The following is a 125,189-nucleotide window of genomic DNA, read 5'->3' as shown; positions in this document are numbered from 1 at the left end:
GGGGTCAGCTCGGTAACCGAATTTGTCGGATTTGTTTTCTTTGTTGCTAAATTTTACCCCTTGAAGTCTACGAGGCTCTGGAATGGTCGTTTGGGGGGAAGCCCCCGGCCCCGCACCTGAAGCGTTTCCTGCCTCTGAATGTCGTAGCTTGCCTTCGTTATTCGCTACTGCGCATGCGCCAGTAGTCAGGCCCGCTTGTTTATTAATCCCCGTTAGTTTTCTCACATAGGTGGCTTTAATAATTCCTGCAGTTTTCTAACAAACTTTCAGGTCATTATCCTAGTTTATCCCATTTAATTTCATCGATCCATGTTTTTATAAATCTATTTTTTTAAAAACACTCTTGGTATTCAAATAGAGACTGCAAAATCAATAAACATTTTCATTCCCCTCTGTAGAAGGGACAGGTAGACGCCTGCGCACTAGCCGTTGCACGAGCCCAATTCAGTTTTCCTGTGACGCAGTAGGATCTGTTGAGGGGACCAAAGGGACCAGCGGGCGCGAACGTCAGCCATGTTTTCTGAGGGCGAGCCTTTTGCTTAGCAAATATGGTGAGGCGAGATTGTCCGCCATCTTGGGAACGGGAAGCGAGGAAAGGTAAATTTGTCCGCCATATTTATTTAGGATATCCGTCTCCTCATCGTGGGACAATCCTTTTGCCGCCATTTTTGTTTAGCCGTATCCTAGCAACTAATGAAAGAATGAGAAGACTTAAGCAGATAACTTTAAAGGAACGTCAACAGGTGTGCCATCAAAAAGCTGGATTCCGGTGGTCCTTAAAGGCGAACACCATTTATTCCTTTCCCGCGTGAGCTTTCGAGATTCAGGGGACAGCGCTGACATAGGAAAACCCATGCTAGAATGCATTTCCTTAGTATAAAAAAAATCGCTTGGCTTCTATTTTTTTGCAATAGATTTAGCATGACTACCCTTTTGGGATCGTCATGATGACAACATATCTAATATGGCATATGCTTTTGTAAACCAGTAGATGATTTATGCATCTCAAACGAAATGGGGCCCCAGGCCTAGGGTTGCTAGCTTCCTGGGGGGGGGGGGGGGGCGGGCTGGAGATCTCCCACTTTTACAGCTGATCTCCAGACTACAGAGATTGGTTCCCCTGAACAAAATGGCGGATTTGAAGGGTGAAATCTATGGCATTATATCTTGGTGAGGCCTCAGCCCTCCCTGGGCTCCACCCCCAAAATCTCCAGTAAATTCCCAACCAATAGCTGGCAACCCTACTGTTAAATACAGGGATGCCTTCAAATACATAAAAAACGGTAGTCCCCTATGCAAGCACCAGTCATTTCTGACTCTGGGGTGACATCGCATCACGACATTTTCGCAGCAGACTTTTTAATGGGGTGGTTTTCCATTGCCTTCCCCAGTCATCTACACTTTCCCCCAGCAAGCTGGGTCCTCATTTTACCAACCTCAGAAGGATGGAAGGCTGAGTCAACCTCGAGCTGGCTACATGAACCAGCTTCTGCTGAGATCAAACTCAGGTTGTGAGTAGAGAGTTTGACTGCAGTACTGCAGCTTTACCACTCTGTGCCACGGGGCGCTTACATACATAACATCTATAATATATTATTAATACGTTGGGTAGAGGGCTTTTACATCACTTACTGTGAGATTATTTTAACTGGAGATACAAAAATTTGAACCTGGAACCTTCTGTATGGGAAGCAGATGCTCTACCACTGAGCTACCCTCCCCAATAAAAGGGTTTCCGCTAGAAAAGCTTTGGCCTGGCACCTTAAAGTGTAAGAGGGCAAGCCTCAAGGTATTTCACAGACACTGTGCCACTACTAAGAAAGCCCTGTCTTTGATCACCATCTGACTCGCGTCTGTAAGCCAGGGAGAGTGCAGGGAGCATTTATTGGGAGGTAGCTGTTAATTGGCAGCACGCTTTTGAGCCTTCAGCTCCCAGTATTACAAGGGATCTCCTGCTGACACTGATCAGTTCCCCTGAAGAAAATGGCATTATACCCCACTGAGGTCCCTTCCTTCACCAAATCCCACCCTCCTCAGGATCTATTCCTAAAATATCCAGGAATTTCCTAAACTGGAGTTGGCAACCCAATCAGGCTATACAGGATGGGAGCAGTGGCCCTCTAAACTGAGTTAGCATGAGCTAGTTCACAGATTTTTAGCCTCCAGCTCACACATTTTTGTCTTAGCTCAGAAAGGATGACCCCAGACCACAATATATGCAGTAGCTCACAACTTTAATGCCAGCAGCTCACAAACTAGAATTTTTGCTCACAAGACTCTACAGCTTAGAGGGAACATTGGATGGGAGGGGTTGGCCCTTCATGTACCCTGGCCCCAATTTATTCAGTTATGAGAAGTAAGAACCAGCATTTTGAATTGTGCCCAGAAGGAAAAGCCAGTGCAGATCTTTCCGCACAGGTAATGGAAAACCTGTATCTAGTCCTGAAATATGGCCTAGGCACCACATTTTTTAAAAAGTTTGTACTTTTTCAAAGGCAGTTGCATAGAAAGTGCACTGCAGTAATATAACCTAGATGTGATCAGAGTATGCATCACCGTAGTCAGAGCTCAGTTTTCCAGTAATGTGCATACTTGGCAAATCAGCTGAACTTGCTAAATGCAGTGTGCCACGGAAGAGGTCAGTGGCTAGGATCCAGCAACAGCCCTCCCTCCCCACCCACAACAAAATTATTCCTTCAAGAAGAGACCAGTCCTCTGGGATAGGCTAACTCGTTAGTCTTTCAGCAGGAAGTACCACCCAACTTTTGCTTATGAAGAAACAGAGTCATCTCCCATATTCTCCTCATCAACAGGTTTATATGGTGATTACATGGTTTGCCTCAAGGGCTTAGGACCATAAATCTACCCGTACATATTTTGACTAACAGATTGCAAACAAAGTTTGTCGCTTAAAAGGGGGGGGGACTCCAACAGCGGTAGGACAGGCAGCCTCTCAACAGGTGAAGCTTTTCCAACAATATCCCCGCTCTGTGACCATTCAGGCTGCTGGTGAAAGGAGACAGGAGAGAAGGAATGTGCCATCCTGACAGCACAGGCAGAGTGCCACCTGTGGAAATCTGGAATTGCAACTGAATTTCAGACTACGGAGATCAGTTCCCAGAAGAAACAGAGATCACTTGGAGGGGGGAATGGCCATTTTGAAGGGCATTGACCCACCAAAGTTACTCTCCTCCCCAAACTCCACCCTCCTCAGGCTCCACTCCCAAAGGCTCCAGGTATTGTCCAGCTCAGAGATGGCAACACTAGTGCCGCCTGCAGGGGTGGAATTCTAGCAGGAGCTCCTTTGCATATTAGGGCACACACCCCTGATGTAGCCAATCCTCCAAGAGCTTGCAAGGCTCTTTTTTGTATGCTCTTGGAGGATTGGCTATATCAGGGGTGTGGCCTGATATGCAAAGGAGCTCCTGCTAGAATTCCACACCTGGCTCCTCTTTGCTTGGCTCTCCAGGTTCTGGTCCCAGGAGAAGGGACTAAAACAGTCACTCAGCAATCGTGGCTGTTCCCACATGGATGTTTTGCTGTGCCTTGACTGCCTTACTGCAACTCCAAATTGGAGCAGCCACATGACATTTTCTTCCATTTTTCCTGTTTTCTTGACTTTGATGCATTCCTGCTGGCGCATGGGAGTAGGCCAGGTAGGTAGCCGCTTAGGGCGCCAACCTGCCTGGGGCGCCGCTGGGCGCTCCCCCCATGAGCTGGGCTGGGACTCTGGTACCGCACACCTTCCAAGGCATGCGGGTGGCGACCGCCGGCTCCCCCACCTTGATCAGCCTTCCGGCAGGAAGGCTGAGAGGAGGAAGGGGCTTGTGTCCCGTGCACCCTGCAAGGCACGCAGGAGGTGACTGCCAGCTCCCTCCGACCAGCCTTCCTGCAACGCAGGAAGCCTGAGCGGGGGACTGGGCTTGCATCCCACATGCCTTGCAAGGAGCGCAGGGCACAACTGTCAGCTTCCCTCACCCCCCCACCCCGATCAGGAAGCCTGAGGGGGGCTGCTTGATGACAGTCACTTTCTAAAAGAAGGTGGGGGTGGGGGCCGCTGAGCTGGGGTCTGCCTCCAGCGGCAGAAAACCCAGTGCCGGCCCTGAGTTTTAGATAATCTTTTTGGGAAGATGGTAGTTGAAGTGCCTTTGGACATCATGTGGATGAGAAGCTGCACCTTTTTTCACTTCCTGCCCACATCACCGCCATTTTCTTTACTGTAGCCCCTGCAGTGACTATTTCCCTCATCTACTAGGGAGCCTTTTTAAATTTGGTAATAGCTATATCATTATAACATTACTTCATTATGCTCTATTGTGACAATGTCTTAGTTCGCTTATCGAGAATCCAAGGAGGGAAGAGAGATATAATTGTTTTACAGTATTGTAAGCTTCCTTGGGGAACTTATAAAGACATAAAGAGTTCACATGTTTTTGAAATAACTAGGCAGGGTGGTGGAAGATATAGGGCAAGGGGTGGCCAAGCTGTGGCTCGGGAGCCACGTGGCTCTTTCACACATATTTTGTGGCTCTTGAAACCCCCATCCCATCAGCCAGTTTGGAGAAGGAATTTGTCTCTTTAAATCACTTCTCCAAGACAAGCCAGCCAGCAGCTTGGAGAATGCATTTAAAATCAAAGTCGCTTTCTTTCCACCTCTCTCTCCCCCATCTATTTGCCTTCCTTCCATCCTGCTCTCAAACATCTGATGTTCATGTCTTGCAGCTCTCAAACATCTGACATTTATTCTATGTGGCTCTTACATTAAGCAAGTTTGACTACCCCTGATAAAGGGAAGAGCTGTGCCTTAGTGGCGGAGCATCTGCTTGGCATGCAGAAGGCCCCAGGTTCAATAACCAGCATATCTAGTTAAAAAAACCAGGTCATAGGTGATGGGAAAGACCTCTACCTGAAGCCCTGGAGAGCCGCTGCCAGTTGAGTAGACAATACTGACCGTGATGGACCAGCAGTCTGATTCAGTATAGGGCAGCTTCTTGTGGATTTGTTAGCTGTTGTCACTGTGCGTCACTGACCCAGCATCAGTGGTGTCTCCAGGTAAATTCTGATAATAATGTCGAAGTGGCCAGTGAGCAGGGACGGGACAGCAGTGGGAGGAGAGCAATTGCATAGGTATAGGGCGCCATTTGATGAGACATTTTCCTCTTCTGGAGAGAGGTGCAATGCCAAACTTTCCTCAAAGACTTCCTTTCAACTTAAGTTCTTTGCAAGGCCAGGTCAGTGAAAAGTAAAAGAGCTTTAATCTTCAAGGAGCAGCTTGACCTGGCATGCTTGACCAAAACTTTGCTGGCGGAATCCTCTCTCAGCTGGATTGAGCTGTGTGGGTGTAAAGCCTGTTATCAGTTGTGAAATAAAGTACTGGGGCCCAGAGGAGGGAAATAACAGGAGCCATTCAAGACTCTCTTCTGCTGCAGCTTCTTGGTTCAGACACTAGCCAGGTTTGCATATTCTGTACTTGGGGTTGCCAACCTTCAAGCATGGCAACAAAACAAGAAACAACAGTGTACGGTTGAGCAACCACCGAAATAAACACCGTGTACAACTCATTTATATTGGTGTGTTCTTGTATTATTCTCACAATACAAACTCAGCAATAGTATATCTTACATAGAACTTAGTTCACTAAGCCCTTTAGGAAGTGTTTCTTAACAACAACAAAAAGTCCATCTCAGGCTCTAGTTTCACAGATGTGTTTCCAGCACTGCTTGATAAATGGTGATGATAACAGGTGATGACATGCCTGTGTCAGGGTTGGCCAAACTCACATAGAATAAATGTCAGAAGTCTGAGAGCTGCAAGGCAGGAACATCAGATGTTTGAGAGCCCAGGAAAGGTATGGCGTCACCTGTTATCACCATTTATCAAGCAGTGCTGGAAACACATCTGTGAAATTAACCAGAGCCTGAGGTGGACTTTTTTTTTTGTTAGAGATGCTTTCTAAAGGGCTTACAACACTAATTGGGATTGCTAAATTCTATGTATTATATTATTGTTGAGTGTGTATTGTGAGAATAATACAAGAACACACCAATATGTGAGTTGTACATGGTGTTTATTTCTGTGGTTGCTCAACTTTCGAGCATGGCTTGGAGATCCCCCAGAATTACAACTGATCTCCAGAATGCAGACTTCCATTCCCCTGGAGAAAATGGCTAGTTTGGAGGGTGAATTCTAGGACATTATATGCCACTGAGGTTCTTCCTCTCCCTAAACCCCACCGTCCCCTGGCTCCACCCCAAATCTCCAGGAATTTCACAACCCAGAGTCAGCAGCCATATCTGTACCTAGCAACAGGGTGGACTTCCCACTGCCTAGCTAAGCTTGTCCAAATTATTTTGGGTCAGGTGCTGGAAAAAGCCCAAGGCTAACAGCGCTTGGGGATTTCAACATCCACACAGAAGCTGCTGTGGGTTATGGTTGCCGTGGAAACCGTGGGCCTGTCCAAGGTTGCAGTGGGCCTGACACATTATTAAGGTCATATGTTAAATCTGCTCTGCCACTCACCCTTGGATTCAGATGTGCTGAAAAGGTTAGGGAGACGTAGAATAGGGGGAAATGTGGACTGGCTCAGACAGATCAGACATCACAGCATGCAGGGAGAAGGTGTTTCTGCCACAGTTTCTGCATCCTGCACTGTTTGCATGACCTGAAACAGCTTCAGGAGGGGAATGGATAAGCATATGGAGCAGAGGTCCATCAGTAGCCACAGCTTATTGTTGGAACTCTCTGTCTAGGGCAGTGATGCTCTGTATTCTTGTGCTTGGGGGGGGGGGCACAGAGGAAGGGCTTCTAGTCCCACTGGTGGACCTCTTGATGGCACTTGGGTTTTTAGGCCACTGTGACACAGAATGTTGGACTGGATGGGCCAATGGCCTGATCCAACATGGCTTCTCTTATGTTCTTATAACTGATCTCCAGGTGACAAAGAATAAGTTCACCTGGAGAAAATGGCTGCTCTGGAAGGTGGACTCTGGCATTATACCCCATTTAAGTCCCTCCCTTCCCTAAACCCTACCCTCCTCAAGCTCCACCCCCTGAATCTCCAGGTATTTCCCAACCTGGACCTGGCAACCCTATCTGGATTCTTTTTTTCAAAATAGTCACCATCGCATCAGTTTAACATGGCCCTACTTTTTGTTATGAATCTTTATACCACCAGTGCTCAAGCACAGAATGTTCAGAAAGGGTGCAACTTCTGTAAGGCAAGTGAAAGGGCAATTTGGCTGGGGATGACAACCTCACACAGGATCTGGGGAGAGGGCAAGCTGTGCACTATTGGCCAAAAGGTAAAAGATAGACAAGGGAGCTTTGGAGGCAAGGACAGCCAGGAAGCAGGGCAAGCAAAGGAGGCCAAGGAGACACGGAAGGAGATTGCAATGATTGTATGGGTGCTGAAGACCCCTCTAAGAACAACATATTGGCATAGTATTTAGAACAACATATAGTGATGGTTACCTTCATGCTTAAGGGGAGGCAGATGGGCATCATAAAGTTAACTTTCACACAATTAGAAAATATTCTCTTTTTGTTTAAACCAATTTTTATTATTATATAATATACTGTAATAATACTCATCTATTATTAAAAGTTCTTACAAAAACATTGCATTTTTCTCCTCCCTCTCCCCCTTTTCATGACCTCCGACGGTGTATTTTAAGTAAATTGCTAAAACTCAAAGGTAATTTTTTCAATTAAAGAATCTTCATTAAAAAAATCTTACAACAAGAAGATAAAAAGGAAAGAAAAAACCATGTTATAATTATATCCATCTTCGTTATAATCCTTTAGTCCTTATCAAAAGAAAATTAAAAAGAGAATATATTCCCATATTCCCGCTTTTTGACTATAGTCCATATATACTTCCTCCAAAATTCAACTATTGTCAAAAATCGCCAAGTATCCTTTAACCCATTGCTTTTCAACATATATTTGAAATTTTCCCCATTCATTTTTAAACTTCTCTAGATGATTTTCTTTTAAGATTCTTGTAAGCTTGTCCATTTCACTCCAGAAGAAAATATTATCTTACACACTTATCTCCTATTTTGACATATTTATTGCTGCAACAGTTGTTTCCCCTTAATTGGATCCACATAGCTGTTGATCCTGTGCATTTGGCTTGTTGTCCCTGTTTGTCTCAAAATGTCCACATCAAGTTATATGCTAATTTTTTCCCCAACCCCATCTATAAGGTTGGATGGTTTTCTCCCATTTCATTGTATCTGAAGAAGTGTATGTGTCCACACGAAAACTTGTACCTTGATTAAAACTTTGTTGATCTTAAAGGTGCTACTGGACTCTATTCTGTTGCTTCAGACCAACATGGTTCCCCACCTGGATCTGTATGGGTGCTGAAAAGGAACATATTGATTTAAGCTAAACCAGGGCGCTTTTTTTTAGCAGGAACGCAGTTTCGGCTGGTGGCGTCAGAGGATGTGGCCTAGTATGCAAATGAGTTCTTGCTGGGCTTTTTTTAACAAAAGAGCCCTGTGTGAAACAATGGTGACATCAGGGAGTATGGCCTAATATGCAAATGAGTCCCTCCTGGGCTTTTTCTACAAAAAAAAAGCTCTGGGCCAAACTACCAGAAACTTCACAAGAAGGCCAAACGAAACAAGGAGTCCAAACCAATCTCACTGGCCAAATGAGCATCAGGAAATCCCTTCTTCATTCCCCCAGAGATAGTAACGGCTCCATAATCACATATCGTGCTGGACTTGATAACCCCTTTGTTTCAGCCAATGGACACTGCGCGGCGGGGTCTTCCTGGATTTCCAATTCATCCACAGCTGGAACCAGCGCACAGTCCCAGGTGGACTCTAGACCCCAGAGGGCTAAATATTTAACAAGCAGGGAACAAAGGTGAGCCCTACAGGATGTCAGTGCAGAAGCTGATGCTCGGAGCAGACCTCCAACCATGCAGAGCCTGTGGTCCCTTTTCCTGTACCTGTTCGGGCTCCTGGTGGATGCCTTCTCCCTGTGTGAGATGCCAGCAAAGCTTCATGCCAGCAAGCTGGACCGAGACCAGGTAACTCAGAGCAATCTGAAGCAGAGTTAGGCCCTTCTAACAGCCTATTTAGGTCGACAGGCATGGGAGGATGTAACTGTTTAGGATGGCAACATCCAATCAGCAAGAGCCGCTGGGGGTCTTTGCAGGCAGGTGGCAGGGGGAAGATTGCATTCATTCTTTTCAGATCTCTCCAGCCAGTGGTAGAAAGAAGCATTTCAGAAAGAAAATATATCCACTCAACAGTGGGGGCGAGACAGGGGAGAAAGGTCCACTCTTTCAATACATTAATATTTATTTAAAGTTCTTCCGTAACAATGTAAACAAAACATAGGGTTGAACATTAACACACGAAAAGTTGGGGCAGATCAGAATCAAGGACTGTTCCTAGTCCAACACCCCGCGTCAGCAAAGATGCCTCCGGGAAGCCCACTAGGAAGACAAGGAAGCAACCAGTCGTCCCTTGTTTGTCTGGTATTCAGAGGCAGGTAACTGGCACACAGCTTTGTGCAGGGGTGGCCCATCTGATATGTAGGCCCCAGGCAACAAAAACAAACAGGCGCCTTAGCAAGCTCAGAACAACCAGTGCAACTGATTCAACATAGGTGTAATCTGTGCTCGCTAGCTGACTCCAAACAACTGTCAACTGTGATTTGTGCAAGCTGAAGTTTTTGGCGTTCTCTTTAAGGGCAGCCCCGAGCAGAGTGTGTTACAGTAGTCTAGACAGGACATTACAGAAGCATGAATTAATGGTTTATAAGCCTATCTATGAGCCTATCTAATTTGTTTAATCACTTTTTAAAGACTGAACTAGGGGCTTGGGAGCCACATGTGCCTCTTTCACACATTGTGTGGCTCCTGAAGTCCCCACTGCCCCATTGGCCAGCTTGGAGAAGGCATTTGTTTCTTTAAATCTCTACTCCATGCCAAACCAGCTGGTGGCTTGGAGAATGCATTTAAAGCTGCTTTCTTTCCAGCACTCCCTCCCTTCTCCCTCCCCCATCTATTTGCCTTCCTTCCTTCCTTCTCTTAAACATCTGACGTTCCTGTCTTGCGGCTCTCAAACATCTAACATTTATTCTATGTGGCTCTTATGTTAAGCAAGTTTGGCCACCCCAGTCTAAACTAACCAGAATCATCACATCTTAGTTCAATTAATTAACTGATTTACCTATTTATTTACTTCGTTTGTACTCTGCCTTTCTCACGGAAACTCAAGGTGGATTGCCCAGTGTAAACCAATGCAATCAGTAGACTGAAGCATCTAATAAGCAACACAAAAGGAATAGGGTTACATAAATTTGAAACAAAAAAAAACATATGTCAAGCAATACTGAAAATGGTATTACAAAAGTAGAAAACAATGTAGTAAGAACCTGATCTTTTTTTTTTTTTTTAGAAAGTGACTACCTTGCTGGATCAGGGGAATGCTGTAGACATCGTTTTTCTTGATTTCAGTAATGCTTTTGATAAAGTTCCACATATTATCCTTGTTGGCAAGTTGGTAAAATGTGGTTTGGATCCTGTTACTGTTAGGTGGATCTGTAACTGGTTGACAGATCGCACCCAAAGAGTGCTTGTGAATGGTTCCTCATCCTCTTGGAGAGGAGTGACAAGTGGAATGCCTCAAGGACCTGTCCTGGGACCTGTTTTGTTCAACATACTTATCAATGATTTGGATGAAGGAATAGAAGGAATGCTTATTAAATTTGCAGATGATACTAAATTGGGAGGGGTCGCAAACACAGAAGAAGACAGAAACAATACAGGATGACCTTGACAGGCTGGAAAACTGGGCTAAAATCAATAAAATGAATTTTAACAGGGATAAATGTAAAGTTCTGCATTTAGATAGGAAGAATCCAATGCATGGTTATAGGATGGGAGAGACTTGTCTTAGCAGTAGTATGTGCGAAAAGGATCTAGGGGTCATAGTGGATCATACGCTGAACATGAGTCAACAGTGTGATGTGGTGGCTAAAAGCAAATGCAATTTTGGGCTGTATCAACAGAAGTATAGTGTCCAGATCACGTGATGTGATGGTATTGCTTTACTTTGCTCTGGTAAGACCTCACCTGGAGTATTGTGTTCAGTTTTGGGCACCACATTTTAAGAAGGATATAGACAAGCTGGAACGGGTCCAGAGGAGGGCGATGAAGATGGTGAGGGGTCTGGAGACCAAGTCCTATGAGGAAAGGTTGAAGGAGCTGGGCATGTTTAGCCTGGAGAGGAGGCAGCTGAGAGGTGATATGATCACCACCTTCAAGTACTTGAAGGGCTGTCATCTAGAGGATGGTGTGGAATTGTTTTCTGTGGCCCCGGAAGGTAGGACCAGAACCAATGGGTGAAATTAAATCAAAAGAGTTTCCGGCTCAACATTAGGAAGAATTTCCTGACTGTTAGAGTGATTCCTCAGTGGAACAGGCTTCCTCGGGAGGTGGTGAGCTCTCGTTCTTTGGAGGTTTTTAAACAGAGGCTAGATGGCCATCTGACAGCAATGAAGATCCTGTGAATTTAGGGGGAGGTGTTTATTAGTTTCCTGCATTGTGCAGGGGTTGGACTAGATGACCCTAGAGGTCCCTTCCAACTCTATGATTCTAGGATAAAACATAAGAGCCCTCCTGGATCAATCCAATAGTCCATCTAGTCAAGCATCCTGTCTCACAGAGCAACCAACCAGTTTCTCTGGGCGGCCAACAACAGAGGCCTTTCAGTAGAGGCCGAGGCCTTCCCCTGATGTTGCCTCCTGGCTCTGAGATTTAGAATATTAGTGGCTCTCAGGCTGTGATCACACACACCAACTAATGCAATTTTAATCCACTTTCACTGCACTTTCCAACTGGATTTTACTGTGTGAACTGGCAAAATCCAGTGGGAAAGTGCATTGAAAGCAGATTGATCGTAGCCTGAATGTGGCAGTTCCATGCAACCACACCATGGCTAGTAGCCACTGATAGACTTTTCCTCCATAAATCTCTCTAATCCCCTTTTAAAGTTGTTTATTCCCGTGGCCATGACTACCTCGTCTGGCAGCGAATTCCACATGTTAATCACTCTCTGTGTAAAGTGCTATTTCCTTTTGTCCGTCCTGAACCTACAGTAAACAGATATCAAAGATTTCAGGTTTTCACGGCTGGTAACATCATTAGGGTTTGTAGAATCTTTTGGGATCAAGTGCCGTGTTCTACTGGAGAAAGTTTTCCTTCCAGACGTTTTGTTCTCAGCTGCGGAGAACATCCTCAGTGATGTTGCAGCCGGAGCAGGCGCTCAGACCTTCTTGGCTGCTGTGCATTGAGTGGGGCCAGGGCTGCTGGAGAGCTGCTATTTCTAGGCTGGAGGGGGTGTGATGAAAGGGCAATTGGTTTGCGGATGTGCCCATTGTTTGGTGGGGCTTCCTGGAAGGGTAGTGATAAGGAAACTGGCTGTTGAATGTGACCATTGTTCCGTGTTAATTGCTGGGAGCCTAGAAATAGCAGCTCTCCAGCAGCCCTGGCCCCACTCAATGCACAGCAGCCAAGAAGGTCTGAGCACCTGCTCCGGCTGCAACGCCACTGAGGATGTTCTCCGCAGCTGAGAACGAAACGTCTGGAAGGAAAACTTTCTCCAGTAGAACACGGCACTTGATCCCGAAAGATTCTACAAACTCTAATAAACAGATAATAGCAAACATGGTGACATATTCTACAGTCCTGTTACATTTATAAAGGCATTTTCCTGGACCATTCCTATTACACTCCTATAGCCCAAAGACCTTTATACAATTGTTTTCCTGAACAATTCGGTTTTACGCAGTTTGAGGAATGACAAAGAAGTGTGAGAGCCTTCCTAACCTTCTCAGGCAGGCTATTCTTCAAGCTTCGGACCACAACAGAGAATAAATGTGGCCATTACCACAAGCTGAGGCATGGGTAAGTCCAATAGCTCTGTGTCATTCTTTTACACTGCAGACTTAATGTACCTACTGAAAATGTCATTATCCTGTTCTTGCCAAGTATTACTTTTTGTCTTAACTACAATTGCGGGTGTATCTTGATAGTGTTCTGACATGGATTGAGCTATTGCTTTTTCTTTTCCACTTATAAGTAATTAATATTGTTGCTAAAGTTGGAAGACTCATTAAGAACCTCATTATCTTCTTTAATTACCATTTCTTGTGAATAACCTAGTGACATGATTTTTTTTTAATTTAGTATAAAAACCGAACCATTTCCTGATCTATCCCTAATGACTGCTTCTTGTAGTTCTCTGCTAATGGACAACCCCAAGTGATACGAAGGGGGAAATTTATCATGTAAAGCACAGCATTGCAAATACTTATCCTTCCCCTCCCATCCCCCCCAAAAAACAGCTGGAAGAATTTGGGTTTCATCTAGAGTTGCCAGACCCAGGTTGGAAAATGCCTGGAGGTTTTGGGGGTGAAGCTTGAAGAGAGCAGGATTTGGGGAGTGGAGGGAGTTCAATGGCATATAATGCCATAAAGTCCACTTTCCAAAGTGGCAATTTTCTCCAGGCTTGGGAGCCACATGTGGCTGTTTATTACATATTGTGTGGCTCTTGAAGCTCCCAACACCCTATCAGCTGGCTTGGAGAAGGCAGTTTGGTGTAGTGGTTAAGTGCGTGGACTCTTATCTGGGAGAACCAAGTTTGATTCCCTACTCCTCCACTTGCAGCTGCTGGAATGGTCTTGGGTTAGCCATAGCTCTCGCAGGAGTTGTTCTTGAAAGGGCAGCTGCTGTGAGAGCCCTCTCAGCCCCACCCACCTCACAGGGTGTCTGTTGGGGGAGAAGATATAGGAGATTGTAAGCCACTCTGAGACTCTGATTCAGAGAGAAGGGCAGAGTATAAATCTGCAATTCTTCTTCTTCTCCTTCACTTGTCTCTTTATATCACTTATCCAAGCCAAGCCAGCCAGTGGCTTGCAGAATCCATTTAAAGTTAGTTGCTTTCTTTCTACCTCTCCCCCACATCTATTTGCCTGCCTGTTTTGTGGCTTTCAAACATCTGGCATTTATTCTTTGTGGCTCTTACATTAAGCAAGTTTGCTCCAGGTGAAATGATCTCTGACACTTGGAGATCAGTTGTAATAGCAAGAGATCTCCAGCTACCACCTGACGTGACTGATACCACCTGGAGATTGGCAGCCCTATCATATACCAACAAGATTTATTTTTTTGTCCAGGCGAAAAAGATCAGTTCCCCATGAGGAAATGGCCAGGGCTTTTTTTTTTAGCAGGAATGCACAAGAACACAGTTCTGAATAGCTTGGTATCAGGGGGTGTGGCCTAATATGCAAATTAATTCCTACTGGGCTTTTTTACAAAAAAAACCCGTGTGATACAATGGTGATTTCAAGGTGTGGGGCCTAATATGCAAATAAATTACTGCTGGGCTTTTTCTACCACTGAGGTCTCTTCCCAGGCCTCACCCCCAAATCTCCAGGTATTTCTCAAATTGGAACTGGCAGCACTAATGGGAGACCACCAAGGAGGTCCAGGGTCACTATGCAGAGGTGGTGGTGGTGTTAGCCACTTAGTGGTGCCCAACTCTTGGCAATTCTGTGGGCCAGCTCTCTCCACGTTTTCTGATCTTTTCTTTTGAGTTGTTCCATGCTCAGGCTGGTGTTGCCTTTTATGGTATCTAGCCATCGTGTCCTTTGGCAGCCTGATTTCCTTTTGCCGCTAACCAATCCAAGCAGAATTGCTTTTTCTAGTGAGTTCTTCCTCATGACATGGCCGAAACAAGTCAGTCGCAGTTTTGAGATTTTTCCTTCCAGTGGCATGTCCGGTTTTATGCACTCCAATGCTTTCAGAGGTAGGCCGTGGCAAACCACCTCTGCTCATCGCTTGCCTTGAAAACCCAGCGGGGGTCACCCTACATTAACTGCAACTTGATGGCACTTTCTACCACCAACTGGTTAATATTTGCCCACTAAAGCCAGACTACTGTGATTTCAGGAAGGCCCAGCCCAAGATGTTACAGGGGCTGAGGAGAAAAATCCCGCCTCCCATTTATGGCCACTGGCTACTACCCACTGGGAAGTTCTCCTTCACTGAAACAAACAAAAGCCTCATTGACTTAAACAGCCCAGATGAGTGTTTTGGGGTTGTTGTGTTTTTGGCTTTCCGCACAATTAACAGAAAAGCAGAAGCCAAGCCCATTCCCCACCCCGCCGCCGCCTCTGGTTATATTTTTTTAGCTGCACGTTTTTAGCGAACAGGCAGTTTTTGTTCTGGGTTCTGTCACCAGACCCACCCAAAAGGGCTCAGCGTAGCCCTTGGGCCCCTGCAAGAACATGAGGCAACCACAGATGAAGCTGCCTTGTTGCAAGATAGCTCATCTGTCCAACCTGCTCAGTCTTGTCAGCTCTCCAGGGGCTCAGGCAGAGACAGGGCTTTCCCAACACTTGCCAACGCCTGCTTGAGCCAAAGAGCTCCTGGAGATCTGAGGCAGTGCCTGAGGAGGACAGCGTGTGAGGAGGGGAGGGGCCTCTCAAGTTGGGTTGCCAGCCTCCAGGTAGTGGCTGGAGAGCTCCTGGGATTACAGCAGAGATCAGTTCGCCTAGAGAAAATGGTCTCTTTGGAAGGTGGACGCTGTAACATTATTCTCCATCGAAGTCCCTCCCTTCCCCAAACCCTGCCCTCTCCAGGATCCACCCCCAAAATCTCCAGGTATTTTCCAGCTCAGGAAATGAAGTGTTTGTCCAGCTACTGCTTGACAACTTCCGGGGGGGAAGAAGAAGAAGATGATATTGGATTTATATCCCGCCTTCCACACCAAAGAGTCTCAGAGCGGCTCACAATCTCCTTTACCTTCCTCACCCACGACAGACACCCTGTGAGGTGGGTGGGGCTGGAGAGGGCTCTCACAGCAGCTGCCCTTTCAAGGACAACCTCTGCCAGAGCTATGGCTGACCCAAGGCCATGACCCAAGGGAGTGGCTGTTATAATCAGAGCTAATCCTCATATACAGACAGCCTACACAGGTAAGACAATCCCAGCTCATCAGCCAAGGGGCTGTAACTTGTAGGGTTGCCAGCCTCCAGGTAGTAGCTGGAGATCTCCTGGGATTGCAGTGGGTTCCTGACGACCTGCCCGGTATGCTCATTATGAACCAAAGAGATTTAGAAAAAAAGATCAAGTGACAAATCTCAGTCACTGTGAATGAATAACTAATACAGTATTACTGTACACAAATGCAATTATTGTTTCTTCTTTCATTCCCACTGCTTTTCTCCTGCTATTTCTCCCCAATCTCAGGCATCACCCTTAAATCATCCTCCCAATTTGGGAGTCCCAAATTGTTGGTGTTGCAAGTTCCAGTTTGGAGAGCCAGTTTGGTGTCGTGGTTAAGTGTGCAGACTCTTATCTGGGAGAACTGGGTTTGATTCCCCACTCCTTCACTTGCACCTGCTGGAATGGCCTTGGGTCAGCCATACCTCTGGCAGAGGTTGTCCTTGCAAAGGCAGCTGCTGTGAGAGCCCTCTCCAGCCCCACCCATCTCACAGGGTGTCTGTTGTGGGGGAGGAAGGTAAAGGAGATTGTGAGCCGCTCTGAGACTCTGAGATTCAGAGTGGAGGACGGGATATAAATCCAATATCATCTTCTTCTTCTTCCAGGCTGGGAAACACCTGGAGATTTTGCAACAAGAACCTAAGGAGAGGGGTTGGGTGGGAGGTACTTCAATACTGTATAATACCATAGAGCTCACCTTCCAAAGTGGCCATTTTCTCTAGGTGAACTTATCTCTGTAGCCAGGGCATCAGTTATAATCTTAGATCTCCAGACACAACCTGGAGGTTGGCAACCTGACCTCCTATTATGTTCCACATACTAAGAGAAACTGTATCAGGCATGGAAACAACCAAAAGCCCTTCTACAACACTTTCTCAGCAGCAAAACACCTGAATCCTGCATCTTGGCTCTAAATGACCAATGATTTTCTGCTGATTCCTTTGGCAGTACTTTGGCACGTGGTTCTTCACAGCGGCAGCTTCATCGTTCCCCTCCTCTCTGGAGCCCTTCACCACTACTGACAGCATCATGTTTCGTATGACCCAAAGCGACAGTCCAGAACGGCTGCAGCTGAGAGCTGCCATCCGATTGTGAGTCCTCCCCACAACCCCGTCTTCCTGGCCTCAATGTTCAACCGTGCCTCATCCACTCGAGGGTGGTAACAGTATGGTATAGTGGTTAAAGTATCAAATCAAGATCTAGGGCTGCCAGGTCTTTGGGGGTGGAGCCAGGAGCAAGGTTGTGACAAGCATGACTGAACTCTGAAGGGAGTTCCCGTCATCGCCTTTCAAGGAACCATGCTCCTTTTAAATGTCTTGTCTTCATTGTAAATAATGGAGGGTTGGGGGCTCATAGAACTGGGCCCCCTGGTCCCATCTTTTTGAAACATGGGGAGTTTTTTGAAGCACCAGATGCTATGCTGAAAATTTGGTGTCTCTGCTTCAAAAAAACCCTAACCCCACCCCAGATACCCACAGATTAATTCTCCACTATATTCTCTGGGGATCAGTCTCCATAGGGCATAATGAGTACCCAGTGGAAATTCAAACACCCTTGTTTTCTGATAGCCCTGAAGTGGGGGGAGGGCCTCCAAACCAGGCGATCCCCTGCCCCCCCCCCACTAGGGATTGACAACCTGAAAAGAAGACTTTTAAAGAATTTTCAGAATGGAGAAGCCAAAACGCAAAGCACCTGAGGCAGAAAACCCAAATGGAGCCTGCTTTGAGAGGTGTGTGTATTCTTGAATGGTCCTGTGCTGGCTTCCATACATATAAAAAAATTTACACCACAGGGCTAGCAGCAGCTGTTACAATGTAGGCATCTGAAAACCCAGGGATCCCCCTGATTTGCTGAAAGATGTGACTTGCTAAAAAGTGAAGGATAAAAAGCAAAATAAGACATAGTAAGACACCACACACAAAATCTGGGCTGCGTTTGAGTTGCTAGAGTCCCACAAAAATATAGCCAGCAAGTGGGGAAGCTGGAAGAAGAAAGGGGAGAAGTCATAGATGAGGAAGTGAGAAGGTTTGCAAGGCAACTCAGATGGCAAAGAGCAATATACAGGTGTGAGGCTTTGACCTGCTGATACTGGGTTTTGGGGGAACCAGTTGCCTACTGCTTGCCCTTTGCTTCAGGCTTGGACCTAAAGATGGAGAGGGAAATTGGGCATTCCCCTGCAGGATCCACACGGCTATCTCACTTACCTTTCAAAAGACCCCAGGATGACATATACGGTTTTTCCCCACCCTCCACCACCAATTTTGATTCTCACAATAACCCTGTGAGGAGAATTCAGTTGAGAGAATGGGGATTTGAAACTGGCTTTCCTAAATCCAGATGGCCTCTTTACATGTTACAGATTCCTGTGTTGGGCAATGACATGAGGGCTTTGAAGCAGACTTTCAGTGGCAGTTTTGTGCCTCCCAGACTCAGTTCACACATGCCTTTCCCCCCCTAACAACCAGGGCATACAGCAGAATCGGTAGCTGCCTTCCGCTCCGCCCTCCTTACAACATCTGGTAGAGCTGCTTTCCACTCAGTTTGTGAAATCACATTACTTTTGAGGCCGCGTGGAAGTTTCACAATGAAGCCAATAGCAGCTTCATGGGGTTCTTTAAAGAAGATAAAACAGCATTTAGGGGAAGGCAGCAACTGCTCCTAACAATGTGCCTCAGTCATGAGGTGAAAAGGGCACATGTGAGTCAGGGAGGCACAAAATGCCCACTGAGTGTGCTTCAAAGTCCTTGCGCTGTTGCTCAGCAAACAATGTATATTGATTTATTCACTTCATTTCTACCCCACCTTTCTCCAAAGTGGGGGCCCAGCATCACCCAAAGAGCTCCTAGTCTTTGGGAGTCCAAAGCAGCTTACATTCATTCCCTTCTCCTCCATGTTATCCTCACAACAACCCTGAGAAGTAGGTTAGGCTGAGAGTCATACTGGCATTCACTCCTAGTAACTATGGTGAGTTGGGGGAAAACTTCCAGGCCAGAGATCATGCTTTTCCAGGAAGTCCTCAGGATCTGACTATATTATCCACAATCCATTCTTCACCATCTCCACACACATCCATTTAGCTAGATGTCCAAAAACATCCAGTCCCGACTATTGGCTACTTATCCTTTCTATAATAAATCCAGCCTTATGTGCATCCATGTCTTTTTTGGGGGGGGAGCAGGGAAAGGAGTTGCCAAGGAAGGGTGGAACAAAAATGTATGATGAAAGCACATGATAATGATCTGTAGTAATGCTGTTGAGCAACAACAATGAATACTTTCAACAGCTCACCATGACAACTGCTTTTGGAAGTTCAAATGTAATAGTTCATAATAGCACTAATTGTCACTGGAAAGAAGGAATAGGGCATCCAGTAGCCTCAGAAGCAAAACTATTTTTCATTGAGTGCATTTTTATCCCATTGGAGAGCCAGTTTGGTGTAGTGGTTAAGTGCATGGACTGTCATCTGGGAGAACTGGGTTTGATTCCCCACATGCACCTGCTGGTGTGATCTCAAGTCAGTCACAAGCTCCTGCAGAGCTGTTCCTTTCTAGAGTAGTTTCTATCAGAGTGATAAGCTGCTTTAGGTTCTGAGTAAGGGGAAAAGTGGGCTATGAATTAAAAACAACTAAGTATAAAAATATTCACCTACAACACACTGGTTCTCTCTTTAGCCTAATACATTCATCCCATGTCCTTTCACACATCCTGCTGTGAAAGAAAGCATCCAGGTTTGGAAAGTCTTTCATCTTACTCCAGTTTCTTGATGTCTGAATGTGGGCGCCTTAAGAGATTGGGCTCAGTTCTTTCATAGTAACCAAGATGTAAAAACAGGATTTAACTAAGGTTTAAGATCCAGGTTTTGTGAAAGAAACAACCTCTTAGGTGTTGAGGTGCCTGTATTCCAATGTCGCAACAAACTGAATTTATGAAACCAGATGGTATATATGGCAAGGGACTGAGGAGGGAGGGAAGTTGTGAACCACCAAATAAACCAGGGTTTGTGCTCTTCAGCAACAAATTTTGGGTTGTTCATGACATACAGATGCAGATTTGTGGGGAAGCCTTGTTCTGAAAAGTTTGTTGAGAGTCTGTCTGTGTACAAATCTCTGAGAACTGTATTGTATTTTTGACTTTTTGTGTCACACCTGTACATATATGGAAATGGTGGTATATGTGTATGTTTTTCAGGGGGGTTTCTCTGGGCTGAACCACTTCATTTTTGTTGTAAGTCTCCTGGAGTGTTATGAATGCTCGAGAGATTTAAAAACAAAGAGATGAATTCTCTGTGATTTCCACTCAGAGTTGCCAGCCTTCAGGTGGGGCCTAGAGAGATCAGGCTTCCTACTTTATGTTGCCTGCCAGCTCAGTGAAACTGACAGGAGGAATTGTTTTTTTTTAAAAACACTGTTGTGCTAGCAGCATGACATCACTTCCAGCACATGCCTAGAAGTGACATCAGGTCACTAGCATGATGACAAGATGATGCTTTAGGATTTGAGCAAAACTCTTATGGTTGTGGAAGACAGGAAGTCCACTCAAAACAGGTGCCCCCAAAAGAAGGTGCTCCTCCTCCTGGATTCTTCTGAAGCACCACCTACTTCAATAGGGTGGAGAGAAACTGTAGAACTGGCTATTGGTTTGGGAGACGTGAATGGGTGCCAGGAAACCCACTGATGGGAGCCACACTGGGGATTACCTGGACAAAGACATTGTTGAAAACTAGAAGCTCTGTTGAGTGACATTAGGCCAATCTCTCTCAACGTAACCTTGAGAGCCAGCTTGGTGTAGTGATTAAGAGCCGGGGACTCTTAATCAGGTTTGATTCCCCACTTCTCCACACGCAGCCGGCTGGGTGACCTTAGGTCAGTCACAGTTCTCTCAGAGCTCTCTCAGTCCCACCTACCTGTTGTGGGGAGAGGAAGGGAAAGGTGACCATACGACTCCAAGTGAAGGGCAGGGTATAAATCTGAACCTTCTTCTCCTCCTCTCACATAAACCTTATAAAAATGAGGATGGAAGAAATACCGTATGTACATTGCCCTGACCTTCCTGCAAGGCAGGTAGATACGTAGGTAGGTAGATTGATTTGTGATGCTTTTGTTTTTAAAGCTGTTATTGTGCGGAACATTCCCAAGACAGACTTTCTCCAGACCGTAAGGGTCACAGTTGAATGGGAAGCTATTGGATCTTGTGGGGAAAATCCCAAGAGAACAGCTGCAGGCAGGGCAGTCATGAAGAAGAAGAATTGCAGATTTATACCCCGCCCTTCTCTCTGAATCAGAGACTCAGAGCGGCTTACAATCTCCTATATCTTCTCCCCCCACAACAGACACCCTGTGAGGTGGGTGGGGCTGAGAGGGCTCTCACAGCAGCTGCCCTTTCAAGGACAACCTCTGCCAGAGCTATGGCTGACCCAAGGCCATTCCAGCAGGTGCAAGTGGAGGAGTGGGGAATCAAACCCAGTTCTCCCAGATAAGAGTCCGCACACTTAACCACTACACCAAACTGTCTGGCACCCTAGGCAAGGCTAACTTCTGGTGCCCCCCCCCAGCACCGATAATGTCACTGAGTCACATGGGGGCACCAAACTGGCACCCTAGGCAATTGCCAAGTTTGCCTAGTGGTGGGCCAACCCTGGCTGCAGGACACATTTATTAAGACTATTAAGAGCCAGTGTAGTGTGGTGGTTAAGAGAGTCAGACTACGATCTGGAAGACTCAAGTTCGAATCCCCACTTGTGCTTTGGAAGCTCGATGGCTGACCTTAGGCCAGTGACACTCTCTCAGCTTCACCTCCCTCACAGGGTTGTTGTGACGGCAAAATGGAGAAGGGGAGAAAGTTGTAAGTCACTTTGAATCCCTGTTAGAGAGGAAAGTAAGGTATAAATGAAACAAATAAATGAATAAATGTCATATATGCCTATGTCACTGAGGAAATAAGTTTCTGTTGACTCTTTTATTATGTTGTATACTGCTTTCAGCTCACCCTTGATGCAGGGACAGGTGGGCTAGAAGTTTGTAAATAAATACATATATACTCACATTTAATTTTCTCCTGTCCCTTTTCCAGGAAGACAGGCCAGTGTGTTCCCCGGTCATGGATTTACTTGCTTACGGAGCAGAGTGCTGATCTGGCTACAGAAGGTACGATGCTTCCCTCACATACACACCCCCTCATTGTCAGAGCCATGCTCAGAAGGATCGCTCAGAAGGATCGCTACTAGGATTGTGCAGCACAGATTCAGTCTGAGTGAGAAAAAAATATTTATTGTGGGAATTAATATGTGGAGTTGCCCAGCAAAACTCCTGGCTGTATGGGTGACTGAATCCAGGGCTTTTCATTCCAATATTTTAACCACTACACAACACAGCTTTCTCTCTATAATGACTAGAAGGATATAATCAGTGTTCCTTTTAAGCTGAGTTAGCGTGAGCTAGCTCACAGATTTTTAGCCTCCAGCTCACACATTTTTGTCTTATCGCAAGAAGGATGACCCCAGAGCACAATAATTTATGCAGTAGCTCACAACTTTAATGCCAATAGCTCACAACTTTAATACCAGTAGCTCACAAAGTAGAATTTTTTTCACAAGACTCTGCAGCTTAGAGGGAACATTGGTTATAAATTATAATCTGTTTTATTATTTTGGTACATATAATTAGCACATAGTGAAAATCTATTTTGTAGGATCTTAAGTGAGTAATGACGTATGCTTGTCTTTTTCATGAAAAATGGGAGGGTGTCCATAGCACTATCTAATTACAATTGCTGGGATCAATTCAGTTCAGTTTCCTTAAATGATGGCAAACAATATTCTGGAGAGTGTGAAACCACCAGCTTGTGAGTTGGATCTATGACCTTTGTGCCTTGTAAAATCTTGTAATGAAGTCATGAGACCTCTGTTCCAGAAAACCATGAATGCACACTTCTTTCTTGGAGGTATAAACTGGATCTGAATCCAGATAAGATGGAGGTGGTGCTGGTTAGTAAGGTGCGTCCAGTGAACTGTGTAGTTATCCCCATTTTTGATGGGGAAGGGCAACTGTCATTGAAGAATTCCATTAAAAGTATGGGAGTTCCACTAGATTTAGACCTCATGTTAGAAAAACAGGTTAATACATTGACAACATTTTGGGCTCTTACCACAGAGAGAGCCAGTTTGGTAGTGGTTAAGTGTGTGGACCCTTATCTGGGAGAACCAGGTTTGATTCCCCACTCATCCACTTGCAGCTGCCGGAATGGCCTTGGGATAGCCATAGCTATTGCAGGAGTTGTCCTTAAAAGGGCAGCTGCTTTAAGAGCCCTTTCAGCCTCACCCACCTCACAGGGTGTCTGTTGTGGGGGGAGAAGATGTAGGAGATTGTAAGCCGCTCTGAGTCTCTGATTCAGACAGAAGGGCGGGGCATAAATTTGCATTCTTCTTCTTAGTTCAAAAGTTGTCCCCATTTCTACAGACATCTGATATGGACATGCTGACCCAAACTATCATAACCTGGAGAGTAGATTATTGTTACGTGCTCTACATGGAACTGTCCTCAAAGGCAATCCCGAAACTTCAGCTGGTGCAAAATGCCCGTTTGCTAATAGACTTTACCTGTCCGTCCTGAAATTCATTCAGTCTCTGCCTATTGGTTTATAGATCTTAAGGTGCTAGTGCCTTTCATAGCCTGGAGCTCACCTGGAGGATGGTTTCTCCCAATATGAATCAGTGCAGCATTTTCTATGCTAACAGCAGGATCTCCTAATAGTCCCCTCACTCTTAAATATGCATCACCAAATATGCCTGCGTCAATATGGTGCAGCCTTGATTGGAATACTGTGTACAGTTCTGGTCACCATGTCTCAAAAAGGATGTTACAGAGTTGGGAAAAGTACAAAGGAGGCCAACCAAAATGATTAGGGGGTTGGAGCACCTTCTGTATGAGGAAAGTTTGCAGAGTCTGGGACTTTTCAGTTAAGAAAAGACGACTAAAGGGGGACATGATATATGAAATTATGCACAAGGTGTTGTCAAAAAGAAATTTTTCTCCCTCTCCCAAAATACTAGAATTCAAGGACATCCAATAAAGCCGGTGGGTAGTAGGTTCAGGACAGACAAAAGGAAATACTGCTCTGCACAGAAAGTAATTAAAATGTGGAATTTGCTGCCAGAAGACATAGTGATGGCCACAGGAGTAAGCAGCTTTTTAAACAAGATTAGATTCATGGAAGTTAAATCTGTCAACGGCTACTAGCCATGGTGACTGAGGGGACCTCCACATTCAGAGGCACTAAGTCTCTGAATCCCAGAGCCAGGGGGTAACATTAGGGGAAGGCCTCAGCCTCTATGGCTAGTTGCTGGCTGTCCAGAGGAATTGGTTGGCCACTGTGTGTGACAGGAAGCTAGCCTAGATGGACTACTGGTCTGATCCAGCAGGGCTCTTCTTATGCTCAGTCATCCAGGCCTTTCTGTGGCTGCTTCACTGTTATGGGATAATCTCCCGGAAGGGGTGAGGCAAGCACCTACCTTTGAAGTCTTCCAGCAAAGCTGCAAGACCTAACCTTTGAAAGGAGCTTATGGGGCAACTTGCATGGGCTTGGTTTCCTTAACTTAATTAACTGTTTTGCTTATCTGGTTTAATCGCTGTAATAATGATTTAATAATGTTTTAACAATGATTTTAATCAGGGCTTTTTTATATATATAAAAAGACTAGCAGGAACTCATTTGCATATTAGGCCACACACCCCAATTCTCCAAGAGCTTACAGGGCTCTTAGTACAAGGCCTACTGTAAGCTCCAGGAGGATTGGCTACATCAGGGGGTGTGGCCTAATATGCTAAGAAGTTCCTGCTACAAAAAAAAAAAAAAGCCCTGAGTCCAGCTCTCCTGGCTGACAAGACTAGTCCCTAGTAGAGATGAGAAAGGAAAGCATTCAAACTAGGGTTGCCAGTTCCAGGTTTGGGGAAATTCCTGCAGCTTTTGCATGTGAAGTCTGGTAAGGGAGCTCAGCAGGGTGCAGTACCATAGAGGCCACCCTTCAAAGCAGCCATTTTCTCTAGGGGAGCTGATCTCCGCCATCCTGAGAGCAGCTGAAACTCTTGAGAGTTCCAGGACAGGTCCCACCTCGAGGCTGGTGTAAGATTAGGGTTGCCAATCCCCAGCTTCAGGGTCATCAGAAAGTGGGGGGAGAGGAGGGAAATGTCTGCTGAACACTCCATTATTCCTTATAGAGACTTATTCTCATAGGAAATAATGGAGAATTGATCGGCGGGTATCTGGGGCTCGTGGGGGGGCTGTTTTTTGAGGTAAAGGCATCAAATTTTCAGTATAGCATCCAGTGCCTCTCCCCAAAATACCCCAAAAGTTTCAAAAAGATTGGAGTTGGGGGTCCAATTCTATGAGCCCCAAAAGAAGGTGTCCCTATCCTTCATTATTTCCAATGGAGCAAAAGTGTGCGGTCCCTTTAAATGTGATAGCCAGAACTCCCTTTGGAATTTAGTTATGCTTGTCACACCCTTTCTCCTGGCTCCACCCCCAAAGTCCCCAGATATTTCTTGAATTGGACTTGGCAACCATGTGTAAGATGCTGCAGTCATCCGGAAAGACAAGGATAGTCTCTTAACAACTTTATTCAGGATAAATGAATGAAGGAACACAAGGCCCATGAGTCCTTCATAGCAGTTCTTCCAGCCAGTTTATCTCCAGACATGAGTAAATGTGGACAAGATCTCCTCCAGAGTCTAGTACCCTGGAATTAATCTAAAACTTTAAATGGATTCTTGAACATCACAGCTGGCAACCCTAACGTAAAACATGGGTGTAATGGTTAAGTGTGTGGACTCTTATCTGGGAGAACCGGGTTTGATTCCCCACTCCTCCACTTGCAGCTGCTGGAATGGCCTTGGGTCAGCCATAGCTCTTGCAGTGCTGTCCTTGAAAGGGCAGCTTCTGGGAGAACTCTCTCAGTTCCACCTACAACACAGGGTGTCTGTTGTGGGGAGGAAGGTAAAGGAGATTGTGAGCTGCTATGAGACTCTGAGATTCAGAGTGTAGGGCAGGATATAAATCCAGTGTCGTCGTCTTCTCTCCACCCCCTGCATTTTGCAGTGGTTGAATCCTGACATAATTGTCTCTAAATCCCACCCTCCAGGCCGGCCCTACATGCGGACAGAGTTGTTCACTACCAAATGTCCGGACTGCATCATGGTCAAGGAAACAGACCAAGGTTACCAAAGGATCCTCTTGTATTGTGAGTTCTTTTTCAAGACTTCTGGGTCTACCGGAGAGGGAGTGGACTTTGATAGGCAAGGGGTTCACGGGCCAAGAATCCTGAATAACTCCCTTCTCTCCCTCCCTCACCACCAGCCCGTACCCTCCACCCTGCTGAGAACTGTATCACAGCTTTCAAGAGCCAAGCTTCCTGCTTGGATATGGACGAATTCCTGCTGATCCCCAGAACGCACAGTAAGTGTTGTTGGTGAATCGAATTACGGATAAGGTCGGGCCTTACGGACTGTTCCTTTGGTGTGGAAACCTGCTGTGGACCTCTCAAAGTGGCATGGTGAATTCCATTTTGCCTTCATGTTGGAATGTTCCTACAACCAGCAGCCATGGCTTTTGATGGCCATGGGGCCCAATGTAGCCTCTGGAAGGGTGGTGCCATCTGCCCCCTTCTCCCTAATTGCCAAATAGGATTGCCAAGTCCAATTCAAGAAATATCTGGGGACTTTGGGGTGGAGCCAGGAGCCAGGGTGTGAGAAGCATAACTGAACTCCAAAGGGAGTTCTGGCCATCACATTTAAAGGGACTGCATACCTTTTAAATACTTTCCCTCCATTGGAAATAATGAAGGATAGGGGCACCTTCTTTTGGGGCTCATAGAATTGGAGCCCCTAGTTCAATCTTTTTGAAATTTGGAGGGTATTTTGGGGAAAGGTACTGAATGCTATGCTGAAAATTTGGTACCTCCACCTCAAAAAACAGCCCCCCCCGCAGAGCCCCAGATACCTGCAGATCAATTCTCTATTATACTTTATGGGAATTGTTCTCCATAGGGAATAATGGAGTGCCCAGCAGTCATTTCCCTCGCCCCCTCAATTTCTGATGACCCTGAACTGGGGGGAGGGCCTCCAAAGCGGGGGATCCCCTGCCCCCACCTGGGGATTGGCAACCCTATTGCCAAACTGGAAGCTATAAATAAATGTGGAGAAAGCAGCAGTTGTGTTAACAGGAAACCCTCGGGGACGTGGCAGGCCGGCTAGCCCTAGAACAGGTAGAGGTTGAGGAAGGCCTTCAAGCATCCCGGCTCACAGCCCCTTCCGAAAACTCTCACCGTGGTTAAACAGGTATATCTACCACAAACTCTCTTGAATTTAGGAAAGCAGGGCATTCATTGGCCAACCATGTACCAAACAGTCTACTCCAATATCATCAAGCCTGGAAATTCCCACACAACCTAAAGACTTCATGGAGTCTTCCCTCTTTCTCTGCTAAAAGCAGCAGCTCGTCAGTACTAGACAGAAAAGTTGTGTTTGCCACACGTCCTCACTTCAGGATATCCCTTCTTTGTACGTGTAAAGTGGCATCAAATCATAGCTGACTTATGGGAACCCTGTTAGTAGGGCTTTCTTTGGAAGAAAAAGCCCAGCAGGAACTCATTTGCATATTAGGCCACACACACACCCCAGCTATCAGCCATAGCGTATTGCTGGAACTCTCTGTCTGGGGCAGTGATGCTCTGTATTCTTTGTGCTTGTGGGGGGTACAATGGGAGGGCTTCAAGTGTCCTGGCCCCACTAGTAGACCTCCTGATGGCAATTGTTTTTTTTGGCCACTGTGTGACACAGAGTGTTGGACTGGATGGACCAACATGGTTTCTCTTATGTTCTGATGTCACCATTGTTTCACACAGAGCTTTTTTGTAGAAAAAGCCCAGCAGGAACTCACTTGCTTATTAGGCCACACACCCCTGACACCAAGCCAGCGGGAACTATGTTCCTGTGTGTTCCTGCTCAAAAAAAGCTCTGCCTGTAAGGGATTCAAAGCAGGAGACTAACAGAGGTGGTTTGCCATTGCCTGACTCAGTGTAGCAACCCTGGAACTCTTTGACTCCTATCCAAATACTATCCAGGGCTGCCTGCTTGGCTTCCAAAAGCTGATGTTTACTGTGCAGTTAACTTCAGTCTCAACCCATTGCTTCGGTCTAGACTGGTGCGATGCTACATAGGATTGCAACATCAGAAGTCCCTGTGTCTTTTTGTGACTGTGTTCAAAGATTACACCAGGCTGACCCAATACTCATCTGAATTCCTAAGGCCAGAGACACACCCAAAAGGCTGGAAAACCCTGCTATAATAACCATTCCACTTCTGTCGTCTCTCCTAGGTGCCTGTAAATTTCAAGAATCTTGAACCTAACATTCATAGGTAAGATAAGCCATCCAGTCCCGCTACACAAATACAGTTTCCTCCATCCTAGAATTATGTTCTTCCTGTTAAAGGACTATATAAGACCAGGAATCATAATTAGGATCTCTGTCATTCATTTACCATTGTTAGCATCCATCTGTAGATTTGTATTTTGAGGGCAAATTCTGACCTTGGAAGATCAGGGCTTTTTTTGTAGGAGGAACTCCTTTGAATATTAGGTCCGGGCCTCGGATTCAGCAGGAGCTCACAGGAGCATAGCTCCTGAACCTTTCTGAGGGCTCCCCCTCCTCCTCCCCACCTTGTCCATTGAATAGTAGGTGCAGCTGCATAACAATCCCTGGATGAGCTCCACCACCTTTTTTCTACAAAGCAACCCCTGATTAGGCCACACACCCCTGATGTAGCCAATTCTTCAAGACCTTACAGGGCTCTTCTTATGGGGTCTACTGTAAGCTCCAGGAGGATTGGCTACATCAGGGCAGGGCCAGATCTACATATCTTTTTGGAAGGGGGGGTAGAGTAAAAAAATGCACCCTCACTCAATATATGGTGCAGGGGGGGCAGCACCAGCACGAGAGTGCTGCTTCCTCCCCTGGGGAGGGGAGAACTCGGGGCTGTTTTTCCACCCTTACAAAAGGGTTCCTCAAGGAAAAGGGCACCAATAGCAGATCAGGTTCTCTGCAAGAAAACTTGCCTTGGTTTTCCCCTGGAATGCTCAACAGCAGGGTGATGTCATTGGGTGTGTTCTTGGCCGCCTTTCCCAGTTCAAGTGGGGGCAACAATGAGGCCTAACAGGCCTGACCTGTCTATCCCATGGAATCAGCACCCTAGAACATAACCAGAATCCTCCTGAGTGCACTAGGTCACCATGGGATGAGTTCCTTGATGGGAGACAGTCTGAGAGAAATGCAAATCCGTCCTTCACTCTGCTTGCTGACTTTGTCAATGGCAGTGGGTAACCCATGATCAACACATGGGACCAGTCTAGACATTTTTGGTCCTGGGAACAACATTCATCCTTGGACATTCTCTGTTTTGTTGCTTTAGTGCAGGGGTGGCGAAATTGTAGCTCAGGAGCCACATGTGGCTCTTTCACACATATTGTGTGGCTCTTGAAGCCCCCACTGCCCCGTTGGCTGGCTTGGAGAAGGCTCTTTCAAACACTTCTTCAAGCCAAGCCAGCTGACAGCTTGGAAAATGCATTTAAAATTAAAGTTGCTTTCTTTCCACCTCCACCCATCATTTTGCCTGTCTGTTCATGTCTTGGGGCATCTGATGTTCATGTCTTGCAGCTTTCAAACATCTGATGTTTATTCTATGTGGCTCTTACATCAACCAAGTTTGGCTACCCTTGCATTAGGAAAAGGCCACCTTTCTTGTTCATACGGCTGCAGTACGGTTAGCTTTGAAAAAGGAAGGGTGGAAGTTCACATGGAAGCGGACAGGAAGGAGGGGGAAGGAACTCCACAGCCAGTGGGCCACTTCCCACATTCTTCTATGCCATGCTCTCATGCTTTCTAAAGTCTGCTGGCCAGACTGAGTTCCCCAGCTGCTCACATGAAGCCTTAGATCCCTTTGCAATGATTCATTTCCTCATTCCTCCCCCCCCCCCCCAACTTTTGTTTTCTCAGCAGCTTCAGACCCGCTGTGGCAGGAATTCATCATCCACTGAAGTTGACTTGCCTTGGTCAACTGGAGCAGCAGCTGTCTGGGTGCTGTGAAATAAAATTCCTTTTCGGATGGTCAAAAACGTTATTTTAAAACGTTATTTTAAAAAGAGCCCAGGAAGGAATAGTAGGGGTTGGGCTGAACCAGACTGGGATCAGAAGGGTGGTTGATTTCTGGAGAAAAACAGGTCGAGTGTATTAAATCCTGTATTTATAGCGTGTGAAGACTTATCAGAACCCAAAACTCTCAGGTTTTTAAAAAAAAAAAGAAATACAATTGTCGATTTCAATTGGGGCCATTAGGTTAACAAAGAAGACGCCATTGGATTTGTATCCCGCCCTCCATTCTGAATCTCAGAGCGGCTCACAATCTCCTTTACTTTCCCCCCTCCACAACAGACACCCTGTGAGGTAGGTGGGGCTGAGAGAATTCTCCCAGAAGCTGCCCTTTCAAGGACAATTCTGCAAGAGCTATGGCTGACCCAGCAGCTGCAAGTGCAGGAGTGGGGAATCAAACCCGGTTCTCCCAGATAAGAGTCCACACACAACCATACCAAATTGGAAGTTGCCTCTGTTGTGCCATTTCCCCAACCTGAAATGGTGTCAGGGAATCTAGAAGAGTGTGTGTGTGTGTGTGTGTGTGTGTCAAGGCACAGCCACCTTAAGGCAATCACACAGGTTTTTGAAAGCGAGAGACTAATAGAGGTGGGTTGCTATTGCCTGCCTCTGTGTAGCAACCCTGAAACTCCCTACCTCCAAGTCTCCTGTTCAAGTGCTAACCTGCTTAGCTGCTCAGATCTGACAAGATCAGCCTAGGTTTGTAGCAGATATCAGCAGGGCTTTTAAAATTCCTCACGTTGCCTTTAGAGTAACAAACTTGCGTTTAATATGGATATAATAACGTTGTTGCATGAATTCTGGCCAGCCATCCCTCCTCAATGCCTTGGAATATGTGGATCATATATTTTTTTGCATTGAATTTTGTCTCTAGCAACACAGAAAGACTTCAGCCAAAAATAGCTAGAAGCAAAAATGATAATCTCAGGCGTATGGAAAAAATGTACTGATTCCCCTATATTGAGGCTGACCAAGTCCCTAATACTGGTCCAACAGAAGTGGAGCTGTTTTTCCATGACTGCCTAGCGCAGATGGAGGTGGTCTCCAGGACTGAGCTCCTCTGTATCAGCTATTTTTTATTCACTTTTTGATCTACTTCATTTATACCTTCACTGTTCTCCTCAATGGAAACTCAAACCAGCTTGTGTTATGTTGTTCTCCTCACCTCCATTTTATCCCCACAAGGTAGGTTAGGCTGAGAGAACGTGACTGGCCCAAGGTCACCCAGTGGCCTTCCGTAGGCGGAGTGGAGATCAGAACTGGAGTTTCCCAGATCCTAGTCCAACACTGATCACTGCATTGCACTGAATGAGAAACTGCTTCCATGTAATAGTAATACAAGGGCAATGAAGGATACTGCAGCAAAGAATGGACAAGCAGGCTGCTGGAGACACTTGACCAATCCTCTCTTGCAAATACCCTCCCAGCAATATTCCCTCTAAGCTGTGGAGTCTAGTGAGCAAAAATTCTACTTCATGAGCTACTGGCACTAAAGTTGTGAGCTACTGCAACAATTAGTTTGCTCTGGGGCCATTTTTCCCGAGCTAAGATAAAAATGTGTGAACCAGTGGCTAAAAAACTGTGAGCTTGCTCACACTATTTCAGCTTAGAGGGAACATGGATCGCCTCCCAGCTAGTTTAAGTAATTTTTTTCCCCAACTGAAATCAAGGCTAAACTCAGATGGGAGTGGGGGGAGAATATAGCCTCAGGGAGGGAGGCATTTGCAAGTAAAAGAAGTTAGCAAGCATGTGAGGAGTTAGCCCTCTTTCCCTCCTTGCTCTTTCCCTAAAAAAATAAAGGAAAGGTAAAGGTAGTCCTCTGTGCAAGCACTGAGTCCACTCATGGAAAAAGAAAGGAAAGGTCCCCTGTGCAAGCACCAGTCGTTTCCGACTCTGGGATGACGTTGCTTTCACGTTTTCACTGCAGACTTTTTACAGGGTGGTTTGCCATTGCCTTCCCCAGTCATCTACACTTCCCCCCACAGCAAGCTGGGTACTCATTTGACCGACCTCAGAAGGATGGAAGGCTGAGTCAACCTCGAGCCGGCTACCTGAAAACCCAGCTTCTGCTGGGGATTGAACTCAGGTCGTGAGCAGAGTTTAGGACTGCAGTACTGCAGCTTTAACACTCTGCAGCACGGGGCTCTTTCAGTCCACTCATGGGGTGACATCAAATCATGACATTTTCTTGGCAGACTTTTTGTTATGGGGTGGTTTGCTATTGCCTTCCCCAGTTATCTACACTTTCCCCCCAGCAAGCTGGGTACTCATTTTACTGACCTCAGAAGGATGGAAGCTGAGTCAGTCTTGAGCCGGCTACCCGCACCCAGCTTCTGCCGGGATCAAACTCAGGTTATAAGCAGAGCTTGGACTGCAGTACTGTGGCTTACCACTCTGTGCCACGGGGCTCCTTCTTTCCCTGAAAATACCCCCTTATTCCTTTATTTGCACTGCGCTGGGAAAGGTAGGCTTGGACTTGTACCAAGTGCAGCAACCACATAGGACTGGATCCAACATGTTTTTCTGCTGATGAAAGAGGAAAGACCATTTTTAAAAGGTGACACGGGATCACGAGGACTGCAAAGGGTAGTCTTGTTAGTCTGTTATAGCAAAATACAATGAAAGTCCAACTTAAAGACTAACATTTGTTCCAATGTGAGTCTTAGCTCACCTTCTCAGCTATGCAGATCAGAGGACCTGTGGGGACATAAGCCACATGGGACAGGGACTGCAATAAGGAAGAAAATTCAGAATTCAATGGATAGGGGGTTTGGATCCAACTCACAGAATTCCAGCCTGACCCTAATACAGAAGCACTTCATTTACTGGACCCCTGACACCCTCAGACTGTTTTATAGTCTATCAGTTCAGCAACAGCTGCCCATCATTCTCAGGCTTTCTCTAACTAGCATGAGGAACAGTAACACACATGCTCACAGACAAACCCCCTCCAAATTCAAGTCAAGTGGCATATAGTCAAGTCATGTTGAAGGTTCCCTTTTTATTTAAATATATATATTATATTAACACAGGTTGGAAAAATAAACGGATCCAGGAACAATTGTGTTTAGCGGCTGAACAGTATTCAGGATACAGATTAATGTGCTTCTCTCCCCTTCCCTCCTTTCCCACTCTATTCAAGTCCCCGGTTTTCCTAAATTTAAAACAGAAAAGCAGAGACAATCTGGTTCCCCTCTCCATGAACAAAAGAGAAAATACCATGCACCCAAACACACACAAAGCCATGTTCTCTCTAGAAAAAGGCACCAGTAAACATCTTGACCTCTTTGCAGTTAGTAAGACAGAACAGGACAGGGTAGACGTGCATTTTGACTCTCAGATCACATGCAGATGGCACATGTTCACGATATGGATCTTACCAACTCTTGCACTGTCTGTCATTGGCAAACCAACTCCTCCCCCCACCCCAAACCCTGGAATTTTAGAATGCCATAGGTGGTACCTGTTAATATCCTAAATCTGTCACTGCAACCACATATGTATGGAGTGCAACCAGAATTCTTGCTTATCTATGTTTCTAAATTTCAATCACAAGCACCAGTTGGCTAGCATCAATAACATCATCGCCAATTAACTGCCATCTCTCTGCAGCTTTGGGACTGTTTCACAGTTTAGTCTGGTAAACAGCAAGTGCTTATTTTACTTACTTCACCGAGCCTTAAGCCCTCTTGAAACCAACAGAAATTATTCACAGTTCACTTAGGTTGGAACTACAGGGTAGGAAGAAAATGCAGGATGTTTCACCTCATGGGAGCAAGAGACCAGAAGAAAATATCAACTCCTCCTCCTTCAGCTGATTCTCCCTTATGATTGCCCTCCCAAGCAATTTCTCACCACCCCTATCCCTTAAGCTGGTCTCTAAAATGGAAAGGTAAGTTTTACTGAGGAGAAAAAAACAAAACATTGTGTGGTAGTGAGCATTTGCAAGGGAGAACCAACAGGCATGGAAGGAGTCAAGCTGTCCTCCTTGCCCAGCCAGTTTTTCCTCAAAAATTCTTCTTCCACATCTCACCTCCCATTAACGTTACCTCAGCAAATGTGGATCTGGGAATTCGTGCTCACTGAGGTAATGCATAAGTTCCACCCTTAAGCTTTTAATGAGGCTTATTTATAATTAATATTAGCTAGACCATGGTTTAAAAAAGAGAGACAGGGCGAGGCTCCCATTCCTACTTTGCCATTTTCCTTTCCCTCAGCCTTTCTCTTTTCAAAGGGACAAATGAGCTTTTCCGTTGCCACAGGGCTATTTCCCTCTCCTGCCAGTAATGTTTAGACAGCAGTCACATTAAGGGCCCACAGTTCTGTCCTGCTAGACGGTTCCTTCAGTGCGACAAACCTGAACTGTCAGATCCAACCCAACAGTCGCAGGGTTGAGAGGAATGCCCCTGTGTGACAGGAGGAAGGGTTGCTCAAGAAGAGCATTCAAGTTCTCAAAATCCCTGTTTCATCTGCCTTCAATGTATAATGTCGCCAGTGTTTAAGGACCACTCACAAGTGAAAGGATGAGGAAGGCAAGGGCGATTTAGGCGGGACTGCATCCAAACAGCATAAATACAGGAATTCTGTAAGTCTTTGTGCTAAGTAAGGAAGGATGCTAGTGGTTTTGTTCTACATCGGCCAATGCCATTCCAGATTGTACTAAAATACAATTAACAATAACAGTCCTGACACCCAAGTCCAAACCAACAGGGGTGTGTGTGTGGTCATCTTCAGTCAAGGAGGAAGACTTGAGACACTGCCAATACGGTTGGCACCAACACATAAGACAGCCAACCACCAGGGCCCCGAGACTGGGGATGGGTGCTAACTACTGTACCCCTGCAGTTTGGTTTCTATGGTTCCTCGTGAGCTCCACTGTTTCACATCCCTCCAGAGCAGCAGGACTGTGTGGGGTGGTCCCATCTCCAGCTAGAAAGACACACTAGCAAAATGCTCCATCCAGCAATGCAAATAGGGTCTCTTCTGATCCTGGATTCCTAAAGACCTCCGAGTCCACCCTGAGAGAAAAGGCACTGTTTCTTTGCTTCCAAAGGCTCTCTAAGCAGATGGACGTTGTGCCAAAAATCATGTGGCTCATTTCTAGGGGTGTTACGTTCAGGACAGAATCATAACAAGATTGTCTCAAGACAGCGATAAATGCAGTCTAATACTAGCCAAATGATCAGGTAAGAAGTTTGTAAGACACCTTGGGTCAGAGCCCAGAGGTTTAAGGTTTGATTCTTGCCAGAGGCAGGTGGTATGGGGGGAAAGGCTATTCTAGAGCCATGTAAGCAGAGAGGATTCTTAAACGAATCGAACCAGAAAACATGAGCGGAGTGTTTTCATTTAGAGCTCAGAAATTCGGTAGACAAAAACCCTTTGGAGGAAATGCTTGGAGCTCTTTTTAGAGAGCCAGCAAATCCAGATAATGGTTTTTCCCAAACAAAGAACAGATTGTCTGCTAGAAAAGAGCTGGGACTAGCTTATGTAGTTGCAATAAAATATCATTGTGTTTGGGGGCAGGGGAGGTTCCCCCCTCAACCTTTTCGTTTTGCAGCATGTAGACTAATGGTGCCAACCTCTTCCTTTAGGACTGCATGGAAATAAGGGGAACAGCTCAAGCAGACATTCTAATTGAGCCATGAGATCTAGATAAAAAGAGGCGCCAGAGGATGGATTAATTTTTAAAAGGTAGCTGTATATCTGAGCTGCACAATTCACACTGGCACCATATAATTTTGAAGTGGCAGATGCAGCTCAGCTATGGGATGGGCTGCTTGTTTGAGACCAAGGTGTGGCCCATGTTCTAGATTTCAGAGCCCAAAGTCTGTCAGTCATGCCAGAAAGCTTCCCAATCAGGAATACAAGAACTTGTGGACATTCAATTAAATTGCTGAGCAGTCAGGTTAGAATGGATAAAAGGATATACTTCTTCACCCAAAGGGTGATTAACACATGGAATTCACTGCCACAGAAGGTGGTGGCAGCTACATGCAGACAGCTTCAAGAGGGGATTGGATAAGCATATGGAACAGAGGTCCATCAGTGGCTATTAGCCACAGCGTATTGTTGAAACTTTCTGTCTGGGGCAGTGATGCTCTGTATTCTTGGTGCTTGTGGGGGGCCACACTGGGAGGGCTTCTAGTGTCCTGGCCCCACTGATGGATCTTCTGATGGCACCTGGGTTTTTTGGCCACTGTGTGACACAGAGTGTTGGAACTGGATGGGCCATTGGCCTGATCCAACATAACTTCTTTTATATTCTTACAAACACCATTGAGCATCTTGTGTTGTTCCTCCCACCACCACAATTTCCGTCTTCTCTGGGAAGCAGAGCTCGAGTGGTTCAACTACTTGGGAAGGGGGAGAAGGACGAAAACAAGGTGCCTGTTTGTGTTTTCCTTGGCCCTGTAATGAAGGACACCGGTGAATTCTGAGGTTTTGCAGAATCTTGCAGGCTCAGCTCATTCTGGCCCAAATACCACCTCCTGTCCCCAGTGTGCAGCAGGCGACCTTGTGTCTTCTCATGTGCCAAGGTGCAACAACATTGGGATGTGTGCCTCTTTGACTTCCCAGGAAATGTCAGCCTAAGCAGGAGGGACAGAGAGTCTGCATTCCTAGAAGGACAGTGAAAGAATGTGAGATTGGCTTGGATGAGAAAGAACAAAGGGGGATTTGGCTTGGGAGCGAAAGAAAAGAAAGGGAAATTGTCATGGAGGAGCCAGAAAAGACAAGAAGGGGGGTATTGCTTTGGTGGGAGGAAGAGAAGAAAAAGAAAGGGAGAAAGAGCAAACCAAATGGAGACATAAGTAAGAGGAGGAGTGGGGAAAGGAAGAGAGATGGAGAAGGGGTAGTAGGAGAGGGGAAGAAGCAAAGCTAGGGGAATGGGATGACTGTCCGTGAAGGTAAGGGGAAGAAACAGAGTGAAGGAACGCTTGACAGGTAAGGGGTGGGGAAAAGAAAGAGGGAGAAGTGTGTTAAAGAAGGGGGGAAGCAAAGGAAGGGAAAAGAGGAAGGGTTAATGGGAGTGTCAAGAGCTGTGGACGTGAGAAGAGACCAAGGATGGGGGTAGGAGGGAAGAGAGCATTAGTGGGAGGTGAGTGAATGTGGAGGGTGGGGATAGTGGAGTGGCAAGGGTAGGGGTAGGTGGGAGGCGATCAGACAAGGTTCCCATAAGTTACTTTGCCCTTGCCATTCCTGGAGGTGCCAGAGAGCTGAAGGAGGAGGGCACAGCAGGAGCTCTTGGAGAGCAGCCTGCTCAGGAACACCTGCATCAGCTCAATGCAGCCCAGCTGTGCATCCAGGCGTGGAAAGAAGTCATCCTACTGCTGACTCTGCAACCACCCTACCAGATCCTGCCTCGCTTGTGGGAATAGCAAATCAGCTTCTGACTTCAGCTCTTGGCTTTGTGCAAGCTCCTGCTCGTGTACAACCCCCCGATCTCTTGACTTCGCTGCTACACTCTTTGGCAAACGCCCCGGTAACAACTTCCTGGCTCTCTGACTACTGGACTAGACTCCGGGCTTTGCTACCTGTGCTTGAGCTCTGCCTCCCATGAGCAACGCCCCCTGGTCCCCGCCCGGCCCATGATACTGTTGGAGAATACCCAAAGGCAGGAAGAGCTCAGAACTCAGAAGATTCTTCAAACATCTTACTCCCCAATAGAAGGGCCCCAAAGGGGAAAAGACGATAGCCGTGCTCGGTTTGCAAGAAGAGGTTTGTTCAGACCGCTCACCTTGCTGCCACCAAAGAGTTCATACAGGAGAAAAACCATATCAGTGCAAAGAATGTGGAAAGAGTTTCACAGAAAGGCCTTCAACCAGAGTGCACATCAAGAGCACAAATGCATGTATCTGGGTGAAATTAAATTAGGGATCACTGCCTATGCATATATATCAAGGTGCAGATTTTTGGTAGCAGCACCTCACTGGGGGAATGAGGTTTCCAGAAATAAAGCAGACAAAACAATGGGCGGGGGGGGGACAGACAGTATTTCAGTCTTTCTAAGAATAATATTTCTGCCAGTGACCTCTGGTTCTTTTTTTCTTTTTACAGGACCCCTATAGGGATCCCTTCAAAAATTAGTGGAGAGGGGGGCGTGGCGTCGCACGCATAGGGAATGGACGCCTGAAAACAGAGCTCCTTACTTACCCCTGCCAAATCCACTTAAGCAAGCGCCCAGCGTTGTTGTTTGTTTTCTTTTCTTTCTTTAATTAGTATGGGAACAGTAGATGGTCAAAAATCCAGATCAAAAAGAAATTCAAGGAACTCTGTTAAAGACTATTTTCCAAAAAAGCCCAAGGCTAAGGCCTCAGGAAAAGCAAGCAGCCCTGCAAGCAAGATGGCGTCGGAAGGAGGGGAAAACACAGCAGCAGACCTAGCTTCATTTCGTTCTGAGGTAATGGAGGCTTTTCAAAAACTGGAACAAAATATGACTGACAAAATATCTGCCATGATCCAGCCCCTTTCTGCTCAATTGGAGGGTTTCAAAACGTCCTTAGAGAAGGTGGCAGAGACGGCAGATTCTGCTTTTAACATGGCAAGTGCTGTGCAGGAGGACTCTCAGTATTTTTATAAAAGAGATGAATGGGCCACTGATAAAATTATTGCACTTGAGAACCAACTGAAATTGGGGAATGTTAAAATTCGTGGGCTCCCCGAGAATTCTGCCTCCCCCTCTGATTTAAAAACTCTTATAGTCTCCTGGTTATCGAAGGCATTGGGTTTTTCTGACTCTGATCTCTGTGCCCTGGAAACAGTATATAGAATTGGCCCATTGCGCAGACAGAAAACTTCGTTGCCTAGGGACATTTTAGTCCGTTTCTCTTCTGCCTCAGTGAAATCCAAGTTGCTGCAAAAAGCCCGGGCTATAAATCCTCTTCTGCTAGGAGATTACAACGTCCAAATTCTACAGGATTTGTCTTCTGAAACCTTGCAAAGGCGGAAAAATTTGAAGCCAATTATAGAAATCCTGAACAGGGAAAACATCAGATATCGATGGGTTGCTTCGTACAAGCTGCAAGTTACAGTGCAGGATCAGTCATTTGTAGCTGCAGATCTCGACTCAGGCCTATGCATGCTCCGCGATATGAATCTTCCTGTTCCCACCGGCCTTCTGGAAGCAGCCTCACATGTTCATTCAATAACTTCAGATACTAGATGGCGTCGTGTGCCTTTGAACCGTCCTGATCGGCCTGTTTCTTCTAGAAGCTAAATGCTGGAACTGTTGCTATGCAGAAATCTCCCCCCCCCTTTTTTTTTTTTTTGTTGAGGATTCCTGGCGTCCTTTTCCCCCTGACATATAAGCTTTGCCTACCGAACTGCTGACTTATAAGCTTTGCCTACGTGGTGCTTATGAAGCAGTGTTTATATATGAAATTGGGGGGTTCCCCCCCTTTTTTTTCCCCCCTTGTTATTTATATTTTTTTGAAAGCAATGTTATGAATGTGAGGGAGTTATTAATTTAAATCAACTCATTAAAGGAAATCTTCTTGGTTGATTGGGTATGCATGATTGGAAGAGTGGAGTGACTTGGAATATATGGTTTAAAAAGTAAGTGGAAGTAGGTGTTTGAATGGGGAGGCTGGGTGACGAGAGAGGGTGTGGGAGTGAGTGAGAGAGTGAGAGAGAGTGAGAGGGGGGGTAGATCTGAGTGAGAAACTTGAATAGTATGATCAGGGCTTTATATCAATATACTTCTTTCTACTGTGAGTTAATGAAGTGTCAGGTCCTTTTCCCTTCCTTTGTGAATTCTTGAATGGAAATGAGTGTGTTGGTAGGGAATGTATGTGTGTGTCAGTTTGTGCCGTATGATATTATGAGGGTTTGGAAATTTGTTTCCCTTACTATCACATCTCCCTACATAGGCTTATAAGAGGCTGAAGGATAGTTGGTGGGGAGTGTTTGGGGAGATCAGTATTTAATAGTGTTCACAATTCTGTTTAAAGTTTCATTGTATTTTTATCATAGTGTCTTAAGTCTCACTATAACTTTGTGATCGAGATCCGATGCTGTTACACATGGTATATTAGTTTGCCTGTACTTATCTTTAATTCACTAATCTGAGTTGATAAAAGGCACAGATTTTATTATATGTAGCTTTCTAGGCATTTTAGCCTTGATTCAATCAGCTTTGTGTGGCCTTTCATTATAAAACTCTCTATACATTCGGCTCTGTTATTTTGTTTATAAATTTTAATTTTGCTGGGTTGATATTGTTAAATATAAGCATTTTTGGCAGAGAGGGAGAATGGAGAACTTCGGTTTTTTTTAAATAGCTCCATTTGGTAGTTGTTGCTAGTTGTGTGGTGTCTTCAGCAAGGAAGACTTCCGCTTCAAATTTAACCTTTTAAGTAAGTAGTTGTTGTTTTCCCAAGTTTGGGTTAACAGAGTTGGAGGGTGAGTTAGTGGCTAGTGTCTGTTAATGCTAGACCACTGGTGTTGGTTATGGTTTTTTGTTTTTGTTATGGGCAGCATAACTGTATTGAATTATTATGGTTTTAGCTGGAAGTTTTTTAAAGCCTTTGATTTGAAATCTGTCCTCATACCTTTGAAATTTGATCTACAGGATTCATCTCGAGCTATCCTGGTGGCACCTGGGTTAAATGCTATAAATTGTAATAATTTTGATAACCTTGGTTTTTTCCTCTTTCAATTATGGCAGAGTGCCACTTGAAATTTCTTTCTCTAAACTGTAACGGGCTAAATAATTTAATTAAGAAAAAACGGGTTGCCTCTGCCATCTCTCGTCAGAAACCAGATATAATTTTTTTGCAAGAAACTCACCTTAAGGGTAACCAGCCCAGGGTCTTCCAGTCCAAATTTTTTGCTCATCAATTTCAAGCTTATGGGTCTTCCAAAGCAAGAGGTGTGGCCATCCTAATAGGTAAATCAGTCCAATTCACTTTTGAAAATTCCTCAATTGACCCTAGGGGTCGGTATATTTTTATCAATGGGGTCTTTAATGGTAGCCCTTATACTCTGGCATCGGTGTATGCTCCAAATGATGGGCAAATTGCATTTATTAAAGATACGTTGTCACAACTTCAAACCTTTCATACAGGGCCCATTATCTTGGGAGGAGATCTCAACTATGTTGTTAATCCTTCTTTAGATAGATCTCAAAAAAGCCTGCTACCTATATCTGCCAATAAACGGTCTCAATCAAAAGATTTGAATGGCCAAAATGATTTAGCTCAAGTTTTTCAATCCTATAATCTGTCAGACATTTGGAGAAGCAGACATCCAAATGAAAGAGATTATACCTTTTTTTCTTCTCGTCATCAAACTTATTCCAGAATAGATTTTCTTTTAGTTTCAGATTCTATTTCTAATCTTTTTTCTAAAGTAGAAATTGGCCCAATGATTTGGTCTGATCATGCATGGTTGGAAGGGTATATGTCAGGCGTTACTGACAGATCTTTTTCTTTTAATTGGAGATTGGATAGTAAACTTCTGTCTATGAAATCGGTTACAGATTCCATTGAAAAAGACATTAAAGAATTTTTTCAATTCAATATGGAGTGTGGAGTACCCCAGCATATAGTTTGGGATTCTTTTAAAGCTGTAATTCGTGGCAGATTTATGGCTATTGCCTCTTCGTATAAAAAAGAAAAAGAAAAAATTAGATCTGATTTGGTTGCTAACATTACCAAATTGGAAGAGAAATTTAAAAAATTTGGTAGCAAAAAAACTTATTCAAAACTTCTTATAGAAAGAAAAAAATTAGAATCTCTTGACGTCTCCAAGATTCAAAAACAAATGGCTTTTATAAAACAAAAATATTGGTTTCGAACTCCTCAATCTCTTAAACTCCTATCATGGAAGGTTAAAAAGAGAGTATCCTCAATGGCTATTTCTTCCATTCGTTCTAAAACTGGTACCTTGAAACATTCCACTAAGGATATTGTAGGAGTGTTTAAAAAGTACTATTCATCTCTATATTCCTCCCAGCATCCATCAGCAGACCTTATTTCATCTTTCTTAGACACTCACTCAGTTATTAAGCCTGTCTCTCCTGAGGTTAAATCCTTTTTGGACAAACCTTTTACTGCACTTGAAATACAGGAGACTATCAAGTCTATGAAATCCAATAAGTCTCCAGGCCGAGATGGCTTTATACCAGAATTTTATAAATTTTTTAACATTTTGTTGGCTCCCATCTTGGCAGACGCCTGTAATCAGTTTGTACAGTCTGGTTCTTTCCCTGTTACTTGGTCACAGGCAAAAATCATACTTCTTCCAAAGAAGGACAAAGACTTACTAGACCCTAGTTCATACAGGCCGATATCGCTCCTTAATTGTGATTATAAGATTTTTACAGCAGCTCTGGTGGCTAGGCTTAATACCTTTATAGGGAACTGCATTCATCCTGACCAATCGGGCTTTATCCCACACCGTGAGTTAACGGACAATACTAGAATGGTCCTTGATGTTATTCAATACTGCCGGAAATTTAATATTGAGTCTTCTTTTATCTTGTCTATTGATTTTGAAAAAGCCTTTGATTCCGTGGAAGTTCCTTATCTTACAACCTTACTGCAGAAAATGAACTTTGGCCCGAATTTTCTGAAGATAATCCATTCTTTATATAAATCGCCTTCTGCTATTCTTTCTATTAATAATTTGGATTCTGAAGAATTTAATCTTTTCAGAGGGACGAGGCAAGGTTGCCCATTGTCTCCTCTGCTTTTTGCGATCGCAATAGAACCTCTTGCTAATGCTATCCGTGATACCAATATTATCACTGGTATCCCTATTAGAAAGAAACAAATTAAGGTGTCTTTGTTTGCAGATGACCTAGTGCTTTTTGTTACAAAACCTAAGTCTTCTTTACCGGCTGTCTTTGATTTATTATCTGTATTTTCTTCTATATCAGGCCTTCGAGTAAACCCATCCAAAACCATTCTTTATCCCATCACAATTTCGGATGCTCTCCAAGACTCCATCTACTCTAATTATCACTTTAAAAAAATTGATAGATATTGGACATATTTGGGGATCAATATACCTTTGAAATTGGGAGATATTTTTAAAGTTAATCATCATTTATTGATTAAGGACATTCTTACCCTGCAAAAGAATAAAAATTCTTCACTCATTCCCTGGAATGAAAAAATTCAGATTATTAAATCTTTTATTTTCCCCAAATTTCTGTTTTTATTTCGAGCCATTCCTATTCTTATTCCTGAGGATTTATTTGTGGGTTGGCGTCGTTCGTTCTTAAGATATATTTGGAACAAGGGCTTGTCTAGAATAGGGTATGCAACTCTTATTCGTTCTAAATCCTCAGGGGGTCTGGCTCTTCCGGATCTCCATAAATTTTATGAAGCTGCCATTTTAGGTGGTCTTATTAGATACCATGATGCTGACTTAAATTCAGGTTGGAAGGCCCTAGAAGATACCTATCTAAATAACAAATCGTTTCACTCTATATTATGGGAATTTCCGAAGAATAGACCTCCTATTATCTCCTCCAACCTTTTTCTTAAAGCTATTTTTCAGATTTGGGACAAACGTCGCCTCTCTTTAGCCCCTCCAATATCTCCACTATCTCATTTTGTGGATGTTTCTTGGTTTCAACCGGGGTTTTTTTACAAGTCTTTTCCAATTTGGAAAAAATATAACCTTTCTAGGTTTGTGGATATTTTGTCCAATGGAAAAATGCTCGACAAAAAATCTTTGGAAGAGAAAATTGGTGGGACAAAAATCCCATGGTTTGAATACTTGCAAACTAACAACTTGGTGACATCACTCTTAAAGAAATACAATTTCAATCGACCTCTTACTTTCTTTGAACACTTGCTATATTCTCCTTTTTTAAAGCGGAAGGGACTGATTTCATTTATTTATAAGGGTTTGCTAGACACTGATGCTGTTGATTTGTTATCCTATCAAGAAATTTGGCAAAGGAATAGTTCAATTAATTTTCAGGAGGATGTTTGGCAACAAATCTGGTCTTCTCCTTCGTATGTTTCAAAATCATTGAATATACAATTACAAACTCAAAAAATTTTGTTTCGGTGGTATTTAACACCTCAGAGATTAAGCCATATGGCGATAAATCAATCCTCCAAATGTTGGAAAAATTGTGGAGAGGTGGGCACATTTACACACTGCTGGTGGTCTTGCCCGAGGGTGCAGTCGTTTTGGGCAGTAATTGTGGCAAAAATCAAGGATATCACGGGCTATAGTTTACCCTTAAGATTGGAACTCATTTTGCTTGACTGTTGGAAAGATATTTCTATTACTTCTCTTAATAAATCCCTGATATCCCTTTTACTAGCTGCTGCTAAAATGGTGTTAGCCCAATTTTGGAAATCTCCCAATATTCCTCCAGTTAAAGCCTGGTATGCTAAAATCTGGGAGGTCTATGCGATGGACAAGATAGCAGATAGTTTATGCAATATAAACAATTCAGAAAGTAACGAATCTCTGATGTACAAGTGGCTTCCATTTCTTAAATTTTCTTTTGGTCCTGTAGATCAGATGCGTACATGTATACCTGGTAGATATTATGACATTATTAATTTGATGTAATTAATATATGGACAGAGTATTTATTTTTTAATTCAGCTGCCAATTTTGTATGTGTGTGTGAATGTATGTATGTGTTGTTTTGTTTGTATTTTGTATATATATATATATTTTGTGTTCTGCTGGTATGCTATGCTTATACACAAAGAATGATTGCAGATACAGTCATTGATTGCTTTATTTGTATGTTTATTAAATTCAATAAAAAAGTTTTTGGGAAAAAAAAAAAAAAAAATTAGTGGAGAGAGAGGCAGGGACGCGCATGCGGAGCTGGAGGGGGGTCTCCGGAAGGTTGGAAAAAGGATAGGATGGAAAGGAAAGTGGGGGCGAGAGAGAAGCCTTGCTACAGTCAAGGCTTCAGGTTGCAGCCTCTGGTTCTGATAGGCTTGATGTGATATAATTATGCCCTCCCAATGAGAAACAGGACTTTGAAAGGGAGACGGATTTGGCCCATGGTTTGGACAAGATAAAGCAAGCCGGAACTCCATCGCTAGTTTCAGCTACAAACATAGACAGATGGCGAATCTGCCCTGAAGTGACCTTCCCCAATCAGGGTAGCTTGGTCACCTGTACCACCCCGCCAAGTAAATCGGACAAATCGACTATTAGTCCTTTGGCTGGCGCAAAATGAAAAGCGGAGGAGGGACATTGCACAAGGATTGTTAAGAGTAATTTACACACACCGCATTGGTAACCATGTGCAATGTCCCAATGGGATTCTTTTAGCTTTGCCAGAGGGATAAGAAAGAAGTGGGGGAAGAGCTTAGCCCCTCCCAGACCTGCAGACGTTCTAAACCCTGGTGAAGGAGAAACAGAAATGCATGGCTCAGATCCAGCAGAAATTCTAAGCTCAGAGCAGCTCATCCCTGAAGTTTGGGGGGGGGGTGGAATCAGCTTCCTATACACTCTCCCCTTTCTATTTTCACCACAATTAAATTGTAAAAAACCATCACACCCAGGAGTGGCAAAAATGGTTAGCTCGGTAAGTCATCTGCTTTTTGCTGAGTTTTGCCTTTTCCTCCATGATTCCTTGAAATGACTTTTGCCAAATTCCAATCTCCTGGAATCTTTTTGTCTGTTTCTCTTCCCAATCCACTAAAAATTGCAGGGTCTTCATAAATAGTTCTCGTGTTCTCTGAACAACCCCTTGCTGCCATTTTAGTTAGTTGATCCGCTTTGTAATTCCCCATCTCAATCCCCTTTTTCTGGGGAGTAGAGAAGATATCACACACACACACACACACACACACACAAATTGGATTACACATTTGTTCTGTGGAAGAAAATCTCTGCTGCCGTTTGCTAGATCTGATCCTCAAATCTTGTCCCCAATCCACCTTTACGATCTACCATGGCTCAGCTAGAGTTAAAGCCCCTCTTTGGTCCGGGTCGAGTAAAGAGTTCTTCTGTCTCTCTGCACTGGAGCTGCATTTATCCGGCCTGACAAGACTGTGCTGCGATCGACTAGCTCTTCCCAGCCTCCCAGACCTACCACAGGCTCAATTATTCCACCCCCTAAAGGCTGTGCCCAAAGGGCAGCCACCTGCCAGGACATGCAGGCTCCCACATTTTGTAGTTTCACAGCGTGGCCCCCAACAGCTCCTTCTATGTGGCTCACACTTGGGCCGATAAGCAAAGCCCACCTGAAATGTAGACGGATGGTAGTCAAGCAAGAGGCCCAGAGTGCAATGAAAACACAGGAACAGGCTCGCAAAGGAAAGGGCATGTGCTGTCTTTACATCTCTTTCCATCCAAAGTGCTAGCCGAGCTGCTGCCCATCATCTCCCAAGAAGGGGCTAAGAATCCTTAGCAAGGAACTCTTAAGTGCCCCTTCCTGTCCTTCTCTCCAAAACTACATTTCCCAGATTCCTCAGGGCAGCAGGGGAAGAACTATGACAGGAAAAAGCACTTTCGAGCTGGCCTAAATTTGAAGCATAGATCTGCCCAGTTCTCTTCCTCTAATTTGCTCCCCAAGACCTACAGCTTGCTTTTGGATTTCTCTGCCAGCTTCCCAGATTGGTCTTGTAACCATTTACGCATTAAGACTCTGTATCGGATCCCTTGAGTCACTTCCCTGTAACTGTGCATCCATTTTTGCAAATATGCACACAGCAAACCCCATTTTTGCCCATCTAGCCATCCATAAATACAAAAGAAAAACTGTCCCCAGAGGCTACCTCCTCGGCTGATCTCTTTGGCTTCCATCCCGCCCCCTTCTCCCTCAAAAGATACAGGAGGCAGATCAACACGTTCTTTCCTGCTCAGACCAGCAATTACTGTTTGTGCAATTCCACCTCTGACTCTTTATCCTCCTCAGCCATGTCAGGGGCTGGGCCTTGGCCTGCCTCCTGGTTCTCATATTCTCCGGCCCGCATACTGACACACAAGACCAAGGTCTGCAGGAAGCCGTAGAGGCAGGCGAACTGCACCAGGTACTCCTGCACCAGCCAGAGGGCCAAGTACATCCCGTACGCGGTGACCAAAAAACAGCCAAATCCATGGAGCCAGATCTTCAGGGGACCGCCAAAGCCCAGGATGTCCAAGGCCAGCCGGAACACAGGAGAGGAGGCGCAGAGCAGCGTGACCACGCACAAGTCGAAGAGGTGGCGAGTGAAGTTGAAGGAGATCTGGAAGTGTTCTGGAAGATCCGTGGCCTGCATGTGGTAGGGGGAAAGGTGCTGGGGAATCCCGGTGAAGAGGGAACACTCTCCTGTGGCAGAACTTCGACCCCACCTGATGGCTTCCCAAACCCGGCGGCCACTCCACCACCTCGCTTTGGGAGGCGCCGGGCATTCTGGCAAGGCCTCAGGCGCCTCCTCCCCTGAATTCTCCATCTGCTTCGCTTTTCCTCGTCGCCAAGGCAACGCGGGGAGCCATGACCTAGCTTTGCTGAAGAACATGGTGCAGGCAAGGGAAGTCAGGTCGGGGTCTCTTCGGTGATCACTCTGGGCCAGGCGGGGAAAAGGAAAAAGAAGATATTTATAAAGCAGATCGACAATTCAGTCCGGGGCTCTCCACAGTCAGCTCTGTAAGCCACAGTATTAGTATGCGTTTCACAAGTGTGCCGTGTTTCAGCTCTGCTAGAGTTCGCTTGGCTTGTGGTGCTTCATGCCAGTGGAGACCGAGGCTGCCGGCTCAGTTATCCAGTAAATCCACAGTTGTGGTTGTTCCATAAATCATCCAAGCCCTGGAAGTCTTGGCTGTCAAGTATATATTGTCGGTCCAGGCAATACAATACATATGGCGAGGATTGGGTTACTTATACATAACAGAATTCAGTAGTCTGCCACGTCACCATCTTATCCGAGACAAACCAGCAGTGACAGTCTAAAAAAACCCATGCCTGTCTCCTCCCCAAAAGGGAACACTCTTCTTCTCTGTGTTCGTCAGTGATTCCCCCAAGGCAAAAATCCCCGCTTCTTCTCAGTTCAGAGGCTCCAAAAATCTGACATCATGCTGAAGACGGGAGCTCTTCACCACCCCTGAAATTAAGCAAAGCCATTTTTAATCAATGAAGAGAGGGGATTAAGAAGCTTCAGTGGAAAGCAGGTGGGGCTTCCTGTCAGTAAGAAGTGATTGGGCACTAGATTTGGTGGTCTGTCCGACCTATTTTTAGCCACCCCGATTGCAGGAGGATGTTGAGGGAGGATTAAGCAGTGGGGAAACAGATGGAGCAGAATTCTGCTTTGCAGTTCTTAAAGGGACAGGTAGGATCTCCAGACTGACAGTTACACAGTGAGGCTACATAACAGCCATCCTTGGGGGTTTGAGTTATTACCTTTCTGTATCTTCTAAAGTAGGAATGAGTAACTGAGGGACTAAAAGGGCCGTGGCTCAGTGGCAGAGCATCTGCTTGGCATGCAGAAGGTCCCAGGCTCAATCCCCGGTATCTCCAGTTTAAAGGCTGAGGCAGTAGGTGATGTGAAAGGCCTCTGCCTGAGACCTTGGAGAGCCGCTGCCAGTCTGAGGAGACAAGACTGATTTTTCTTTTTTTTGACAAGACTGATTTTGATGGACCAAAGGTCTGATTCAGCTTCAAGCGTTCCTGTGAGGGCCCGTGAGGAATCATGAAGCAGGAGTAAACAAATCCAAAAACCCTGCCCCACACCCAGACCTCTCTAAAAGTTCATGGGCCTGAACAGGATAATCCCCATTTCTCCTTTTTCCCTTCGATCTACTCCCAGCTGCTTGTATTCTGTGCCTCCTGGGGCATATCTGGACCTCATGAGGCTGTTTTTGAAGGCCCCCCCCCCCCCCGCCCTTTGGTTAATTTACAAAGTCCTATTTTCCTACACAGGAGGAAAGTCCCTCATTAGGTAGAGCTCCTTAACCTAACTAGCTCCTTTTGCTATCCACATTGGGTGGGGACAAATTACTATCAGGACAGTTTCTTACTCTTTCCTAAGGCTGTCGCTAGGCAGGAAACAGTTTAAGAATAAAACATATGCTGCCAATAAAAGAGCCTGATCAGTAGCATTTAAACTATTACTCATTTCAGATTTACATCTTATCTTTACCGGGCCAGAATTCCTTGCAGCCCATGTGGTAAAACAACACCACAGTCCCTTCTTCTCACAAGGGAGAGGAAGGGATTTATTTAGCTGGCCCGGATCCCAAGTTGCTAGATCTCGGTGAGGAGTTTACCCAGGTGTGGCCAAACTGACTTGGGAGCCACACGTGGTTCTTTCACACATACTGTGTGGCTCTCGAAGCTCTCATCACCCGACTTCGGGAATGCATTTAAAGTTGCTTTCTTTCCACTTCTTCCTCCACCCTCCTCCATCTATTTGCCTCCCTGCCTTCTTCCGGCTCTCATATATCTGACATTCATGTCTTTTGTCTCTCAAACATCTGACATCTATTCTATGGGCTCTTCCATTACCCAAGTTTGGCCACCCCTGAGTTTACCTCTCCAGCTTTATTCCGCTCATTTTCTTTCACCAATAGGATTTTACTCTCCACTGCCAACAGCAGACCACTAGAAACAGTGAAGCCTGACAGCCCACTGTCAGACCTCCAATTCAGTACAGAATCCTCTCCTTGTTTGCAACCTCCAGAGGGACAGGGGGAAACATTGGAAAGCTCACTCGTTGGGAGATATTCCCAGGCAGGCTTCCCTGCTTCCTCTACTGGCGCCCTGATAAGAAGAGAAGAAGAGAAGAGATTGAATTTATACCCCGCCCTTCACTACTTGAAGGAGTCTCACAGCGGTTTACAATCTCCTTTCCCTTCCCCTCCCCACAACAGACACCCCGTGAGGGAGGTGGGGCTGAGAGAGCTCTCCCAGAACTGCTCTTGAGCGGAACACCTTTGAGAGAACTTGTGGCTCACCCAAAGTCACATCAGCAGGTGTATGTGAAGGAGTGGGAAACCAAACCGGGTTCTCCAAGAGAAAAGTCTGCACACTTAACCATTACACCAAAACATGAACCAAAGTGCAAGGTTTTGTCTACAGCTATGCCAAATACTTCCAATCTCAGAAAAAGAAAACTAGATCTTTATATATTTAATTTTGGAAGGGATCCCCAGGGTCATCAATCCCCAGCAAAATATCTATAAACAATCAGTATAAACAAGAAGTAAAAGCGTACTGTTGAACAACATACGATTACCAGCATTTGAACAAAGGAGAATCAAATAGGTACAAACAGAACTATCTTTTTTTTCCTGGATCTAAACTTATTTCAGTGAGGTTAAGAAGACAAATCTCTTAAATGCCTCCAGGTTTGTTGTTCAGGATCTGATCTTGTCAGTTTCAGCTTCCTTCTCCACCTGGCTGGTCACCTCTATTCAGACCGTGTGCCTGTGTGTGTCTCCTCCAGTCATTGCAAAATCTCTAGAATATATTCACTGTGTGTCCCCGAGCATGTCTGCCCCTCTCCTCAAGCCACAGTAGCTTCCTCCTGCAAAACTACTCTCATTGCAAATTCACTGGGGAAGGAGAAAGGACAAGATTAGGACTTTATATTAAGTTCTAAGACTCAGGAGCATTCCACTGCTTACCGGTATGATGTGGTTTTACTGTCACATTCTTCAGCAAGGAGTGGAGTTAAACTGAGTAGAAGTGGGAGGGTGAGACCTGCCTCTTTCTCCTGGCCAGACTATGTGCAAGGGTAGTTTGAGCTTCGTTCCTGAGCCTTTACAGAGGGTAAACCCAACATTCACAAAGCCAAATGGAAAAACTTTTACGCAAACATCTGGGTTGTGGTGTCAGTTCACCACCACCTCATACTAATAACAAGGACTTTAAATGAACAGTTTCCTAAATGTTTTTTACCATGATCATTAAAAAAGCCAAACCCTGTCAATAATTCACATGGTCCTCATGTAACCCTGGCCAGTTTTTAAACTGGTCCCTCTGGCTGTCCCTTTAACATCACCTTTGACTAACAGTAGGTATTAGGGAATGCCATTTACCATGAAAAGCTTCAATGGCCCATCTTTGCATTTTAAACTTCTACTAAATGGGCAGGGCTTCTTTTTCCTTGTCACATGCCTAAAGAATCTTCACTCCAAACATCCAGTGTGGTGAAGAGTATATCCTGTATACTCTACTGTATCAGACTAGGATCTGGGAGATCTGGGTTCAAGTCTCCACTCTGCCATGGAAGCTTGCTCTAGGTGACCTTGGGCCACTCACACTCCCTCTCAGCCTACAATGGATTGTTTTGGTTAGGATAAAATGGAAGATGGGGAAAAGGATGTTGGGAAGCCCTTTTGGGTCCCTGCTGGGGAGAAAAGTAGAGTATAATATCTAAAAAATAATCCAGATCCAACACTGATGAACCACCCAAACCTCCATTACATTTTTCAGTGTGTATCTTGTATCTTGAGCATTCCTACATAAGCCTCAGCCTGACAATGGCGTTCTCCTTGACAATGGTACTTTTCTGTGCACATGGCTGCCTTGTTGAGAAGAGCATTCCAACAACCAGGAGTGGGTGGCCAAACTTGCTAAACGTAAGAGCCACATAGAATAAACATCAGATGTTCAAGAGCTGCAAGACATGAATGGCAGAGGAAGGGAGGGAGATGGGGAGAGAGGTGGGAAGAAAGCAACTTTAATTTTAAATGCATTCTCCAAATTGCTGGCTTGGAGAACTAATTTAAAGAGAGAAATATCTTCTCCAAGCAAGCCAATGGAGCAGTGAGGGCTCCGAGAGTCACAAAATGTGTGTGAAAGAGTCACATGTGGCTCCTGAGCTGCAGTCCGGCCACCCCTGCCAACAACTAACCCACACCAAGCTCTTGCTTGAAGTGGCACCATCTAGGGAAATTTTTACCACTTGATTTTATAATCTCACTGTTAATTGTTTTCTCACTGTCACACTTTCTCAATCATTTCCTCCTGTTCTGTCAATTCAAAACCTGAATCTGGTGAAGCAGCCTCCCCTCTTGATCAGTTTCCAAATTCTTTATTCCAAATTCTGCAAAATCTTACTTCCCCATCTTAGGTATTTCCCACTCTAACTGCCTCTTTTGAAAAGCCTGTACCCAAAATAATCGATTAAAAATAAACAGACGGCTTTCACCTGGCTGCATCCTGAAAAAACATTATATTTTCCCAAGGCACTGCGGACATAGGTAGTTTCTTTTGCAACAAGTTAAAACCTGCCTCTTATCTCTTCCTTATACTTGTTCTGCACTGAGAAAAATCACACCAACAAAACAGTATTTCTATCCTGAGAATACAAGAACCCTACTTTGAAAGAGCATCAGAATAAACAGACATTAATTATACTTTAATTGCATCCGGCAAGGGAATTTTTTTTTTAATCTCTCACAGTATATTTTCCAGCACCCATGAACAAGCTTATATGGAACTAGAGATCACTGCCACCTTGTAATATTTAAATATCATAAACAGAACACCTGAACATGTGCAGAGGGCTTTCCCTTCTCCCTTAAGTATAACCAACAGTCTCACTCACGTATTTTAATGTGTACTTATTTAGCTCCACTTTTCTCCCCAACATGGACACAAAGTAGTTCACAACATTGTTCTCTCCTTCTCCATTCTATCCCCACAACAATCCTGTGAGGTAGGTTAGGCTGAGAGAAAATTAGTGGTCCTAGGGTCACCCAGCTAAAAATCGCAGAGCAGAGATCTGAACCTGGGCCTCCAGATTATAGAACAACCTTACAAAGGAAAGGATAAACAACCTTACAAAGGAAAGGATAAACAGTGGTGAATGCCAGGCTCCTCTAAAAAAACAAACATGAAAGGCAATGCTGTCATTTCCCTCTGTCCACATAAACAAAACCTCAGCTATCTGTGTTGGCAGTAAGAAGATTCACAGCCTGACCCCTCAGCATCAGAGGCCCTGCTCCATGTGCTCCACACAATCTTCACTGGTAAGGTAGGGGGCAACCAGAGACAGCGGCTTTACTGTGGTGGCACCTGAACACTAAAATATCTCCCCACATAAGTTCACTATGCACCGTACTACGTTTTTGACAACTAGGCTTTTTTTTTTTTTTACATTTCTTTACACCCGCTGCTTCCCTGATCTCATATGGAGCAGTGTCCAGAGCAGGAAGGCTCACATTTAACACCCACCATGAAGCTTGATGGGTGACCATCGGTCAGTCATGCACTCTCAATCTAATCTACCTCACAGAAAAAGAAGAAAGAACCATGTTCACTGCTCTGGAGGAAGAGGAGGATAGAAACATAAGAGGTAACTACTGTTTTTATTACTGCTTTTCAATGCTGTCTTATCACTTACTAATTCAATCCACGTTCACTGATTATTTCAGGTACTTCAATATTGTGAGCTGCTTTGATTTTTTTTTTTTTGCGTGTGTGCACGCGCATCTGGAAGTTATGGTGACCTCTGGTGGCTGACCCTCTATGGGAGGCCTGTTGGAAATTCAGAGAGATGGCTGAATAAAGCCTGCCCCTGCCCTCCTGACTGCTGGTATTCCTTGGAGGTCTCCCATCCAAGTATTTGCCAGAGTTGACCCTGCTTAGCTTCCAAGACTTGATGAGACTGGGCTTGCCTGGGCTATCCAGGTCGGGGTGCTGCAATCATTTTTAATGGAGAGGAAGCCAATAAATATTTTAACAATCTCTGAAAGGGCCTGCTGGATCAAACTAAAAGGTCTATCTCGCCCAGCATCCTGTCTCCTACATTGGCAGGCCAGGCCACTGAAAAGCCTCCAAGTGGGGCACAAAGACCAAATGTTTTCCTTACTGATCTCCCACCCCCATCAGAGATGGCCTGCATTTGAAAACAGAGAATCCATTTAGCCGTGCTGGCTAATAGACCGCCATTAATTTGTCTAACCCCTTTACTTTAAATCTATTTTAAATTAACAAGCTATTCATCCACATACACGCAGCCTACCTCAAATGAAAGAAGAGAGAACTATTGTACCATTTGATAACGTTATTAGAGGAATCTAACAGTAAGAGCCAGTGTGGTGCAGAGTGGTTAAGAGTGTCGGACTATCATCTGGAAGACCCAGGTACAAATCCACACTCATGCCATGGGAACTCCCATGGGGACCTTGGGCAAGTCACACACTCTCAGTCTAGCCTACCTCACAGGGTTGTTGTGAGAATAAAACAGAGGAGAGGAGAATGATGTAAGCTGCTTTGGGTCCCCACTGTGGAGAAAGGCAGGGTGTAAATGAGGTAAATAAGTATCCACAAAGCACCTGAACGTTCAAATCAGACAGATTCAGAAGGGTTGGTATTTACGGTGATTATTCATACTCATGGAATAACACACACACACATACCTAAACTCAATGTTTCACAGCCTTTAGGGTTTACTGTATTCAAGAACAGCATCAGAAGAGCCCTTCTGTAGGTGTTATATTTTCTTTAGGGCATCTGGGATTGTTTAAGCTCTACAAAGCCAGGCTTGTTGTGCTGTACAATAACGACATTTTTTGCATTATTTCAAGCCCCTACGCAGCCATTATCTTTCCAACCTAATGAAGTGTTTGGGTTTTCTGCTGAGGCGGGGGAGCCAAACCCGGTCTATTTATGGTCTTGCTATGTCTGCTTTTTAAGGCTCCCCGTGGAGGTGACTGGAACTACCTAACTACCCTCTCCTATCGACCTTCCCCCCCCCCTTGTAAACACTACAATATTCTAAATCAGGGGCGCCGATCTTCTCTTCCTCTCAGCTCTAAACCTTCATCCGTGAAAAGAAAACGTATATAAATAGATCTGCCTTGATTCACTCAGATTTCTCACCCGGATCTCCTCCCCTATTGAAATCTTCACATACCCCAACTGTAAGCCCCAAAAGGACATTATTCAGCCCTAATCAGAACAGCTCTTCTTTCGATCATAACCCCCCAACACCTTAAAAAAAAGCAATAATGAAATAAAGCACCCCATGTACGCCTCACCCCCAAATTCCTCCGGGCTTGATCTTTGCAGGGGGACTGCGGCGCAGTACCTCCCCCCTCCTTCCCCCGGCAGCTTGGGCTAGGCACGTACCACGCTTGGGGATCAACTTTTCTCTTCTTTCCGACCACAGCTCTGTCGTGCAAAAGGGATCGGAGGAGGGGGTTTAATCCGATGGAGGGAGGAGAGAGTTGGAGTCGCCTTGGAAGAAAAGCCCCTGCAATTTTTTTAAAGGGGGGGGCGGTTCCTTAGCTCAGGATCTTTGGACCCGCAGATCAAAAGGGAAAGGAAAAAGAAAAGGTAGGGAAGAGAGAGGCCGGCCCAGCCCCAAACGTAAAGAGGGGCGGGAAAACAGGGGTGCGTGTAATGCTCTCGGGATTTTCTTTTGGGCAGGCCTGGATCCGAAGAAGCGCCACCCCAAGAACGGGTGGAGCCTCCGGGGAAACGAACCTGGGAAGGGAGAGGCTAGTGGTTGAACTAGGGAAGGGTGTGGGGAAGAAGCTGGGAGGCCTGACGGGATATCGTTGGACAAAGTCGCTGGACAGGAAGCTTGGGGGTGGGGTGATAATGTGTTGCAATGTGGAAAGCTGGGGATGCTGCATTCCCCAAAGAAAGGGGTCAGGAACTTCTCTCCCCTGGGAAGGATTTGGGTTTTGGTCTAGGGAGGCTGACAGTTAGGACTCACTGGTTTTTCTGATAAGAGGAAGTAGGGCTGTTAACTGTTTTCTTAGGGAGCAATCTTAAACACAGATAACCGCTTTCTTAGGAAGCAATCCTAAACAGGTCTACAGAAGACTTGCAGATTGATACCCAGCCCTTCTCTCTGAATCAGAGACCAGTTTACAATCTCCTCTATCTCCTTCCCCCACAGCGAACATCCAGTGAGGTGGGTGAGGCTGAGAGAGCTCCCCCAGAAGCTGCCCTTTTAAGGACAACTCCTAGGAGAGCTATGGCGGACCCAAGGCCATTCCAGCAGCTGCAAGTGAAAGAATGGGGAATCAAACCCAATTCTCCCTGACAAGAGTCCATACACAACCACTACAACCAAACTGGCTCTCCTACAAGGTAGGAGGCTGTTTTTAGGGCTGCCAATCCTGGCTTGGAAAATACCTGGGGATTTGAGGGTGGAGCCTCGGAGAGTGTGATTTTGGGAGGGTAAGGATCTTGGTACGGTGTAATGCCACAAAGTCCACCTTCCAAAACAGCCCTTTTCTCCAGGAGCAGTGGAATAAATATTTCCAAGTGATTTATGTAGTCTGGAGACTGGCTGTGACTCTGGGAGATCTCCAGCCCACACCTTGAGGTTAAGCCAAAAAACAGAGAAAGTCATGGTGAATGAATAGTGGAAAAGAGAATCTTAACTGTAACCCAAAGAATGTAGAGAACAAAGTTGGAGTCCAGCAGCACCTTTAAAACCAACAAAGCTTTATTGAGAATCTATGCTTTTGTGTGCTAAAAGCACACCTCATCAGACAGCTTACATTCTGAATAAAACTTTGCTAGTCTTAAAGGGACCACTGGACTCCAGCTTTGTTTCAGACTAACACAGCTGCCCACCTGGATCGACCAAAGAAACATTTATTTGTTTCAGTTTTCTCTAAAGATTCAATAAAGCATAGGGTACACTAAAGCTTACTGAGTGAATTCCTTCATTATATTCTATTTTATCTAACTATTTAATGTATCCAATTATGCAAGAATACCAGATTTCACCATAGACATTTCCCACAAATCTATAAAATTACACAACATACAAAGTGTCTCAGTTAAAGTTGAACCGTTTAGTGGTAGCTCACTGTTGTTTTCCAAAACAGGCTTCGGCCAGCCCCATTAGTATACCCATGGTGGCCATCTGACTGCTTACTGCTTACTTAAAATATATATTTTAAACTGGTCTTTTATTGTTTTTACTGTTGACTGTTTTTATGATGTAACCCACCCTGAGCCTGTTCTATGGGAAGGGCGGGCTAAAAATCGAATAAAATAAATACTGAGCAGTGGTCTAGCTACCAGTTGGAATAAAACACTGGACTACTTACCAGTGGAACTCCAGTTGAGAGATAACAGTCTTCTGATTCCTTTGGTTACATCAGTTTGATTCTTGTTGAAACATAACAGCAAACTGCCACTAACAGTTCCATTTTGTCTGAGACACTGTACATTTTATAGTTTTGTGGGAAATGTTTATAGTGAAATCTGCTTGAAGGAATTCACTCAGTGAGCTTCAGTGTATCCTATACTTTATTGACTCTTTAGAGAAAACTGAAACAATTATATATGTTCTTCAGGTTATAGTTCAGATTCTCTTTTTTCCCAGCTGAAGGTTGGCAGCCCTCTGTGATTTCATTCACCAGGAGCTTCCTCCCTCCCAGGAAAGTGTTCTAAGGCTTGCAGCCATAGGTTCTTTGACGGTAGGATAATTGATCAGGAGTCAGATTCAGGTGGGTAGCCCTGTTGGTCTGAAGCAAAATACTGGGCTGGGGGGGGGGCACATGTGATTCTTTTACACATATTGGGTGCATTCACACTACACTAAATACTGCATTTTGCAACTGGGTTTTCTGCTATTCTTACACAGTAAAAATCCAGTTTCAAAATGCATTATTTAGTGTAGTGTGAATGCGCTGTATTGTGTGGTTCTTGAAGCGCCCACTGCACTGTTGACTGGGGGCTTGGAGAATACATTCAGAATCAAAGTTGCTTTCTTTCCACCTCTCCCTCCCCATCCATTTTCCTTCCTTCCTGTCTTACTGTTCTCAAACATCTGACATTCATGTCTTGCAGCTCTCAAACAGCTGATGTTTATTCTAAGTGGCTCTTATGTGAAGCAAGTTTGGCCACCCATGCAGTAGAACAAAGTCTTGAGTCCAGTGGTTGATGAAGTGGGCATTCACATGAAAGCTTATACCCAGAATTAAACTGTTAGTCTTAAAGGTGCCAGTGGGCTCAAACTTTGATAAGGAATCAGAGCCAGGAGTCCAGAAAGGACTGGGAAGAGAGAGTCAGGATTCTTGGGTTTCTGTGGCTGTGATGGGTGGGGGAAGGGTTAGGGGCCAGAACTCTTGGGTTCCTTTGATAGCAAAGCCAAGATTTATATGAGAAGGAAACAATATCCCTAGGGTCTTCTGGCACTAAGGAGAGGGGTTAGGATCAAAGACTGCTGAGTTTTCTGAGGAAAAGGTTAGTGAGGGCTGAGCTCTCGGGAAGCAGATGGGGCGGTGTATGAACAAGGGTCCCAACTCTCCGACTCTGGGAGGCTGAAGGCATGAGGACACACTCCCTCCTCCTATTTTATGAGACGCAAGGACAAAGGTTCTATTTTCACAAAGCCTCATCTAGAAACATACATCAAGTTCATTAAGGAGTGCTGCAAAGCATAAATCACTCAATCAGAGGCAAAAAGTCACAAATAAACCCTCACTATTACTACATAAAATCTGAGTATCTGAAAACTGTAGGCCTCATTACCTTCAGAACATCTCTGGATGGCATTTTTCGGTCATCCAGCTGACCCATCCAACAGGAATCAGGCCCTCCTTGGCTGGTATAGCATGGCAGCTTGGGGAAAAAAAGATTCAAGAGTGGCCAAATGCACCCTAAAAGCCATCTTTTCTAACAATCAGTGCATTGCCCAGCAACTCAATAGCCAATCAGGGCAAAGCAGTTAATTCGCATCTGCTGTGCAAAAGAAGCCAGGGAGGAAGGAATGAGGCTCTGCAAGACAGTCTCCCAAGGTCCAGTCTCCATTGAACAGAAACTGGTCACAGGTGTCACTCATCATCAGTAGGAGCACTTCAAAATAGGCCCCAATCCCAACAGTACTTAGGGTTCTGAAGGAAAGTTCAGTTACCTTACCAAAACTTAGACCCTAAATTACTAAATTAAACTTTGTTGGTCTTAAAGATGCCACTGGAGTCAATCTTTGATAAGGAATCAGAGCCAGGAGAAAGAGTCAGGACGCAGAATCACCGAGTTGGCCCAATAGGCCATCTAATCCAACCCCCTGCTGAATACAGGATCACCTAGAACAGGGGTGGCCAAACTTGCTTAACATAAGAGCCACATAGAATAAACATCAGACGTCTGAGAGCCACAAGACATGAACAAATATTATACACACATCTTTATTAAAATTCTTAACACTTTATTTGCACAGAAAGATAAAATACATATGTATGCACTTTACAACACAACCATGCTAGAAGACTTTTTAAAAAAGAAAAGCTGGGAATAACAGTCCCCATAAGACTAGCATAGGGAAAGGTTAGGGAATTATTTTTTGGTACCAGTGGGAGAAGGAAACACGTACCATATAAATCACTGACCATTGTTTGCACCATTATGTATCTCTTTTTGCCTTGACACCAAGGTTAGTAAACACAGCTCCTACAACAGCTATAAAACTAAGGGAAACCCTACACCATTCTCTTTAATTCCATCCCTCCTTCTAGTGGTTCCCTCACTCTTGTGCTTTCCCCCTGCTCTAGGTATTTGGGCAACCTCTGTGGTGGAGAAGAACTTTTAAGCCTGCCTATTTCCCCCTCCTTCCCCACTTTATACATAGCTGAAGTAGTTGCCTATGGGTCAGCGCTCAGAGGCTGGCTGAGGTCCCGATGCTAAGCACATTTACTTGAAAGTGGCGCAGAGTGGTAAAGCTGCAGTACAGAAGTCAGAGCCCTCTGCTCACGACCTGAGTTTGATCCCAGTAGAAGCTGGTTCAGGTAGCTGGCTCCAGGTTGACTCAGCCTTCCATCCTTCCAAGGTTGGTAAAATGAGGACCCAGCTTGCTGGGGGTAAAGTGTAGATGACTGGGGAAGGCAATGGCAAACCACCCCATAAAAAGTCTGCCGTGAAGACGTTGCGAAAGCAACGTCACCCCAGAGTCGGAAACGACTGGTGCTTACACCAGGGACTACCTTTACCTTTTTTTTAAACCTGCATTAAGTTCCTCTTTGACCTCCAAGAGCTGCACAATATGTAAGAAAGAGCCACATGTGGCTCCTGAGCCACAATTTGGCCACCTTGGCCTAGAACAGGGGTGGCCAAACTTGTCCAGTGTAAGAGCCACAAAGAATGTAAGATGTTTGAAAGCCGCAAGACATGAACATCAGATGTTTGAGAGCCGCGAGACAGGGAGGGAGGAAGGAAGGGAGAGGTGGAAAGAAAGCAATTTTAACTTTAAATGCATTCTCCAAGCTGCCAAGTGGCTTGGCTTGGAGAAGCAATTTAAAGAGAGAAATGCCTTCTCCAAGCCAACCAACAGGGCAGTGGGAGCATCGAGAACCACACAATATGTGTGAAAGAGCCACATGTGGCTCCTGAGCCACAGTTTGCCCACCCCTGGCCTAGAACATCCCTGACAAGTGTTCAGTGGCTATGATAGGCAGGGGAAGGATTAGGGGCCTGACCTCCTGGGTTCTTTTGGCAGCAAAGCCAAGATATATTTGAGAAGAAAACAACATTCCTAGGGTCTTCTGGCACTAAGGAGAGGGGTTAAGATCTAGGATTGCTGGATTTTCTGAGGAAGAAATCAGTGGTGAGGGCTGAGCTCTTTGGAAGCAGATGGGGTGGTCTATTGGGTTTTTAAAAAATTAACAGTGGAAAAGAGGAGCCTGGGTTTTCTCTGGAATCAAAACTGATGAGGCTTGACTTGAGCAATGCCTGGAAATCTTTCACAATTAAATGTTGGGGAGGAGGTGGCCTGCTGTCCTGACTTTGGATCAGGTCTGGTCCTGAACAGGTCTCCGTTTGCAATCCTTTATGGCTGTAAGAAGGAAACTGACATGTGGTTAGGGAAACCTAAACACAGGGTGGCCTAAAAACTCCGGAAGGAGAGCCTGGGACGTGAGCAGAGCTTTCCTGCCTGTTGTTGTTTGATTCAGCCTCATCAATGCGCAAAAATGCACTGGATAAATAATGCAGTATTACAGAGTGACAGAAATAACAAAGCCAGTCTCTTTCCTGAGAAGCACATGGAATTTACATTTCAAAGAGGAGGGAACAGTAACAAAGGCTTAAATACCGATGCTGTGTTTCATCTGATGATATATCCAGGGCACCCTGTTGCTGTTTCACGTCTCAGTTCTCTCACAGAGGAACTTCAGAGAGAATCCAAGGCATTTGTTGCTGAATTACAATTCGCTAACAAAGTCAGACAATCTACCCACACCCCAGGGCTTAATAAGGATCTGGCATCCCTAAGTACACTATTAGGTGCTTATGTCTAGCAGACTGCACCTCTTGCAGATAGTAATACTTTCAGATGCTATCTCTTAACTTCCTATTGTACCTGCTTATCTCACTTCACCCTGCATCAGGTTTTCCATTTGCTATATAGCAGCAGTGAGGAATGTGTCACTCCCATTCTGATAGCATTGATTACTCTTTGGATTTATGACAGACTCAGTTTAATTCTGGGTATAAGCTTTCATGTGCATGTACACTTCTTCAGAAACATGCACGCAAACACTTATACCCAGAATAATATTCAGTTGGTCTTAAAGGTGCCACTGGAGTTAAACTTTGTTCTGCTGCTTCAGACCGACATGGCTACCTGCCTGAATCTATCTTTGAATTGATGTATTTCTTTCCTTCCTTTACAGCCTGCTTGTTTCCCCATTGAGGACCTAAAACGGTTTGCGTGATTTTCTGTAAAACAAAGTTTGAGTCTGATGGCATCCTTAAGACCAACGAAGTTTTATTCTGAGCATAGCCTTTTGTGTGCACACACACTTTTTGTTTTCTTTGAGGTAGTAAGTAACTGGCCCAAGGTCACCCAACCAGCTTCTGTGGCAGAGTGGAAATTCAGATCTGAGTCTCTCAGATCCTAGTCCAACACTATCTTGTAGCATTCCCGCCCTTGCTAATTTTATAAATCTGCCTGATGGGTTTGCACACCAATGCATCTGCGGAAGCAAGCTCTGACTAATTAAAATATGTGCTGGTATACATTGTGTGGCTGTGAGAGCTGGACCATAAGGAAGGCCAAGCGCAGAAGAATAGATACTTTTGAGATGTGGTGCTGGAGAAGACACTTGAGAGTCCCTTGGACTGCAAGAAGATCCAGTCAGTCAGTCCTAAGGGAAATCAACCCAGACTGTTCCCTGGAAGGTCAGATGCTGAAGCTGAAGCTCAAATACTTTGGCCACCAAATGAGAAGGGAGCACTCACTGGAGAAGATCCTGATGCTGGGAAAGATAGAAGGCAAAAGAAGAAGGGGACGGCAAAAGATGAGATGGCTGGACAGCGTTACTGATGTAACAAACGCAAATTTGAGCAGACTTTGGAGGATGGTGGGAGATAGGAGGGCCTGGCATGACTTTGTCCATGGGGTCGCAAAGAGTCGGATTCGACTGTGTGACTGAACAACAACAACAAAATACATTGTATTAGTCTTTAGAACACCACTGGACTACTGTTTTATTCTGCTGCAACAAGCTAGCATGGCTGCCTGTCTGCACCAATCATATGAACATATGAAGCTGCCTTATACTGAATCAGACCCCTGGTCCATTAAAGTCAGTATTGTCTTCTCAGACTGGCAGCGGCTCTCCAGGGTCTCAAGCTGAGGTTTTTCACACCTATTTGCCTGGACCCTTTTTTTGGAGATGCCGGGAATTGAACCTGGGACCTTCTGCTTCCCAAGCAGATGCTCTACCACTGAGCCACTGTTCCTCCCTCATATGTCTCCTTTTTCATGCTAGTTGCTCAAGGGGGCACATGATCTCTTTACTGTAGTTAGATTCAAGTGCAGTGGCACCTTAGAGACCATCAAGAGTTTCAAACTAATATAAGCTTTCAAGAGTCAAACCTCCCTTCATCACTGCTACTCTCTGAAATTCCCCATGCTCCTTTCCTTAGTGAAATTGGTTACGCAAGAGAGAAACTGGCTCAAGTGAGCTCCATGGCTAAGCACGCAGCTTTTGAGTGCAAATTGTCTCATAATAGACACTATTTTGCACTGACGAATGGTATCCTGGTAGTCAGAAAGAAACTCTCTTTGAACCAGGACTAGCTCCCAGAATGAAAAGGGGAAAATGGAGAATCCAGTTTTCCATAAGATAAATCTTATAGTAGAATCCAAGATAGTCAGGTGGGTAGCTGTGTTGGTCTAAAGCAGCAGGATAAAGTTTGAGTCCAGTGGCACCTTTAAGACAAAGTTTTATTCAAGGTATAAGCTTTCGGGTGTCTATATCTGAAGAAGTGTACATGCATACAAAAGCTTGTATCTTGAATAAAACTCTGTTCATATTAAAGGTGTTAGTGGAATCCAAAGCACACTTAACTTGGGAATAAGTCCCATTGAATATGGTGGACTTACTTCTGAGTAGAAATACCTAGGACTGCACTTTTAGTAAGCCACAGTTCCTATGCTCTTTGTATGGGAAATAGTGTGTTGATAGTAAGAGTTGTCAGACTCTGGGCAAAGGGCCTTTAAAAAAGGCACAGAATTGACACTGTAACCCTATGCTGGGAGACATACCCCCCCCCCCCAAAATTCCTTCTTAATGGCTAGACTTGAAAGCCCCAAGTGAAATCAAAATCTGGTCTCAGATCCTGATCTGCAGCCTTACAGAGAATTCCCAGTTAAGAACAGGACTTCTCTCCTGTTTCAGAAACACCCTCAGTAATTGCAGCCCAGTAGAAAAAAAGCAAATCTCAGCACATTCCAACAGATTATTAAAAGGTGGTTGTGGTTCTCACAGTAGAAACAAGTAAAAGTCCTATGGAAAATCAATGTCTATGCTGTTGTGACAATTTAAGAAACCATCTGTTTCCCCCCCCCCCCCTCTTTTCTTCTAATCATATGTTTATCTATTTCAGGCTCTTACCACCTAAACAGCAGTGAATGGCTATGCTGATCGGGGCCTTTTCTGCATCAGCAACAAGGCCGTGGAGCGCTTAAATCTGTTGGGAGTCAAGCCTATGAAAGCTAGGGTTGCCAGTCTCCAGGTGGGACCTGGAGATCTCCTGTTTTTGGAACTGATAAGCTCCCCTGGAGAAAATGGCTGCTTTGAAGGGCAGACCCTATGGCATTCTACCCTGCTGAGGCCCCTCCTAAAACCCCACCCTCTCCCAGATCCACCCCCAAAGTCTCCAGGTATTTTCCAACACAGACCTGGCAATCCTAGAAGCTTATATCACATTAAACTATTATTTTTAAGGTGCCTAACAGAGAACAATCCTAGGCAGAGTTACAGCCTTGACGTCTATTGAAGTCTGAGATGTAGCTCTGTTAAGATAGTACAGGACTATTTAGACAGACAGATATCTCCTTTCATCTTCTGTTGGTGTTTTAGAACCAAGCAGAGCTTCAGAGAGCCCGATTGCTGAAAATTCTGGATCCTGCTACTTTCAGTTGGTTCCAGCTTTACTGCTCTGTAGTTCTATTAAGTGGAGGTTTTTTACTGTTAACTTGAATGCTTCAATTTGTAATGTGATTTAAAAAAAATTGTAAGCAGCCTTGAAGCTTTATAAACTAAGTGCTGGATATAAATATTTTATATTTACATTTGTGCTCCAATCAAGGGGCTAACTATTGAAGCGCCACAAGGTTTTTTTGCCACAAGAATATTTTGGTTTTTCAAGAACTCTTGAGTTCTTCTCATAAGGACAGTTTGCTCACTACACTATGGCTGCAGACTAAAGATAGTAGGAAAAATTATTTTATTTTTAAAAAGGAAATAACCTTTATTTCTGGGTTAACATTTCTGGCAGAAGTTGGAAAGAAAAACCACCTTGACTCAGATTTCAGAACCGAATCAAAACGGTTTACATCAATTTAATTTTACAGTTTTGAACAGTATGTATTGTCATCAGCCAGAATTCTAAAGACTTGTTAAATCACTGCGTTTCACAACACTTACTCGGCTTGCGCTTATTTTAAAAACTGGCGGGTTGGCAACATTTTCATCCTAATAGCGTTCTATACCCTTAACAAACATGGCGGCTGAGGGTGACTTCCTACCGCGATAGAAAAATAACATTAAACTGGCAAGAAGACGGTCCAAAGAGGCTTTCTTCCCGAAACAACGATGGCGTTAACTAAAAGCTTGTGCTGGTGTGAACGTTTGGGACGATTTCCTCGCCCTGATATCCCGGGTCCTCCCTTCCCTCTGAGGCTTCAGAGCTGTTGCAAACGACGCCTTGCTATCTAAGAGAAAAAATAACTGAAAAGAACCGCAAAAATAATTAACACGTTATTTTACAGCGTATATAAATATTATCCAACATGGAAAGTAGGCTTGAAGGAGAATGTATTTACTAATTCTTCAGGCATTAATCGCGACAGACTCAGAATTAATAGGGGGCTTCGCGCTAGCGCGCCAGGTTATTTTCGGCGAGGAGCAGGAGGTCCGTTGCGTGTTCTGTTGCTATGGGAACAGGTGCTGCTTAGAGGCCTTTCTGCCTTGAGCGAAACACGCCGTCATGGATTGTGACAGCAAACAAAACTGGAGTTCTGGAATCGCTTTAACAAACATTCATTTGGCTGTACGAGCTTCAGGTGGAACAGGAATAGGTTATTACTAAATGTATATTTCCCTTTTCAAGCCAAATATATTTCCCAGAGTAGCTGCGTGCCGTTAAAAATCACAAGGACACATCAATATTCAGAGCAAGATGATCAACAATTTTAAAAAGACATAAAACTACAATTTAACTTTACTGATAATTTGCAAGTTGATTAATAATCCAGTTTCTGCAACCCACAAGGGTTGCCAAGTCCAATTCAAGAAATATCTGGGGACTTTGGGGGTGGAGTCAGAGGACTTTGGGGGTGGAGCCAGGAGCAAGGTTGTGACAAGCTCAGTTGAACTCAAAAGGGACTTCTTGTCTTCACATTTAAAGGGACTGCACATCTTTTAAATGCCTTCCCTCCATTGGAAATAATGAAGGACGGGGGCACCCCCTGGTCCAATCCTTTTGAAACTTGGAGGGTGTTTTGAGGAAAGGCCTTGGATGTTATACTGCAAATATGCCTATATCTCAAAACACATCCCTCCCCCACACAGAGCCTTATGGATCAATTCTCCATTATATCCTATGGGAATCATTCTCCATAGGGAATAATGGAGTGCCCAACAGACATATCCCTCCCCCCACCCCACTTTCTGATAACCCTGAAGTGGGGGGGGGGGGGAGGGCCTCCAAACCAGGGATTGGTAGCCCTACCAAACACTGGTGCTTGTGAACCCTGTATTATGAGGAGGCACATGGTCCTCCAGTAAGTCATTCACTTGTGAACAATTATAATTCATTCACACTTGGATCACTAGGAGCTGTTCATTCCTGTCTACATTCCCAATCTCTACCCTTCATCATGTTCCCCCTTAGTCATCTTTTCTAAACAGAAAAATCCTTTCTTCATAGGGAAGGTGCTCCAGCCCCTTAAGCATCTTAATCTTTTTGTGCTGTTTTTGAATTCTGCCATGCCTTTTGAGACAATGGCCAGAACTGCACACATCATTCAAAATTAGACAGCACCATAAATATACAGGGGCCTTATATCAACTGTTTTACGCTCCCCTTTCCTAATAATCCTTAACAGAGTGTGACTTTTTCACTGCTATGGCACACTGGATTGAAAGTTTCATTGAGCTATCCATGACTCAAATCTTTCCCTCAGTAAATTCAGACCCCACCAGCATACACTCAAAGTTGGGATTGTTTGCATGCATCACCATTTTACTTACCAACAATTAACTGCATTTGCAAAATTGTTGCCCTTAATCTGTTTGTTTCTTCTGGAGTTCAGTCATGGTTTTCACCTTTCTGTATAATTTTGTGTCATCTGCGAACTCAGCCACTACACTGTTCAACCCATTCCAGATCATTTACCACTAAACTATGGGGCCTCAGTTTGCAGTCTACCATTGCAAGAACTGTCCATATAATCCTATCCTTTGCCTCCTGTCATTTAACCATTTAATCCTCAAGCAGGATCCCTACTGTTAAATTTACCCAGGAATCTTTGGTGAAGTACCTTGTCAAATGCCTTTTGAGAAGTCCAGGCTATATGTCAATCTGGTTATTATTATCTACAATCCTCATTCACTTTCTCCAAGGATTCCAGTAGGTTGGTGAGACAGAAGCCATGCAGATTTCCCTCAGCAGGCTTTGTTCCTCTAGGTGCCTAAGAATTCTGCTTTTGATTACAGCTTTTACTAATTGGCCTGGCTGGGACAGACGTTATGCTGGCCGGCCTGTTTTCCAGGTCCTCCTCTGGACTCTTAAAAATCAGTGTAACATCTGCAAGTCTGCAGTCTTCAGATACAATAGTTGATTTAAGAGATGAGTTACAAATGAGTAGGAGTCTAATGTGGTGCCCGCTGACACACTTTTTGGTACCTATCCATCACAGCTTTCGCTGTGTCCTTTCACTCCTTTTTTCCAATGTGATTTTATTGTGCCCCTTGGACTTCCTTGTGTGTGGTTTCACCTCCTGCAGCAGCCACTTCATGACGGGCTCTGCCTCCTGCTGCAGCTGCTCTGTGGTCACACTCACTCCCATGAGGCAGAACTCCAAAGGTGCTCACAGGTTCAACAAGGCTGAAAACCACTGTGATTAGTGGAACCATGTCACACTTGTAGAATTAGTAGAACCATGTCCCGTTTGAGCTCTTAAATACCATTTTGGAATCAAAAAGGTTATGGACTTTAGGGATAACTTTCCACTAATATGAATGCTGAAGCTGACAGAACTGTGGCCACTGTTCCCAACTGCTGCAACTACCTCTACATCTTTCACAATGTCCTGAGCCCTGCTCAGACCTCTGGGACCACCTCTTCCAGTGCAGTTGCCTATGATGTCTAGGAATTCCATTTCTATAGCATAAGCACATGTTTACAAAAGCCATGTGAGGCTACCTGAAGTCTCCCAGTATCACAATATCTGCTTTAGTCACCTTTCTTCTTCCACCACTTCAAGATCACCCTTCAAGGGTTTGATCAGGTGGTCAGCAGTACACCTTAAAGTAACTTTTAGGGCCCAATATCCATCCATTCCTCTTATGTTTTCTAACTTATCTGATACAAAATGTTTCATTCCCTTCCTTAGCTGTACAAGATGGCACCGCCATGTGGTTGTCAGAAGTTTTCCTTAATAAATGGACATGCTAATGTCATGCCCCAATGTAACCAGGGGAAAGCTCTACCCTGAAGAATAAAGGCTGTGCCAACAGGTTATTCACAAGACTCGTTTAATTAGATACCCATAAGACCTGGGTTTCTTTATTACAAAAAAAGGGCAGGGGGTGGAGAATCAAGGGGGAATAGAACGAGCCACAGCTAATACGTCAGTCTTTCACTACTAGGTTACCTGCCAAGATATACCACCTAGGACAGGGGGTTAATTTTCACATGCAGACACATTTCTTTTTTAAAAAAAAGGGGGGGCACGCACATACAGCAAAACACAAGTCTTAAAAACAGCATGAAGAATGGGCATACAAAAGAAGGTTCATATTTTTAGCTTTTTTCCCTCCCAAGAGGGGTTTTTCCTCCCAGGAAACAAAAACGTAATTCTAGATGCCAGGGATTCACAGAGCACCCCTGTCGAAAACTCCTCCCCCTTTTGTGCTTCCGGTCATGGAGGCAGGTCTCTGCATAACGCCAACATAAGGACAAAGTGAAGCTACATAACTGGTGGAGTCCCAACATCCTGCTGGTAGGCAGTAGAGATCTCCATCTGGAGGCAGGGGGAGCCCCCATGGAGAGGCACCGAGACCTTCTCTTCTTGGTGCCAGCTGGGCAATGGGACTCCCGCCCAGCAGGCTCTCCCCTTAGGCCTCTGGGCACAACACACAGCAGCTTGCTGACGGCGGCTCTTCTGTCCCCCTCATCGGAGTGATGTAAACGGGTTATGTCCGGATGGTCAAAGCCACATCGTGCTCCGTCAAGTGAAATTAAACATGAAGTTTCAGGGAAGCGGAAGAGGTCAGGAATTAAAACCAAGGTCGATGGAGAGGAAAGGCCCCCTTTATCGGGTCTGTTCAACTGCAAAGATACAAGAATGTGTTAAGCGAGCCAGCCTTGGCGGTTTTTATAGATGTTTTGTGGGTGCTGAGCATTTCCACCACACCTTAGACCTTCTTGCATAGGGCTCATTTCCTTCTCCTCCCACAAGTAAGCACTTCCCACTAGTTCAGCAGCCTATTTGCCATTTTCCTCCATAGCTTGTTTTGCAAATTCCCCCAAAGCTGAAGACAATCCTGCTTACCTAGGCCAGTTATTCCCACCACCCCCTCCCCGGGCCTGGCTTTTTGACTCAAGCGCATCCCTGCTGCACGTCTACCCTTCTCCCGTCCCCCAAATTCACACTGCTGTGACTCACTGTAAGAAGAGATGTCGATCTCATCAGGCAGCTCGCTGATGTTCACCTCAAAGCGGTCCTGCACTTCATTCAGGATCTTGGCGTCATTCTCATCTGACACGAAAGTGATGGCCAGGCCCTTTGTACCGAAGCGCCCAGCACGAGCCACCTGCAGGGCATCCACAAAGGGAACTGAATATGAGACCAAGTGCTTTTCCCTACAATCATGCCTCTGCACCTCTAGAAAGGGGGATGGAACTTCGTAATTCCACCTCAGAAGACTGTTGAGAGATGCAAGGACACATTCATCCCCCCTCCCAAAGGCCAGAGTTGTTGCTCAGAGCTTTAAAGAGACATCAAGAGCATCTCAGAGACTCTAGTCTGAGCAAACTCATCAGCACAACAAGGGGCTCCCTGGCCCCTTCTCCTAGCCCAACTCGGGGGCCCAACTTTGAAACCTGTTCACCAGTTTGCCTGTCTCACTCACCCGATGCAGGTAGGTATCTGAATCCTCTGGCATGTCGTAGTTGAAGGCAATGTTGACTCGCTCGATATCCATGCCACGGCCAAAGAGATTGGTGGCCACCAAGATACGGCGCTGGAAATCTTTGAACTGTTGGTAGCGCGACAACCTGCAAGACCCAGGAAGAGTTAAGACAGGGGAGGGACGGTGGCTCAGTGGTAGAGCATCTGCTTGGTAAGCAGAAGGTCCCAGGTTCAATCCCCAGCAGCTCCAACTAAAAAGGGTGCAAATAGGCATGAAAAACCTCAGCTTGAGACCCTGGAGAGCCGCTGCCAGTCGGAGTAGACAATAGTGACTTTGATGGACCAAGGCTCTGATTCAGTATAAGGCAGCTTCATGTGTCCATGATGGTGCCGCCCCTTCCTCAATCCCAATGCTCATACAGGCTCATGTTAGAATGCCTTCTCCTGCCCACAGATTTTGCAGCAGATTCTGCTTAAGTGACGGCCAAGAGGCTACTGCAGGGGCCATTGCTCAGGGCTTCGAGAAACATCACTGAAGGAGTCAGAGACTCTAGTCTGAGCAAACTCATCACAGCAAGTGAGCCCCTCAGTGAACCATCTGCTCCGTGGCCCAGCTTGGGGCTTTCCTCACCTCTCCTCCTGGGGCATCCCCCTGTGTATGGCGATGGCTGGGAAGTTCTGCTCCACCAGAAGCTGAGCCAATGCTATGCAGCGCTGCACGGACTTCACAAAGATCACCACCTGGATGGGGAAGGGAATGGACAGTCTCACACCTGGTCAACAGCTTGGAGGACTACTTAAGTGACCCTTCTGTGTGGTATGCCTGAAGGTGTCCCTCCTGAGCAGTCCCTGAGAGAATCAAAAACAGACATAAGCAGCAGCCATGCAGCTCCCAAGATCACTTTGTGCAGGCAATTTAGGTCTTAGTCAAGCTTTACCTTCACTCTTATGTGAGCTCGAACCAGGAACCTGAACAAGAGGGATGAGCCCAGGCACAATGCTTAAGAAATTCACTGGCCATACTGGTGCAGCTTCCACTGGTGATCAACATATGTAGTCTTTTAAAAACTCATACAAAGAACTGTAGGATGTCAACCGCAATCAAATGGCGTACACTAATACCATCTCTCCTAGCCAGTAGCCGTTTACATTTCTGCACCCTTCAACACTCAAACAGGCAGCCATCACAAACTGGACAGATTAACTGCTTGCTCTGCAAAGAGGTCGCTGCTTTTTAATGTGAGTGGACCCACCCAATTCTTTCAAAATCACTAGAAATGCAATTACTACTTATTCAGAGCCTAACCCACTTCCTTCCCCCACCAAACCTCTACAGCAAGTCAGATGCTGATAGGCTCTTGGCACCAGGGAGGTTTGTGCCCTGCTTTTTCACTGTTCACACCCTTGCGGTTTATGGAGAAGCCACAAACATGACACCAAGTTGCCATCTGTCTCTCAACTGCCCCAGTTTTAAAACTGCCTCTAGGCCAGGGGTGGCCAAACTTGCTTACTACAAGAGCCACATAGAATGAATGTCAGATGTTGGAGAGCCGGGAGGAAAGGGAGAGAGGAAAATAAATGAAGGAAAGAAAATAAGATGAGGGAAGAAGTCGAAAGAAAGCAACTTTAAATGCTTTCCCCAAGCTGCTAGCTTGCATGGAGAAGTAATTTAAAGAGAGAAATGCCTTCTCCAAGACAGCCTGGAGCAGTGGGGGCTCCCAAGCCACAGTTTGGCCATCCCTGCTCTAGAGAGTTAATGCTACCTCACCCCCCCACCACATTTGACGAAGTTAACTTTCTTGTTTTCAGAGCAGAAATAACAATGTTGCCTATTTCCAGCAAAACCTATTCCCCATTTCCAATCGCAACCCCCCCCCCCCGACCCTGAGGCAATGGACATCTACTCCTGGGGAGGCACCTGGTTGAATTCCAGCACATCGAGCAGGTCAAAGAGCTTGCGGTTCTTCTCGTTGTCTTTCAGTTTGACATAGTACTGCTGCAGCCCGTGCAGCGTCAGCTTGGTCTCGTCGTCCACGAAGATCTCCATGGGCTGAGGAGCAAACCCAGGGCCGGTTAGACCAGGGCAAGGCTGATCTGGGCTCGGAGGGTGGGGGATAAAGCAGCACAAGCGCACACAGGAGCATCTCTAACTCGCTTGCAAATACGCCCTTGCCCTACAATATGCACACACATCCCTATGTGCCCCCCCAATCTTAAGAGCCCTTCGGAAAAGAGGAAAAGCAGAGAGAGCCTACCCCATTCACCTCTCAAGTCAAACAGCCAAGAGCTTTCATGCAAGGCATCCTGGGAAGCAAAGTTCTTCCCGTTCAGCTAGGACTTTCTCAGGTAAAGTATGCCAGGATAAGGGCCAATGTTGCCAACGGCCAGGTCTTCCTCCCATTGCCCAGGACTAACCTATCGGCCACCTTGAAGGCCAGGCTATGAGTTTCAAAACACAGGAGACATCTTCCTCCACAAGCCTAACTGGGAAACTTGGCCCCCTGCTCCCCTGCCTTCTTTTTTGCCCAACCTGGACTCAACACACAAAAAAAAACTTGCAGAAGAAACAGATCAGTTGTCTATAAGAAAGCTCCAGCTGCTTTAGCTGCACTCTCCCTCTGACCTTTCCAACAAGCCCCGGGGCTCATCGAACACCTTCCCCGCACCACATTTCCCAGCATGCACTAGGCTCCCAGATAACTGCCTAGCAACCTGGCCCCTGGTGCTTGACCGCCTTCGCCTACCCAAGCGAATGAAAGCAGCTGCTTCTTATCAGGCCTTCCTGGGAATTTAGGCCTCCAGATAACCCCCAAGTCTCCTTGTTTGATTAACTGGGCATTCCTACACCTACTATATACAAAGTGGCAACAGCCACCTTTCCTATCACATGAGCTGGAAGCTTCCCCTCCCGTAATGGGAACTCTGACATTAAAGTCAATCCCTTTCCCAAGTAAGGTGGCGGAAAAAAGAAAGGGATAAAGCTCAGAAAGAAAATAAAATTGTTTTTTGCCAGTTCAGAAGGAAAAAAGGATAAAACTTCTCCTCCGGGTCACCAGGCATCTGCTCCACTGGCTGCTGCCGCTCCCTCGGATCTCTTGCGAGGAGTCCTTCGCCGCAGGTCTCCGGAGTGCCAGCCAGGGTGAGCGGGGAGGGCAAGGAGGGCAGGAACGTGGGCGTGCTGGCCAACTGCGTGCACCTGATGAATGCGTGGCAGTGAGGAAGCAGCAAGAGCTACATCTGCCTGGAGGTTTGGGGGCCAGGATCTTCGGAACGTGCGTGTGTGTGGGCCAGGATCTTCAGAACACGGTGCCACCAGGTAGATGGATCCACGCAGAGGGAGTGCAGGGAAAACAGGATGGCAGAAGGGGCGCGGCGAATTCTGCACCCCCCTACCAGGTGTGGAAGGCACAAAGAGGATCCTTCTGGGATGGATCCCCCCGCAACAGTGTGGACGATCTCTAAGTTAAAGTGTGCCACAGCTGGACAGAACCAGATTACGGTCTGAGCGCGCTCTCCAGCCCTACTGGGAGATGCCTGTCGTTCGTGTGTGTGGGTATGGTAGCTAGTGTCACCCGAATGATCTTCCGGAAGCTGTGTGCCCTACAAGTGCCTGAAGGGGATCGGGGGAGGCGTCGGGCAGCAGCGGTGCGGCCCGGTGCACTGTAGACAAGGGCGGCGTTCTATGCTCCACGCCCCCACTCCTTCCCTGGATGGGGAGGGAGGGAGGCTGGCCGGCTGGCCAGGTGGATAAAGAAGGTAGAAGGGATTTAATTACGTCTTGCATGAATTTGCGGCACACGGGGCGGATGTCCTTGCTGAGAGTGGCACTGAACATCATGACCTGCTTTTCATGTGGGGTCATGCGGAAGATCTCCTGGACATCCCGACGCATATCTGTAAAAGGAAAAAAAAAAGGACAAAGAGATCAGAACTCAGGATTCTGTTCTTTTCTGCGCCCATACACAAAGTTTAAATAACCCTTAAAAGCTCCCTTGCTGGGGTCTGAAAAGCCTTGGGAGCTGTAGGCAGAAATAGCAGCATAGCTTATTATTTAAAGCCTATATGACTGTATCCTTCAACTGACTCTTATGGGAATACGATTCAAAGAGGGCCTCTTCCACCTCCTTCCAGCCTGTCTACTGGGAAGGGGAGGGGGGGTCACTTCTGCTACAAAAGGCAAGTCAAAAGGAACTTTGCAATACCCTTCCCAAGGTCTTAATCCCAGCTGGGAGAGTTGTGCTAAAAGAGCAAGATTCTAGCGCAGCAAAACTTTAAAGACCAGCAAAAATTCTATGGAGTCAGCCTTTGAAAGTCAAAGCTCTTCCTTTGTCAGATTCAGATACGCATACTGTACCTATTCAGTGATGCAGGCCCATAGCCAGGATTTTAAAAGTTGGGGGGCATATAAAAAAGTCAGGGGGCACTTAGTGGCTCCCCTCCCCTGGCTGCTGCTGCCATGACTGAGGGCACCCAACTCAGGATGCCTGACCTTCCCTCCTGCCCCCACCTCCCTTGAGAGGCCCGCAGGGGTGAAAGCAGAGAGCCAGAAACCACCCCTCCCCCATGATTTAAATTGCCCAGGAAGGGCATCCAGGAACAGCCACTGCCCTTCCCACGCCATTTAAAGGGTCAGGAGGAGGGAGAGGGTGACCCCCAGCCTCTCAGCTTTCATCCCTGTGGCAGGGGAGGGAGGGAGGGAAGGTCAGGGGCACTTGAGAGGAAGTAAGGGGGCAGACCCCAAAGTGACCGGGTGCAGCAACGTTGCGCTCCAGGGAGTGCACAACCCGGTTAAGGAGCTTTTTAGGGGGGTTGGCCAACTTCACGAAAGGCTGGCTGCACTATTTTGCTTCTTTCTCCTTGCGGAGGCAAAAAAAAAAAAAAGGGATACAGACTCCAAGAAAGAATAGCAGTGCCTCCAAGTCCAGCTCATTCAAAAACTGGTGATGGTAAATGAAAAGCACCACACAGCCAAGAAAGGAGAAAGTCAAACTCCCAAATACAAGGAAGGTTCAAGCTGTACAGAGAACTCAAGCCATTCCACCTGTCAGGGAAAAGTTGCCACTACCCATTTTGCGCAAGGAACACAGCGCCTCCAAGAGGCCAACTCCCAGCTGCCCTCCACATCTGTCTATCTCCCAAAGGCCTGGCTCTCAGCCCCACTCACCAAGCTGCTCGAGCATCTTGTCGCATTCGTCCAGGATGAAATGCTTGATGTGCTTGAGGTTGAGGCTCTTGTTGCGGGCCAAGGCCAGGATGCGGCCCGGGGTCCCCACCACAATGTGGGGGCAGTTCTTCTTCAGCACCTCCTCATCCTTCTTGATGGACAGGCCTCCAAAGAACACAGACACCTGGGCAGGGGAAGCCAAAAGGAAGAGTGAGGCAGCCGAACAGGACTAACCAGCTGAGCAAGGAGGTGGAGGCTGCTCCTAACAAGACTACAGAAAGCAACGCATTTTCTATGAAACTATTATGCAAAAATGGAAACTGCATCAGACAAAAACCTGAACTTGTTGCACAAAATCTGGAAGCCAGGATACAGAAACAGCCCAATCAAAAGTGGGATGTGATATTATGGTATTGTTGACTACCAGACTGAGCCTTGTCCCAACTCTGACATCTTCCAGTCTTTCCACAATACTCTAGTCTAGGCATGGGATCTGCCAACGCAAGTGAACACGCTGCATTGCCCAAGAACAGAAGCAGCCCCAGTTCTGAGATGGGGGCTCCCTGTCACGGAGGTGCCCCAAGACTCAGCTCTCACCTTGACGCTGGGCATGTACTTGGAGAAACGCTCGTACTCCTTGCTGATCTGGAAGGCCAGCTCGCGAGTGTGACACATCACCAGGACCGACACCTGCCAAGAGTAGATAAGCCCCTTCAACAAAATACTCTTTTCTTCATTCTTGCATTGTGACTCCCAGTGGCTGCTTCCCAAGTCCCCTTCGCTGGGCTGCTTTTTGTGCTGATTCTGCTCTCACCAAGCAGTTGCCCCCTTCCCACACCTACCTGCCCCGTGACCGGCTCCAACTGCTGTAGTGTAGCAAGAACAAAGACAGCGGTCTTGCCCATGCCTGACTTGGCTTGGCAGAGGACGTCCATGCCCAGGATGGCCTGCGGAATACACTCATGTTGTACTGCATTGAGAATGGAAACAAAGTCAGTATCCTCGCTGCTGCTGCAGAGACCCTCCACGAGTTCTTTCATTCGGCTCCCCCCTCCCACTAACTCCCTAAAATACTGCTTTCCTGAACCTATAGGCTCACCTTCCGAAGGGTGCTCAAAGCCACAGTCAACAATGGCACGCAGCAGCTCTGGCTTTAGCAAGAAATCGCGAAAGCCAGAACTGTGGATGGAGACGTAGGAGCCCTTGACGTCCTTCTTGGACGGGACATCCACCCCGTCTCCTGCTGCCTGGTTTTCAACCTCGTCGTCCTCATAATCCAAGAGCTCGTTGTCAACATCATTCTCGGTCATGGTGATCGATGCCTCTCTCTAAGAACTGACAAGAAGGGTGTTGAAATTAGACTCAAGGGAGGGAAAACACCCTTCAGATTCAAAAGAAATCAAACCAGGGTATAAGAAAAGCGCCCTCTCTTTTAGTACGAAAACACCAGGAGAGAATCTCATTGCCTTCGAGCAAAAATGCTTGAGCCCATCACAGACAAAACTGTTTTACTCGTAGAAAACTGATAAAATACCTTCACTTAATATAGTTCTCCTTAAAATGCATGCACTGTACCACATCCTGGAGAACTACATCCCTGCCCCCACCACTTAAAATAGAAAAAAAGCAGGACACTAGCATCCTTGAAGAGCTTAAATCCCACAGAAGCCCAGAGAGACCAAGAATTAAGTACAAACTCCAAAAAGGCATCATGATGGGGAAAGGGCTTAAATTTGCAAGCATAGGGAGTTGCTGGTTGATTATTCCCACCCACATACCGTACACTCAATTTCTCTTTGCTCTTCATAACCCATGAAGGTCTAGATAGGCCCACCACCACTCCAACCTAAGCAAACCCCTAAAAACTAATAGAACAAAGTAGGAAGAATCCAGTTGCACCTTTATGACCAACAAGGTTTTATTCAGAATGTAAGCTTTCCTATGCATGCATACTTCTTCAGACAATGGAATGGGGTACAGTAAGCAGAACTACATACAGCTGGTGGACAGTGGTTAAGAATGTGAAGTGATACAAAGTTAGGATCCAATGGCAAAATAGTGAAATTAACACAATGAAAGAACATTTGGTCTGGATAGCATTTGCTTGGGAAACCAATAAAAATAAAAAATAATTGCTCTATTGCTACAAGTCTGGGTGAAACAAAAGGAAACTGAGGGTGAGGAAACTGAGGGTGGGGGATTTCTCACTTCCCTATTCATGCAGAGGACCCCCAACTCCTTGCTAATGCATCCAATCAACAACAGGATTTTCCACTAAGGAAATAGGGATGTGTAGGACTTTAATACCTATGAAAGCTTTAGGCAGTTTTATTGCATTGTATGCAATGTAATGTTTCACTAAAAAAAGTTTTAATCCATATTCTAAAACTTGTAATCCACCGTGGGTCTCAACAAACAGCAATGGACTAGAAAATCAAACTGTTTCATAGCCTCTCTACCAGCAATTGGGGGGGGGGGGGAATGAAGAGTAGGATAATTGCATTCCACATCTATCGCCAAGACCACCTTGTTTCTGAGATGGCTCCCTCTCCCAATTTCTGGCAGGATGCTGCTCAAAAGGGGTGGGAAGGAAATAAGCAGCAGTTCAGAAATGTTGCTTCCAAACTCCTACCCAGTAGCTCTCCCCTCCCAAAAACAAAAATGAGAACAAATACAAGCAGGGAGGTCAACAAAGGACTCCTTGTCTGCAATTCCTAGGCCTATTCAGGCTAGTCCTTATTACCTATGTAATCCCACCCACTGAATTCCTCAAGGCACATCATCCCACTATGGCGAGTTAGCTACTCTAATCCTTTAAGCTTCAGGGAATACAGTTAGTTACTGTGAATCACCACGGAAAACTCAAAAGTGTGTGAAAGGAGTTGCCTTCCTAGAAATATAAACATGCATCATTCACACACGTACCACGGAGAACCTTTTATCTGAAAATTAACAGCCGCAACTCCTACTTCGGCCTACCATTCATTGCGCTGCATCCCTCAATTCCTACAGTACAGTCCCCACATCCCCATCATAACACGCTTCCAACTTAGTTTTCCACTAATGCTCTAAAATTTGCAGGTACAGAAGCAAAATATCCTTTGCAAGGCACGAACTGCAAAAACTATTCAGGCAGACGCTGCAAATCCTTTGCACCGTACATTGCTCCACGAAAAATGCACTTGCAGCTTCATCCCCTCCCCACAGATTCCAAGAGACCGTCCATCATCACACCACTTTTACTAAATGCTAGCACCTCTTCTGCCCTCAATTGCGTGATGTATTAGAGATCGCTCTGCTGGAAGGGTGGGAGGCACGCAGACCCCATAATGAACCCTCTACGTTTCTAGCTTCGCTACCCCTTTTCTGGCTAAAGGGAAACGTGAGCGTCAAATCTCCCTAAACGACCACGTATGGAAGGCCCAGAAAGCAAAACAACACCGATGCTCCCGGATTACGAACAAAGCAAGGAAGTAAAGTAGTGCACAAAGAGCCAGGCGCCATTTTGGCTCCCATTACCCAGAGCTACAATGGCGGGGAGCACCCCCCCCCCACTCTTCCAAGTCCATTTTTGAGAACCCGGGCGGGGAAATGACCCTCCCATACACTAATCATCAGGCAGAGAACCGTTCACAGAATTTATATCTTCCACATTACAGGGCGGATGGCTAAAGAAACCGCGGATAGAGAACTGATTACGAACAAGCATCTTACCTTCACCGAGGGGGAAGGGCAGCACGACTACTCCAAGCGAGGGCCACAGCAGAAAGCGCAGTTTCCGGGGGGGGCGGGGCCGGATGTCCGAAAACGGCTCCGCCGTGAGGACCCCGCGCGCTTCTTGGACAGCCTGCCTAATCCAGAGCCTGAGTAGAAAAATAAAATTAGCAAAGAGAACTGCAGGGGAAGCTAATTTAAAAAAAAAAAAACAGTTTATAGATTCAACTGGGCCTCGAAACTGTAGGAATACTTGTGTGTTGGTGCTTTTGGGGAAGGCGGTTGCAATAATCACCCCACTGGCAGGGATTGAGGCTGCGCGTCTCTCAGGCCTAGGATAGGCTGTTTTCAAATAACTTTGCGGCAGTTAATAGGCGTTAACAGATTGCCTTCCTTACAGGCAGTGGTTTCTGAACAGCGGCGTTGTAGGCAGAAATTCATAAGGTGCGGTTTTCTTTTGCATTCTGTGCACGGGGCAGCATACGCCTGCTGCGGTTCTGCATATCAGGCGGCTGTTAAAAAGGCACAGGAGGTCCCTTCTAGGAAAAATGTGGCAACTCAAAGAGAATTTTCTGCACATGTCTCTTCAGCAGTTTGGAAAATTAGCTTTGATAACTTCTTTTGTTTGTTACAGAAATGCAATTACTGTGATTTGCAAAGAAGAAGCTGGTGCTGATGGGAAGAGGAACTACTTGCACAGTTTTCCCATTGTGGAGTGCTCTCTTGCCCTGTTGATTTTATTCCCGCTATGGAAAATTTGCATATGCTTGTACATCTGTGTGAATTTCAGGACCTTTGGCATCTGTTCTTTACAATTTTCTGTAACTGGCTGAAGAACCAATTCATGTATCTGATGAGGCAATGATAAAACTATGTCCAAAGGGCTCCTTTATGTTTTTAGATTGCCAGTTTTTGTACCAGGCCTGCTCTTGTGTCTTTAATAACAGCTAAACATGGCAGGAATAGCAAGTAATGTTTCTTTGGTAGGGAAATATTGGAAACATTTAACCTAAAATTCTTCCTCATTCTGCTGTTGGTACAGGGGCGGTAACATTTTCCCCATTATGTGATGCCTTTTGCAGAGCCTCACAAGAAATGTATTCCCTGTTCAAATCTCAAGCCATGGTTCTCTCAGCTCCCTCTTTGCGTACAGGGACAATAACATTGGGGTAGTTACAGAATTATTTTGAAGATGACTGAGATCATATTCTGAAGATGACTGATGCGCTTTGAACATGAGAATGAATGTGTTTTAATGCTAAATTACAAGCCAGCACTTTGCAAAGGTAAACACCTTTAAGGTTCATTTGTTCCAATGCAAACTTAATGTGTGCAGTCAACTACATGGTAATTTAAAACACATTTGGTTATCTCACACCCTCAGGGTTGGCAAGTTTCCAGCCTCCCAAAGGCTGACACTTGGGGCATAGCCTAATGATGTCATACTAGTAGTACTTCCATTCCATCTCACTTTAGATAGTAACTGAATGTTTGTAGTTACACAGTCCTGTAACTTTGAAGAGATTCAGCACCACTGTGGAAATTAGATGTATGCCAAAGATTCCAGAAAGGGTGGGAATCTGAGGCACACAACTAGCCATGCCCCCCAAGATCAGGAAGGTGGTGAGCTAGGTGCAGAACCATCTACAAGAGTGGATCTGGAACAAGGAGTCTAGCACCTCATGTACACCAGCCACACTAACCCCAGCAACTAGAGACTTATCATGCTGTGCAGAACAATCTACAATATCTACACCAGCTGCACTGATCCCAGCAACTGGAGAGCCATCTTGCTGTGTGGAACCATCTACCAGAGTGGATCTGGAGCTAGGAGCCCAGCACCTCATGTATACTAACTATACTGACCCCAGCAACTGGAGACCCATCTTGCTGTGCGGAATGATCTATAAGATGTACATCAGCTGCACTGATCCCATCTCACTGTGGGGAACCATCTATAAGTCAGCTGCCGGTGGACTGGGAGTCCAGCACCCTCATCATGTCTTGGTGGACATCTCCACCCTCTTTGAGAACAGATACATCAGGCTGCAGGGGTATGAAGTCTTGGTCCACACCCTGCTGGTAGGAGCCCTGTGTGGCTGGGAGCCCAAGAACAAACCCATTCTGTGTGCTTGTGGTATCGGCAAGAAATAATCTCAGCTGATGCACAGGCTGATGGTGTCCAACACCATACAATGGCCCACAGTTATTTACATTGAACATCTCTGGCTATCACCAGTATGTAGTATTGGCTTTCCATCCCAATCGCAGGGGAAGGGATCCACAATAGGCTTGCCCTGCTAACCCCAGAGGTGGGGAGCTATGGAATATACCTGCAGCAGGCTCTGCCCCCTAAGCCAGTGGAGTACCACTACCGGCCTGCTCTCCTAACCCTGGAGAAGAGGGGCTGCCCAACCAGCCTGCCCTCCCCCAAGGCCAACCAAGCTCACCCAACTAAGCCTACAGGGGGTGGGCACAGGACTTGAGGGCCCTGCAGCATGCACAGTACTCAGGAATTGTTAAATGGCAGTCAGGTATTATTTTTAAGTAATATGTTTAGATGACATGATTTGATGTTTTTATTAATCAATATTTATTGTTCTTATCCTATGTTGTGAGCCGCCCTGAGCCCACTTGTGAGTAGAGCAGGATATAAACTGAATTAAATAAATAAAATGTAAAATACCCTTAAGTTGTAAAAGCCAGTTATTTGCCTCCCACCTTCATACCATGGGCACCTTCAAGCAAGCACAGAAGCCCTAAATCACATGTGGGCTGACCAATAGCCCCCAGATTTCAACCTGTTGCCAGAATTAGCTCCTGTGATGACCTGTAGGCTCTAGAGGCCATGAGTTCATTATAATTTTCCATGTTTTGGCAGGGCTTCTGCCCCCTGTGGCCTTTCTAAGCCCACAGGGCAATTTCTTTATATTTGGACTTCTTAGTGGGGAAAACTTTTTCTCAGTGGAGAGGAGGGACTAGGCTTTCCTACCTCATTTGGGCTCAAATTTGAACCTTCCGTATTCTGGAAGGAAAATTGTAATCAATGCCAGACTTCTGGGCTAACTTTAAATGAACAAAAAACCCCTCTCTGCCAGGAGCTTGGTTGGTTAGTGTTTTTTGGAGTCATTCAGTGAGATGGTTGCTGTGGGCGGGTGGCAGAGTGAGCCAGTCTCCAGGTGGTAGAGAATAGAATGGTAGCTGGAGATCTCCTGGGATTATAACTGATCTCCAGCAACATAGATTACTCCAGGAGAAAATGGCTATGCTGGAAGATGGACTTTATGGGATTAAACTCTGCTGAGGTCCCTCCCCAAACCCCACCCTCCTGTGGTTTCACCCCAAAAATCTTCAGATATTTCCCAATCCATAGCTGGCATGCCTAGTGGGCTTTCATGCATGGAGTGTGGGTTGTTTGGTTTGACTCAGCCAGGGTCTGGATGAGGAAAAATTAAACAAGGGACTTGTTCAAGACAGTCCTCTTAAGGACTTTGTTGTTATTTTCTTGCCCGGTTTTTTACTCCATTAGCCCCAAGAGATTCTCCGTCCACCAGAGTTCCCTCTAAACTGAGTTAGCATGAGCTAGCTCGCAGATTTTTAGCCTCCAGCTCACACATTTGTGTCGTAGGTCAGGAAGGATAGCCCCAGAGCACAATAACTTATGCAGTAGCTCACAACTTTAACATCAGAAGCTCACAAAGAATTTTTGCTCACAAGACTCTGCAGCTTAGAGGGAATATCGCCCCCCACCCCCTGTAACCAAAATGTAAGCTACTGACTCCTTGTTTGAAAATTGGCACGTTATCGACAACTATTTGCATTTTGTGTGTGCGTTTCTGTTAAATACAATCATTTAATCAGTCTTACAAGAAACTGTGCTGCATTTTCATGTCTCAGGGCCAACTGCATGTCTAGGCAGCATTCCCCTGCCCTGCAGAAAAGAGGGGCTGGCTTCCCAAATTTATTGGGAAAACCTAAAATCAGGTTTGTGGCAGCAAATAACTGGCCTGTTCAGAAGAATAACAGGGAAAGTAGAGGAATGTATGTATGGGGGGTGGGGGGAGAGATTTGTTTCTCCATAATGGGTTTGTCTTGGAGTCTAAAGCTGAACCCCATGGGTTTCCAGGGCTGTTGTACACGAGTAACCAAACCTTTGTTTTTAAAAAAAATACTGTAAAGTTTGCTAATTTCTTTCAGAACAAAAATTTACTCTATTGGCAACACAATGCTCTAAAAAGCATATGTAGCAGCAATCTTAGCTGCTGGTGGTCAGGCAGAAACGAGGCCACAGGCCAAATCAGGAAGAAACAGCCATTTATTTAACGTGTACACGGACCCCAGATCAGACTCATGTCTAAACGAATTTGGGAGCCCCGATTTCAGGAAGGTCTACAGTTTTATAGCCACAGACAATAATTTCCAGTAAACAATCGCCCAATTACAGGAAAGGACCACCCAATATCCCATACATCATTACAAGCGTCATATTACTAAAGGAACAAGGAGGAGACTGGGAGGGTCTTTCCATACATGCATTGATGTTGCTAACACTCTTGCAGCAATATCCTTCATCAAAAACGCATTTGCACCTTTGACCTGCTCCCAAGACATTTTCCAAGGTATATTACTCAATGCTTATTCCAGCCAGTTTCTAGTTCCTCTTTTTGGCAGTTGCAGCAAAGCCGTGGGTGAAGGATTAACTTCCTCTTTCCTTACTTTTGCAATCTAGAAGGATTATTTCATAGAGGCACCTAGCAAGCACTTTTAAAATCTCTGACCTTTTGTTTTCTTGCCCTTGTGCCTAATTAATGGCTTTCAATTTACCTTATTTAATATCTTTTTATTTCAGCCCTGCTTCACATACAGTACAAAAATAAGAAAGCTAGCAGAACGATCAAATATGTTTTCAAGATTTGTGTTAAATGGCAGAAATCTTACATCCAAGAGTCAAAAGCCAGTTTAAACATATGGCTGTCTGTTGCAAGCACACAAGGAAAACAAACATCAATCACACAGTCCTAAGAAATTAGAGGGAAAATTGTATAAAGAAACATAAGCGGGAAACACATACTTTACCTCTCTTGAAGAATGCAGAAGGAAGGATCCAATAGCGAAGAGGATAAGGGAAGGGCTTGGACAGCAAGGTGGGGAAACTCGGAGAAATACCTGACTAGCAAAAAACCTGGCCTTCTTATAGCCAAATTTGTGTCCTGAGGTGGTGTCATGTGGTACTTGACATCACCTCAGAGATGGTTTCCAGGAGTTTGAACAAAAGGATTAATGGGCAATGATGGTTTTACCTAGGGCAAACCATTTGTAAAACAAAGAAATCTGAGTGGTCAGTCTGGAGTCAAATAGTTACCTGTTGTGACACTAACACAATGGAGGAAGTCTACGTGACAATGTTCTATTGTGTAAGACATTTGCCTTGATAGCTTTGGAGCAGTGGAATATCTGTGCCGGGGGTGTCAAACTCACCTGTTATAAGGGCTGGATCTGACATAAATGAGACCTTGCTGGGATGGGCCATGTCAAGCTGGGCCATGTGTGTTCCTATTTTAGATTAGGTAGCAGAGATATACACTTTATAAAGGACACAAACACAATTCAAGATGTTTTTACAAAAAAATTAAAACATGTTTAAAACATATGCACTTGTTGGTGTTAAAGGTGCTTTCTTTATATCTCTCCTGTGCGATCCAGGGAACTGGGCAAGGGAAGCTCTGGCTCTTTCCTTCCTTTCCCAGGGGACCAGGATGGGAGGGAGCCTCAGCCAACAGAAGAGAAAAGGTAAGAAGGACTCCTTTAAGCGGTGGAAATAAAAGGTAAGAAGGACTCCTTTAAGCTGTGGAAAACCAGTCCAAGTGAGATTAATAAAAGGGAACACAGGCTGTGGCAAATCAAATGCAAGACTGTGATCAGGCAGGCAAAAAGGGACTATGAGGAGCATATTGCAAAAAACATAAAGACCAATAATAAAAATTTCTTCAAATATATTAGAAGTAGGAAACCAGCCAGGGAGGCAGTGGGGACCTTGGATGACCATGGGGTAAAAGGATTACTGAACGAGGATAGGGAAATGGCTGAGAAGCTAAATGCATTTTTTGCCTCCATCTTCACTGTGGAAAATGAGAACGTTTTGCCTGTCCCAGAACCACTAATTTTGGAAGAGGTGTTGAAAGACCTGAGCCAGATTGAGGTGACAAAAGAGGAGGTCCTGCAACTGATAGACGAATTAAAAACTAATAAGTCACCGGGTCCGGATGGCATACATCCGAGAGTTTTGAAAGAACTCAAAGTTGAACTTGTGGATCTTCTGACAAAAATCTGTAATCTTTCATTGAAATCTGCCTCCGTTCCTGAGGACTGGAAGGTAGCAAATGTCACCCCCATCTTTAAATAGGGTTCCAGAGGAGATCCGGGAAATTACAGGCCAGTCAGTCTGACTTCAATACCAGGAAAGTTGGTAGAAAGCATTATCAAGGACAGAATGAGTAGGCACATTGATGAACACGGGTTATTGAAGAAGACTCAGCATGGGTTCTGTAAGGGAAGATCTTGCCTCACTAACCTGTTACATTTCTTTGAGGGGGTGAACAAACATGTGGACAAAGGAGACCCAATAGATGTTGTTAACCTTGACTTCCAGAAAGCTTTTGATAAAGTTCCTCATCAAAGGCTCCTTAGAAAGCTTGAGAGTCATGGAATAAAAGGACAGGTCCTCTTGTGGATCAAAAACTGGCTGAGTAATAGGAAGCAGAGAGTGAGTATAAATGGGCAGTCTTCACAGAGGAGGACGGTAAGCAGTGGGGTGCCGCAGGGCTCGGTACTGGGTCCCATGCTCTTTAACTTGTTCATAAATTATTTAGAGTTGGGAGTGAGCAGTGAAGTGGCCAAGTTTGCGGATGACACTAAATTGTTCAGGGTGGTGAGAACCAGAGAGGATTGTGAGGAACTCCAAAGGGATCTGTTGAGGCTGGGTGAGTGGGCATCAGCGTGGCAGATGCAGTTCAATGTGGCCAAGTGCAAAGTAATGCACATTGGGGCCAAGAATCCCAGCTACAAATACAAGTTGATGGGGTGTGAACTGGCAGAGACTGGCCAAGAGAGAGATCTTGGGGTCGTGGTGGATAACTCACTGAAAATGTAAAGACAGTGTGCGTTTGCAATAAAAACGGCCAACACCATGCTGGGAATTATTAGGAAGGGAATTGAAAACAAATCAGCCAGTATCATAATGCCCCTGTATAAATCGATGGTGCGGTCTCATTTGGAGTACTGTGTGCAGTTCTGGTTGCCGCACCTCAAAAAGGATATTATAGTATTGGAGAAAGTCCAGAAAAGGGCAACTAGAATGATTAAAGGGCTGGAACACTTTCCCTATGAAGAAAGGTTGAAACGCTTGGGACTCTTTAGCTTAGAAAAACGTCGACTGCGGGGTGACATGATAGAGGTTTACAAGATAATGCATGAGATGGAGAAAGTAGAGAAAGAAGTACTTTTCTCCCTTTCTCACAATACAATAACTCTTGGGCATTCGTTGAAATTGCTGAGCAGACAGGTTAAAACGGATAAAAGGAAGTACTTCTTCACCCAAAGGGTGATTAACATGTGGAATTCACTGCCACAGGAGGTGGTGGCAGCCACAAGCATAGCCACCTTCAAGAGGGGTTTAGATAAAAATATGGAGCAGAGGTTATATATATATATATATATATATATATATATATATATATATATATATATATATATATATATATATATATATATATATATATATATAAAATTTTTGGCCACTGTGTGACACAGAGTGTTGGACTGGATGGGCCATTGGCCTGATCTAAAATGGCTTCTCTTATGTTCTTAAGAGTGGCTTGGCTCAGTAGCTGTACTGTGCAATTGAGAAAGCCTGGCAAAGCAAGCTCTGCCTCCTTCCCTTCCTCCCCAAGGGAGGAGCCTCAGCTAATGGAGAAAATAGAGGCTTTGTTCTGTAGCTCCTGTGCAAGCCTGGCAAAGCAAGCTGTGATGCAGAAGGAAGCAAGAAAGAGAAAGTTGCTCAGGGGCCTGATCAGAGCTCTCCGGGGGCCTAATTTGTTTGACACCCCTAATCTATGCAGTCATTTTCTCTGCACTTTCCTTGCCCTGGCTGTGGCTAATTGCAAAAGGATCCAGTTATGGAGAAGTTGCCGATCTGAATTCATTCAGCTGCATTTAGTTCTCCGGAAAGAGGAGGGAAGGGAGCAGAAGGCAAGAGAGGCCCTGGCATTTTGCTTTGCACAGCCAACAATCAGTTTAACTGGAGTCTGTCCAATCATTTGGTTTAAAAAGCCAATGGATGAAAATAATATTTATCCAGGATGAGAAATCCTGTCTCCATGATCAGTTTGAGACACACTGAGGCTCTGAGTTATATCAAGTTTAAGACTCTGTGCAAGAAAAGAGCATTTGTAAAATTTAAGACTCTAATCTGGAGGCCTAACCTGTAGTTTACTTAGTTGATGCATTTATCCCATGCCTGTGTCCCTAAACAGTTCAGTCTCTTGCCTTGAGTCTAAGGCGATGATTCTCAGGGACTCAGGAGCCACATGTGGCTTGTTGACATGTCACCTTTGACTCTTTAGGAGCACCATTCCCTAAATGTGTCACCCTTGACTAGAGATGCCAATTCTAGCTTGGAAAATTGGGGATGTGATGGCATTCTAGGACTTCTGCCTATCTTAGACTTTGTGGTATAACATAGTTTGATTTCTGAAGTTGCCATTCCTCCAATGGAAGTGACTGCTGTAGTTTGTGAATTAGTTGTAGTTTTGGGAGAACTACCCACCTTGTTTCTCAGGAAAGTAGGCCCAGTGGAGACTGAGGTTGGCATTTGGCTTCCACCTTGAAACCACTGCTGTCAGAGGAACAGAAACGTTGGCAACCTCACTAAAGTGCAGGCTACATGTCAAAAACAGCGTTCCCTCTAAGCTTAGTGTGAGCTAGCTCAGAGTTCTTTAGCCATTGACTCACACATTTTTGTCTTAGCTCAGGAAAGATGACCCCAGAGCAAACTAATGTTTGCAACAGCCAAATCGCTTGCTCACAACTTTAATGCCAGTAGCTCACAAGTAGAATCGTTGCTCACAAGATGCCACAGCTGAGAGGGAGCATTGGCCAAGTGTGGCTCTTTTGGTTGATGGTGATTGCTAATATGGCTCTCTGTGACACACTCACACCCAAATGAGTGCAACTGGTCTAGGTGAATCTTCAGGGGTAGAATTCTAGCAGGAACTCCTTTGCATATTAGGCCACACACCCCTGATGTAGCCAATCCTCCAAGAGCTTACAAAAAAGAGCCTTGTAAGCTCTTGGAGGATTGGCTACATCAGGGGTTCGTGGCCGAATATACAAAGGAGCTCCTGCTAGAATTCCACTCCCATTTGGCATCCAGCCATCTCTGCCAGCCATAAGATTACCATCTTCTTAACTGACACAGACCCTGGGTGTGAATATGTGCCTCTTTAGGCAACTGTGGTTTATTTATTTTGGTGATTTTTATGCTGCCAATCCAGAGTCTTGTGCAATGAAACTCTCCCCATGTAATAAATATGTCAGCACTATTAATTAGTAACCCTTGAGGCTCAACTCCTTCCCAGCCAACATAAAAACAGTTTCTACAACTCTCAACTTAAGCCCCTTCCATGAAAACCAGAAAAACATGTACTATCCCTTCTTCATTACAATTCATTGGCATCCATAAAAGCACAAATCCTGGCTACCAGCCCCACCCTTTAATTATTAGACTGCACAAATATCCAAAAGAAACGAACAGTCCTTCCAGGCAGGGGCTTTTTTTTTTTGTAGAAGAAGACTGCAGATTTATACCCCGCCCTTCTGTCTGAATCAGAGACTCAATGGCTTACAATCCCCTTTATCTTCTTCCCCCACTACAGACACCCTCTGTGGTGGGTAGGGCTGAGAGAGCTCTCCCAGAAGCTGCCCTTTCAAGGACAACTCTTGCAAGAGCCATGGATATCCCAAGCCCATTCCAGCAGCTGCAAGTGGAGAAGTGGGGAATCAAACCTGGTTCTCCCAGATAAGAGTCCACACATTTAACCACTACACCAAACTGGCTCTAGAAAAAGCCCAGCAGGAAATCATTTGCATATTAGGCCACACCCCCTGATGCCATGCCAACCAGAATGGCATTCCTGTGCATTCCTGCACAAAAAAAGCCCTGGTCCTGCCCCACGGTTGTATAATCATCACTTTCCCACCATGTTAACCATATATGACTTTATTTGTCATGATCAGATATGCCTGTTTGAATGTCCAGTTGTAGATCAACAAAGCTGGGACAGGGGGAAAAGGTGAAGCAAAAATACCAGGGTACAGCTGAAGCCAAGCAAACAGAGCCATGTTTTCAGGATGTGTACACGCATCAGCAGGAAACTAAGGGGCACACCTGGAACCATACGGTTTCCTAGTCACACCCCTTCATGCCGTGGGGTGGAGTAATGCTGCAGACACAGAAGTGCGGAACTGTGATATGGAAAGGGAATAGACCCAATTTGCTAGGAATCAACTATGGGCACCCCTCTAATCTCAGCTAGAGTTGGGGAGCACAGAACTGGCTGGGCAGAGACAGGTTACTTAGGTGCAGATTTAAAACTGGGGCAAGGGAGAGGGCTGTAGGTACAGAGTTTTCTGTTTGTTTGTTTTAAAGACATGTCTTGAGTTGGAGTGTACATCTGCAACACATATACACTTACGACACTGCCTTATATCAAGTCAGGCCATTGGTCCACCTAGATCAGCATTGTATACACTGACTGGTGGTAGCTTTCTAGGGTTTCAAGCCAAAAAGAGACTTTCTCAATACCAGCCACAAAAGATGCTTTAACTGTAGATAACCAGAAGCTTGCTGAGTGTCTGTGGCCTAGTCACATAACCTAACCTGAGGGGGTTGTTGAGAGGATAAAATGGAGAAAAGGAGAACAGCTTAAACTGCTTTTGGGTCCCAGGGGGGGAAGAAGATGGGGTGTAAATTAATTAAGAAATGGAAGTTCAGTTAGGGGATATTTAAATGAAAAGTGAATACCATGAAGTAGGATTCACAACCTTGATGGCATAGAGAGAGAGGCGAGATATGTGGTTTTCATAAGGAGGTTGGGAGCCATTTTAAAGCCATTTAAAAATGTCAGAAGGGCCCAGTCCTATTGGGACCACAGAACAGTGGTCTTGTCCCACCTCCAGAGCCTTTTCAAGTGCCAAAACAACCACAGGAGAGGGAGAGTCTGGCTCATCACTTGATAAGGTACAGTGTAGGGGGAAGTAAGAGTGCCTCAGGCTGCCACACTTAAGTATTTTTAAAAATAGTGGTGGCATTCTCATGGCCATTGTGAGGATAGGATAACATCTAGTTTCAAGGGATGCCAGCCTCCAGGTGGGACCTGGAGATCCCCCAGTATGATAACTTATCTCCAAACTGCAGAGATCAGTTCTGGAGAAAATTGATGCTTTGGAGGGTGGAGTCTATGACACTGTATCTCACTGAGGTCCCTGACCTCCCCAGGCTCCATCCCCAAATCTCCTGGAATTTCCCAACCTGGATCTGGCAACTCTAAATTTAACACATGCAGGGGTGGCCAATGGTAACTCTCCAGATGTTTTTTGCCTACAACTCCCATCAGCCCCAGCCATTGGCCATGCTGGCTGGGGCTGATGGGAGTTGTAGGCAAAAACATCTGGAGAACTACCGTTGGCCACCCCTGTGGGGAATAATGTGGGATAAGATTCTGGAGAGGCCTGTCAAATTCAATGTCTAGGGATTAGGAGATTTGCCATTGTGAGAGGGAGGTGGGAAATGTAGATCAGTGGGGTGTCCCAGGCAACCAAGCAGTAACTGCAGGGTGAGTCTCCTAGATAGCAAAGCGGTAGTTGGGGTGTAGCTGAGGCTGCACGTCCCAAACATGGGTGAGAAGTTGGCGCAGGACTCGATCTTTGCCCCGGGCTTGCCCTCCTTGCATAGCCTGCAGCTTCTTGCGTGTCTGAGCCTCCACCTCAGCAGACAGGTTTCCTTGTGAGCCAAGAGCCTAGAAGGGGGGGAAAAAAGCAAGGTCATTCCAAAACAGTGACAGCTACAAATGGCACTCCTTCTAGGTATTAAAGTTAGTGGACTAGCAAAGAAGTAGTGTTGTAGAAGAAAAAGCACAATGAAATATGGGAGAAAGTTACATAAATACATGTAAGTATAACAATATGCAGTTATTAAAGGATTATTTGCGTTGATTTGCTTTTTCTTTTCTCCTTGCCTACTTATGAAGTCTATCCTGAAATTATAGCAGTTCCTAAAAGATATCTTTCCCTCAATTTCCCTGCCTGGACAAAGGGGAAGTAATATTTTCAGAAGAACATACATCCAAAAACTGCTATGTCAGAACCAGGGCAAAACATACCAATACTGTTACCAGCTCAAGGTTAGTAAATACTTAAAGATTTGGGGGGTGGGGCCTGAGGAGAGGGAGTTTGGAGGGGGGGAGGGATCTCTGTGGGGCCTAATGCCATAGAGTCCATCTTCCAAAGCAGCCATTTTCTCCAGGGGAAATGTTGCCTGCAGATCAGTTAATTCCAGGAGATCTCCAGCCACTACATGGAGGTTGGTAACCCTACACACTTGGCCTTCTTTACAAACAAACATCTTTATCTGTCATTAAAAAAACACTTGAAAATATAAGCCAATACAGAAAATTATTCCCTAATTATTAGAAGGAATTTTCTCTCTATTTGTGAGCTTACAAATCTATTCAAATATTCAAGAAAAGGTCTTGATTAGAATTTGATTTAACTAGGAACAAACGCTATTATCCCAAGGTCACATACCAAACACATCTGGAAGAAAATTTACGTTTGATTGAGATTGGGCTACAGATTTACTTTCTTTCCTGCCTGTCTTTCTCAGTGAGAATCAAGGAGAATTCAAATATATATATTTTAAAAAGTGACAAAGCATGGTCTAACACCTTCTCAATCAACATCAGCAATGTCCTGTTCTCTACATCAGACAAACATTTCTTTCCCTAAGCAGAAGAATACATGGACATAAATCTTATATTAATCCGAACCGCAGCACTCAAAACCCGCTAATCTTCCTGGTTATTCCATTGGTAATTTAAGAGTGGCAGCCCTCAGAGTAACTTCAACGGGAAATTACAACATGAGACCTGGTGAATTTGTGTTCATTTATGGGTTCTGAACAATGGACCCCAAGGGCTGAATAGAGACATAGGGCTCTTATCTCTCTACAGATGCTAATTCCCGCCCCCCAAGCATTTCCCCTCTGCTCTAATCAAGTTGATTGTAAGAACATATTTTTATCTAACCCCCTCTTGGAGCTGGCTATGCTTGTATCCGCCACCACCTCCTGTGGCAGTGAATTCCACATGTTAATCACTCTTTGGGTGAAGAAGTACCTCCTTTTATCCGTTCTAACCCGACTGCTCAGCAATTTCATTGAATGCCCACAAGTTCTTGTATTGTGAGAAAGGGAGAAAAGTACTTCTTTCTCTACCTTCTCCATCCCATGCATAATCTTGTAAACCTCTATCATGTTACCCCGCAGTCGACGTTTCTCCAAGCTAAAGAGCCCCAAGCGTTTTAACCTTTCTTCATAGGGAAAGTGTTCCAAACCTTTAATCATTCTAGTTGCCCTTTTCTCCACCTTTTCCAATGCTATGATATCCTTTTTGAGGTGCGGTGACCAGAATTGCACACAGTATTCCAAATGAGACCTCACCATCGATTTATACAGGGGCATTATGATACTGGCTGATTGGAGCTTTTGATGAGGATTGTAATTCATATGGTACCTCTACATCCCAGACGAGCATTCTTTACAACACTCCTCCCGCTTTCTGATTAGGATAAAAGGACTCTGAGATCTCTATTTCTATTGTGGGAGTTTTGCATTTCCAGGCTCATATGCTGAAGCTCTTGTTCTCTAAGGCAGGACCAGATCTACATGTGTTTTTTTTGGGGGGGGGGGTGGGATTAAAAACTGGCACCCCCTTATGGGCCATTTTATCTTATGGTCCCATAGAATACAATGGACTCCGTACCCAATTTGGTGCCCCCCCTCCGTCGGTGCCCGGGGCAAGCACCCCCCCCTCTGCCCCGCCCTAGATCCGGCCCTGCTCTAAGGTGCTGTAAGGCTCCCATGTACCCTGCAAAAGGCACACTGGGAAAAATATATTCCTCAATATCCTTCACCCCCAATTCTCTAAATGTACAAGGGCCAGTCATATTTGGGTTAGGTGTAAGCCAGAGTTGTGGTCTGGAAGTATGCAATTTAAACTGAGATGGAGAAGAACCAAACAAAAATGGATCCTAGCAGCTTCTTGTTATTCTGGGAGGTGACTGTATGGCATCTCCAGGCTACAGGTCTCCTCCCCCCCCACCCCCGCCACATCTAAAACAAAAGAGGTATTTCTATCTATTGTGGAGTTCACAGGAAAGGTAAAATTCCTTCTGTCACAAAAGTCCAACACCCTGGAATCCTTCCTCCCTAATCCAATTACCTTAATTAATGGGCCATCCCTACCACTGGACAGCCTTTTCTCTCCAGCAATCTAGGAGCATCAGCAGACATTAGCATTCTGACCTTGGACAAATTACATCAAGAAATATCGACAGTTCCTGTTTACACCCAGAACCCATCTCCTGGCTCTATTCTCTGAGCAAAAATAGAACATTACCCTTTTGTATCTAGCACCTGGGAAACATTTAACTCACCTTCACTACACAATGGACATCCCTTCAAACTATTGTATAAACCACGTAACACACCCAGCCACTCTTCCAGGTTATGACTCAGGAGTTACTTTGGAAGGTTCCTCCTTTACACAAATACCCCATCTGGATTCTGTGCTTGCCAATAGGCCTGGAGGGGGGGAAAAATGTCTCACCCCTTTAATATAAATTTAACATGGTATTATTTGTCAGGTGATGTTCTTGACCATGCTGTGAAGAGCTTCAGATGCCCATCAGTTCAAGGGTCAGGATGTTTTTCTCCAGGCCTCTTCTACTCAGTGCCCAAGTACTATTTTTATTTATTATCCATTTATTAAAACATTTATATCCCATCTTTCCATGTATTTCAAGGCAGCTTACCATAACAGTTAAAAACATTCTCAGTTTAAAATCCCAAAACAAAATAGCAAATCCCGAATCACTCTAAGGAAAAAGCAATTGGTGGGAGACTGTGATAACAACTCTCCTCCTGGGTGAGTCTCCAGTCCTACTAATTGTTCTCCTCAGTGCCAATATTCCTTCTAAACTGTGGGGTTTTGTGAGCAAAAATTCTACTTTATGAGGTACTGGCATTAAAGTTGCTCTGGGGCAACTTTTCCTGAGCTAAGACAAAAATGTGTGAGTCAGAGTCTAAAAAACTGTGAGCTAGCTCACACTAACTCAGTTTAGAGGGAACACTGCTCAGCGACCCCCCCCCCCATTCCCATAAGGCCTCCTTAAATGTTTCCAAATGAAGCAATCCAATGTTCCTCCCTTACAAGACCCATCCTCCACTTTGGTCAATATCCCCCCCCCCACCCCCAAAAAAGACAAATCTCACCGCTTGCTGCTTGTGCTGGAACTCTCTCTCACGCTCTAACCGATATTGCTCTATTTCAGCCTGGGCTTCTTCCTTGGCCTGCTTCAGCCTCCGGGCCTTCCCTGGGATGTGGGGGGTGGAGGGCAGACAGAAAGGGGGGTGGGAAGAGAAAGAGAGAGATCCCCTATCAGTTCCCCTCCTATTGCATCTCCAACCAAGCTTCTCTTCCCCTCTGTTGCAGCCTATGACTCCACAGTTCTATTCCAGAGGAGTTCTGGCTCTCAGCCTTTCTCTCCCACCCCCATGAGAATCCAGTAGAACAGAGGAGCTTTGGCTCACGTTTCCGGGCCTCTGCCACCTTCTCCGCAGCCCTCTTCTCAGCCTGCAGCAGCTGCTGGATTCCCTGGGTTTGGCTGGCCATGGTTCTTTAGCAAGGATGCTTCAAATCAACTAAGGCTCCTGCATCCACTGAATCAGGTACCACATCCTTTTCGAGGCAACTCAGGGTCCTAGTGCCCCTCTATTTTCCTGTTCTGTCAATATTCTACTGTATACTTATGGACAACTGGATTCGGCAGGATGCAGGGCTTCTCCTGGTGAAAGTGGTAATAGTCTATTAGTTGTGTAGCAAAGATAATTTAAGTGGAGCAGCAAAACAAATAGAGCAAGATTGTATGCTGAGTTACTCCCAGACAACACAATCACTGGACCTAACAGCATTAACTACATCGTCACAGGCTCATTCACTTGCTCATCTTCCAACATTATATATGCCATTAAATGCCAACAATGCCCTTCAGTTCTCTACACAGGGCAAACAGGACAAACCCTCCGCCAAAGGATAAATGGACACAAATCTGAAATCAGGAATTACAGAACTGAGAAACCTGTGGGGGAACACTTTAACCTTCCAAAGCATTCAATGGGTGACCTCAAAGTAGCTGTTTTACTGCAAAGGAACTTCAAGAACAGAATGGAGAGAGAAATTGCTGAATTACAAATTATTATGAAACTTGGAACAAATACCTCCCTAAGACTGAACAGAGATATTGGTTTTTTTATCTCATTACAGATGCTAAATCCATTCTCAGAACTTCAAGAACAGAATGGAGAGGGGAATTGTTGAATTACAAACTATTACAAACTTGGAACAAACACCTCCCCAAGACTGAACAGAGATGTTGTTTTGTTTTTTTATCTCATTACATATGCTAAACACACTTTCACCAAGCAGGTTGATATATCCACAGATACCAATGTATTTCTCTTTTAGGATAGTGAATAATGCTTTTGTATTGACATACTCAAACTAGGGATATTGGCTGTTTATCTCATTACATATATTAAACCGATCTTCCATTATTTTTTTAATGTATTTTTTCCTAATGGCAAACTAGAATGATGTATATATTTATGTTACATGTTAAAAGGTAAATTAGTTCGACAGGAAAAACTTATGGGAAAGAAATGCCTTCTTTTTGACCAAGGTTTATTAGCAATAGAATAATTAACAGGTATTCTCACATTCTGACATGTTACTGTTTTATGGTTTCCCACGCTAATTCAACCCAGATCAAAGGTTTTCTGAATTTAATTTTACTATTCTGCTATTGGTTTTTAACTTTGTACCACTTTGCATTCCAAACCCCACCAGATATACGGTATGTGACTCTGCTTACTGTACCTCATTCCTTGTCTGAAGAAGTGTGCATGCACACGAAAGCTTATGTTCTGAATAAAACGAAGTTGGTCTTAAAGGTGCAATTCAAGTGGCCAATTTGGAAATTCCTGGAGGGGTGGACCTTCAGGAGTACAGAATTTGGGATAGGAGGATCCTCAGTGAGGTTTAATAATATACTCTCATTAAAGCAGCTATTTCCTCCAGAACTGATCTCAGTAGTATAGAGATCGGTTGTGGTTTTAGGAAGTCGGGAAGGACTGAGTTCTCTTGGCTCTCCACAAACTGCAAGATGGAATTGCCAACACTGTGTTGGCAATAGGGTAGCACTGTATGACAGGCTTCACAAAGTTATTTGGATAAATTATTATGGACAGTAGTCTGTACTACTATAATTTGTGGTGGACTGGATACTGTTGTGTAATTTTGCACCATTTAATGTGACATGTCCAACCTTATGCTTTGCTTCAGTTATTGGGGGGGGGTTGTGTGTGTATGTGTGTGATGCAAATATTATTGTGATGTAAATAACTAATAAATTATCTAATGAGCTTGATATTTAGTATGGGTTTTTATATTTTTCATACATTGATGCATAACATTAATACCCATTCCTATTAAAAATTGCTAAGGTGCTCCTGTATTAATTTCCCTATCTTTTCCAAAATTACAAATGAGTGCAAAGTTGCAAAAGTACATCAAAAAGGTATACACAATATTTATAGAGAAGGCAGACCTTACAATATTCAGTCTTGGTAACCTAATTAAGTCCATGTGAAAAAGTTTATCAGATAACAGGTTTACCAGCTCAGTTCCTCCCGCTCTTTCCAGTGCAGTTCCACAAAGTTCCTTCAGAAAGACCTTGTCAGGAGAGGATTTAATGTCTGTTTTCCCTTGGAGAACTGTAAAGATACAATTCCAGTTCCTCTTTTCCTTGAAGGCTTTACAGATAAACATTCACTTTCTCTCCTGAAGGCCTTAGTGAATATTCACTTTCTCTTTTAGAGATACACATTCGCTTTCTCTCCTGAAGGCTTTAGAGGTAAATATTCACTTTCTGTTCCTGAAATACACATTCACTTTTCTCTTTTAGAGATAAACATTCACTTTCTCTCCTGAAGGCTTTAGAGGCAACAATTCACTTTTTCTCATGACATCAGCTGGCCTTGGAATATCATATCATATCAAATAAAGCTTTCCCAAATATTCTGGACTATAGCTGTACCCCTCTTTCTCCAACCTCAATGCGACTTCATCTTTCCTGTACATACAAGATGTCTACAGAGGCAGGGTCTTTTGGTATGGCAGCTTTGTGGTATGGCACTGGAAAGAGCGTGAGGAATTGAGCTGGTAAACCTGTTATCTGATGAACTGTTTCACATGGACTTAATTAGGTTACGGACACTGAATATTGTGAAGCCTGTCTTCTCTATAAATACTGCTTCTATCTTTTTGATGTACTTTTGCGACTTTGCACTAATTTGTAAGTTCGGAAAGGAAAGGAAAATGAATACTGGAGCGCTTTAGCGATTGTTGATGGGAATGTATTAGGTGTGCATGTTATGAATGTAAAAATATTTTTTTAAAACCACTCTAAAATTAAGTCTCACAATATAATTTTTTAGTTAGTTACATCATGGTGTGTGTGCATGTGTATACACACAGAGAAACAGAGAGTCCTGCCATTTCCATCCCATGATTCTCTCTGTATTTTTGCTCACCTGGGGTTGGCAACCCAAAAAGACACACCTATCAAATTAGTGTTTCAAGTGCAGGATGCAGACTTTCCTGTTGCACAGTCTTCTTGAGGCTGGATTTTCAAGAACAAAGTGGGAGAGGCTAAAGTTGTTTGGTTTCCTCCTGCTTTCTCATGATATCATAATGCTCTTGTGCACCTTCTGTGTTCCCCCCACAACTTTCCTGCATTCTTCTCCTGAATCTGCTTTGCTGTGATGTATTGAAATGGGTGATCTTGAAATCACAGCAAAGCCTGGGTGTCACCCAGACAGACAGGAAAGTCTGTATCTTTCCTTTCTTAACTACAGTGATGCCCCTTCCTTGTTCCCAACTGAGGCTTTCCCCCCTGCCACTGGAGGACTTTTTGGGTGTTTACATTGGCAATTTCAATATAACATTATAGAAGAAGATGATGATATTGGATTTATATCCCGCCCTATGCTCTGAATCTCAGAGGGGTCACAATCTCCTTTTCCTCCCCCCCACCCCGCCACAACAGACACCCTGTGAGGTATGTGAGGCTGAGAGAGCTCTTACAGCAGCTGCCTTTTCAAGGACAACTCCTACGTTGGCTGACCCAAGGCCATTCCAGTGGCTGCAAGTGGAGGAGTCAGGAATCAAATCGGGTTCTGCCAGATAAGAGTCCACGCACTTAACCACTAGACCAAACTGGCTATCTGTTAGTTTCTCTGAATTCCCAGCTTTTTTGTAGGGGGAAAATCAGTGTCTAGCCCCTTTTGTTGCTGAGATATAAGGGGAAAGGTTTATCTCCACAATTAGTTGAAGTAAGAAACATGATGAATTCACGTGGAACTCGCTGCCACAAGATGCAGTGATAGCCACTAGGACAGGGCTGGCCAATGGTAGCTCTCCGGATGTTTTTTGCCTGCAACTCCCATCAGCCCCAGCCATTGGCCATGCTGCACTACGGGATTACACAGATTCCTGGAGGATAAGCCCAACAATGCCTATTAGCCATTATTAGACGGAAACTCCATGTGCAGAGACAATGTACCTCTTCTGAATACTAGTTGCTGGTGGGAGGGAACAATAAGGGAAGCTTTGGCCTCCTTGCCTTCCTTCCAAGCTTCCTGGGAGCATCTGGTTGGGAAATAAAATTGCTTTGTCTAGAAGAGTTCTTATCTTCTAAAAAGTGAGACCTGGGTAACTAGTAATTTTTTAAAAAAATTAATTTCCCTTATGAGTTACCTGTTTGATGCAATATCACTTGCCTATCTGTTTCTCTTGGCTGTCCTGTTGTCAAGGTGACAAATTTATCTCCTTTGAGGGATTCTGAAGAGAACTGGGTTGCTAAGCAATGACTCAGCTGTACCAGAGCATGGTGACACTGTGATCACCGCTGATAAAAATATACCCCTAGCGTGGAGCCTTGGGAACAAATAATACCTTACAGTTTTTAAAGGGTTGAGTCTGGATTTCCCAGACCAAACACTTGTTCCCTCAGCACAAAAATGGGTTCCGAACAGCATCAGAGGAAGAGGAAGGGCTCCTGCCTCCTTTCTCACCCCCAAAACCAGCACTGAAAACAGGATATGGCTAGCCCTGGATATAAACTGTATAGGAAGGATATTTGGGGAGGGGATGGAGTAGCTATCTACATCAGAGATGGCATTGAATCCAATAAAACTTAAGAGGGACGGACTTCCTTCACCAAATAGATATGGGTGGAAATATCAGCTCCAAGAGGGGAAAACGGTGGGGACGTACTATCGTCCACATGATCAAAATTCTGAGGGCGACCATGAAATGATGAAAGAAGTGAGGAAGACAACTGGAGGGAACCATTGTGTAACAATGGGTGGCTTCAGCCCCGTGGCACAGAGTGTTAAAGCTGCAGTATTGCAGTCCTAAGCTCTGCTCACGACCTGAGTTCGATCCCCAGCAGAACCTGGGTTCAGGTAGCCGGCTCAAGGTTGACTCAGCCTTCCATCCTTCTGAGGTCAGCAAAATGAGTACCTAGCTTGCTGGGGGGAAAGTGTAGATGATTGGGGAAGGCAATGGCAAACCACCCTGTAAAAAGTCTGCCATGAAAACGTTGTGAAAGCAACGTCACCCCAGAGTCAGAAACGACTGGTGCTTGCACAGGGAACCTTTCCTTTCCTCAGCTAGCCTCACAGGGACTGGGTTAATGGGTTTTCGAAGTCATGAGGGAGAAAAAGAACAATAATTGATCAAGGAGCCAATCAGAGGGATGACAGTCCTAGACTTCATCCTAAGGAAAGTATCTTGTTCTCCTTTTAAAGCCAGCAAAATTAGGTCTAAACTAGATGTGATAGTGTTCTTATGGCTGCCACAGAGATGATGCCACCTTTTAAAGGCAATTCTAAAATGCCACAACAGCACAGTGCGGAGCTCTCCCCCCACCCCACCCCCAGGCCATGAAGAGGGTAGCATTTGATCAGTCATAGGGGGAGTGAACAAGAGCCCTTCAGCATCCCAAACCACCACTACCCCCCGCCCCGCCCCTTGCTTGTGAACTCCCAGCTGATGAAAGGGACATTTGGTCTAATCCAGCAAGGCAATTAGTTTGGTGTAGTGGTTAAGTTTGGTGTAGTGGTTAAGTTTGGTGTAGTGGTTAAGTGTGCGGACTCTTATCTGGGAGAACCGAGTTTGATTCCCCACTCCTCCACTTACACCTGCTAGCATGGCCTTGGGTCAGCCATAGCTCTGGCAGAGGTTGTCCTTGAAAGGGCAGCTGCTGTGAGAGCCCTCTCCAGCCCCACCCACCTCACAGGGTGTCTGTTGTGGGGGAGGAAGGTAAAGGAGATTGTGAGCCGCTCTGAGACTCTTCGGAGTGGAGGGCGGGATATAAATCCAATATCTTCTTCTTCTTCTTCTTCCTTCCATTAGAAAAAATACAGACAAGAGAAAATACATAAAAGTGCATGTTTAGTTTATTTCATTACAAAACTTGACAGCTGTCTTCCTTTTGTCTTGATTTGATCTACGATAAGCCAATCCAGGCTGAACAACTATTGGCTACTGATCTCCTGATTTGTCTTCCTCTTCTCGCTTGTTTGCCCCACTTCTTGCCCTTCCACTCAGAAATTCAATAGCAGCATCTGAAGTCAGGAGTGCTTCTGAGGTAGACTGGCAGCCTTGGCATCATGGGAAAAGAGCAAGGGAAAGGCTTGGCCTCATGACGTCCTTATGGGGAGGACCAGGGAGAGTAGAGGGCTTGACTAGAGGGCAGACTGGCGACCTCCTGGGGCCCAGTCCCACAGCTGCCGGTGTTCTCCCAAGCTCTGCCAATGTGCTTTTTGCCCTCCCCATGGTTGGAGAGTCCCCATCAAACTGGGGTCTCTTCCTGAGTTCTAGTTCAGATTCCCTTCTATCCTAACCCTGCCAAGGGGTCAGGAATCTTAAAGGCACATGGGGAAAAGATCCAATAGAGGACACCCCATGCGGTCACAGCTTCCCGTTGATGCTGATCTTGGCTACAGAGATGCTCTCGGTGGTATCGACCAGGCCCTTCTCATAAATGACGAAGAGGCTATGGGCATCCTCAGGTGCTGTCCCATCTAACGCCGTCATGGAGGAGTAACCGCTGGCACCGCCCCAGATCTGCAAGGCCTCTTTCCACCATGATGAACCATTAGTGAAACTCCAGCGCAGCGTCATGTTGACCCCTGGGTTGGGGGAGGGAGACAGTGCACAGTCACGTTCAGGGAGGGCTCAGCTCAGCCTAGCCTGATCTCAACAGAGCTAATCTCTACAGTATGGTGGTCAGTTGTAATTCCAGGAGAACTCTAACTTGGATGTTTATAACCAATACTCTCTCTAAGCTGTGGAGTCTTGTGAGCAAAAATTCTACTTCATAAGCTCCTGGCATTAATGCTGTGAGCTACTGCATAAATTAGTTTGCTCTGGGGCCATTTTTCCTGAGCTAAGACAAAAATGTGTGAGCCGAGGACTAAAAACTGTGAGCTAGCTCACACAGCTTAGAGGGAACACTGCTTGTCAGCTTAGAGGGAACACTGCTTGTCAGCTTAGAGGGAACACTGCTTGTAACCCTATAGCAGAGGCTGCTTTCTGATTTAGGAAAGGCTTGCTGTGACAAACACTGGAAACCTATTTTTTTTAAATTAAGGTGTGGTATATAAATAGATTCAGAAGATAAGTATTGCTGGTGCTTGGATGGGAGATCACCAAGGAAGACTCCACAGACAGTGGCAACGGCAAACCACCACTGCTTCTCACTTGCCTTGAAAGCCCCTTGGTGAGATAGACATACATCAGTTGTGACTTGACAGCTTTTATATACCTGTGTGTGTGTGTGTGTGCAGGGCCAGCTCTAGAATATCTGGCACCCTAGGCAAGGCTAACTTCTGGTGCCCCCCCTGCACTGATAACATCACTGAATCACATGGGGGTGCCCAATTCTGCACCCCCAAAAAGCCAGCGCCCTAGGCAATTGCCTAGTTTGCCTAGTGGAAGGGCTGGCCCTCTGTGTGCGTATACATGAATAAAATCAATATCACCCCCCACAGGCTTGTATGCCCCGTAACTGCCAGATCTTGCTGGCAGCTGTCTGCAATTCACCCTCCACTCTCCTGCACCTGACTTTCCACTCACGTTGTCTCTGGTGGGCCGGGTTAGTGAAGAAGACGAGGCCTGATTTGACGAGGGCTCCAGCAGCCACAGCTGGGTCCACCAAGGTCTCGTCGAAGGTCACGTTTTCCAGTGGGAGGGTGTCACAGGCATCGTAGCTGCGCACCACTATCCGGCAACTGCAGTGGTAGAAGTTCTCGTTCCGGGCGTTGATCACCACAGATCCATCTGGCAGTTCGTAGGGCTGGAAGAAGATACAGTGGGGGGGGGGGGGGTGTAAGATTTAGGTGGGGGAAACTGAAATGTTCCCTTGGTATGCGTTCTCCTCACACTGTTTGCGTTCTCCTTTTCTACTAAAAAGGTAAAGATAGTCCCCTGTGCAAGCACCAGTTGTTTCTGACTCTGGGGTGACGTTGCTTTCACAATGTTTTCATTGAGACTTTTTATGGGGTGGTTTGCCATTGCCTTCCCCAGTCATCTACACTTTCCACCCAGCAAGCTGGGTACTCATTTTACCAACCTTGGAAGGATGGAAGGCTGAGTCAAGCTTGAGCTAGCTACTTGAACCCAGCTTCCGCCAGGATCAAACTCAGGTCATGAGCAGAGTTTGGACTGCAGTACTGCAGCTTACCATACTGGGCCACGAGTCTCTTCCTCCTCTCCTACTAAAAAGGTAAAGGTAGTCCCCTGTGCAAGCACCAGTCATTTCTGACTGTGGGGTGACGTTGCTTTCACAACGTTTTCACGTACTACTTAAGATTTAAAAACGGAAGATACCATAAGCTACTGGGGGGTGCTGTTCTGAAATTTTTGATTCCAACAGGGTATGTGTCATCTAAACAAAGCAGGAACAAGAGAGGCTGTTGCTCTCTTCAAAATGCCCCAAGGTCCTGGCCTCCTTTTTGAACTATTAGCATTCTTTTAAAATATATATATATAAGCATCCAGTCCTTTTGTTTTCACATTTTAGACTTGTAGTGCTGCTTAAGGAAATGTTATTGGAGGATTTTGCTGGATGGAAAGACCTTTCCCGATTTGCTTGCAGCTGATGGTAAAGCAGCATAAATGACAGCAATGTCTGTTCCCACCTTCCAATTATGATTCCTTGGATGTAAGTCCTGTCCTCCAAGCTGCTGGCTGACTTGGCAAAGTGATTTAAAGAGAGAGGTGCCTTCTCCAAGCCTGCTGACAGGGCAGTGGGGGCTTTGAGAGCCACACAATATTTGTGAAAGAGCCACATGTGGCTCTCGAGCCATAGTTTGGCCACCCCTGGTATAGATGGTATGAGGAGGAACCCAGAAGAAATCCTCAGGGGGCTCTTAGAGACACACAGTGGCCTAAAGTTAGATTCATATCTACCTTAGAGACCAACAAGAGTTTCAGGAGATAAGTGTCAAATCCCCTTTTGTCAGTCAGCAGTAGGAATTGAGATCTCTGAGTCCTTTTATTCTAGTCAGTGTGGGAGGGGAGTTGCAATGAATACTTATCAAGGATGCAAAGAAAGGCATAATCTGTATTGCCATCAGCTTGATTAGGGCAGAAGGTAAATTTGGTGTTTGTGTGTGTGTAGAAAATTAGCATGTGGATTAAGATAAGAATCTCCCTATTCAGGGTGGGGGTGGTCTATTGTTTTGCGCTCCTTTCTCCACTGTAACTTAATTTAAAACATTCTTTTAAGCCCAGTTTTCTCTGTTGAGGGACTTGGTGCCAATCTTGCACCCACTCCTGCTTCTTTGTGTCTAATTAATAAATCACTTCTTGAGCATTTGAATGAGCATTCCAAAACTGATTTGTAAACAGTTCCCTTTCTGCTTAGGGAGAGAGGAGGAGGGGCATTGGTTAATTCCTGCTTTTCTATTCACCAGGGCTTTTTTTTTAAAGTCCAGCAGGAATTCATTTGCATATTAGGCCAAGCCAGTCAGAACTGCATTCCTGCTTTAAAAAAAAGCCCTGCTATTCATCAAAAATCATTTTTTGTTAATAAAATTGTTTATGGCTATAATTTTGTAGTGGTGCATATTAATTTATTACTTTCAACTTTCCCCACACGAAAAGAATATCTGTGACAAAAGCCTTCCTCTTTCACCCTCCTGGAATAAGGACTGATCAGGGATGCCTTGCCCCCTCAATGAATAGAAAGTTTATTTCGGGTCAGAAGCCACTGGAAGTCAAATTCTTGCCATCCATTAGGAAAGGAAAGGTCCCCTGCGCAAGCACCAGTCGTTTTCGACTCTGGGGTGACATTGCTTTCATGTTTTCACGGCAGACTTTTTACGGGGTGGTTTATCATTGCCTTCCCCAGTCATCTACACTTCCCCCCAGCAAGTTGGGTACTCATTTTTCCGACCTCGGAAGGATGGAAGGCTGAGACAACCTTGAGCTGGCTCCTGAAAACCCAGCTTCCACCGGGGATTGAACTCAGGTTGTGAGCAGAGCTTAGGACTGCAGTACTGCAGCTTTAACACTCTTTGCCACAGGGCTCTTAGCCATCCATTAAGAGGGCAGTAAACAAGCCCTTCACCTAACTGGCAACAAAATAGTCTTATCACTGAGCTCACCCATCCACCAGTGTTCCCTCTAAGTTGAGTTAGCATGAGCTAACTCACAGATTTTTAGCCTTCAGCTCACATCTTTTTGTCTTAGCTCAGGAAAAATGGCCCCAGAGCACACTAATTTATTTAGTAGCTCACAGCTTTAATGCCAATAGCTCACAAAGTAGATTTTTTTGCTCACAAGACTCCACAGCTTAGAGGGAACATTGCCACCCATGTGTATTTATCATAGCGAACACTTCACAATAACGCCAGAGATGGAATGTCCCAAGAGTTCCTCACGCCAAACTATCTCACATTTTTGGATCACACCCACCTGGCATTCATCAGGATTGAAGTCACTGGGATGTTTCATTCCACCAAAAGGGATGCCATGCAGGGGCTGCTGCCCATACCGCCACGTCAAACCGTGGTCATCGCTGAGGAGACAGGAGATCCCATCCCGGGTTATGGTCCCGTGGCCGCAGACAATCAAGCGCCCCCTCTTGGGCTCATAACGTTTCTGCAATCAGATAAAAATGAGGCTGAGCTCCATACTATCTCCCTGTCCTTGCAGACTGCTGCAGAATCCCTCCTCTGATATAATCCTTGCTCCTTGGTTAGGAGCAGGAAGGGAGTCCCTAATTCTGATCCTGTCACTGAGAGAAGCAACATCTGATGAAGCCAGACTTTTCAGTAACTACCCGTTTTATGGAATTCCCTCCTCAGTTACACTGATTGATGCCTAACAACTAGTACTCACAGAAGTGGAGCGCAGAAACCTCTAAAATTTATTGTGCTCTTTCTTTCTTACCCACCCATCCCAAATACTTGCTTCTGGACTCCATTGTTCAATCTCCCTGTGAGAATTTTGCTGGACTCTACAATTTGACAAATTTTCTAAGTGATGGAACTTCACACACACAAACACACACTAGGGTTGCCAAGTCCTCTTCATTCCCTGGCAGGGGACATTCACGTGCATGATGTGCACGCGCATGACAGAATGCAGTCACCCGGAAGTGATGTCATCAAAATGGCGGTACCCATGCGGGGCCGCTCTAGGCCTTTCCGGGAAAACTCTATGGTTTTCCCCAGGTGCTCTAGACATTTGGGAGGTTAAAACTGCCTTGGTGGGGAGGGCGGGGTATAAATAAAAATTTATTATTATTATTACTTATTGTACCATAGAGTTTTACCTCCCAAATGGCTAGAGGACCCAGGAAAACCATTGAGTTTTCCTGAAAATGCCTGGAGTGGTCCCGCACGGGTGCCACCATTTTGATGACATCACTTCCAGGTGACGCCATCATGCCAGTGGTGCAGGGGGAGGTTCCCCCCACTGGCTCAATGTGGGCCAGTGGGTAGAGAACCTCCCAGGCGAGACATTCCCCGCCCAGACCAGGGGCTTGGCAGCCCTGACACACACATACACAATTGGAGTTTGCTTTTAGACTTTTTTATTGCTTTTATATTGTATATTGTTTTATTATATATATCTGATTTTAACCTTGTATTATTGACCACTGTTACCCTCTCAGAGCCCATTTGGGGAAAAGGCGGGCTATAAATTGAAAATAATAAAATAATAATAAGTGGCAAGTAAATAAATACACTTGTTCTGTGAAAGTCCCCATATCTAACAAAATGCAGGCTCACCTGGATGCCATAGCCTGGTCCAGGGGCAAACATAGTCGTGCCAATCTCCTCAGAGAGGTTCCTGGGAACACTCCACGTGACCCCGTCGTCACCGCTGCGAATGATCATGGTGCTTGCAACAGGGCATCGGTTGTAGTGGGCACAGAGGGTGTAGATCAGGAACACCATGTTCTTTTCTGAGTCCACCACCACAGCCCCAAGGTTGAGTCCATCCACCAGGGAACCGTCGTCAACTATGAACGAAGTGGGACTCCAGGTAGCTCCTGGAAAAGATACACAAGCAACAGTCAGGAGCTATGTACTCCTCAAGAAGAAGAAGATGATATTGGATTTATATCCCGCCCTCCACTCAGAGTCTCAGAGTGGCTCACAATCTCCTTTACCTTCCTCCCCCACAACAGACACCCTGTGAGGTGGGTGGGGCTGGAGAGGGCTCTCGCAGCAGCTGCCCTTTCAAGGACAACCTCTGCCAGAGCTATGGCTGACCCAAGGCCATGCTAGCAGGTGCAAGTGGAGGAGTGGGGAATCAAACCCGGTTCTCCCAGATAAGAGTCCGCACACTTAACCACTACACCAAACTGGCTCGCAAGACAAATAAAGTAAACAGGGAGGCCTTCCAGACTGAGGTCCCAAGTGAGTCAAGCCTGTCCTGAAAAAGCAATGCCATGTCACTCGTGATGAGTTCTCGCTCTGTTTGTGTAGGAAACAGAAAACCTCTTCAGAGTAGGGAAGAACACACTGTCTGAATGGGACTGCTTCTAAACATCTCCAACACTTTCACAGTGGCTTCTGCGCCCAGAAAAGGGTTGCCAGCTTTTTATACCATCCTTTCTCCAGTGCCTCCAATACTGACTCAATCTGCAGATAGAAACAACTGATAATATGTATTTATTCACTGTGAAAAGCTTCAGCTGCTGATTTCTGTGCAATAAGTTGCTGATAAATGCTGAGTCAGTGATTTTTCTTGGTGAGATAGTGATTTTTAAAAGTTATTATTATAATTATATATTTGATTATTGTCCTGGCCTTCCTACAGTGCACTCTGGTGTAGGGGTGCCAACCTCCAAGTGGCACCTGAAGAACTCCCACTATTACAGTTGATCTCCAGGTGACTAAGAGCAGTTTTCCTGGAGAAAAGCAGCTGCTTTGAAGGGTGAATTCTATGGCATTGTACCATGCTGAGGCCCCTCCCCTCAAACCCCAGCCTCTCCTATATCCATCCCCAAAGTCTCCAGCTATTTTCCAGCACAGATCTGGCAATCCTAGCTGAGGTCCCTCCCCTCCCCAAACCTCACCCTTCCCAGGCTCTACCCAGGTATTTCCCAGCCCAGAGCTGGCAGCCCTATTCTGGTGCCATACATAGTGTGGGTCCTTCTGTCTTATGCCCACAGCTAGTTTGGTGTAGTGGTTAAGTGCGTGGACTCTTATCTGGGAGAACCAGGTTTGATTCCCCACTCCTCCACTTGCAGCTGCTGGAATGGCCTTGAGTCAGCCATAGCTCTCCTAGGCGTTGTCCTTGAAAGGACAGCTGCTGTAAGAGCTCTCGCAGCCCCACCTACCTCACAAGGTGTCTGTTGTGGTGGGGGGCGGAGAAGGTAAAAGAGATTGTGACCGCTCTGAGACTGAGATTTAGAATACAGGGTGGGATATAAATCCAATATCATCTTCTTCTTAATCTGCATTAGGTGGGTTTGGCAGAGAGAATGGCCTAAGGTCATGAGACCTATTCTAAACAAGTCTACTCAGAAGCCTTCTTGGGCCTGTGGTGTACTCCTGAGAAAGTGTTTTTAGGATGACACTGTTAGTGCGCCTCATGGCGGAGTGCAGATTTCAAACCCTAGTCTCCCTAGCCACTCTGCCACTTTGAAAACAAGAGGCAAGCCTGGTGCCTGGAAGCATTACCTAGCAACAGGCAACTTCATTCTTCTTATCCCTCGGCTCCCTAGGCCATAAAGGGAACAGAGCTATTTCTGGGAAGGGAGGGAGGAACCAAAAGAGGTGTGCCTTGTAAGAGCCACAGCTTTTTCCCCCTCCTACAAAATATTCCTGGGTCTCCTCCACCAGTTAACAGCAACCGTATTATAGCTGGAAGGGAAGTGTACAGAGGTGAGATGCTGTCACACGCTAAGCTTGACATATTCAGGGCCACCAAGTCAGGAAAGACTAGGGGCCCATAGTTCTTAGGGCCTGAGTTGCTTTGGGGGCCCAAGAAGCCAGACAGTCCATCTACCACACATTATTTTCATGCCAGAACGAGTAGCCTTTCTAGGAATCTATAACTGCTTGATTAGGGTTTGTAGAATCTTTCGGGATCAAGTGCCGTGTTCTACTGGAGAAAGTTTTCCTTCCAGACGTTTCGTTCTCAGCTGCGGAGAACATCCTCAGTGGCGTTGCAGCCGGAGCAGGCGCTCAGACCTTCTTGGCTGCTGTGCATTGAGTGGGGCCAGGGCTGCTGGAGAGCTGCTAGATTCTACAAACGCTAATGATGTTACCAGCCCTGAAATCTTTGATATAACTGCTTGCTTCATTTGAAATTAGCTTTATTTTATTTTTTTTAAAAATTCATATATATCTGCCTTTCTTACAAGCATTTCAGGACCCAACAGCAATATAAAAATAGGATAAAAGCAATAAATGTTAGAGACAACATATATTTATTTATTTAATTCATTTGTACCCCACCTTTTTCCTCAATGGGGACCCAAGGCAGCTTGTATAATTCTCCTCATCACCATTTTATCCAATACAGGACAATATCAAAACACCTTATGTTCCACCAGCAGGACATACCCCTTTTCGCTCAGGCTCTTGGCAGATGTCCATCTACCCCAACCCATCTGCCCCACTGTACCACCTCAGGGCCTGCTAAAGCCACCTTCTTTTTAAAACACATAAAGACACACTCCATTTCTCCCTTCCCAGCTCTCAGTTTTGCAAACCTTTGTCCTGCGATCTGCGAAGGGCGATGAATTTAGCTCCGGTGTCTGAGGAAGAGTACTTCCGGGCTTCGGAAAAGGCAAGGAGGGTCCCCTGAGGCGTCGCCGCGATGAGGGGGATCCTGAACGTGTTCACCTCCCCGATCACGCTGCCACTCACCCACAGCAACTGCTCCATGGTGATGATGGGTTTCACCTATCAAGGGAAAGACAGGAAGGTTTGTTGGGCCACTGCTGGGAGGGAATGGGAAATGGTGTGTGGGAATGTGAAACAACACCATTGCAGGGTAGACTTGCTTGTTTTTAATTTTTTGGTATTACTTTATAGGTGAAAAAAGGAACCCACCGCCCAAAGAAAGTATTTGTGATTTACAAAGGTTCATAAAAAGAAAACCAATAGGTCCTGTCATTTCTTTACTTATATTCCAGAATACAGTAACCAAAATCTGAAGTCAGTGCCAGATTAAACCCTATGAAGGCCCCTAGACCAGGGATGTCAAACTCATTTGTTATGAGGGCCAGATCTGACATAAATAAGACCTTGGAGGGCTGGGCCATGTTGGGCTGGGCTGGACTGTGTGTGCTCCCATTTAAGATTATGCAGCAGAGAAAGAAACTTTATAAAGGACACAGACAATTAAAGGTTTTTTAAAAAAACAACGTAAAACATGCTTAAAACATTAGCACTTGTTGGTCTTAAAGGTGTTTTCTTTGTATTTCTCCCATGGGATCCAAGGAAGTGGGCAAAGGAAGCTCTGTCTCTTTCCTTCCTTCCCCAGGGGACCAGAAGGGGGAGGAGCCTCAACCAATAGAAGGAAGAGAGGCTTAGCTCAGTAGCTCTGATGTGCGATTGAAAGAAACTGGCAAAGCAAGCTCTGCCTCCCCCTCCTTCCTCCCCAAAGGAGGAGCCTCAGCCAATGGAGAAAACAAAGGCTTTACTCCGTAGCTCCTGTGTGATTGAGCAAGCCTGGCAAAACAAATTGTGATGCAGAAAGAAACAAGAGAGAGGGAGAAGGAAGCAGATGACAGCCAATTGCTCGGGGGCCTGATAGGAACCCTCTGAGGGCCTGATTCAGCCCCCAGGCCAGATGTTTGACACCCCTGCCCTAGACAGTTGAAATATTGGGGGGCCCCTCGAAATCATCTCAGAGTCAGAGTGCCCACCCAGCCACCCATGGCCAGGGCTGGTGCGTGCGAACAGGCAAAGTAGGCAGTCGCCTAGGGTGCCACCTGGTCTAGGGAGCACCCTCCCAGATGCATGACTCTGGCTCCTGGCCACTGTCACCTTGTCTTCTCCCATCACCAAGCTGCCCTCAACAAAGCCAAGCCACCCCCCTCTCCCCAATGTGCGACTTGGTCTCCCACCTCATCCTATCCTGCCACCCTCTTTCCTGGTGTGGCCACCAAGCACTTATTCTCACAATTTTTAAATAACATATCACATTTTTATTTTAAAAATTAAAATTAAAAATCAGTAAATTAAAAATGTGAAGAGTTTCAAGTTTGGCGCTCTTCATCTTCCCTATATTTTTAATAATGGGGGGGGCACTAGTGGGTGATTTGCCTAGGGCACCAGAAAGCCTAGCACCGGCCCTGCCCATGGCCCCCGCTGCAGCCTGCAGGCACCTTCTTAAAAAACCCTTTTACTAAGCTGCAGGGGAGAAAGAGGCAAACTTGGTGACAATGCCAGCAGCAGCCACACCAGGCAAGTTGGGCAAAGAGCAGCTCAGTTGCTGGCTGCGCATGCAGGCTGGGAGGGAAAACCGGCGGGAGGGGGGGAAAGCTGGCATGGGTCCCCTAAAGGCATGGGGGCCCACAGGCCAGTGCCTACTTCACCTAATTATTAATCCAGCCCTGCCCAAAGTTTATGAAATTTATCAGCAATTTGAGGATTACTCTTTTGGGTCTTCTGATAGAGTTGAGCCTCCAGGTGGAAGTGGGAGCTCTCCTAGGATAGGACCTCCAGAGATCAATTCACCTGGAGAAAACAGCTGCTTTGGAAAGATGAGTCTATGATGGCATTATCCTCCACTGAAGTCCCTCCTCTCCTGAAACCACACCTTCCTCAGGCTCCACTCCGAAAATAGTCAGGTATTTCCCAACCCAGAGCTGGCAACCCTACAATCTGACAATGTGCTATCTTCTACAGCAGGGTTGGCCTACAGTAGCTCTCCAGATGTTTTTTGCCTACAACTCCCATCAGCCCCAGCCATTGGCCATTCTGGCTGGGGCTGATGGGAGTTGTAGGCAAAAACATCTGGATAGCTACCATTGGCCACCCCTGTTCTACAGGACAAGGCAGTTTTGGTTTCTTGCTGATGTAACTATTTTAATAGCTGTGAGAAAATGTGACCCTAGATGTCCCTTCCAACTCTATGATTCTATGATATGTGAAGTCCACTAGGCTAACTGGAGAGCCAGTTTGGTGTAGTGGTTAAGTGTGCGGACTCTTATCTGGGAGAACCGGGTTTGATTCCTCACTCCTCCATTTGCACCTGCTAGCATGGCCTTAGGTCAGCCATAGCTCTGGCAGAGGTTGTCCTTGAAAGGGCAGCTGCTGTGAGAGCCCTCTCCAGCCCCACCCACCTCACAGGGTGTCTGTTGTGGGGGAGGAAGGTAAAGGAGATTGTGAGCCGCTCTGAGACTCTTTGGAGTGGAGGGCGGGATATAAATCCAATATCATCATCTTCATCTTCATCTTCTTCATGAGATCACCCGAGCAAGAATTTGAACCCAAGTTGGTTCTGTCCAAGCACCCAGCTCTTGCGTCAGCCTTCAAACTTAGTGGGACCACTTATTAGGGGATATAGCAGGGAACCCCAATGTGCCCACTAGCACCCACCATTTTTTTTTTTTTTTAGAAAGCAAAGCCAGGTGCAGCTTTTGCCTAGTAGAACTTCTGACTGGCCACTGGAGTTATTATTAGCTGTAAAGATTTTTGCAGGTTTTTAAAAACATTGCCATGGCAGCATCTGTCACCACAGCACAAGGATCTTCACTGAGTGACTAAACGTAAGCTAGGGCAGCACTCCTGTGACTGGTTCTGCCTTCTGAGGCAGCCATTTTGGGGCTGTGCTCACTATTCCATGTCAGAATCACACTGGAGCCCACAGGATCAAAAAGATTGGGGACCCCTGGGATATAGGGACAAAATAGTGAGCGAGCCGTGCGTACTAGCCACCTTCAACTAAAGGTAAAGGTAGTCCCCTGTGCAAGCACCAGTCGTTTCCGACTCTGGGGTGACGTTGCTTTCACGTTTTCACAGCAGACTTTTTACGGGGTGGTTTGCCATTGCCTTCCCCAGTCATCTACACTTCCCCCCCAGCAAACTGGGTACTCATTTTACTGACCTCAGAAGGATGGAAGGCTGAGTAAACCTGAGCCGGCTACCTGAACCAGCTTCTGCTGGGATTGAACTCAGGTCGTGAGCAGAGGGCTCCGCCTGCAGTATTGCAGCTTTACCACTCTGCGCCACGGGGCTCTTTACCTTCAACTATAGCTCCCCAAAAGGACGATACCTAATCCAGCCAAAATTAAGTGCATATAAGAATAGGGCAGCAGGTCTCTGACTCCGAGAAATTTAATCAAAACTGAGGCAAAACCTAAAGAGATTGTGACACTTTCTACTGTTCTGCAAGCAGTGTGCTTTCCCCAGTTTTTGCAGAGTGCTGTAGTTTTTTTTGTAAGGTACATGATCAGATGTTTCATTCTGACAGGAAGAGGAGGCAATGTCAAAATGTCCCTTGAATCACCTTGAGCTGGATAGCCCAAGGCAAGCCCAATCTCATCAGATCTCGGAAGCTAAGCAGGGCCGAACTTGGATGGGAGACCTCCTTGGAATACCAGGGCTGGAATGCAGAGTCAGGCAATACCAAGCCACCTCTCTGAATATCCAAGCCCCAGTAGGGATCACCAGAAGTCAACCATGACTTCCAGGCATGTGCACACACACAAAGTACACATTTTTAAAAAACATTCCTTGGATCTTGCAGCCTAGTTATCGTAGGGTTGCCAATCCCCAGGTGGGGGCAGGGAATCTCACAGTTTGGAGGCCCTCTCCCCACTTCAGGGTAATCAGAAAGCGGGGGGGGGGGGGAATAGCTGCTGGGCACTCCATTATTTCCTATGGAGACCAATTCCCATAGGGTATAATGGAGAAATGATTCATGGGTATCTGAGGCTCTGGGGGGCTGTTTTTTGAGGTAGAGGCACCAAATTTCAGCATAGCATCCTGTGTCTCTCCTCAAACACCCTCCAAGTTTCAAAAAGATTGGGAGTCCAATTCTATAGCCCTAAAAGAAGGTGCCCCTATCCTTCATTATTTCCAATGGAGGGAAGGCATTTAAAAGATGTGCAGTCCCTTTAAATGTGATGGCCAAAACTCCCTTTGGAGTTCAATTATGCTTGTCACAACCTTGCTTCTGGCTCCACCCCCAATGCCCCCAGATATTTATTGAATTGGACTTGGCAACCCTAGTTACCAGAACAGGGTGCGTTGTCACCTGGCTTCATAGGCTGTTGTATACAAGGTGCTATTATTGATTTACATACCATGAAACGCTTCTGTTTCCCATTTTTATATGTTCAGGGACAGGACAATTTGCCCCCCCCCCCCAGTAGCAGTGGTAGCAGGTGTCATTTTGTAGTACATTGGTCATCCCTTGAGTAGGCTGCATAGACAGATCACCAGATGGCAGGGAGGCCTCCAGATGAAAAATAATTACACTTCCCACAGAAATTAACTGTCAGGGAGCACAGTTTTAAATTTGCTTTGCCCCTGACATCAGTGTTCTTTGTGCAAATAATTCTCCAGCATGGAGAAGTTCACACACATGTGAATACTAACTGCACTCTGAAGAGGTGCATCATAGACACTATTTATGACCCAGAAATATAATAATGTACAAGTGGGAAACCTGCAAGGACTTGCAGGGGGGGGGGTCACTTCATTGGTCCCTGCACCCCTTTTCCCACACTATTTCATCTTTCCCTTCTCCTAGTACTCCCATATCTTCTGCCCCTTCCCAGTTTCCTTCTCTCCTTCCCACTCACTAACCAACCTTCCTTTTATCTGCCTCCCCAGTCTGCAGATTTATTTGCTTAATTACACTCCACCTGTCTCCCTTATGAGGACCCAAAGCCGTTTATATCACTTTATCGGATCCTCACAACAGCCCTGTGAAGGAGATTAAACTGAGAAAGTGACTGGCCCAAGGTTATCCAACAAGCCTCCATGCCTGAGTGAGGATTCAAACCTGGGTCTCCCTGATCCTAGTCCGACTGTAACCCCTACATTACACTGGGTCTCAACTTTCCTTCCTACCCTCTCCCTAGCAGTCTGTCCCTGGGAAAAGTCTAGCCAAGTTGCAAAAGTCTTGTATAGCAAGTCACTCAGGTACCAGCCTCTGCCAGGCCCAACCCAGTTGCACAAGTTGTGCGGAGGCTGCTGCTGGGCTAGGCTTGCCAATCCCCAGGTCCCAGTGGGGGATCCCCCAGTTTTGCAGGCTCCTTGTGGCCCCCAGCCAGCTAGCCGGTGGGGAAAAGACCCATTCCCAACAGCCACCATGTGCCTTTATACCTTGGCAGGCTTAGAAAACGCTTGTGTTTTTGAACATGTGTGTGCCTTTAAATCTCAGCAGCAGTATCTACTAATGGACGGCCGACCTGACTGCGTCCCAGAAAACCTGGACCTAGCACTGCAGGCCGTGGCAGGTTGGCTTAGGCTGAGCGGGCTGAAGTTGAATCCAACGAAGACAGAGGTCCTTTGCTTGGGCCGCAGTGCCCTGGGAAGGGAAATCCCCTTGCCGGTCTTTGACGGTGTGCTGCTGAAAGCAGCCCATAGGGTCAAGAGCTTGGGGGTTCTTCTGGAGCCTTCATTACCAATGGAGGCACAGATAGCGGCCACTGCCAAGTCCGCGTTTTTTCATCTTCGACGGGCGAAGCAGTTGGCCCCCTTCCTGGAGTGCCGGGACCTAGCAATGGTGATCCATGCTACGGTCACCTCGAGACTGGATTACTGCAATGCCCTCTACATGGGGCTGCCCTTGTGCCGAACTCGGCGGCTGCAGCTGGTGCAGAACGCGGCGGCTAGGCTGCTGTTGGGGCTCCCAAGATGGGAGCACATACAGCCGGGGCTGCACGGACTGCACTGGCTGCCAGTGGTATACTGAGTTCGTTACAAAGTGCTGGTTATTACTTTTAAAGCCCTATATGGCTGAGGACCTGCCTACCTGAGGGACCGTCTCTCCCCATATGAGCCCCAGAGAGCGCTGAGGTCAGCTGGAAAGAACCAGCTGAATATCCCTGGGCCAAGGGAGGCCAGATTGAAGGCCACCCGGGATCGGGCCTTCATTGCAGCTCCACTGCTGTGGAATCAACTCCCGGAGGAGGTACGGGCCCTGCGATGCTTAGATCAATTCCGCAGGGCCTGTAAGACCTACCTCTTCAAAATAGCCTTCAACTAATGACAAGCTAAGAAAGTGCCGCTGGAAATGTTTTTAGCTACTGAACCTTACTGAAGATTTAATGTTTATAGCACCATAATGTTAATTTTAATATAACTTGTAAATTGTTTTTAATTATTTTATAAGTATAACTGTTGATGTATATTGTATTTTTGTGTTGTAAGCCGCCCTGAGCCTGCCCTGGCGGGGAGGGCGGGGTATAAATAAAAAGTATTATTATTATTATTATTAGGAGCAGGGCAAGCAGGCAGAGCCACCAGTGCATGAAGCTGTGAGAAAGGTGAACAGCAGAGACCCTGTTTTGAATGTGCTTCAGAACTCGTTTCTATAGTAAAAGTTAGCTAGAACCTGATTATGGCTGCTCTCCTTTCCTGTTCCTGTCTGAAGAAGCTGGTTGAAGTTGCATTCAGCAACTCTTGTGAGTAAATTGCCCCAGTGAGATCTCAAAAGTGTGGACTTGCAAACTCTGTTTATTTTGGCTGCTTTGTGAGTGTGTGCGTGTGTCTCTAAAAAGCCATGCTTGGAAATGCTTCCAAAGCCTGACAAGGGGACTTGTAGGGGTATGACAAATTTCACTTTCATTTAGTGGAAGTGCAGCTGCCAGGAAGTGCAAAAAAAGGATATTTCCTGAGTTAAACCTGAAATATCTCCAGATATTTCCTGAGTTAAACCTGGCAACCCTATGCTGGGCCCAAGCAATTTGCACTACATTATGTTGTCAGGTAGCTACTGGCACACCTGGGTGAATCATGCAAACTGCACGAGGCCCAGTGTTTGTTGCTAGGTCTGGCCCCAATTATTCCTCCTTCCAGGACAGCTGTGTGTGGGGGAAATAAAAGTGGTCTAGGAGGCCAAAACACAGCTGGAAATGTCCCTCCCCTTTTATTGCACCTTTGTGCATTTTAGACATGCATAAAGCAGCAAGAATGGAAAAATAACTCCCCTCAGCACTGTTTTGGCATGTGAAAAGGACTGGGGGGGGGGGAGGCAAAAGACACTCTCCCCACCAGTGGCCTTCCAAGCAAATTTGAACTCCTTTTATTTTTTCAAAACCATTTTCCGCAGCTGCTATGTGGCTGTTGGGAGGAACCCAGGCAGACCTAATTCTTTAAAAAACCTGAATGTGTAGTTTGGCCTCATGTCTAATTGATTCAGAACTGAAGGAACTAGGTTCTTGATTTCTTCAAAGGACACTATTCTCATCCTGCAGCATTTTAAAAATTCCTCCCTCCACCCCCATTCACATGATGCACAAATGTTGTTTGTTGCCTCACAAGGGCATACATTGATTTTATCTCATGCCCTTATTATCTCACAAGGGGAACAAGTTTTTACGCTTTGTTTATCCTAGCCATAATAATGAAGGTGCCCAGAAAGACAGGGAGGCTCGGCTGAATAGTTCCTCTTACATAAACCCACTAAAGCAATTAGAGCAAGATGGGCTGACTTGACAACAAGCGTGAGCTGCACCAGGTTGAACACTTCTGGGAAGTAATTCCACTGGGGTAACCATACTGGAGTAAAGCTTATTTAAAATAAGAGGAAGAAGAGTAGAGAAGGAGTATACCCTCCTTTATAGATGACTGGGGAAGGTAATGGCAAACCACCCTGTAAAAAGTCTGCCGTGAAAACGTTGTGAAAGCAATGTCACCCCAGAGTCGAAAACGACTGGTGCTTGCACAGGGGATCTTTCCTTTCCTTCTCTACTTTAAGGATGCTCAAAGCAATAGAACAAAGCAGTAGACAAGTTTACAATCGCCCTTCCCTTTCTCTCCCCAGAACAGGCATCTTGTGAGACTGGTTCAGAACAAACTGTAAACGGCCAAAGGTCACCCAGAAAGCTTCAGATGCTGGGTGGGGAAGCAAACCTGGTTCTCCATATTAGAGTCTGCCACTCATAACTACTACACCACACCAAAACTTATCTCAGGCATCCCTTTTGAGGGACCCACAAAGGCCAGGGTTTAGGAAGCCCTCATGCTATCCATTGCAGCATTAACCCAGGAGAAAAAAGGGAGAATCCATGCATAATTCAATCATAGGATTATTCTCCTACAGAATAAAAAGGAAGGAACTGAAGCATTGTGTCCTTTTTGTGTTTTTTATTATAAAAGTGTGTGTGGACAGAAAATGATTGATACAAGATAGACTCTTTAGCTTGGAGAAATGTCGACTGCGGGGTGACATGATAGAGGTTTACAAGATAATGCATGGGATGGAGAAAGTGGAGAAAGAAATACTTTTCTCCCTTTCTCACAATACAAGAACTCGTGGGCATTCGATGAAATTGCTGAGCAGACAGGTTAAAACGGATAAAAGGAAGTACTTCTTCACCCAAAGGGTGATTAACATGTGGAATTCACTGCCACAGGAGGTGGTGGCGGCCACAAGTATAGCCACCTTCAAGAGGGGTTTAGATAAAAATATGGAGCACAGGTCCATCAGTGGCTATTAGCCACAGTGTGTGTGTATATATAAATTTTTTTGCCACTGTGTGACACAGAGTGTTGGACTGGATGGGCCATTGGCCTGATCCAACATGGCTTCTCTTATGTTCTTAGATAGAAGAGACAGACAGACAGAGTGGTAGGGAGGTAGCAAGTTTAACCATAGAGTTTAAGTTACAAACATGGATACAGCAGAGTCTTTGTCATCGTTTCAGGATTCCATCTCCTCTTTTAAGCTAAAATGTCATGAAATCTCCCACACGGCTTCGCAGAGCAACATGCTAGGATGTGGCGTTTTCATTGGCATAAACCAGGGGTGAGGAACCTTTTTTCTGCCAAGGGCCATGTGGATATTTATAATATCATTCGTGGGCCATAAAAAATTATCAACTTAAAAAACAGTGCTCCGCTGAGGAAGAATGATTTAGGCCAGCAAAATTAATGCAAATAATTGGTTTTTCTATTTGAAATCATTTGGGGAGAGCCTAATCTGGCACACATACACACACACACACACACACCCAGCCCACCGCCCTAGGCAAATGCATAGATCCAGGGCTTTTTTGTAGAAAAAGCCCAGCAGGAACTCAGTAGCATATTAGACCATATCTCCTAAGGTTCTCCACCCCTGGCATAAACACTTTTTGCGACACAAGGCCAGTTTTCACAAAGGGCCTCCTGATTCCACACACCACACAGACAGACACCTGTCCTTCAAAAAGGCAGGCAGAATTCACCAAACCGAATCAGACTGAAAACTGAAGCAAGGTCTGTCCAAGGTTCCATCTGTAAATCTTTTGAGCCTAGCAAGCCTCCCTCTCACACAAACTGGCTTTACAAATAATGCCATCCATCCTAGCTTCTGCGTTAAACCAGGAATTCTCAAACAGTTGCTGTAATTTCATATGTGTGGATCTACTGCTCTGTCTTTGGCATCATAAAGCTTGGCCATGTACAATGAAAGAGTATCTGGGTCAGCATGACATTTCTATTCCCATTCAAATAGAACACAGAAGAAAACAGGAAGGAGTGGAGAGGCAAACACATCAGGAAGGAGGGTAGACAGATGGCCATCTGTAGCCAGGTTACTAGCTGAACCAAGGCCACAGCCTGCCAATCCCTGCATTTGTAAATCCCTGGCAGATGTCGCCACAGGATTCTGGAGTACAGAGGATCTTGAAGCACACTCTTAGTTTTAGCAAGGAAGCCGTCTTCAAGCACAAGAAACCGGATCAGTGTACACGGTATAGGGTTGCCAACCTCCAGGTAGCACTTGGAGAAATCCCCATATTATTATTGATCTCCAAATTACAAATATCATACCCCTGGAGAAAATGGCTGCTTTGGTGAACTCTATGGAATTATAACCTGCTGAGGTCCCTCCACTCTCCAAAACCTACCCCCTCCCTGGGATCCACTCCAATATCTCTAGGAATTTCCCAGCCTAGAGTTGGCAATGCTATGTACTACTTCCAGCAGCAGCAGCGCAGGTATCCTGTTTGTGGGCTTTTCCTTGAAGCAACTAGTTGGCCACTGTGTGAACTGAATGCTGGACTTGATGGGCCTTTGGTCTGATCCAGAGAGTCTCTTGATATGAGCAAGCAGTGCGATGCAGTGACAAAAAGGGCTAATGTGATCTTGGGGTGTACCAACAGAGGCATACATCCAAATTGCAAGATGTCAGCCACCTGCTGTATACCACATCGGTCAGGCCACACCTGGAATACTGTGTGAACTGGTATACCACTGGTTCAGGAGGCCTCACTTTAAAAAAGGATGTGGACAAAATGGAGCAAGTACAGAGGAGGGCAGCAAAGGTGATCAGCGGCCTGGTGTAGGCTTGCCAGTCCCCAGGTCTGGGCAGGAGATCTGACATTTTTCAGGCTCCTCCCTGCCACCAGCTAGCTGGCTAGCGTGGGGAAGCCCTTCCCCAACAGCCACCATGTGCCTTCAAACCTTAGCAGGTTTAGAAAAGGCTTGTTGCAACTGTTTGTGATTCTGAATATGTGCTTTTAAATCTTGGCAGGAAAGTCGCAAGGGGGCGGGGTGAGCTGACAGAACCACAATGCTTTCAGCCCCTCTGTTTGTTTGAAAGAAAACTCCACTCTCTAGGCCGGCATTTCCCCAATGGCAGGGTTGCGACCCGGCGGCAGGCCACGCAGGCCTTGTTCCCGGGTCGTGAGGTCGCCTTGACCATATAGGCCTCCACCATAATTTTACATCTAACTGTTCTTTTTTCCAGTACCACTTTTGATGCTGCCAGTGTATATAATTTTTATCTCACCCCCTTCTTCAAGAAACTCAAGACAGTGTATATAGTTCTCTCTGTGCCCTCCCCTTCTTATTCTCACAAGTTTGTAAGGCTGAGAGAGGGTGACTCCACCCATGAGCTTCATGCCAGAGTGTGGATTTCAGCCCTCTTACCTTGCCCTTTGTCACCAGCTAGGGTTTGTCAGCCTCCAGTTGGGTCCTGGGAAATCTCTCAGAATTCCAGTTACCCTCCAGCCAACAGAGGTCAGTTCCCCTGGAGAAAACAGTTTCTTTGGAGGGTGGACTCTATGGCATTATACTCCACTGAAGTTCCTTCCCAAGTTTCCAAGTTTAGCTTGGAGGACCATCGACTGAGGGGTGACATAATGGAGGTTTACAAGATTATGCATGGGATATAGAGGGTAGAAAAAGAAGTACTTTTCTCCTTTTCTCACAACACAAGAGCTCGTGGACACTCAATGAAATTGCTGAGCAGTTGGGTTAGAATGGATAAAAGGAAGTACTACTTCACCCAGAGTGATTAACACATTGAATTCACTGCCACAAGAGGTGGTGGCAGCATACACGGCTTTAAGAGGGGATTGGATAAACATATGGAGCAGAGATCCATCAGTGGCTATTAGCCACAGAGTATAGAAGGAACTCTCTGTCTGGGGCAGTGATGCTCTGTATTCTTGGTCCTTGTTAGGGGAAGCAACTGTGGGAGGGCTTCTTGTGTCCTGGCCCCACTGGTGGACTTCCTGATGGTACCTGTTTTTTTGGCCACTATGTGACAGAGTTTTGGACTGGATGGGCTATTGGCCTGATCCAGCATGGCTTCTCTGTTATGTTCTGCCCCTTCATCTCCAGGAACCCAGCACTGGCAACCCTAACTTCAACCCAGCAATCCCAATGATGAGTTTCTAGGACCCATTTGCAGGATAAAAACCCTAAAAACTACAGCAATTGCTCTAAAAAGCTCATTCATTTTTGCTCCCAGCATGAATTAATGAGTAGTGAAGTTAATGGGTACAGGACTCTGTCACAAAAGGGATGGTGCAAGAGTCCAGGGTGGACTGAAGCATATCGCTGAAGGTCACCAAGTATAGCTGTTCTATGACTGTCCCAGCTTCAGGAGATAGGATGCGAAGTGGCAGGGAAAGTCCAGCTCTGATGGATAAGATGGAAGCAGTTACAGGAAAAACAAATAGTGAAAATCCCTGAGACCTGATAGGTGAAGGGGGCTCATTTTAGGAGCTAAGGAAGATTGCGGAGAGCATGGGATAAGGACTGGGTTGCGAGTTATCTGCAAATGGATGCATGAGGGAGAAGATCTTATTAAACAGTACAGTGCAGGGAGATGTACCGGAGGGAAGGCCATGGCTCAGGGGGAAAGCCTTTGCTTGGCATGCAGAAGGTCCCCAGTTCAGTCCTCAGCATCTCCAGTCAAAAGATCTGGCAGTAGGTGATGTGAAAGATCTCTGCATGAGACCTTGAAGAGCCACTGTCATTCTGAGTAGACAATACTGGCTTAGATAGACCAAGTGTCTGATTCAGTATAAGGCAGCTTCACATGTTCATGTATTCAGACCTGGGTTGTGTCCATGAAGATGCTTTGCTTGCTTCCAGCAATGCTGCTTTTAGGAGCATCCACAAAACTTCGTCCTCCATATGTCCTCCTTCAGCATTTCCCACTGCTTTGCTATGATCCTTCCCAAACCTGCCTTGGTACTATCTTTTTGAAATTGTAGTCAAAGTGACTTTTAATGGTGGAGGATGTGGAAAGTATATATGTTTCACAGTCCCCCACCCACATCGCCATTTCTCCTTGCCTCAGTATCCACATCTACCATTTCCCATCATACACTGAGAGTCACAATGGACACAAGAGAGCCCAAGTCAGGATTTTTTTGTAAAGAAATTCCTCAATTGCTTTAGCATTCTGTTGATCCATTGGAACAATCTACTGTGCCCAGTGTTATTACTGAATATTAAACTCTCTAACCTTTTAAGTGGGAAAGTTAAAGGAAACTTGCAGCCTGCATCTTTCCCCATAAAACTATTCAAGGAAAAAGGCTAGACACCAGGGGGTTTTTTTAGAGTACGAATACAAAAAAGCCCTGTGTGAAACTATGGTGACATCAGGGGGCATGGCCTAATATGCAAATGAGTCCCTGCTGGGCTTTTTCTACAAAAAAAAGCCCTGCTAGACACTATTAAGAAAAACTGAAAGTTGGGAACTAGCAGATTATTCATAGCAATCCATAGAAGCAATCTACCTAATCCTCATTTAAAAAAAAAAAAAATCCCTTTGGGGAAGGGAAAGAAATCTCTAGGTGACTTTTCTCAGTAACTTTCTCTCAGCTTAAATCTCCCTCCGCAGTTGAGAGACGGGAGGGGAGGGGGGAAGAGCCACAAACTGTCACGTAGGACCCTGACCCTATCGTGTGCATTTATTTTACAAAGGTATTCAAACATGGGCTGGGGGTTCTTACCCACCATCCAGTTCTAATCAAGCTATGGTTAAAACCTTGCCCATGGTTCCATTCTGAAGGGGGGAAAATTGTTCCCCCAAATTGGCATGAAATAGATTCCATACTTTAACAACAGATATGGTTTCATTTTCAGTGTTATCTAACATGGTATCTGATAAAGAAAACTTTGACTCTCACAAGCTTATACCCTCAAAATCTTGTCCGTCTCTAAGGTGCTACTGATTAAAATCTAGCTGTGCCTTACCGGTGACTCCCAAGTAGCTGTCAATCACACTCTTCTGACCCTGTCCCACTACCAGATGGGAGAAAAGACAATCCCCCATAGTGGGCTCTGCATTCTCTACTTAAGATACCAACTGAACTCCGTGACAGGCTGAAGGCCACCAGACACAAGGAAGCCCAGCTTTCTTGGCTGCAAACGGAAACATCCTATTAACTTTCCCCCCACGTGGAATGGAATATATTTCTTTTATGAAGGTCAGAAAGGCCAGAATCTTACTTTATACACCCTGTGTGTAGGTGGGGTTGTCCAATCTCACCCTCAAACAAAATCCAGAGCTTGTACTTCAAAAACAGCCTCTCATCTGAAATGTCCCGTTCCACACGGTAAACAGGATATTACACACATAAGCATATATACATACCAAACGGAGTTTTAGTTATAGCCTGCTTTTCACTTACGCACAGCCTATATGCAGGCTTCCTCACTTGGCGTGTGTGTTTTTAGAACTCAGTCACCAAATCACACTTTTGTGCTCACACAAGAATAATGTCCCCCTCTGTCTGGTTCCGTCAGCAAAAAAATGGGATGCAGACAGTTATTTTCCGAAGGGCACAGACTAACTGGGGAAGGGGAAGCATTTGTTAAAACAGGGAAGCTCCCTTTCCACAATGAGCCTGATGAAGAATAGGATACCTAGCAAGCAATCTCCAGCGAGCACCTTGTCATTTTGCTCCCTGAACCAATTGTTTTTCCTCTCTGTACTCGAGATGTCAAATCTGCACCCACAGGTGACCCCTTTGGTGAAGTGGACTCTCCTCCTCTGGAACCGGCCTTGGGCCAGTCACGCTGTCAATCTAACCTGTTGTGAGGGCAAAATAGCAAGGGCAACGCTTGTCCTGAGCTACTGGGCGGAAAGGCAGGGTAGAATAAACGTTGATGCAAAATGACTACACATCCGACTTATGACACCAGAATGGCGTTAGTCTCTAAAGTGTCAATTGTTTACTTAGGCTCATGGATGGAGCAGCTGTTTTGCATGCAGAAGGGCCTAGGTTCGATCCCCGGCTTTTCCGTTTCAAAGGATCAGGTAGCAGAAAGAGCGAAGCCGCTGCCCGTTTTAGATAAGCACTGACTTTGACTTGTTATTTTCTCCCTTGTGGAGGGAGCTGGTGAAAGACAGCAGTTTCCCCATCTTAAAAAAAAGGTGACTGGTCGGCGGACTGAGGAGCTTATGCCTGGGGGGAAGGAAAAAGCAGGCGGGGTTCCCCAAAATCAACCCCTTACCTGATCAGGTGTCACCACCCCCGTCGTTTGCCAGCAGCAGAGGCCCAAAAACAACAGAGTCCCGAAACAGAGACTGCTCCATGTCCAGGATCGCCTCTGCAAGGGACGGGATCTCCTCCCGGGAGCGCATCCGAACTTCATCGCTTCGATCCCTTTTCCCGCATCAACCGGGGCCGCTTCCCCTTTAAAACCTCCCCTCCCACTCCCCCCCTCCCAAACTCCAGTTTGCTTCAAAAGTGTAAAACCCCCTTCGGGAACTCCCGGGTCGATCGCTCCGAGCAGCAAGCCCCCAGATTGGCTGCGCGGAACAAGCACGGCTTCAAAGGATCATATGACAAAAGCGAGGAAATAAAACCCGAAGCGTTCTATTAGCTCCGCCCACTAGGCTGCCCCTTAAAGGGACGAGACCGGGGAAAAAGGCAAGTCAGAAGCGTCTAAGAACTCATAAGCAGAAACGGGAACCCAAACGCCATTCTTGCTGAATTATTGTAGGGAAGAACAAAAAAAGGGAAATGGGTGTCAAA

The 125,189-nt window shown here is 45.5% G+C and overlaps 5 protein-coding genes and 1 non-coding gene across 7 annotated transcripts; 1 reads left to right on the top strand and 5 right to left on the bottom strand.

Annotated features, from left to right (window-relative positions):
* Window positions 1–8,849: 8,849 nt before the first annotated feature.
* Window positions 8,850–30,193, top strand: APOM (apolipoprotein M). Of its 2 annotated transcripts, none has more exons than XM_060239092.1 (7): window positions 8,850–9,043; window positions 16,982–17,124; window positions 22,103–22,176; window positions 26,166–26,264; window positions 26,381–26,479; window positions 28,400–28,440; window positions 30,075–30,193. In XM_060239092.1, exons 1-6 carry the CDS (start codon window positions 8,933–8,935, stop codon window positions 28,423–28,425), a joined length of 552 nt encoding a protein of 183 aa, XP_060095075.1. In that variant the 5' UTR covers window positions 8,850–8,932; the 3' UTR covers window positions 28,426–28,440; window positions 30,075–30,193. The 2 variants fall into 2 exon arrangements, with proteins under 2 accessions (XP_060095075.1, XP_060095074.1); XM_060239091.1 differs by having other exon boundaries at window positions 8,885–9,043; window positions 30,078–30,193.
* A 16,280-nt stretch (window positions 30,194–46,473) lies between these two features.
* C5H6orf47 (chromosome 5 C6orf47 homolog) lies at window positions 46,474–58,860 on the bottom strand. Its single transcript, XM_060239090.1, has 2 exons — window positions 58,597–58,860; window positions 46,474–48,244 (listed from the first exon to the last, which is right to left on the bottom strand). The coding sequence occupies exon 2, from the start codon at window positions 47,660–47,662 to the stop codon at window positions 47,036–47,038; it is 627 nt and encodes a 208-aa protein (XP_060095073.1). The 5' UTR covers window positions 47,663–48,244; window positions 58,597–58,860; the 3' UTR covers window positions 46,474–47,035.
* Window positions 58,861–68,310: 9,450 nt separating this feature from the next.
* Window positions 68,311–79,129, bottom strand: DDX39B (DExD-box helicase 39B). The gene is made up of 11 exons (XM_060239088.1): window positions 78,804–79,129; window positions 76,189–76,424; window positions 75,932–76,059; window positions 75,687–75,779; window positions 75,090–75,273; window positions 73,701–73,819; window positions 71,844–71,975; window positions 70,557–70,666; window positions 69,927–70,071; window positions 69,461–69,608; window positions 68,311–69,123 (listed from the first exon to the last, which is right to left on the bottom strand). Exons 2-11 carry the CDS (start codon window positions 76,397–76,399, stop codon window positions 69,107–69,109), a joined length of 1,287 nt encoding a protein of 428 aa, XP_060095071.1. The 5' UTR covers window positions 76,400–76,424; window positions 78,804–79,129; the 3' UTR covers window positions 68,311–69,106.
* LOC132573089 (small nucleolar RNA SNORD52) lies at window positions 69,774–69,841 on the bottom strand. Its single transcript, XR_009555493.1, has one exon. It is a non-coding gene; the product is annotated as a small nucleolar RNA SNORD52 (small nucleolar RNA).
* Window positions 79,130–90,568: 11,439 nt separating the features above from the next.
* Window positions 90,569–94,878, bottom strand: ATP6V1G2 (ATPase H+ transporting V1 subunit G2). Its single transcript, XM_060238217.1, has 3 exons — window positions 94,729–94,878; window positions 94,411–94,511; window positions 90,569–90,877 (listed from the first exon to the last, which is right to left on the bottom strand). The coding sequence occupies exons 1-3, from the start codon at window positions 94,808–94,810 to the stop codon at window positions 90,704–90,706; spliced, it is 357 nt and encodes a 118-aa protein (XP_060094200.1). The 5' UTR covers window positions 94,811–94,878; the 3' UTR covers window positions 90,569–90,703.
* Window positions 94,879–100,697: 5,819 nt separating this feature from the next.
* NEU1 (neuraminidase 1) lies at window positions 100,698–124,813 on the bottom strand. Its single transcript, XM_060238160.1, has 6 exons — window positions 124,666–124,813; window positions 109,506–109,698; window positions 106,567–106,829; window positions 105,245–105,430; window positions 102,401–102,620; window positions 100,698–101,454 (listed from the first exon to the last, which is right to left on the bottom strand). The coding sequence occupies exons 1-6, from the start codon at window positions 124,804–124,806 to the stop codon at window positions 101,234–101,236; spliced, it is 1,224 nt and encodes a 407-aa protein (XP_060094143.1). The 5' UTR covers window positions 124,807–124,813; the 3' UTR covers window positions 100,698–101,233.
* Between the last annotated feature and the right edge of the window lie 376 nt (window positions 124,814–125,189).

Source organism: Heteronotia binoei, chromosome 5 (assembly GCF_032191835.1).
Source record: "Heteronotia binoei isolate CCM8104 ecotype False Entrance Well chromosome 5, APGP_CSIRO_Hbin_v1, whole genome shotgun sequence".
NCBI classification, from domain to species: domain Eukaryota; kingdom Metazoa; phylum Chordata; class Lepidosauria; order Squamata; family Gekkonidae; genus Heteronotia; species Heteronotia binoei.
Note: the sequence above shows the minus strand (reverse complement) of the source record. Positions and strands in the feature narration are given on the sequence as shown.

Bases quoted from the DNA above. Each gene is read 5' to 3' on its own strand.
- DDX39B (XM_060239088.1), bottom strand. From the start codon at position 76,399: ATGACCGAGAATGATGTTGACAACGAGCTCTTGGATTATGAGGACGAC. The intron at 76,060-76,188 runs GTGAGCCTATAG...TTCTCAATGCAG, and splicing joins CTTTGAGCACCCTTCGGAAG to TACAACATGAGTGTATTCCG. The intron at 71,976-73,700 runs GTAATTAAATCC...TTTGCTCCTCAG, and splicing joins GCCGCAAATTCATGCAAGAC to CCCATGGAGATCTTCGTGGA.
- APOM (XM_060239092.1), top strand. From the start codon at position 8,933: ATGCAGAGCCTGTGGTCCCTTTTCCTGTACCTGTTCGGGCTCCTGGTG. The intron at 17,125-22,102 runs GTGAGTCCTCCC...TCCCTTTTCCAG, and splicing joins CTGAGAGCTGCCATCCGATT to GAAGACAGGCCAGTGTGTTC. The intron at 26,265-26,380 runs GTGAGTTCTTTT...CCTCACCACCAG, and splicing joins CCAAAGGATCCTCTTGTATT to CCCGTACCCTCCACCCTGCT.
- C5H6orf47 (XM_060239090.1), bottom strand. From the start codon at position 47,662: ATGTTCTTCAGCAAAGCTAGGTCATGGCTCCCCGCGTTGCCTTGGCGA.
- NEU1 (XM_060238160.1), bottom strand. From the start codon at position 124,806: ATGAAGTTCGGATGCGCTCCCGGGAGGAGATCCCGTCCCTTGCAGAGG. The intron at 106,830-109,505 runs GTTTGCAAAACT...TATCTTTTCCAG, and splicing joins TCGCAGATCGCAGGACAAAG to GAGCTACCTGGAGTCCCACT. The intron at 105,431-106,566 runs GTGAGCCTGCAT...ATCTGATTGCAG, and splicing joins GACCAGGCTATGGCATCCAG to AAACGTTATGAGCCCAAGAG.
- ATP6V1G2 (XM_060238217.1), bottom strand. From the start codon at position 94,810: ATGGCCAGCCAAACCCAGGGAATCCAGCAGCTGCTGCAGGCTGAGAAG. The intron at 94,512-94,728 runs GTGAGCCAAAGC...CCCACATCCCAG, and splicing joins GGTGGCAGAGGCCCGGAAAC to GGAAGGCCCGGAGGCTGAAG. The intron at 90,878-94,410 runs GTGAGATTTGTC...CCCCCCTTCTAG, and splicing joins TCCAGCACAAGCAGCAAGCG to GCTCTTGGCTCACAAGGAAA.